This window comes from Bolinopsis microptera, chromosome 10 (genome assembly GCF_026151205.1).
Source record: "Bolinopsis microptera isolate Bmic1 chromosome 10, MBARI_Bmic_1.0, whole genome shotgun sequence".
Taxonomy (NCBI): domain Eukaryota; kingdom Metazoa; phylum Ctenophora; class Tentaculata; order Lobata; family Bolinopsidae; genus Bolinopsis; species Bolinopsis microptera.
The window spans coordinates 4,817,054-4,961,232 of record NC_087081.1 but is presented as its reverse complement, the minus strand read 5'-3'; the positions used below and the strand labels follow the sequence as shown (position 1 = coordinate 4,961,232).

General features: G+C 38.2%; 6 protein-coding genes across 25 annotated transcripts; 3 read left to right on the top strand and 3 right to left on the bottom strand.

Moving 5' to 3' along the window:
* Positions 1-43,438: 43,438 nt before the first annotated feature.
* LOC134822305 (rho guanine nucleotide exchange factor 11-like) lies at positions 43,439-114,164 on the bottom strand. 20 transcript variants are annotated; one of them, XM_063833263.1, is made up of 32 exons: positions 114,133-114,164; positions 102,462-102,638; positions 101,447-101,548; positions 100,047-100,095; positions 90,910-90,964; positions 90,336-90,433; positions 72,814-72,883; positions 71,421-71,459; positions 70,350-70,382; positions 70,135-70,189; positions 69,787-69,885; positions 68,735-68,764; positions 67,456-67,498; positions 66,237-66,372; positions 63,234-63,371; positions 62,813-62,863; positions 61,010-61,048; positions 60,701-60,854; positions 60,349-60,459; positions 51,317-51,498; positions 51,031-51,192; positions 49,865-49,982; positions 49,057-49,179; positions 48,809-48,890; positions 48,276-48,460; positions 47,899-48,027; positions 47,641-47,699; positions 47,112-47,229; positions 46,137-46,589; positions 45,357-45,471; positions 45,027-45,147; positions 43,439-44,731 (listed from the first exon to the last, which is right to left on the bottom strand). In XM_063833263.1, exons 2-32 carry the CDS (start codon positions 102,630-102,632, stop codon positions 44,647-44,649), a joined length of 3,405 nt encoding a protein of 1,134 aa, XP_063689333.1. In that variant the 5' UTR covers positions 102,633-102,638; positions 114,133-114,164; the 3' UTR covers positions 43,439-44,646. The 20 variants fall into 20 exon arrangements, with proteins under 20 accessions (XP_063689333.1, XP_063689334.1, XP_063689335.1 ...); XM_063833264.1 differs by having other exon boundaries at positions 60,701-60,848; XM_063833265.1 differs by having other exon boundaries at positions 63,234-63,359.
* On the top strand, positions 55,911-60,068 carry LOC134822312 (secretagogin-like). Its single transcript, XM_063833292.1, has 5 exons — positions 55,911-56,052; positions 56,990-57,103; positions 57,245-57,406; positions 57,812-57,952; positions 59,886-60,068. The coding sequence occupies exons 1-5, from the start codon at positions 55,948-55,950 to the stop codon at positions 59,979-59,981; spliced, it is 618 nt and encodes a 205-aa protein (XP_063689362.1). The 5' UTR covers positions 55,911-55,947; the 3' UTR covers positions 59,982-60,068.
* Positions 114,165-116,692: 2,528 nt separating the features above from the next.
* LOC134822490 (large ribosomal subunit protein uL3-like) lies at positions 116,693-122,438 on the top strand. Its single transcript, XM_063833603.1, has 8 exons — positions 116,693-116,796; positions 117,009-117,201; positions 119,153-119,321; positions 119,670-119,760; positions 120,180-120,302; positions 120,572-120,822; positions 121,143-121,242; positions 122,157-122,438. Exons 1-8 carry the CDS (start codon positions 116,794-116,796, stop codon positions 122,406-122,408), a joined length of 1,182 nt encoding a protein of 393 aa, XP_063689673.1. The 5' UTR covers positions 116,693-116,793; the 3' UTR covers positions 122,409-122,438.
* Positions 122,439-124,054: 1,616 nt separating this feature from the next.
* On the bottom strand, positions 124,055-125,620 carry LOC134822308 (sodium-coupled neutral amino acid transporter 7-like). The gene has a single exon (XM_063833287.1). The coding sequence runs from the start codon at positions 125,610-125,612 to the stop codon at positions 124,242-124,244; it is 1,371 nt and encodes a 456-aa protein (XP_063689357.1). The 5' UTR covers positions 125,613-125,620; the 3' UTR covers positions 124,055-124,241.
* Positions 125,621-129,216: 3,596 nt separating this feature from the next.
* LOC134822310 (carbohydrate sulfotransferase 1-like) lies at positions 129,217-133,319 on the bottom strand. The gene is made up of 7 exons (XM_063833290.1): positions 132,866-133,319; positions 132,492-132,596; positions 132,164-132,279; positions 131,830-131,967; positions 131,328-131,455; positions 130,207-130,343; positions 129,217-130,085 (listed from the first exon to the last, which is right to left on the bottom strand). Exons 1-7 carry the CDS (start codon positions 133,239-133,241, stop codon positions 129,946-129,948), a joined length of 1,140 nt encoding a protein of 379 aa, XP_063689360.1. The 5' UTR covers positions 133,242-133,319; the 3' UTR covers positions 129,217-129,945.
* A 4,776-nt stretch (positions 133,320-138,095) lies between these two features.
* Positions 138,096-139,503, top strand: LOC134822254 (neurotrypsin-like). The gene is made up of 2 exons (XM_063833162.1): positions 138,096-138,291; positions 138,421-139,503. The coding sequence occupies exons 1-2, from the start codon at positions 138,096-138,098 to the stop codon at positions 139,401-139,403; spliced, it is 1,179 nt and encodes a 392-aa protein (XP_063689232.1). The 3' UTR covers positions 139,404-139,503.
* Positions 139,504-144,179: the final 4,676 nt, after the last annotated feature.

The following is a 144,179-nucleotide window of genomic DNA, read 5'->3' as shown; positions in this document are numbered from 1 at the left end:
CATCGTCCAGGACCTATATAGTTGGCATCCAGCCTTGAGGAAATATAGTGTGTGTCTCTATACCGTCTATTTGCACGCACATGTTGATTTCAGTTTAAATCTAGCAAACCATGATAAGTTAGCTTGAAGCCGAGAAAGGACATTGTGGCATTTTTTGCAGATAAAGTAGTGCACTTGAGCAAAAGATTGCTAAAGTGATACTCAAATCCCAGCTATTATATTTGCAAGTAGTAGGAACTACTACCTTTTTTAGTTCAAGCTCCATTCTCTTCATCCAGTCATCAGAAATACACGGTCTGTAATTTTTTTTCCCCCCCCGATGTCAATATTCACTCTCAAAAACACACACAACATCTTGGTTGATTACATGAAGTTTGCATCACACCGATGGTAAGCTGTCTCTCCTTTGATCTTGATGTAAACAGACTGAGGGTCTCTACTTCTTGCCACTTGTGATTCATATAGAGTAAGTAATTTGTACTTAACCGCTGAAAAGACAGTTTTTTAAAGTATTGGGGACTGTCAAATGGTTATACAGATCGAAATATTCACTTTACAGGTTGATATGATACTGATAGTGTTATCCAGCAACGTGATTCTAATCCGTTATTGGGAGTGAATGTGTACACAACCTAGTACCGCCTAACGTTCGGATCTCCCTGACCTATGTGGGCAGCCTGCTCCTGAACACAAACAAAAAATATATGTCGAGGTAACCTAATTACCAAACACTATTAGTACCACCGCTACATAATATACAGTATTGAGGAGAGCGAGGAGTAAAAAATTTGAGCCTAATTTGCGCAATTTCTTCAAGACCTCCACATACTATTTTTTATTCCTGTCATCTTTGACATTGAATTAGAATTGTTTGAACTTAAAAAAATAACCTGCCTGAAACGATTTTTGATTGAATTTATATGCCAAACTTGAATGAGTATAAAGTGGCATATTCAGTCAGTTGATCCAAACCGATTATGCTTACCTAAACACAGGAAATGTTTTAAATCAAATTCCGAAATTGTTGAACATAATCTCCTTATTAATTAAGTTAATGAGTTTCATTTGACTTAGTTAAAGTACCTTGACATAATAGCAAAAGAGATGTATTGACCGACAAACCCATACTCATGGGTAGAGTGGATGCTGCAGTGTCTCTCTTTCTCTAACAAAAAGGAAATGATATTAATTTGGGAAAAGCGAGCGACGGATTTCATTCGCGGTATCATTTTGCATTTGCGGACGGTTATTCAAATTCTTCATTTCCGTTTGTTTAAGAAAGAGAGACACTGGCAGCGGTCCACTCCTACCATGATATTGGTTATGGGTTTTAGTCGAATACTTATATTCATTATATGTAGGGACGTTTTATGTCGGTCAACGTAGTTAGCTATATGATTGCGTTTCATTCACATTGTTTTTGTATTATTGAAAATGGTGGAAGCTATAATAGCTGTGAGATGTTATTTCAAAATCTCGGTTTTAGGGTAAATTTAAAGTAAGTTAATCAATACTCAACCTGTGCAATTTTCTTCGTCTGGAGTTATCATCACAATCTTTATATGCGTCACAAACATACGATCCATATTACATTGCTCTTGTTCGATTCGCGCACTTTACACTTTCTGCGTTCACAATCTGCAAAGGAAGATTTCTGGGTAGTATGTTTTTATCGCATCAAAATTCAAAATATAGTATCCCAATGTAAATGAATGTGGAAAAAGCAAGCGACCGATTTTATTCTCAGTATTATTTTGCATTGGAGGACGGTCATTAGTTCGGTCACGGGCCTAGGTTTGTTCGTCAACAAACAGATGTCTTGAAATAAAGTTTCACAAAAAATCATTGAGGAAACGTTATTGGTCGGTATTTAAATGGTTTAATTGCCGGGAGTTAAGTCGGTCTGCAGGCAACCGTTATTATTATAGATTTCAGTTATTGAAGTCGGAGTCAATTGTTTGTTACTAGACTTATTTCTTTATTTGGAAAACTATGATAGGTGACAGATCAGTGGGCTGGAATGAGATCACATCAATCTATCATTGAGTTTAAGTACCTAACTGACGAAAAATGAACATTTGAAATGCGCAGATCCCCAGTATAAAGCAAAATATTAAACTTATAGTGTAAAGAATTATAAATGTTAAAATAAACATTGTATTGAACAGCATTATTCGGTAAATTTCCTACCTTTCAAGAACTGCACTGACTGCAAAAGCATCAAAGCAGGACAAACAACGATTCAGAGACATGTTCATTCTCTATTTTGTTATTCTAGAAAGTGGAATATTGTAAAAAAGGGTAAAAAACGATTTCAAAGTGGACAGACCTAAAATGCGTCCTTTGACTGTTCCTTATTCCGTGAGCCTGTTATCGCATTTAGAGAGAACCTCTTCTTTTTGCGTGATCTCCATGAGCACAGCAAATCCATCGAACAGGCTGACGTGGTTTTGATATCAGCAGGCATAAATGACATGATGAAAGTCTCCGCAGCTAACCCGATAACACTGCACAACCACCTGAAACATTTCGTGCAAAAATACAAAACACAATTCCTCTTTGACTGCATCACAAACCTCTCCATGTCCGCTGATCCTTACAACAACATGAACAGACGCATTAACTATCTCAATGAATTACTTCTCAAACTGTCACTCAGAACTCCAAATTTCAAACTCTTTGAGAACATATGTTTCGGACTTCCTCACCTGTCACGTGACGGCTTACACCTGAACCACGCGGGGAAATCAGCAATGACTGACTGCTGGGTACACTGCATACTGCTAGCACTCAGCTTTAGACAAGGACCATTGCCACTACGCCGTCAATTTATTAGTATAGTTGAAGAGTTTTACTGCAAATGAGTGTTGTAACAAGATATTATCATGTACTATGAGATATGAGCTAAATTTTGTTCCAAAAATATCGTATTGTTTAATCTGAAGGTGCTGTTTAATCTTAAATGCCCGGGCCAGAGTTGTGATGTTTTTAGAACAAATATAACCGGAGCAGTGCAGCTGACGAGAGACCGACTAAGGGGGACCCCAATTATTAAGGGTCAGATCATATCACCCCTAATCAAGTTGAACAAGTAGGATAAGGAATAAGTTCAACATATTGTGTTGAGTCCTACTGAACTGAATTTAACTTTGGTTACGCACGCTTAAGTAGTTCAAGTTGTGAAGATTTAATAAAGTCCGTTATCTAATCTGGTAATTACGGTGGCGGTATCTGGAAATTACCTGGGAACCCCTGCATGGCATGGCAGGGTATAATGTTCATAAACATATATTCCACCGAATAGAGATTCCATGAAACTGAGCGCCGCCTAATAATCTGGAAATTGATAAGAAAGGTCATTGCAGTTGAAGTATGAAGATTAAATTAGTGAGGAAACAAACCAATTTTTTTGAGATTAGAAATTGCCGTTTGGAGCACAATTTTCTCAAACAGTAACGGACTATAACACGTACAGAAACGCAAGACACAGAAAAAAAAAACCCTAAAGAAAGTCCACCTATCACTCATGAAGTTGGCCACGAATGCTGACATGTAACAAATGTGACATGTACCAGTAACATGTAACAAATCAACTTTCAATCCCTCAAAAATCAGCGAGGCTAAAAGTGAAAACTTTTTTTGTTCAACAATGGAACAAAAAGCGAGAACTCAACAGAAAATTGAGATTTTACAAACTCATCAAGGCAAGCTTCGGTTGCAAAACATATTTGTCGATCGATCTACGGACACAGAGCAGACTATAAAAAAACTTGCACAACTCAGAACAATCTCACAATGAGGAAAGTGTGCAATACATGAAGCTCATCTCTGATGATATTATCCAGGAATGGAAGTTCCAGAATTGATGAAGGTCTAGACTATTATTATAGTGACTCTTCATTTTCTGTAGATGATAGAAATATAATATGAAATTGACTGAAATTAAAAAGTTTTTCTATATGCATGGAAAAAATTAAGCTCGCAGTGGAAAAAAATCAACGGACATCAAGTTTAGCTAGGTCGAACTTAACGAACGGACTTTAATTGAACGGACGCGGACATTAAATAATAATATAAAATGAACGCTAGGCCCTAGGCGGGGCTCCAGCGTTGCAATTAATGTCCCTTCAATTTTTCGGGCCTTATTTGTAATTTGAACTTTAAATTATAACGAGCGTGCTAAATCACTCTACAGTCGATCTTCGAGATTGTTCTAGAAGGGCCCCCGACAAAACTTCTCGATCACGTGATATGACCGTACAAGGAAGTTAGTCTAATTTCTCGTTAGGGTTAGGTTTTCAGCATATGCTTGTGTTCAGGATTGGGTTAGTATATATATAGGGTTAGGGTTGGGATCAGATTAGAGGGTTAGGGTTTCGAATAGTCGTTCAAGACCAGCTAGAGAACGGGTTGAAAAAGTCACGTGACAGTCGAGTGTAGAGTGATTAATCATCATCCAAATTATAAGGTCCGATAAGGAACGTGCGATGAGCAATAGACTAGCAATTAGACCAGCAAATAGACTAGCAAGCAATAGACTAGCAAGCTAGATAAACTTAAAGATCTGATCAAGTCCTGGTGTAATTTAAGGATAGGAGAAGGGGGCTGTCTCGTATGAAACTTTGGTTAATTTTGCAGTCTGTCAGGTCTTGCTCATTCTTTAAGACATCGATTAGTGAAGCCCACATGAGACACCAAAAACCGTTGTACCATCCTTCTGCAAGGTTAAATTGAAAGGAATTCGGTAGGCCGGCCAATATATCGCGTTAATTGTCGTGCTGATACCGCATCCAGGGGTAAAGTCTGTGCCAATCCAGGTCCGCTCGTAGTACTCCGTATTATATTTATATAGCTTCACTCTCCAGCAGGAAGGGCAAGTCTCAGCTCCAGCCACTCTCCAAGTTGCATGAAGGCTATATGGCTCCCAATTCCCATCATCTGAAAGGACTTCCTGATTCAATAAAATGCTTAGGGGTCGTTCACATATTACGTAATCATTTTTTGGAACATTTTTGCCCCCCCCCCCCCCCCCTCCATAATCAGTTTTACAAATAGCTATTGTGTCAAAATTACACTAGCGTAATCATTCGTAACACCCCCCCCCCCCCCCCCCCCCCCATAGCTGATAACGTAATATCAATATGTGAACGATCCCCCCTATGTGATCCGCGATAGCTTGCAACTACAGTTATATCTTTACATGATCTGAGTAGCACCATTGTATGCCATGGGATCATGAAATAACACGAAAATCGGTACCACATGATCTGTTCATCGACATACAGCAGGGTGTCGTAATTATTGGCGCGTAGACAATTTTGCGTGAAATTTTAGCTTACCCAAGCTTTTAGAAACGATCATTACTTGACTTTGAGGGTCACTTTCCTATGCTGATGCAGTGTTGATTATTCGAGAGATAATCCTTTAAACTACAGTTTTATCAGTTATTTAGAATATATATTCGCATGGCAATTGATCGGTGTAGTTGGTGTTGTACACACTGCACTGATAATGATATCACGTTGTACGTGTAATGTAAATATAGTGTGGATAATGCGAATATATATTCTAAATAACTGATAAAATTATATTCCACACAAAGCATGAAATTGTGCTGTATATGAGTGGTGATTTCGCTCTGAGAATCAGGGTCAGTAGCTCAATTGGTAGAGCAAGAGACGCGAAATCTCGAGGTTCTGGGATCATTCCCCAGTTGTCCCTAGTTTTTCAGAGTTAATCATCACATATAGACAGCATGAGAGTAGGCCTGGCCATCTCGTAGTGAGAAACTACAGTTTAGTCTAAAAACGAAGTCCGAAAGAAGAAAGAAGCTAAATTGTAAACGTCGTCGATAATTACGACGAAAGAGAAAAATTTGGATTATTGGACTTTAAATTGAATGTTGAAGCTTCCAGTTCCCCTGAATTCCGGTATGCGTCCGCCCGACTATATTTTATTGCGTCAGTTATGAAAGAGAGCTTTTAGTTTTATAAAAGCTACAGTTTTCTATATGTTTCGCTATCGGTTGAGAAGCTGTGCAACTTTGCCGGCTGGGTAGTGAGTACTTTAAACTGTACAATTCTCTAGTACCCTAACATTATATTTGTAATAAACTAGTTAATAGTTAACGTAGTATATCTTTGATCGTATGGTTTCTCGAATTTAAACCGAACCAAACGTTCTGAAGAACGAATGGAGACTGGAGAGCATAAACCCTTTTAATAAATCAAAGGAAGCTGCATCATCATCATCTAATGCTACCTTTTAAAATTTAATTCAAAATATTCATGAAACCACACGATTTTAAAACGTGAGTTTCAATAGTTCATGATCTTTCAACTCACTAATGCTCTCTTGGCTCTTGCAGCTGTTATAACGCCCCTGGTTAGACGCGGATAAATGTTCACGGGTTAAATATTCCCTCCCCCTCACAGCAGGTATTATATTATATAAGCCTGGTACAGAGTGCAAACTTGTTGGATCGTTTATAAGCTTACCGAATACCGGTCCCCCATTATATAAGTCTGCAAAACCCGTTCCCGACAGTTCCCCGCTGATTGCACACAATGGTACAGTTAGTAGTGTTGGTATAGCATTATATAAAGGAGAGGGCTCTCTATTTTGCTTTGTCCCCACTACAAACTCACGCTCTTTTGTCTGCGTCTCATTATATTTAGTAACTGGAGTTCTACCTGCAGAAAGATTTTCAAGGATGTATTGTTTATTACTGGAAAAATTAGACTTGGACGTTGTTTTTAACTATCCCTTGATTCATATGCATAACCTTTAGTGCTTTTATCACCTTGAAGGGCGTATCTTTTTGCTCAACAAAGATCTTCCCACAGCCTCGGCCAAAGTGCTTCTTTTACTGAACATCTAAGTGACATCTTTGTTAGAAACACAACGGTGAACCATAATCCATATTAAGGCTAAAAGCCCATGAACAATGAACATACAAATTTGGGAAGTTAGCAAATATATTTCAGACATTTATCAGACATTTGATATTATTACGAAGTCCGAGCACATAAACATAATAAAATGTTAATCTTTGAGGGATTTGATAATTTCATTGCTCTTGTACTCCGGACTAGTTATACTGGTAGCAAAGTACTAAAGTAGGAAGGAGGAAACTAGCCTTCGGTTATGGCAAGGGAGAACTTACACCACACCACGGCTCTCTGTATGCTATGTCACGTGCCAGCCAAGACATGTTTGATCACAGCGTTCCACCCATTCAAGAATCTGATTTTACTGGGCCTAGAATCAGCATCACATGTCGAGTTCTTCTAGATCACTCTGCTAGATCAACCAGGCCGCCACGCAACCCTGCCAGCACTGCGAGCCGACCTAAAAAGGTCCTCATACTATCAGACTCTAAGAATGCGTCCTTTGACTGTTCCTTATTCCGTGAGCCTGTTATCGCATTTAGAGAGAACCTCTTCTTTTTGCGTGATCTCCATGAGCACAGCAAATCCATCGAACAGGCTGACGTGGTTTTGATATCAGCAGGCATAAATGACATGATGAAAGTCTCCGCAGCTAACCCGATAACACTGCACAACCACCTGAAACATTTCGTGCAAAAATACAAAACACAATTCCTCTTTGACTGCATCACAAACCTCTCCATGTCCGCTGATCCTTACAACAACATGAACAGACGCATTAACTATCTCAATGAATTACTTCTCAAACTGTCACTCAGAACTCCAAATTTCAAACTCTTTGAGAACATATGTTTCGGACTTCCTCACCTGTCACGTGACGGCTTACACCTGAACCACGCGGGGAAATCAGCAATGACTGACTGCTGGGTACACTGCATACTGCTAGCACTCAGCTTTAGACAAGGACCATTGCCACTACGCCGTCAATTTATTAGTATAGTTGAAGAGTTTTACTGCAAATGAGTGTTGTAACAAGATATTATCATGTACTATGAGATATGAGCTAAATTTTGTTCCAAAAATATCGTATTGTTTAATCTGAAGGTGCTGTTTAATCTTAAATGCCCGGGCCAGAGTTGTGATGTTTTTAGAACAAATATAACCGGAGCAGTGCAGCTGACGAGAGACCGACTAAGGGGGACCCCAATTATTAAGGGTCAGATCATATCACCCCTAATCAAGTTGAACAAGTAGGATAAGGAATAAGTTCAACATATTGTGTTGAGTCCTACTGAACTGAATTTAACTTTGGTTACGCACGCTTAAGTAGTTCAAGTTGTGAAGATTTAATAAAGTCCGTTATCTAATCTGGTAATTACGGTGGCGGTATCTGGAAATTACCTGGGAACCCCTGCATGGCATGGCAGGGTATAATGTTCATAAACATATATTCCACCGAATAGAGATTCCATGAAACTGAGCGCCGCCTAATAATCTGGAAATTGATAAGAAAGGTCATTGCAGTTGAAGTATGAAGATTAAATTAGTGAGGAAACAAACCAATTTTTTTGAGATTAGAAATTGCCGTTTGGAGCACAATTTTCTCAAACAGTAACGGACTATAACACGTACAGAAACGCAAGACACAGAAAAAAAAACCCTAAAGAAAGTCCACCTATCACTCATGAAGTTGGCCACGAATGCTGACATGTAACAAATGTGACATGTACCAGTAACATGTAACAAATCAACTTTCAATCCCTCAAAAATCAGCGAGGCTAAAAGTGAAAACTTTTTTTGTTCAACAATGGAACAAAAAGCGAGAACTCAACAGAAAATTGAGATTTTACAAACTCATCAAGGCAAGCTTCGGTTGCAAAACATATTTGTCGATCGATCTACGGACACAGAGCAGACTATAAAAAAACTTGCACAACTCAGAACAATCTCACAATGAGGAAAGTGTGCAATACATGAAGCTCATCTCTGATGATATTATCCAGGAATGGAAGTTCCAGAATTGATGAAGGTCTAGACTATTATTATAGTGACTCTTCATTTTCTGTAGATGATAGAAATATAATATGAAATTGACTGAAATTAAAAAGTTTTTCTATATGCATGGAAAAAATTAAGCTCGCAGTGGAAAAAAATCAACGGACATCAAGTTTAGCTAGGTCGAACTTAACGAACGGACTTTAATTGAACGGACGCGGACATTAAATAATAATATAAAATGAACGCTAGGCCCTAGGCGGGGCTCCAGCGTTGCAATTAATGTCCCTTCAATTTTTCGGGCCTTATTTGTAATTTGAACTTTAAATTATAACGAGCGTGCTAAATCACTCTACAGTCGATCTTCGAGATTGTTCTAGAAGGGCCCCCGACAGTAGAAACCAACTTCAATCGATGTATTTTCGGACGCTGATTCCGAATCACCCCCCATGACATAGGGTTAAAATGCTCCCCTGACGAGATATTGGCGAAAAACTTCTCGATCACGTGATATGACCGTACAAGGAAGTTAGTCTAATTTCTCGTTAGGGTTAGGTTTTCAGCATATGCTTGTGTTCAGGATTGGGTTAGTATATATATAGGGTTAGGGTTGGGATCAGATTAGAGGGTTAGGGTTTCGAATAGTCGTTCAAGACCAGCTAGAGAACGGGTTGAAAAAGTCACGTGACAGTCGAGTGTAGAGTGATTAATCATCATCCAAATTATAAGGTCCGATAAGGAACGTGCGATGAGCAATAGACTAGCAATTAGACCAGCAAATAGACTAGCAAGCAATAGACTAGCAAGCTAGATAAACTTAAAGATCTGATCAAGTCCTGGTGTAATTTAAGGATAGGAGAAGGGGGCTGTCTCGTATGAAACTTTGGTTAATTTTGCAGTCTGTCAGGTCTTGCTCATTCTTTAAGACATCGATTAGTGAAGCCCACATGAGACACCAAAAACCGTTGTACCATCCTTCTGCAAGGTTAAATTGAAAGGAATTCGGTAGGCCGGCCAATATATCGCGTTAATTGTCGTGCTGATACCGCATCCAGGGGTAAAGTCTGTGCCAATCCAGGTCCGCTCGTAGTACTCCGTATTATATTTATATAGCTTCACTCTCCAGCAGGAAGGGCAAGTCTCAGCTCCAGCCACTCTCCAAGTTGCATGAAGGCTATATGGCTCCCAATTCCCATCATCTGAAAGGACTTCCTGATTCAATAAAATGCTTAGGGGTCGTTCACATATTACGTAATCATTTTTTGGAACATTTTTGCCCCCCCCCCCCCCTCCATAATCAGTTTTACAAATAGCTATTGTGTCAAAATTACACTAGCGTAATCATTCGTAACACCCCCCCCCCCCCCCCCCCCCCCCCCATAGCTGATAACGTAATATCAATATGTGAACGATCCCCCCTATGTGATCCGCGATAGCTTGCAACTACAGTTATATCTTTACATGATCTGAGTAGCACCATTGTATGCCATGGGATCATGAAATAACACGAAAATCGGTACCACATGATCTGTTCATCGACATACAGCAGGGTGTCGTAATTATTGGCGCGTAGACAATTTTGCGTGAAATTTTAGCTTACCCAAGCTTTTAGAAACGATCATTACTTGACTTTGAGGGTCACTTTCCTATGCTGATGCAGTGTTGATTATTCGAGAGATAATCCTTTAAACTACAGTTTTATCAGTTATTTAGAATATATATTCGCATGGCAATTGATCGGTGTAGTTGGTGTTGTACACACTGCACTGATAATGATATCACGTTGTACGTGTAATGTAAATATAGTGTGGATAATGCGAATATATATTCTAAATAACTGATAAAATTATATTCCACACAAAGCATGAAATTGTGCTGTATATGAGTGGTGATTTCGCTCTGAGAATCAGGGTCAGTAGCTCAATTGGTAGAGCAAGAGACGCGAAATCTCGAGGTTCTGGGATCATTCCCCAGTTGTCCCTAGTTTTTCAGAGTTAATCATCACATATAGACAGCATGAGAGTAGGCCTGGCCATCTCGTAGTGAGAAACTACAGTTTAGTCTAAAAACGAAGTCCGAAAGAAGAAAGAAGCTAAATTGTAAACGTCGTCGATAATTACGACGAAAGAGAAAAATTTGGATTATTGGACTTTAAATTGAATGTTGAAGCTTCCAGTTCCCCTGAATTCCGGTATGCGTCCGCCCGACTATATTTTATTGCGTCAGTTATGAAAGAGAGCTTTTAGTTTTATAAAAGCTACAGTTTTCTATATGTTTCGCTATCGGTTGAGAAGCTGTGCAACTTTGCCGGCTGGGTAGTGAGTACTTTAAACTGTACAATTCTCTAGTACCCTAACATTATATTTGTAATAAACTAGTTAATAGTTAACGTAGTATATCTTTGATCGTATGGTTTCTCGAATTTAAACCGAACCAAACGTTCTGAAGAACGAATGGAGACTGGAGAGCATAAACCCTTTTAATAAATCAAAGGAAGCTGCATCATCATCATCTAATGCTACCTTTTAAAATTTAATTCAAAATATTCATGAAACCACACGATTTTAAAACGTGAGTTTCAATAGTTCATGATCTTTCAACTCACTAATGCTCTCTTGGCTCTTGCAGCTGTTATAACGCCCCTGGTTAGACGCGGATAAATGTTCACGGGTTAAATATTCCCTCCCCCTCACAGCAGGTATTATATTATATAAGCCTGGTACAGAGTGCAAACTTGTTGGATCGTTTATAAGCTTACCGAATACCGGTCCCCCATTATATAAGTCTGCAAAACCCGTTCCCGACAGTTCCCCGCTGATTGCACACAATGGTACAGTTAGTAGTGTTGGTATAGCATTATATAAAGGAGAGGGCTCTCTATTTTGCTTTGTCCCCACTACAAACTCACGCTCTTTTGTCTGCGTCTCATTATATTTAGTAACTGGAGTTCTACCTGCAGAAAGATTTTCAAGGATGTATTGTTTATTACTGGAAAAATTAGACTTGGACGTTGTTTTTAACTATCCCTTGATTCATATGCATAACCTTTAGTGCTTTTATCACCTTGAAGGGCGTATCTTTTTGCTCAACAAAGATCTTCCCACAGCCTCGGCCAAAGTGCTTCTTTTACTGAACATCTAAGTGACATCTTTGTTAGAAACACAACGGTGAACCATAATCCATATTAAGGCTAAAAGCCCATGAACAATGAACATACAAATTTGGGAAGTTAGCAAATATATTTCAGACATTTATCAGACATTTGATATTATTACGAAGTCCGAGCACATAAACATAATAAAATGTTAATCTTTGAGGGATTTGATAATTTCATTGCTCTTGTACTCCGGACTAGTTATACTGGTAGCAAAGTACTAAAGTAGGAAGGAGGAAACTAGCCTTCGGTTATGGCAAGGGAGAACTTACACCACACCACGGCTCTCTGTATGCTATGTCACGTGCCAGCCAAGACATGTTTGATCACAGCGTTCCACCCATTCAAGAATCTGATTTTACTGGGCCTAGAATCAGCATCACATGTCGAGTTCTTCTAGATCACTCTGCTAGATCAACCAGGCCGCCACGCAACCCTGCCAGCACTGCGAGCCGACCTAAAAAGGTCCTCATACTATCAGACTCTAAGAATGCGTCCTTTGACTGTTCCTTATTCCGTGAGCCTGTTATCGCATTTAGAGAGAACCTCTTCTTTTTGCGTGATCTCCATGAGCACAGCAAATCCATCGAACAGGCTGACGTGGTTTTGATATCAGCAGGCATAAATGACATGATGAAAGTCTCCGCAGCTAACCCGATAACACTGCACAACCACCTGAAACATTTCGTGCAAAAATACAAAACACAATTCCTCTTTGACTGCATCACAAACCTCTCCATGTCCGCTGATCCTTACAACAACATGAACAGACGCATTAACTATCTCAATGAATTACTTCTCAAACTGTCACTCAGAACTCCAAATTTCAAACTCTTTGAGAACATATGTTTCGGACTTCCTCACCTGTCACGTGACGGCTTACACCTGAACCACGCGGGGAAATCAGCAATGACTGACTGCTGGGTACACTGCATACTGCTAGCACTCAGCTTTAGACAAGGACCATTGCCACTACGCCGTCAATTTATTAGTATAGTTGAAGAGTTTTACTGCAAATGAGTGTTGTAACAAGATATTATCATGTACTATGAGATATGAGCTAAATTTTATTCTGAATAACATACCATGAGATATGAGCTAAATTTTATTCTGAACAACATACCACTTTTGGTCCCAGAACTTAATTCTATGCTTGCCACAATCTCGCAACGAAACAAAAGAATTACCAAATCTAAGCAACTAATTCTCATCTTCATTTTGGAAAAATAAACATCGATAAAATCGCTTATCTTATCTTATCTTAGCTCAATTTTTCGTTATATATAGTCCTTGATTAAACTTAAAACCTCGCCACACAGCTGCGTTCTTCTTTATACATTGTACATTACATTACACACTACACATTGTACATTACACAACTGACAGTAGACGACTAACATTAGACTAACATTAGATTAGCGGTCGCCCCACCCTGTACAGTGTTTACATAATTGCAAAGTAAAAGTAAAGTTTTCTCATAGTTAAGAACAGAACAGTTAGAACAGCAGGAGGTAATTAACTGCAGGAGGTATTAAGGTATAGGTACAGGAAACTAGGAAATCACGGGCTGATTTACAAACAGGGCTGAGCAGTCCTCGCTAAACAGTCCTGATAGGATTACGTGCTATATTAATACTATACATCATATCATTTTATTTTTACTTTTACTTTTACTTTTACTCATTGTTCATCTATGAAACCATGTGCGAGTTATGTAGACCAGATCAGGCCAAACCACTGTGACAAATGTGAAAAACGGATCCCAAAGAACCACCCTCATCTTTACTGTGCACTGTGCGAACGATTGAAACATTACAAATGTGAAAAGTTAACTAAATTAGAAGCCGATGAACTAGCTAAAACTTATTGGACCTGCTACGAATGCCTTAGTAGTATTTTGCCAATAAGAGCCTGCGGTTCTTTTGCGATAGTCAAAACGCGACAACTAGCGCTGGATGGCGACAACTAGCGCTGGATAGCGCTAGTTGTCGCCATCCAGCGCTAGTTGTCGCTATCCAGCGCTGGATAACGCTGGCCAGCGCAAAATATATTTGTTCGATAATTGTCGCTATCCAGCGCTAGTTGTCGCCATCCAGCGCTAGTTGTCGCCATCCAGCGCTGGTTGTCGCTATCCAGCGCTAGTTGTCGCTGGCTATGCGACACTGTCGCACGCGATAGTTTGCGATGGCCAGCGCAACTGGCCATCGCAGAAAACAGTTCGATAACTAGCGCGCTGGCCAGCGCTGGCTAGCGCTGGATAGCGACAACTAGCGCTGGATGGCGACAACTAGCGCTGGCCAGCGCTTGTTGTCGCTAGCCAGCGCTGGCCAGCGCTATCCAGCGCTAACCAGCGCAAAGTATCAATTTTTGATAAATTTTCGATAAATTTTCGATAATTTTCGCGACAAATAGCGCTGGATAGCGACAACTAGCGCTGGCCAGCGCTGGCCAGCGCTGGCCATCGATAGCCAGCGCAACATTTTTGCGATATTATTCGTCAGCTAGCGCTGGCCAGCGCTATCCAGCGCTATCCAGCGCTAACCAGCGCTACCCAGCGCTAGCCAGCGCTGGCCAGCGCAATGTATCAAAATCATATACTTGCGATATTACTCGTCAGCTAGCGCTGGCCAGCGCAATGTATCAAAATCATATACTTGCGATATTACTCGTCAGCCAGCGCTGGCCAGCGCTAACCAGCGCTGGCCAGCGCTATCCAGCGCTAACCAGCGCTAGCCAGCGCTAGCCAGCGCTGGCCATCACTGGCCAGCGCAATGCATCAAAATCATATACTTGCAATATTACTCGTCAACCACAAACCCATGCAGCGCTAGGTAGTGCAAGTTATAAAAATCAAATATTTGCGATATTAATCGATGGCTAGCGCTGGTTAGTGCTGGCCAGTGCAATATACCAAAATCAAATATTAGCGATATCATTTATCGTCAGCTGACACTGACTGACCAGCGCAATATATTTGCGATATTTCTTGTCAGCTTAACGCGGGTGATACTCGTTAAATTGGAAATATTATTTCAAATCCAAGTCCAACTCGGTGCGCATTTATATGTAAAGGAACGGTTATAAACGTACATCTACAATCGTCAGCTAGCGTTGGCTTACTAGCTGGGCGGAGCTCAACTTACTGGGCGGCGCTCAGCCTGTCATTCCGCGGGATCTCTACTCTATGTTTATCTCTATTCTATGTTTATAAACATAGTAGCCTGGGGTCCCTAGGTAAAGCTCAATTTGTCATTTGGCCTCATTCCTATTTTCTGTGTTTATGAAGATGATAGACTGCGGTCCCCAGTATGTGGCTCAGTATGCAATCAGCAATACACAGCTATATTAGCAGACTTTACTCAACGCGCTAAATTCTATTACATATATATTATGCGCGGCTCTCTTTTCGATCGTGAATCCTAGTAAGTTCAGGAAACCTTATTGGATGCACAAAATGATCATAGTGCAAATAAACTTCGGCTAACTGCTAACTAAGCAGCAGTTTCTTTGCACTATAGTTAACGGGTGATACTCGTAAAATATTTGTTCCAACTCGGCGCGCGTCCTGGAAGGTTTTAAACCTACAAGTACAACACTATGGTTCTCCTGTGTCGTGCGCGGCGGGTAAGATCATACAACGCGTCGCGTATGACAACAATGTCCTTAATTCTCCTCCAGAAAAGAAAACGTTATTTTCTCAAGGCGTATATTTTGCAAAAATCCGGAAGTCTCTATTTTTATTGGCCCCATCCACAGGAAAGAAACTGCTGCGAACTGCTAACTGCTGCTATGAACGCGCGTGAGACAGTTAGCAGCAGTTAGCAGCAGTGAGTGAGTAGCTGTTAGCAGCAGTTAGCAGCAGTTGGGATCAGATTAGAGGGGTAAGGTTTCGAATAGACGTCCAGGACTAGCTAGAGAACGGGTTGAAAAAGTTTCGTGACGGTCGAGTGTAAAGTGATTACTCATCATTCTTGAGTTTTCCCAAAAAGTTTTGTTTTGGGCGCGCTTAACAGTACAATGCATGGTTCGCAACTTAAGCTTTAAAGATTCTTGCCATTTGAGTGGCTGAATTTAATGAAGTTTAAATCGCGTCAAAAAATATCCCACAAATATCCGTCACAACCAAAGATACAGCCGATTAAAATGTTGCTCGCACTTAACACAAATTAATATTGACAAAACCGATTAAAATTACGTTAAAACAATCATTGCACGTGCACGTTTAAAGGGTGATACTCGTAAAATATTTGACATACGTTGCGAAGCGCGTGCCGCCGAATAAATAAAATATCTGTTCCAACTCGGCGCGCGTCCAGCCTGGTAGGTTTAAACACTTTAAACACAACATAGTAACAACAAAACCGATCAAAATGACGTTAAAACAATCTTTGCACGTGCACGTGCGCATTAAAACACCGTTGCTATGGAACGTTTTGGTTGTTACCTAAATTCATATTTTTCGTTTGTTTTGCACGTGGGTGGTCGTACATACAAACATTCTACATCAGAAATAATTCTCTGAATTATAGTAGAGATTAGGGTCATCATTTGGAAACCCCCTCAGCTATCTGATTACGTAATATGTGAACGACCCTTTATACTAATTTTACTGGGCCATGCTCAGCCTGTCTGCTGTCATTTCGCCTAACCTCTATTCGGGATATGTTTATGATTAATATGAACATAATATTTTGAGGTCCCCAGGTAAGCTAATTTGCAATTGATCCTAGCTAGCGCTAACAGTAACTGCGCGCCGACGAGTGATATCGCAAATATTTAAAACCGATACTTTGGGATGGGGATCGATCACATATTACGTAATCAGCTGAGGGGGAGGGGGTTTCTAGCGTTGGCTAGCGCTGGTTAGTGCTGGCCAGCGCTGTGCGCTGGCTGACGAGTAATATCGCAAGTTTATGATTTTGATACATTGCGCTGGCCTTGACATACGTTGCATGCCACTTTTCGCGCGCGAAGCGCGCGCCGCCGAAGGCGGAAAAAGGGGCATACCATGAAGGGAATCGGACTTTTTAGAGGGACGCATATTCTGCGTCCCTATTATCCTATTTGACCAAATATGGGAGTAATTGACTGAGATGGCGCGCGCGCGCCACCAAAACAGTTAAATGCATTGTTTTTAACCAAGTTGCAATATTTGTGAGTTTACTTGGTATCTTTGTAGTATTTTCATTATCTAAACGACTGTATTAAGTCATTAAAACCTTCATGCAAACAAAAATTGAAATGTTTCAATATTTCTGTAAACTGAAAACTTGTAATTTTGTTCCAAACTGCTTAATTTTTGTACGGCGCTACTAATTCATGAAAAACGCGCTATATTTATATTTCGCATTGGATATATAGATGGCCAATGATATCGTGGTATTAAAGTCATGTGACACCGCGATGAGCTAGCTGGCGTCTAGCTGCCTAAGATCATATTTATGCTTTCTCCTTTGTCCTTTTTTATCACTCGATAGCGGTAACTCTTTACACATGCTTTTTTGTACAACCTGTTGATCAATTTGTTTAACATCTCTCTGGTTATTGCAAACCACTTCAATCCCCAAATTTATACATCTAACCATCTCTCTGGTTGCTTCCATCTCGTTAAAGCCAAGGCTCGACCGGGACCGCTTTTTTGGGGCTAATATTAAATACTAGTGGACTCTATGCAGCTCGTCCAGCACCCCTAATTTTACTGATCTGGAGGTCACATTTTATTGGGCCAGTACAGGCTAATATTAAATACTAGTGGACTCTATGCAGCTCTTCCAGCACCCTTAATTTAACTGATCTGGAGGTCACATTTTATTGGGCCAGTACAGGCTAATATTAAATACTAGTGGACTCTATGCAGCTCTTCCAGCACCCTTAATTTTACTGATCTGGAAGTCACATTTTATTGAGCCAGTACAGGCTAATATTAAATACTAGTGGACTCTATGCAGCTCTTCCAGCACCCATAAATTTACTGATCTGGAGGTCACATTTTATTGAACCAGTACAGGCTAATATAATATTAAATACTAGTGTACTCTATGCAGCTCTTCCAGCACCCTTAATTTTACTGATCTGGAGGTCACATTTTATTGAACCAGTACAGGCTAATATAATATTAAATACTAGTGTACTCTATGCAGCTCTTCCAGCACCCTTAATTTTACTGATCTGGAGGTCACATTTTATTGAGCCAGTACAGGCTAATATTAAATACTAGTGAACTCTATGCAGCTCTTCCAGCACCCTTAATTTTACTGATCTGGAGGTCACATTTTATTGAGCCAGTACAGGCTAATATTAAATACTAGTGGACTCTATGCAGCTCGTCCAGCACCCTTAATTTTACTGATCTGGAGGTCACATTTTATTGAGCCAGTACAGGCTAATATTAAATACTAGTGAACTCTATGCAGCTCTTCCAGCACCCTTAATTTTACTGATCTGGAGGTCACATTTTATTGAGCCAGTACAGGCTAATATTAAATACTAGTGGACTCTATGCAGCTCGTCCAGCACCCTTAATTTTACTGATCTGGAGGTCACATTTTATTGAGCCAGTACAGGCTAATATTAAATACTAGTGGACTCTATGCAGCTCGTCCAGCACCCCTAATTTTACTGATCTGGAGGTCACATTTTATTGAGCCAGTACAGGCTAATATTAAATACTAGTGGACTCTATGCAGCTCTTCCAGCACCCATAAATTTACTGATCTGGAGGTCACATTTTATTGAACCAGTACAGGCTAATATAATATTAAATACTAGTGGACTCTATGCAGCTCTTCCAGCACCCTTAATTTTACTGATCTGGAGGTCACATTTTATTGAGCCAGTACAGGCTAATATTAAATACTAGTGGACTCTATGCAGCTCTTCCAGCACCCATAAATTTACTGATCTGGAGGTCACATTTTATTGAGCCAGTACAGGCTAACATTAAATACTAGTGGACTCTATGCAGCTCTTCCAGCACCCTTAATTTTACTGATTTGGAGGTCACATTTTATTGAGCCAGTACAGGCTAATATTAAATACTAGTGGACTCTATGCAGCTCTTCCAGCACCCTTAATTTTACTGATCTGGAGGTCACATTTTATTGAGCCAGTACAGGCTAATATTAAATACTAGTGGACTCTATGCAGCTCTTCCAGCACCCATAATTTTACTGATCTGGAGGTCACATTTTATTGAGCCAGTACAGGCTAATATTAAATACTAGTGGACTCTATGCAGCTCTTCCAGCACCCATAAATTTACTGATCTGGAGGTCACATTTTATTGAACCAGTACAGGCTAATATAATATTAAATACTAGTGGACTCTATGCAGCTCTTCCAGCACCCATAAATTTACTGATCTGGAGGTCACATTTTATTGAGCCAGTACAGGCTAATATTAAATACTAGTGGACTCTATGCAGCTCTTCCAGCACCCTTAATTTTACTGATCTGGAGGTCACATTTTATTGAGCCAGTACAGGCTAATATTAAATACTAGTGGACTCTATGGAGAGTGGAGTCTATGCAGTATTATATGCAATTCTGTTTTAGAGAGTGAATTTATTTAAAAAAGGTCTCACCCTCTAAAAAACTCCCGATGGAGATGTTTCTATTAATTTGAGTGCTTTTTCATCTGCTGTGATGAATTGGCAGACAGCATCAACGGTTACCAACATAATAGGTGCATTGCAAGTTGTGCAATGCTGAATGCATACGTTTCGTCAGTGACTTCCTTCTGCCTCATTGATGCGAAACCGATAATAAACATGCAAGAGTATCAAATCTCTGTCTTCATCAGTGTAACTCTACATTTCTCTCAGTAGTTATTCTCCCACTCAGTATTAACTCTCTGTCTTCATAAGTGTTATTCTACATTTCCCTTAGTAGTTACTCTTCCACTCAGTATTAACTATCTGTCTTCATAAGTGTTACTCTATATTTCCCTCAGTAGTTATTCTCCCACTCAGTATTAACTCTCTGTCTTCATCAGTGTTACTCTATATTTCCCTCAGTAGCTACTCTCCCACTCAGTATTAATTCTCTGTATTAACTCTCTAAATAAATTATGACAATTATGTTAGTTATAGAATTTGTTTGTTTTTTAATGACGAAGGCTGTGAAATGTTCACAGTTCTGATAATGAGGAAATCAGAAAGAATGTTTAAAACTAGTGATGATGTTTATGTCATTATTCTTAATCTAATCTAATCTAATCTGTGCTTTGCTGCAGGTGCTTGTCACATGCCTTAGGCTAGGATGTCTCAATCCAAGAGGAATGTTTCCGGTGTGTGGACATTCTTTACTGTGCCAGATCCTGGAGGAAGTCCATATTCGGAGAAGGTGGTGCGCACAAAACTGTTTCCTGAATTATATAATAGAGTACAGTTTAAACTGAAGAAATTTATTGACTGAAAGGAGCTGATTACAGTCTGAGCTGTGATGTTTGGTTGTCAAAAGCGCTGGATTCCTATTTGGGGGTCATAATACACTTCGTAACTACAAACTTCGAAAGAAAAGTTATTGTACTGAGATGCCTTCCCTACAACCGAGCACATACCGGTAAGTTCTATCGTTAAATCTGAATAATTTAGCTCATATATATATCTAATTTTTGTCATTTCTAACCCCATGATCAAAGTTCAAACTCAGAACTCAGGACTGCCAATGCCATATAGATTGTAAAATTCGAAATACATGCTCATTTCGAGTTCATCAGAGTGCGCTTAGCTTTTTGATAGTAGAAAATATTAACCGTTAGCTGCCCACATAGTTTCTAATTACAAATTATTACGTGACTCGTTAAAGAACAATGTGTCATTTGTACTGCAGGCATGGGGTCTGTCCGAAGAGAAACTTCACTGCGTTATCAGCGACACTGCTTCGAACATGAAAAAGGGTTTGTCCGCCTGGATCCTGTTTTCTCCATCTACTGAATCTCATCGTAAAGAATTCTGTTTTTCTCAAAGTGGAGTTAACCGGCTTATCAAAAAGATCAAGAGTCTTATCAAGGAGTTTAGAACCCCTGCAGGTGAGAATCACTACATTTACCTTAGGTTTTCTGTTTGATGATTTCATTGTCACATACTTAATCTGATAATAACGGCTGATTCAAAATATTTCCTTACTGAAATGTACACATTAATAACGTTTGATTAAAATGTTGCCGTAGGTACATGTTCGTTGAGTGACATAATCTTGGCAAAACTATCATTGTTACGACTTGCGTTTATCATTTCTTAACTATCATATGTTAAACTATCCCGCACATGCAGGTAAACGTCTACTGAATGAAAATCAAGCAGTAGAGGCAACTCTCATCAGACCAGTTGCAGTGGACACGAGATGGAACAGTTATTACATGATGTTCCAGGCCTTTCAGAATAAAAATCTGCAATAATCACCGCTAAAAATGCAGAGTTATCGTTGTCTGCATCTCAACAGGTCAGTTTACATGCAGCTCTTTTGACTCATCTCTCATTTTCTGAGTAGCACTAGTTAACATCAAGTTTAGAGAATCAATGTCCCTGGAATGTAACTGGAACAAATTCTTGTCCGCTGGACTTCCTAATTCCTAGCTCACTTTATTTCACCAGGTCTACCTAAGGATCAATTATTCTTTGGTGGGGTTTCACTTCTGGTATTGGCTTCATTTCCGTTCCTTTTCCTTATTCTTTATACTTATTTTTTTATATAGTTTAATGAGATTCTCAATGTACAGGCTAAGTATTGATCAACTGAATTTTGCAGATGACTCCTCACGATTGGGATCTTCTGACCAAAGCTATTGCGGTACTGAAGCCATTCTACATCACCACAAAAGCGGCGGAGGGGGACATGGTTTCTGTTTCGGAGGTTATCCCAAATATAAAGAAACTGGATTACGCTATCAGGAGCATATCCTCAAGTGGAGTCGGAACTCTGAAACCCACGCTGCTTTCCGAAATGTAAAACCAAGTATGTGATATATGAACTTGCAAGTGACCCATGCAACAACCATGTCACCATGTGGTCAAATATTCATTTTTAACCTCCGGTTTGTGCTACCAAGCATTGATTCAGGCGTTATTGGTCGCTCTGTATGTCGTTTTAAGTTACTTTTCAAATACATCCTAATGTTGGGGTTTTTATAAGCTATTAATATAAAAGAAATATTTTGGGTATGCAAACAAATCAACAATCATGGATTGCCTGTACAGTATCTTTACGTATCATCTAATGATCTATTGTGACATAATATATTTCAGGAGACTGAAGAAATCCAAAGATAGTGCAGCGATCTAAAGAGAATGAGTTAGAAGACCTTCGAAATCTGAAAGTGGAGTCGCTCTACCTTGACGGGAGAAAAGATGCAGCATTGTGATGAGCTTAGGATCGACATTCGACAACTCGCCACTAAGATCTTGTGGCTGTTACGCCACTAACGTCAACACCGGACGTCACAATGGGATTATAGCCCTCTTAAAGAAGAATTTTGGATGGGAATTGCAAAGATTTATTTGGTGCCTTCACAGGATAGACCTGCCATTAAAAATTTAAGGGGTTCTGAGTCCTGAACTGTCGAGAGAACGAATTGGTCCTCTCAGCCACGCAAGGTGGATTATAATGCAGTAGAGTTAGTTATATTATCAATATTTACTTACCGCTTGATTTGAATATGAAGTATAAAAGCTCATTCCGAGTTGTGTTCTTTGAGTAAGCTAGATGGTAGCATATTTATTTTAAAGGGATTAGATTTATTTATGTTTTGTTTTAGAACCATCTACTTCTGAGCTGCCCTGTCAAAATTAAAAGGGTGTATAGGTTGTCCCGGCAAAAGCCTCCTTAAATTATTAATGGACGATCCTAAAGACCGTAATTTGGTCATGAACACTTCAGAAGAATTGAATGAAATAAAGGATATTGCCCGCTGTAAACAATGTCGGAGGAACCGTTATTGTAGCTTTTGCCCATTTTACGGTGTGAAGATGTTTTTACCATGGTAAATTCGGTACACGTACTCAAGTTCGACACGCACTCTAGTTCGTCACTTACTGTAGTTCGACAAACCCTGAGGTTCGACTCTGTCGAACTAAAGTGCTCTATCTGGACTCAAGTTCGATACGCACTAAAGTTAGACAAGAGAACTTTGACTGTCGGACTACACTTTTGAAATCTCCAATATCCAGCAACGATCCTTTACGAGCTTGAAATCTATTCGTTTTTTTGTTTTCCACTTCTCTCATACTGTTCAATTATGTGTTTATATAATTTCTATAATCCATATCTATGGACATTTAATTGACCTCATACTCCATTGTTAGTTATTAGAATTGTAGGCTTAACGGAGAAATAAAAGAGTAACGTGGTAACTCTTACTTCGTATTGTAGATCTAGATGGTAGTTTATGCTAGTTAAGTATTTAGCTAATTAGTGATTCACTCCCGGCGCGAGAACAAAGCGCCAGGAAAATAAGACAATTTTTCGCGCGAACTTGTAAATTTACTTACGCCGCGCAGAGGTGTTCCTTCATGGTGTATCCATAATATCTCTGATATTTGGATACGAAACATGTATCAACGCTGGCCAGCGCTGGCTAGCGCTGGCTAGCGTTGGCTAGCGCTGGCCAGCGCTGGATAGCGCTGGCTAGCGCTGGCTAGCGCTGGTTAGCGCTGGATAGCGCTGGCCAGCGCTGGCTGACGAGTAATATCGCAAGTATATGATTTGATACATTGCGCTGGCCAGCGCTAGCTGACGAGTAATATCGCAAGTATATGATTTTGATATATTGCGCTGGCCAGCGCTGGCTAGCGCTGGCTAGCGCTGGCTAGCGCTGGCCAGCGCTGGTTAGCGCTGGATAGCGCTGGATAGCGCTGGCCAGCGCTAGCTGACGAATAATATCGCAAAAATGTTGCGCTGGCTATCGATGGCCAGCGATGGCCAGCGCTGGCCAGCGCTAGTTGTCGCTATCCAGCGCTATTTGTCGCGAAAATTATCGAAAATTTATCGAAAATTTATCAAAAATTGATACTTTGCGCTGGTTAGCGCTGGATAGCGCTGGCCAGCGCTGGCTAGCGCTGGATAGCGACAACAAGCGCTGGCCAGCGCTGGTTGTCGCCATCCAGCGCTAGTTGTCGCTATCCAGCGCTAGCCAGCGCTGGCCAGCGCGCTAGTTATCGAACTGTTTTCTGCGATGGCCAGTTGCGCTGGCCATCGCAAACTATCGCGTGCGACAGTGTCGCATAGCCAGCGACAACTAGCGCTGGATAGCGACAACCAGCGCTGGATGGCGACAACTAGCGCTGGATGGCGACAACTAGCGCTGGATAGCGACAATTATCGAACAAATATATTTTGCGCTGGCCAGCGTTATCCAGCGCTGGATAGCGACAACTAGCGCTGGATGGCGACAACTAGCGCTATCCAGCGCTAGTTGTCGCCATCCAGCGCTAGTTGTCGCGTTTTGACTATCGCAAAAGAACCGAGCCTGCGATGAATGTATCTTAGATTCGCACAATACTTCAAAAAAATACAAGCAGCAATGTCACAGTTGTCTGGGCTGGTCTTACTCTTCAAGAAATGTGAGAGAGTGTGATTGGTGTGAACTAGCAGTCCACAAGAAGTGTTATAGATATGAGCTAGGATGCGTCAAATGCTGCGTAGAAAACATACCTGGTTACAGCACTAGCAGTATAGATCTAAATGATGATTATAACTCCTCCTCAATCCGGCACACTTACAACCCTTACAATAAATCCAGCCTCATAAATTCAATTGGAAACCAAATAGAGGAACTTGAGCACGACTCCATGTATTGGAAAGATCTTAGTGAAATGCTAACAAGATGTGAGTACATTCAACAAGTCCATATCTCACCATCAAAAACCAATGAACTAAAAGTATTTTCATTAAACGTACGATCTTTACACAAAAACATAACTCATTTCCGAGAAGAAATTCACACGTATCTAAATTACGATATACTGAGTTTCAATGAAACAAACTGCGCTCTAAGTAAGCTACCTAACGGTATTAATGACATACTTCTAGAGGGATTTCATGAGCCGATATTACAGGAACCAGCACGTACATCTGGCCGTGGGGGTGGACTGGTGTTATACGTAAATAGACAGGTATGTACAGAGGAGCAAATAGAACAGTACAGGCCAAACTTCAGCTGTGAGGAAGAAACAAGTGGTGAATTCCAATTTATAAAAATCCACAACTGCAAAGGTTTTAACAAGACCAAGCTACTAATCAATGTTTACCGCTCACCATCGCGTAATGTTGATAAGTTCATGAAACTGCTAGATAATGTACTTAGAAGCCTAGACAGGCACTCACGTAAACACATTTTATTCACGGGTGACTTCAATATTGATCTAATAAAATACGATAAGGACGTGCACAGTCAGAACCTTGTTGCAACTTTTGAAAACTACGGTTTCGTTCAAATGATTTCAAGGCCCACCAGAATTACAGACCACAGTGCAACACTCATAGACCACGTGTATTCTAATGACATCAAGAACACGGCAAGTTGTCAGGTGCTTACTCTACACGTATCAGACCACCTAGCCACCCTTACTACGCTTCTACTTGGGGACAGAGAGGGGCCATGCGGGAGGGTTAGAAGTAAAAAACCAAGTATCAAACAGGCACGGAGATTTGGCGAAGCTAACAATGCTAAATTTCAAAGTTTGATCGAAAGTGAGGACTGGAGTGAAGTGAGTTTACACGAAAATTGTGAAGTACAGTACGAAAAATTTTGTGAGATTTACACCAAACATTATGATGAGGCATACCCCTTGAACAAATCCAGGCCGCGGCGTAAAAATGAACGAAGAGATCCAAAACCTTGGATTCTTCCCTGGCTAGAGGATGCGTGTTCGCGAAGGCATGAGCTCCACCACCTAAAAATCACAACTTCAACCAAGGCCAATGATGAAGCGTATGAAAAAATTGATAAATTCTGCAACAAGCACATTGACTTAGCTAAAGCAAAATATTATAAGAAATTTTTTGACGAGCATTGTGAGAACTCTAAAAAGCAATGGCAAATGATTAACACGCTGTTGAACAGGAAGTTGAAAGAAAAAAATTCTATAAAACTGAAAGGCGACGACGGATCTATTATCAGCAATGGCACCGATGTTGCAGCAAAATTTAACAACTACTTCTCAAATATAGCTTCAAACATTAAAGCACAGATTAGTGCTAGACAAACTTTTGATCCTGGGGGTTTTAGTAGATATCTTAGGAACCCAACATCGAATTTGATGTATCTTAGGCCGGTAACACCAACTGAGGTGAGTGAAGTGATTCTAAAATTTAAGAATAAGTCAACACTGGATACCAAAATTGGGCCGATGAAAGTCGCAAACCATGATAGCAAGTTCACCGGTGTGATTTCTACTATCATAAACTCATCATTTACACAGGGCATATTTCCAACTGCTCTTAAAACTGCACGCGTAATCCCTATCCACAAGGGAGGTAGTAAGACAAATGTCACTAACTATAGACCCATATCTCTTCTTAGCTCATTCTCAAAAATTTACGAAAAGTTAATGCACACTAGAGTCCTTGAATTTCTTGATAAAAACGGCTCTCTGTTCGAAAGCCAATACGGCTTTAGACCGGGGATGTCATGCGAGCATGCTCTTCTTAATGCACAGAACTCTATCCTTCATTACCTTGGCAGGAAACAAATTGCGGTGCTCCTACTGTTAGACTACTCCAAAGCTTTCGACCTACTTGAACATAAAATTTTGCTTAAAAAACTGGAACACTACGGAATTAGAGGTATAGCACTAAGCTGGTTCGACTCCTATCTTCACGATCGTCATCAGTTCGTCACAGTCAACGGGGTTGATTCCAGTCCCAAGACGATCAATTATGGTATTCCTCAAGGCTCTATTCTGGGCCCCCTACTCTTCGTCATCTATATAAACGACCTCCCCGGAATCTCAGACCTGGCCAAGTTCATACTTTACGCCGATGATGCAAATATTATAGTCACGGGCCATAACGAGGAAGAAATTCAAAGTAAGCTCTCTATGATTGCAACACTTCTAGTGAATTGGGTAAGTAGCAACGGGCTTTCTTTAAACCTGAAGAAGACCCACTATATGGTCTTCAGTAACCGTAAAGTAGATTATTCCAAAATAAGTCTCAACATATCTGGAACAAACATTGAACGGGTTACTGAGGCACGGTTTCTGGGTGTTATAATTGATGAGAAACTAACATGGTGTAAACATATCACAGCGGTAAGATTAAAAATGAGTAGGTACATAGGCATCATGTTCAAATTAAAACGACATCTGCCCCTAAAAGTGCGACTACAACTCTACCATAGTTTTATTGAGGCACATGTTAACTACTGCTCGTTAGCCTGGGGATTCGCGGCAAAATGTCACATTGAGACATTATTCCGTAAACAAAAGCAAGGAATGCGGATGGTTATGCCAGGATATGTAAATTACTTTTACAAAGACGGCAAATTGCCAGCTCACACCAGAGAAGCATTCTGCAAATTTGAGATTTTGACAATACACGGCATCATCGTAAAGAATGCGCTTACATTAATGCACCGCATGAAGCACTTTCCTAACACAGTACCTGTATCAATTAGAAATTTGTTTCCAGATAACATACCCACGCATGGTTCAAATCATGAGAACAGTAGCGAATGGCTAGATACGTACAATAACCGATGTTTCAAAGCATCCATCTTTTTTAAAGGACCTTTACTAGCTCTAACAGACACCAACAAGAACATCACGTCCCTACCTAGCTTATTTTCAATAAATATTTACAAATCGAACGCAAAACGCGTGCTTCTTGAGCAACAGTCAACACTAGCTAACTCAGAGGACAGCTGGCCAGCATTTCTGCTACACAACGTACCTGGTTTGAGGAAGTCCAATAGATGAGGGATGATTGAGTAATACAGCGACCAATAATCGCTAAATCATGACATCATTGATACATGTTACGTATCCCAAATATCAGAGATATTTGGGCGGCGGCGCGCGCTTCGCGCGCGAAAAGTGGCATGCAACGTATGTCAATGACATCATATCATAACATAACATAACATAGGACGACAGCAAACACACAATAAACGAGCAGTAATAAACAACGTTCGCTTAATGGACTGACATATTTCAGCATATTTTTCACTGCCAAAGCGCTGATAACAGCAAGCCTTACCCCACTCCGCGCGGCTTTTTAATGCACAAAATCTTAAAGATAATTCTCGCGATAAAATTTTCATCGTCACGCTTGAAAATTTCTAGAAATTAGAATAGCCGTATATTATAACAAACTATAGCAAGCAGAATTAAAAGATAAAAGGTTCTGGGACTTAAGTGGTACAAATAAAATGAAAGGCATGTCGATGCTAATCATGCTTACGTACTGTAATGTGTCGAGAGTTTTTTTTTTTTTTTTTTTTTTTTTTTTTTTTTTTTTTTTACTATTTGACAAAATAATTGATCTTTTTAGTGTGAGTGTGATTTCAACTTTGAGTTTGAAAATATTTTGAAACGACTTTCGATATTATTGATTATTATATTATATTTAATAAACTGTCTCAAAGCCCTTAGAGGTGGCTCTATACGGGTCTTTACAACAAACATGTATTATTATGGGCTTTAGATGGCTTTAACTGAATCTTTGGATTTTGAGTTCTCTTTGGCTATAAAGCGATGTATAAATTAAAAATTTCTAGTTATTATTATTATTATCATATGATTGTTGACCGGTTCGTACTACTACTAGTGCCCCAATATAGCAAACCAGTGTTTCGTTTTTTTCTAAGAAATCTCATAGACCCCTTGCGTGCCGGGGCTCCGGCTATTTGCAGTAATATTATTAACGTCATCCCGGGCTTTGTGGTTAAATGATTGCATTTTTCTGGTCTAGACACGGCCCACCTGGCTCTTTAAGATTTTCTTTAAATTTCAACTTTGTATATGAAAGATCTGTTAATATACATATATGTATATTCCGGTTAGTTAAGAATAAGATTAATCACTCGACTATTACGTGACGTTTCAACACGTTCTCTAGCTGGCTCTGAAACCTTAACCACCCACAATAACCCTTATAACCCTAACACAAACCCGATTTCTAACTTAAGCATATGCTGAAACCTTAACGAGAAAATAGACCAACATCCTTATTATAAGTTCATAGGTCATATCACGTGATCAAGACAGTTTTTTAGTTTTCACCGTTATTTCGCCACGGGAGCATCATTTGGGGTGATTTGCAATCAGCATTCAAAAGGGAAAATGCTACGATTTAAGTTGGTTTCAACTGTTAGTGTTAGGGGCCCTTTCAGAAAAATCTCACATTTCAAGTGTAGCACGCTTGGACTAAACATTGTTAATGTTCCGTTCATGATTGAACGGTTAGCATCACAGTCAGTTAGAGGAGCGACCAACACACTATCAAGATCGGTTGTTTATCTTAAAGTACGAGAGTTGATCAGCTGTTAATATACAACCGCACTTCTGGTATATATACTGAAACGTGAACATTAATAGTATCGGTTTCAATTCAACATGCCTGTTTGAACTATCATTATCTTGCTACAATAGTAACTGTTAAGATAATAACAATATCATAAGATTTAAATTTATTATATTAATATAACTTAAACTAAAGTGAAAAATAAAGATTTTTACAAAAGATATTTTGTTTACAGTCGCCTTGGTAATGCTGTGATGCTTGGCCTTGAGCCAGGCCACTTTGCACTCGTTGTTGCGCGAAAAGAAACAAAAGCGCTGGTACAGTGATTTTCAGTGTTCATGTACTGGCCAGAGAGTCGACGAATTTCTTGCGGTTGTTAAAACACGTAGTGGCAAATCTAGGAACGACTCTCGTGAGGTGGACTTGACTTTCGTTCGTGATTATTTCAATGATTTCACTGTTGTTGCTGAATGCTGATGAATTTAAGGACGTTTGCTCCAGGGATGACAGTGTAAACAGAATAAGATGTCGCAGACGGTTTGATTGGATTTGATATGATTGACTGGATCTTTTCGCCTCGATGCAGCGTTAAGATCACAAATCACAATGGTTAAGGAAGTGATCTTCATTCTCAATAATACCAGAACCTAAGACTATATTGCACCAGGAGCATATTCGCTCATCGCGAGGAGTTTGATTATATCGGCCAAGTTCAATTTTGAGTCGAGATGTGCACTGATCCGCAGTCTTGTGATATTAGCACGGTCTGCATATTTAATGACACTGTCTAGGTAATACTCTTTGTTAAATTTGGATTTTATTTGTAGGTCACGATAGAATTCTAATTTCCGAGAAGTGTCGATACAGGACCCCCAATATTCTCTAAAGCTACATTTCAAAGTTTTAGTAACATGACGTGTGGTGTGAATATTTTACTCCCGATGGGAGTAAAATATTAACGGCCAGGTAGCGCAGTTGGTTAGCCAGCTTTGCAATCGTGAGGTTGCGGGTTCAAATCCCACTGTCTGCCTGGTCGTGGGGTGAGCGTCGTTGACGTTCAGCTAAGGATCATGAGTGGTCTATGCAGCCCCCCGGTCTACTCAGCCGAATATTCGAGAAATCGGGTGTGAGGGTTAAATGAGGAGCTGCACATTGCAGCAAAGTCTCGGGCGAAGAAAGTATGGTACACACTACCTTAACCGTCACTGGCTAAAAACAAATCCTTCAGCTTCGGCTTCCTGTAATTGGCTGGTTGCACTTGTGTAACAATATGGCTGTTGGAATACTCCGAAGTAAAATAAGTGTCTAGATAATAAAATGGGTTGTGTTGATTGCGGAGGAATTCGTTTCTTGAAACCGTTGTGAATAAGAAAGTCCTCTTTTGGTGGTTTTGCGATACTCGGGTTTCTTTCGAAAATTAACTTGGAGTGATTGTTTTTGAGTGTGCGGTAGGCTGTGACATGATCGGTAGAGAAACATGGGTCTAGCGCGAGGACAAGCTCCAAACCCCTGTACCAGTCCAATTTCATGTTCATCTGTTCTTTGAAAGCTAAGGAGACAAGGGAGTTATCTTTGAGATTTTTCAAGCGTTGGCTATATTTGAGAGTGAGGTTACCGTTAATATATTCATAGATTAATGGGTAGCGGCCTGACTCACCCCAGACGCATGCGTTGCTGGTTTTACGATTTAAACGTAACATGAATAGTATCGAGTAGTATCGGAATAGTATCGGTTTCAATTCAACATGCCTGTTTGAACTATCATTATCTTGAAAAAAAAATCTTCGTCTTAATTAGTGCAGAAATATATACAGTATCTCCAGAGGTTCCCAGTTGTCGGGGATATGTAATGATTGGTTTTCAGTTGTCGGAGCTGATTGGATTTCCCAAGCTTGCATGTTAATTAGTTAACTAGGTAAAATTGACAGGTTCCCAGTTGTCCGTCAGTCAATGAATCTCGCGCTTCAGCGCAACGCTCAAACTCTTGCAGGAACTTCCCGACATTGTAGAGACCTGAGAAGTTTACTAAAATCTACCATTTTCTACCGTTTATATTAGAGGAGCACACATTTAGAACTCCTTCCATTCTCCTTCATGACTAAATTGACGATTTAGTCATGAGACATGAAGGAGTACTTTTTGTACACCTTTACGAAAATTTGGAATGATCTCATCCCCTATGTGTTCGAAATATGTGATGCTAATGAAGATGGGATAATAATCCCGGGTTCTTCCAAAAATTCAGACTTATCAGCCTCGTCAGGTATTATTAAATCTAACCTTAAAAAGCACTTGCTATCCCTCCAAAATCGAGATGACCCTAATACATGGTAACTAATCTGTATTATATCTCAAATTCTACATCCGGTACGGCTCTGCACACATGATATCTCTCTCTGCCATGAAACATGGCTAACCTTTGAAACTATGATTTAAAACCTAAACCTAAACTAAAACTCAACTGGGCTCTCTTATGTCACCAAACTAGACCAATAAGCAATTTTAGATAATTATATTTTTCTATATTTGTATAATAAGTATATTGACGTAGTGGATGGTTGAGGGGGTTTCAAGCACAGGTCACTCTCAAATCCTAAAGATAAGCAGTGGCCTTCGGCACTTGAAACCTCTTCAAACCTCCCCTGATTTATTTATTATTGATATTGTTTGATTGTGCCGTAAAAATAAATATTTGTTTTATTAAATATTTGTTTTATTAGAGAATTTTACTTGTTAAAGGACCAGTTAACTGAAAAATTTGTAGTCTCCAATTTGGCTAAGATTTAAATCAGCTGTGACAAACTGGTAAAGAATCGTATCGCCGAAAGAACCAACTGTCTAGCGTACGTGTAACGCGTGTTATTGCAATAATAAGCTGTGGCCTCGTGACGTCATAAAGTCCCTCAGTGCGCGCTTGCATAGCGTAATTTACATTACAAATGTTTATCATCGTCAATAAAACACGTGTAACTCACTCAAATTTTAGAATTATGACTATTACCCTAGTTCTCCAAAATCCTTATAGTTTTGGCTATCATCCTAACTAAAGGAATAGCTGATTGGATGTACAGTGCTCACGTCATGATTTTAAACAGTGATATAGGTTCTTGAACAGTGGCGGGTGAATGTACGGTTAGAAAGTTTCTGCTATTACAACTTATGTCATATGTGATAATTTTGGATTGTTTTCATTGCTTAATTACACAAGCAGAGAGACTGTACCGATTATTTTTCCCCAGTCCATGAAACTCTAACGAATTTAGAAAGGATACAGATAAGTAGGAGTTTGTTCAATTCCGAGAGCAATTATATTTATAGCATAGCGAAATTTCTAACTTTAATCTGCAAGTGTCTGCCAGTACAGGAGACAAGAAGTCTGGCTACTTTACGGCCGTTCCTCTGGGACCATTAGTAGAAGTAGCTTCTATCAGAACAGTGCCGTGGGAACAGAATTCCCGCCAAAATACCCGGTCTACCAAATAGTAAAATTACTGATTGAAGGTGTGTACGGTGTGAGGTGTGTTTTGAATTAGACTTCCGGCTTATCTAGTTGTTATCCTAATTGCATTATCATCGGTGCATAACATAAATAAACTACTGGTAAGTTTAAATACCAAGTGCAAACGTGTTCAGTCGATCGACCCACTGAACAACTATAGAATTTCCAAGACCCTATTATTCTCTGGCCATATATTACGGCACGATCGATTGTTAGATGGCTAAATGACCAACGTTAATCTATACAATTCTAAAACTATGAGCTAGCACTTTAATCTAAAAATACCTTTTTTATATTACTCCTGATTTTTACATTTCACGTAAAACATTGTCGCCAGAGGTTGATCATGGACACTAACAGCTTAATTTGAGATAAATGACTTATGAGTTTCTCTAAAGTTAACTCTAAAGTTGTGTAGTCCAGTCATTTATGGAAATTAACCTGCAAATGTTCTAATACTCACGAAACTTTGCACAGACCTTCCCGAAGTTATGATTAAACGATTTTCGTTTGGAGACATTTTTTTGACCGTGGAGAAAACCCAGGAGGGCCACGCCCATATTGACCCAATAACGTAACCGACCCCTTGCTTCTGAAGGTCGTAGAGACTTCAAAATAGGCTTGAACGAAGCCGCATATGCATGTTTATATAGGAGTTATTGAGCAACACATGGCCTAAAATCCTTACTTTTCGATAAATTCGCCAAAAACCATTTTGGGCGTGGTGCTAAGCCCATTTTCGATATGATCGTGATGGAATCTTCAGACAGGATGCAAAAGAACCGCAATTAGCATATTAATATATGACTTACGAACAAACATATGCCTTAAAGTGCTTACTTTTTCAGTTATTGGCGAAAAACTGATTTTCGGTTCCAGAAATCATGCAAAACTACGGGTATCTGGTTAATTGGGCTATGAAGGCCCTAAAGGTTTTTGAATGTGTGCAAATTGTGCAGAATGGCCATGTTTATATACAACTTATGAAGCAACATGTACCCTAAATTACTTACTTTTCGAGTTATTCGGGGGAAAAGATTGTATTATGTCCATTTTTTACCTGTAAAATACAGTCTCACGAGCTACTCTGCGCGCAAGAGGGACTTTATGACGTCGTCATCGCCAAAATAATACAAACGCTATTTACACGCGTTAGAGAGCAGTTAGAGATTTAGGAATTTCGACTCGTTGCTTAGTTTGCTATTTGTCACAATCTGTCAAAATATGAGGATAACTTTTTTTTCAGTTAACTGGTCCTTTAAAAATGTCAATATTAGCCGACACCGCAGGGTTTAAAACAATGTTGGTTGTTCCTGACCCTATATTAGACTTAGAGCAACTAATAAGATATGATCTCTAATTATTTGAACAACTCATGGTAATGGTGCTGGTGGGCGTGCTTGCCAGCTCTTTCATTTACAGTGGCATGGCACTGGCTGAGTCATTAGGCGAATGAATGACTATACAACAATTAATCTCGCTACAAATGCTTCGTTTACTCATTGTCAACTTTTCATGCAGTGCAATTCTCGATGAATAAAATGTGCTACAACCTTTTTTCATCATAATTCATATGCTTTAATTTTGAATTTTTCGTAGTATTCTTATTCCAATAAATGTATCAATATATCATTATTCTTTTTTTATATGATTCTAACAGTTTACACTCCAGAAAAGAGGTAGGAAAAACTACAGCTATGAGCGAGCTAGATAATCTACACCGCTATATGATTGAAAATGTATGGGAAGCTTTTAAAGGAAAAATTAATTACAGTTTCGACGAAGTCTTTGCTTTAGTCCAAGGAATTTTATCGACTGCTTGCTGCTGTTTTGGGGTTGTACTAAATCTCTTGGCGTTATTTTTCTTCCTGAGAAGATCAGCAGCATTCAAGTTCAAAGTGGTCCTGGGAACAGCGGCTTTCACCGACCTCATGATATGTTCCCTTGCTGCATTTGTAACGACATCGTATTTTGGAGGAAGACAGCCCATGGCTTTCTCGAACGAACTGTTTTGCCAGACATGGGGGTCTGCTTGGAACTTTGCTGTAGGATTCTCTATCCACATTGTTTGCATTGCCAGTGTGATGCGTGTGATGAACATTTACAATCCCTCATTGGTTACGATGACCAAGATGAAAGTCACGCTGATTGCTGATGCACTGATCCTATTCACTATAGAGAGTTTCCCATTTTTATACAAAGAAAAATACACCTTCGCAAGTATGGTGGGAGCCTGTGTTCCAGGTTACAGTTCAGATAATATGGGACCTGCTTCTTTTCGAAGTTTGCTTCTTTCGTACATTCCTGTCGTGGTGTTTTGTCTTCCAATACCCATGAGTTTCTGCTGCTACATAATTGTCTCCTACAAACTACTAAAACAAAGGGCCAACACAATCGCAAGGCTCGGAGCGGCAAGACGATTCCAAATTCAAGCTATGGTGACGATTTCATCCTTTATGGCCGTGCATCTGCTCTTCCAAGCTCCCTTGGCTGTGTACCTTATCTGGATTTTGTCCCGGATCTTTGGTGGTTCCAGTGTATTCGCTGCCCTTTCATCTGACCCTTGGTGGTTTTCTCTGTACATGCCAAGCATTGTCTACATAACTTGTGTCACCGTTAATGCGGTCATAAATCCCATCATGTATTATTGGCGGCTTGAAGAATTCAGAGCTTATGTTAATCAAATTGGGAGACGTAAGCCTGGTGGTATGCGAACTTTAGAGATCTTTAACGTGCCTTTCTACCGCCCCCTTTACTGGGAGAATATAATAAACTGGGACAATGCATTAGCAGCAATGGGGATAGATTGTAACGGTGAGGAGACTTTGCTGAGTTCTATTTATTATCGTGAAACATTTTGTTGACATGTACTAAAAATCATCTACTAAATTGCTCGCCCAAATTTTAAGAAAATTCTTGAGAAAAGGCCCTTTGGGCATGAAAGTGATCTAGATCGGAGTATTTTGGGATGCTGATTCCGAATCACCCCCCATGACGTAGGGTTAAAATGCTTCCCTGGAGAGTCATTTGTAGGTTTACAACCTACCAGTACCAGGACGCGCGCCGAGTTGGACTCGTCGACGGTCCAATATATGGAACAGTAATAGTATCACCCGTTAAAGAGTCATTGGCAAAAAACCGTTTTGGTCACGCGACAGGCTAGTAAAATACGAATTCGATTGTTTAGGGCCCGGGTTAGGGTTTATGTAAAACCGTTTTGTACGGCTGCAAAACCATAAAAACCAAAGTCACGTGAAATTGTTGGGCGAGCGAATTAGTAAAAGCCATAAATAACAATGTTTTTCATTCAATTAATCTTAAAAATTATTTCATGTGGTATAAGTTGTCCAATTACAATAAATAATTTCAATAATATTAATATTAATAAAAGTTTTTTCAAAATCCCAACGTCTTATTTTTAATAATAATATTCTATCTTGGACAATATCCATTGCTTGATATTCCGTGATCAACACCATAACTGATAACACTAATAGTAATTGTTTGATTAATATCTTTTCACTTCTCACTATCTATCTAGGCTTACAGTGAATGATGAGCGTTAGGCGGAATGACAGGCTGAGCGCGGCCCAGTAACTCCTGGGCATGACAAACTCCAGTAGACTTGCTCTAACCAGAGCCCTCTCGCTTGCAGTAGCGCGCTTGCAGTAGCGCGCGACCGCCGAAACAAGTGTGTCACGCATGGCTATGTGAACCAGTAGACCATCATATTGGTTCTGATCCAGAGGTAAATATTAGTTTTATTCGGCTTATATTATATCCGGCTTATAGTTATATTATATCATTCTAAATTTCCACCCATCTTAACTTTTTTAAATACGTTTAAAATATGCAAGAGGGTTAATTAAGGGGGGGGGGGGGTGTCACGTCCGTCTATGTCCGCCTATGTCCTGTCCTTTTTGGATTCTATGAGACAACGGACGTGTTTTTTGGGACATTGGCGGACACGGACGGACATTGGCGGACTCGGACGGATATTGGCGGACTCGGACGGACATTTGCGGACCCGGACGGACATTGGTGGACTCGGACGGACATTGGTGGACATTAGCGGACATTGGTGGACATTAGCGGACAAACATTTTGAGAATTTTTCGCAACTTCTATGTATTATAATTTTGTACAAAACAAACGACTTATTAATCACACTAAAGCTATTAATAGCTTTAACTTACTTACTACTTGTACTTGATTAGGTCTCCTCAATCATTCGAGTGGCCTGCACCAATGAACTCCCGTTTGTAACGTATCATCTCCCTCCAAAGTTTGCGGTCACTAGCCATCTCGCTCGCTCCTTCTAGGTCTATGTCAGTGTTTCCTGTAAACGCTGCAGCATCTTCCAGCAAACATTTCCTCCAGTTCTTTCTTGGACGGCCCCTAGATCTTCTCCCATGGGCAGGGGTCCAGTTAAGCAGGTACTTAGGAAGCCTAGTGTCTGGCATTCTGGTGACATGGCCAAACCAACGCAGGCGGTTTGCTCCTATGTACGTCTCTACTGGATTTATCTTTGCACGCTCCAGCACTTCAGTGTTTCTAACCCGATCGAGCCATCTTATCCTAAGTATTCTCCTCAAGCAACGCTGATGGAACACCTCAAAGCGATGTAGCTGCTTTTTGGTTGTGTTCCAAACCTCACTACCATATAACAATATTGTCAAAACCGCTGCCTTATAAATCCTGATCTTTGTATGAGACTGGATGTTGCGGTTTTTCCATATATTACTCAGTTGATTGAAGGCTCCGGAAGCTTTCTGAATCCTAGCTGACAGCTCACGGTCGATAGTACCGTCGCTGGAAATAATTGTACCTAAGTACCTACGTAAAGTCACTAACTTGCTGCACTGGCGTGTCTTCAACAGTGATGTTCACTGTGGCTTCTTTCGTGTATGGCCGTTGAGAGGTTGCTTTACCAATGACCATAGCCTCAGTCTTTTTACCATTGATTCTAAGACCTCCCTGGGCACCATACATACACAAAAGGTCAGTTGTTTCTTGAAGACCTTCCTCGCTGTTATCCAGTACAGCCATGTCATCTGCATAATCTGTATCTAACACAGTGATATCATCAACAAGCGGACTGATAGATCTTTGAAGAACCGCTCCGTGGGACACCACTTTGTTGCTTTCTGTTCTCTCAGCAGCCACATTGAGGCAGACATTAAAAAGTGGGGGGCCCTGAATGTCTCCTTGGCCACTGCCTGAACTTACTTCAAACCATTCTGATAGTTCACCATTGTGTCTCACAGCACTAACAGTTCCATTAAAGAATGCCTGTATTATTCGAATGTATTTACATGGCAGGCCATAATGACTGAAAGCTTTCCAAATATAATTCCTGTCAATTGAATCAAAAGCTGCCTTGAAGTCCACAAAATTGACATACAGGGGGAGATTATATTCAATGCAGTTATGTATAATAGTGCGGAGTGAATAAATCTGATCAATGCATGATCTGTTCTTTCTAAACCCACACTGATTGTCTCGTAGCAAACTTTCTAAACCGTCACTCATGCGTTGTAATATGATGATTTGATACAGTTTAGATGCTGTGGATCTTAGAGTGATCCCCCTATTATTGGAGCAATGAGAGGTATCACCCTTCTTTGGTACAATTATCACGATGCCTTTCAACCAGTCGTCAGGCACTGCTTCTGAATTCCAAACTTTAGAGAACAATTTCTCCATCCTATCCACAAGACCACTTGCCCCATACTTTAACTGCTCATTAGAGATTTCGTCGATCCCAGCACTTTTGTAGTTCTTCAATTTTTTGAGACAGTTTAAAATCTCAAGTCTAGTGGGGGGACCATCACCATCACCAAGATAAGGAAAGCATGGAACCACTTCAAGATGGTCCAGGTCAGATAAATCCGCATTCGTGGGAGGAGGGTTTAATAGCTCCGAAAAATGTTCTCCCCATCTCTCTCTCTGAGCAGAGGGATCAGCAATCAACTTCCCGGATTTGTCTCTTACAGCAGTTGATTTTCGATTCTTCTTACCGGACAGTGTTTTTATCCGTTGCCAGACTTCTCTTTGCCGGCCATGGACAGCAGCTGTTTCCAGATCTGCTGCAACTCTAAGAGCCCAATTCTCGTCGTCTTTCCTGCAGCTCTTTTTGACAAGTTTGTTGGCCCGAGAATACTCGCTCCTATTGTTGTTGTCACTAGGCGCCATTTGTTTAATCTTACTGCGTTCTGCAATAAGGCTTTTGGTCTCCTGAGACAAATGCTGCTGCTTTCTGCGCCGGGGGCGCTCACCCAGTACCTCCATAGACACTTCTTTAATAGTATCCTTAACTAATGTCCATTCTCCATCAAGATTCTCCTCCATTGGTAGGCAGCTAAAACGATTTTGAAGAGCAATGCAGTACTCTTCAACCTTGGACTGATCTCTAAGATTCTCGATTGCTGGAGATATCCTACGAGAGGCGTTCATTTTTTGAACTGCCATAAGTTTGACTCTAAATTGACCCCGAACCAAATAATGATCGGAGCCAATGTCTGCACCCCTACATGATCTTACGTCAAGTAGAGAGTGACTCCACTTGGTAGAAATACAGACATGGTCAATCTGATTTACTGTGCGGCCATCTGGAGACTTCCAACTTCCTTTATGAATATCACGATGCTGGAAAAGCGTCCCACCGATTGTCAGCTGATGTAATGCACAGAAATCTAATAGTCGAAGGCCGTTGTCATTTGATGAAACGTGAAGGGAATGCTTACCAATCACACCGGACCAAGTTGAGTTATCTTGGCCAATGCGAGCATTTAGATCTCCAAGTAAAAACTTCACGTCATGAGCTGGCAGGGACAAAAGGATTTCGCGGCATGTACGAAATCGCGAAATTTCCCATTCTCCGCGACAAATTTTATGTGTAGTTTAATGTATAGCCTGTTAAATTTCGCGGTACCGCGATTTTTGGCCAAAATAATCGCGAAATCCTTTTGTCCCTGTGAGCTGATAGTTCATCAAATGCCCCAGATAGCTGCTGATAAAAGTCATCCTTTACCCCGACTGCTGCATCCTCAGTTGGAGCATAAGCTATCACAATCGAAATGTTGATATGTCGACTGTGCAGCCTCGCTGCAAGAATACGTTCTGATATCGGACTGTATGAAATCAATGAATTTTTAGTCTTCTTCGAGAGGACTAAACCTACCCCTTGTCGTCTGTACCCATCACTTCTTCCTGAGTTAATAAAGAGGGACCCATCATCCAAGGTAACCTCACCAGTGCCGGGTCTGTGCGTCTCTGTCAGCCCCAAGACATCCATTTTATATGCTGACATATTCTGTGACAATTCATACAGCTTTGAGGAACTGCTCTCCAATGATAACACATTCCACGTTCCCACATTAATGCTGTGTTTGATAAAGTTGCATGGGAGTGCTCTCCCCTTCTCCGGGTCCACATGAGTGATATGCTGTGAACTAATAACACTGTTGAAATAAGGCGACTTCTTTGTTCTCATCTGCACACTGGGGTCCTTGCGGCTTTGCCCAGAGCACTTCATCCTGGCTACACCCCTCCTTGAACTCCGAGAGTCACTCCACTTTTGGTTATTCATTGATGTTTCAGTAGCTATTTTAAGGTTGAAGGGTAGCTGGCCCCTCGAACCTGGTAGTTTTTTGTCGACCTTTACTGGTCTAGATCCATAGTTTTTTGTTGCACCTCATCTGTTTAAACTGGAATCACCCAGAACAGATTACTGTACTTAATAGTGGCACCTCGTAAAGGGTGTACTATGGTCATTGAAATAGGAGAGGTTATCGGTTACACGATCACTATTTCCTGAGATTATAAAAATCTCTTGGAATCACCCAGAACAGATTACTGTACTTAATAGTGGCACCTCGTAAAGGGTGTACTATGGTCATTGAAATAGGAGAGGTTATCGGTTACACGATCACTATTTCCTGAGATTATAAAAATCTCTTGCCACTAAATTATATATATAACTTATTATATCAAATTATATAGGGACCCAGGAAAAGGCCCCAGGAGGAGGAGGAGGAGGAGGAGGACTGGGGAGGAGGAGGACTGTTGAGGACTGATGAGGAGGACTGAGGATGAGGAGGAGGAGTAGGAGGAGGACTGAGGAGTGGAGGAGGAAGAGGACTGGGGAGGATCAGGAAGACCCAGGAGGAGGACCCAGGAGGAGGAGGAGGAGGACTCAGGAGGATGACTCAGGAGGAGGAGGAATCAGGAGGAGGACTGAGGAGGACTGAGAAGGAGGAGGAGGACTGAAGAGTACTGAAGAGTACTGAGGAGGATGGCTGAGGAGGATGACTGAGGAGGATGGCTGAGGAGGATGACTGAGGAGGATGACTGAGGAGGATGACTGAGAGGGAGGAGGAGGATCAGGAAGACCCAGGAGGAGGAGGAGGAGGACCCAGAAGGAGGACCTAGGAGGAGGAGGAGAACTGAGGAGGATGACTCAGGAGGAGGAGGACTCAGGAGGAGGACTGAGGAGGACTGAGAAGGAGGAGGACTGAGGAGGATGGGTGAGGAGGATGGCTGAAGAGGATGACTGAGAGGGAGGAGGAGGAGGAAGAGGAGGAAGAGGACTGAGGAGGAGGAGGAGAAGGACTGAGGAGGAGAAGGAGGACTGAGGAGTACTGAGGAGGATGGCTGAGGAGGATGGCTGAGGAGGATGACTGAGAGGGAGGAGGAGGAGGACTCAGGAGGAGGACTCAGGAGGAAGAGGAGGAGGAGGACTCAGGAGGAGGACTTAGGGGAAATGAGGACTGAGGAGAACTGAGGAGGAGGAGGAGGATCAGGAAGAGGACTGAATAGGAGGAGGAGAAGGAGGGGACTGGGAGAGGACTGAGGAGGAGGAGGACTGATGAGAAGGATGAAGAGGAGGACTGAGGAGGAGGATTGAGGACCGAGGAGGAAGAGGAGGAGGATGAAGAAGAGGAGGAGGACCCAGGAGGAGGAGGACTGAGGAGGAGGACTGAGGAGGACTGAGGAGGATGACTGAGAAAGAGGAGAACTGAATAGGAGGAGGAGGAGGGGGACTGGGGGAGGACTGAGGAGGAGGATGGAGGACTGAGGAGAAGGATGAGGAGGAGGATGGAGGACTGAGGAGAAGGACTGAGGGGGACTGATGAGGACTGAGGACTGAGGAGGAAGAGGAGGAGGATGAAGAGGAGGAAGAGGACCCAGGAGGAGGACCCAGGAGGAGGACTCAGGAGGAGGAGGACTGGGGAGGAGGAGGACTGTTGAGGACTGATGAGGAGGACTGAGGACGAGGAGGAGGAGTAGGAGGAGGACTGAGGAGGGGAGGAGTAAGAGGACTGAGGAAGATCAGGAAGACCCAGGAGGAGGAGGAGGAAGAGTAGGAGGAGGAAGCATCTAAATGTTATTTCCATTTTTGTCCGTTTTTAGCAATTTAGGTGTCCATTAATGTCCGCTAATGTCCGCCTATGTCCGCCTATGTCCGCCTATGTCCTGTCCTTTTTGGATTCTATGAGACAAGTGGACATGGACGGACGTGACACCCCCCCCCCCCCCCCCCCCCCCATTAAGCGTTTTCGGTTAAACTTTATTTTTATAAAGTTACGCTATTAGTATTAAAGATTTTTTTACCAAAACCCAATATTGGGTAGTGGAACGTCGCCAGTGCCACATTTTTCCAAGCAAAAAACAAAATGTTATCAATGTGCAATGTGAATTACCGTTTTAAAATGCAAAATGATGAAATTTGTCCATTCACTCACAATTTATGATTCATTGAGGAACATTATATCTGTAGGCAGTTATACTCGACACTAATAAATTATGATGCGATAAACCTCACCTCATTGGACAGACTACTTTAAAAGGGGTATAATAGTAAATATATAAAAGGGGTATAATAGTAAAGGGGGTAAATAGTAAAGGGGGTATAATAGTAAATATATAAAAGGGGTATAATAGTAAAGGGGGTAAATAGTAAAGGGGGTATAATAGTAAAGGGGGTAAATAGTAATAGTATTAGTATACCCCCAATAAAGGCAACGCTCGTGCTTGCCAGCACTGTGATCATATACTGAGTATATAATAATAGTCGTATTTTAATCTCTATGCGCACCAAATAGCATTCTTGTTCGAACCGCTCGTTCACGTACTCATAGTCCTTAAATTGTAGTCCTACTGTGGTTTGCAAATGTGTACAGGACTTTTCTTCTGAAACTGATTGTAATAAGGCCAGATTTGGAAAACAAAATATTAATGAGGACGTTACATTCCTAGTTTCCTTAGTTAGGGACACATTTTGAAAATGTGTCTTCTTTCAGAAGACCCAATTGACATGTATATATCACATTTATGATTGTATTAGTAGTATACTGTCATTGAATCACACAATCTGATATTACTGAATGAAAATTTTCCACACATAAATACTTTTAACAAAATAAAGACGTTTATTATAATTGTGTTCAATCTTAATTGTTAGAAGAAATCTATACAGTGCAATTAAAATTAAACATTAAATCTGCTAAATTAATATCAAATCAAACCACCTACGATTAACTCAAATGAATTTCTTTTCATCCCAAGTAAAGATTAATAATCAAAATAAAAAATCTCAACTCCAGTCATGCTTTTATAATTGACCTTTGTAATCAGTATCAAGCTCTCTGCACAAAGTTTCACTGCGGAAACTATCGGTGTTATTTTACAGGATTTTATAACATTTTATAGGATTCTATGGGATTCTATAGGAATCACTGTGCGAAATTCAAAAAAGTACAGACGTCAAGCTATTCCATACCATCCTGATCCAAAAGATTATTTACAGAGATGATAAACTTACAATTATTAAAAATAAATTTACTGTGTACAAAATTGTCCAGATGTAAATTCATGACAACCGACAAGGTAATAAAATGTTTGGGGTCTTCAAATGAAAAAAATGTTGTCCATCGTTTTGAAATATATCCCAAAACATTGAATCTTTAGTTCTGCTAATTTTTGATCACTGTTTTAACAAATTCCGAGTATAATACATGCCAAGTATAAGCTACATAACTGATACATTTTCGGCAGAAATCATAATTTAATATTTTCCTAAAACAACAAAAAACTAAATCTTAAAAACACAAAAAGATCAACTGCAGCCGTACTTTATTACGGGTTTAAATTCCATGTCAGTTACAAGGTTATAAAGTTATTAACTGGCCAGTCAACCAAGTTAACGAGCAACCAATTAACTAATTAACCAACTAACTAATTAACCAATTAACTAATTAACCAACTAATCAGTTGATGAACAAGATACACTCACGTGTCACATGACATTTAAAAGATTCTAAAAAGATTAATAAGATCTGACCCAAAACACGTTCTGCGGTTAATGATTGAAAAATTTGAGACTTAATCCCAAAAAAGAACATCCGTTCCGCAATACAACAACCCTTCAAGTGTGGTTATAATACTTGGTCAAAAATTCCGAGTAAATTTAAAATACATAAACGGCACTACGAAGATATCTGAATAAATGAAATTGTCAGTTTTATAATTGGACCTGAAGCTTTCGGAATCCTGTAGGCTTTTAACCATAATCAATTAATTAATTAATCAATTGGGCAATTAAACAATTAACCAATCAATCGATTAATTAATTAATTAATTAATTAACCATAAGCGATGCCGTGTTCGTCCAACAGGCTCTCCAACATGGAGATTCGTGCCTCTGACTGTGATTTGTGGGCTTCCAAACTGAGGGGGTAGAGCAATGTGAGAACAATATTAGGATTATGACACAATTAAAGAACAATAACACAAAGTTTCAGAGAAATATAAAAACAATATCAGAACAATATCAGGGTAAAATTAGGAAAAATCTAAACAAAACCTGAAAAAGCAAAAGAAGATTTAACTGTAAGAAAATTGAAGAAAAAAAGGGTAAAATTAGAAATTGCACAACAAAATCTCTTAGCTGTAGTCTAACCAGAGTCACTCATAATAAAATCAACTAACGCATAAATTAAATAATTTATTCACTAAAACTTACTTAATGAGAGTTTGACTGTCCGCAATAGCGGTAGTCATCAGTTGTTTTAGGCTTTTGTTGAGCATTGCTGCCGACCTTTGTACCTTCATCTTCAGCTCAGGATCCTCGGCTCGGTCCTTGCCTGCACAATTTTACCAGGTTACTGTATCAAGTTTCTAGATTAAAGGCTACCAGGTTACTGGGTTACAGGTTACCAGGTAACCAGGTTACCAAGTTACCAAGTTACCAAGTTACCAGGTTACCAGGTTACCAGGTTACCAAGTTACCAAGTTACAGGTTACCAGGTTACCAGATTACTTATAAACATAATGGTTGTAACACACTATTTACCAATAGACAAGGCTAGTCTCTCAATGTTCCGTGTCTCGTTCATCGCACGTAAGATTAGATCCTGGCTGGTTTGCTCGGTGAGGTTGTCCACCTTTGGGTTGTCCACTCTTTCTTCCTGAGTCAGATCTATTTTTAGAGTTTGGTTACGGAATTAGAGCGGGGTGGTTAATGGCAATGAGTGCCTCCCATAAGGCTGATGAAACGGATTTGAGTTATTTCAATATGCTAAGAAATGCTTGATTGTGGCGCAATAATTTTTTTCAAATATCAAAATCCATGATGAGCATCCGAATTTCTGAAATTACGAGTTAAATATCCTGTAAAAGTGTAAATGCTATCTATCCAGAAACTTTAATTTTCGAAAATCTGCTGCAACAATGTCGGCAAAACGGCTCTATAATTGCTCTATAATTGATTTCCATGATCTCAGTGCTGACTAAAATATTACCAGGCAACTATCTAGCACGTTACGATGGACACTCTGAATTAACATCGCAGCAGTATTTCTCCGTCCTGACTCCTAGATACGATAAAACCTCGATTTACTACCGGGGTAAAGGAAACAGCCGCGGTGAATCGGGGTTTGTGGTAAATTTGGCGCGGTAAATCGGTGTTTGTGGTAAATTGGGCGCGGTAAATCGGTGTTTACAGAAACATTGTGCTACCCCCGCATCCATAATTCCATACTCAAAACAGTAAATTTGCAGTTTAATGACCTTCAAGCTTACGAAGTTTAGAAAGTAGATAAATTAATATATTTTGCTACAAATTGCTACATACCTCTGTGCTGTTGTTTGTAGCACTAGCCATGTTAGTTCTGTCAGTTTGATATTGAAACTGTCTGGCAGAAACGTTCGCCTGCCTTGAAGGAATATTTGATTGTCTTGATAAAGGAGCAGCTGTTTGTCTTGATGAAGGAGCAGCAGCAGTTTGTCTTACTGGGGGAGCAGCAGCTGTTTGTCTTGCTGGAGGAGCAGTATTTTGCCTTGATGAAGGAGCATTTATCTGCCTGGGAGGAGTATTTACAGGTCTTGACGGAGGAGGAGCAGTTTGTCTTGAAGGAAGAGTCGGCTGTCTTGATGAAGGAGCAGCTGACTGCCTTTCAGGAGCAGTGTACTGTCTTGAAGGAGCAGTGTTTGATCTAGTAGGTGGTTGTGGTGTCATGTCACGTGACGTTTCACTCTCTGCTCTTGTTAAAGGAGATATAACGGTCGGTGTCGCTGGCTCTGGATCCTAGATAAGATAAAATTAATCAAAAATCTATATAAATTGTGTATACTGCTCAAAAGCCCCTATGGGTAGCCTTCGGGTCTTTCAAACAAAAACAATATATTTATATAAATAAGTACAGTAAACGGCGCGACCACAGAAAATATGGAAAAGAATTTGAAAAAAAGATTGGTCAACAAATCGGGTCTAAATAGTTTTTAATTAAGTACCTAGACATTCCTCCAAATCATAAATTGGTTGACTAACAAGTAGTAGCTACAAATTAAATAAACGTCTAGCAGGTTGTGGCAACTAAACTCCATAGAAACACTACCCCTAGCACGATGAGACATGTCAGAAATGCCGAATTTTTCTGACATTATCTGCATATCTCGCTACTTGCGTGATGACAAATATTTAGACTTAAGCTGACGTGGCTAAGAAATTTGTATCCAATTCACAGAATGGTGCATTGCATAATTACCGAATAGTTACTTTTCTACAGAAGTACAGTACAATGTACAATGTACATGCTAGAGAACTCACATCAAGAGTAGTATCTATTTTGGTGTTATCCTCACTTTCACTTTCACCTTCACTTTCTGTTTCACTCTCATCCGACTCTTCTTCTGATTCACCCGAACTTTCTTCATGCTCAGAATCCCTGAAACAGGAGTAAGATTAGGGGTCGTTCACATATTACGTAATCAGCTGAGTGGGGGGGGGTTCCGAATGATTACGCTAGTGTAATTTTGACAGTTGACACAATAGCTATGTGTAAAACTGATTACGGGGGGGGGGGGGGGGGGGGTAAAAATGTTCCAAAAATGATAACGTAATAATATGTGAACGACCCCTTAAGAAAACAGATTGGAGACGTCGACAAGAAACATTGCGACCAGTTCGTAACAGGAATAATTTGAGTAGTCATGAAACCGTGTAGTCTCGGCGTCCTACAATACTTAAACCAGACAAGTTATATTATTCTGAACTCATTCCGCACATATATAACTGGAAAAACGGAAAAACTGGAAAAACGGAATATGTTTGTAGTTAAAGAGTAGATTGGACGTACGTTTTAGACATGGACCCAAGTGAGGGTAGTTTGGGATGATGTTGCTGCTGTGGGAACACCTGAAATAAATATTATTTGAACAAAATTTATATATCAGATTTATTGGATTGATCAATTTATAAAAATGTGGAATGATAAGAATGGATTAAAAAACAGAGTACATAGTTTTATTACCCTGACTACATACAATATAATTAAATAAACTTTTTAATATACAAACAATTAATACAATAATTAATATGATAATTAACCACACACCTGATCGGACAAGTGTTTAAGTTTGCCAGTACTGAACTGTTCTTTAGCAACTTTAATACTTGTGTTCCATGTCTCCTTCTGGTCCTTGTTTGAGCATCGTAGTTCATACAAGTCCGGAGTTTTGGGGTTCTGGTGAGATTTAGTTTTTCACATTTTATAATTGTCTAACAAGATTTACTTATTTTACTTTTGATTCGAAGGTACTTTCGGAAATACGTTCTATTCCTGACAAATGTTAGAGGGTCTCATCAACATATAATGACCACTTGGTGCTCATTGTACCTCCTAAACAACAATTGTTCTCCACTACTAAAACCACGTAATCAATCATGATAACCACTGAAGAAACCGAGGAATGACAAGCAAAAACCACGTACTTTATTAGCAATAATAAAGCGTTTCTCTCTCTTATCAATGGCTGAGAGATGCATGTCCTGCAACATGATTACGGGGGCTTTAGGAGGGTTGGGGGAGAGGTCGTGACTGAGTGGTTTGAGGAGATAGCGCGCATCCTGTTTTAGCAGGAGGACTAGACAGTCTGTCATTAGCAGACCTAGAACTTCTGTGGGGGAGGAAGGTTGTGAGTTTAGTTTAATTATAAGTAATATTATTACTTTTATAATTTATAACACAGTTTATAATGAGAAGTTTACAAGTTTTATACATATGTCCTGTATCTACAAGTTAATTTTCGTGATTTTGGTGGGGTTACAAAAGGACTGGAAAATTTATCTTTTGAAGATCAATAGTCTCCACTCTTTTACAATCCTTTATGATTACATTATATTTATAATATGATCAATATGTTTAATATGATTAATATGAATAATATGATTAATATGATTAATATTTTAATATGATTTATTTAATATTTATAATATAATCAATTAATTGATAAAGGAACACAAACCTAGGGAGTGATCTTTGTCAATCATTAAAGTTAATGTTCCATCAAACATCAGCTTCCGATGAGGCGCATTTATTCTCATATTCTGAAAAATTTGAAAAAGACTTATTGAGTAAGATTTCAGAGTAAAACAACCACAGTGACACCTTTCACAAAATATTTCAGCTCTGAAAAATCAAATCATCGAACACCATGACAATATCATGTCAACTAATTACTTAATCAGCCGTCTAATTAACCAATTAACTCACATGTAAATGGCCCATTCCCTTCATCTCCTCAGGGATCTGATTATCAATGCTCTTCTGCAGTCTCTCCAGTCTGTTAGCGTTCTCGGTCTCCCTGATCCTCAGGTTTACGAAACACGCCAGATCCTGGCCGAACAAAGAGTCACAACATGAATTACTTTACAAGACATATTTATAACGTACGAAATGTGGCGGTTTTCCGAAAATTTCGCCCTATTTTCGGACCGCCAAAATTTCGGTCGTCGTAATAGAATCCGTCGCATTATCTTTTAGCTTATTTCAATGACTGTGCCTTCACTGCTTTATTTTGTTTCTAAAAAGTAATATCAAGTAAAATAAATAAATAAATTCTGGCATCTTGGGACAAATTATCACCACACCAATGACGAATTGAATGTCAAGCAATACAGTTTAAATTTGCATTAAAATACATGTATGTGCTAACATGAAAGTCTTACAGTCTTAATACAGACTAAGTTTGAACATGATTTTACCGAATTTCAGAAATTTCCTTACTGCTTACTGTCACCAAAAATGATGAAAAATACCCTTATTTTCTGTGACGTCCGAAATTTGACGGTTTTTGTTCAATTTCGCCATATTTTCGAACCGCCAAAATTTCGGTCGTCGCAAATTGGTCCGCCACAAAAAAGTCTTGTAAGGTACTAATTATTGAACATGAATGAATCATGTAACATGAACTACTTTTATTTTCCAATTCATGAGAGGTCAGCGACTTTACTGTTTACGCTTTTTCTGAAAACATGCTTCTCTTTTAGAAACTCCTGAACAAAAATACAAACACACGTACCTTGGCAAGTTTTATATTCTCGCTTAACTTTGCGAAATCTGGATTATTCTCGTCTTTAGTGCACTTCTTGAGCTCGCCCAATAGTAGCGGATACTTGGTTATCCTATGCAGCACAGACCTGGATGTAAGGGTGGTTACTGGTAACTTACTGGTAACTTACTGGTAACTTACTGGTAACTTACTGGCAACTTACTGGTAACTTACTGGTAACTTACTGGTAACTTACTGGTAACTTACTGGTAACTTACTGGTAACTTACTGGTAACTTACTGGTAACTTACTGGTAACTTACTGGTAACTTACTGGTAACTTACTGGTAACTTACTGGTAACTTACTGGTAACTTACTGGTAACTTACTGGTAACTTACTGGTAACTTACTGGTAACTTACTGGTAACTTACTGGTAACTTACTGGTAACTTACTGGTAACTTACTGGTAACTTACTGGTAACTTACTGGTAACTTACTGGTAACTTACTGGTAACTTACTGGTAACTTACTGGTAACTTACTGGTAACTTACTGGTAACTTACTGGTAACTTACTGGTAACTTACTGGTAACTTACTGGTAACTTACTGGTAACTTACTGGTAACTTACTGGTAACTTACTGGTAACTTACTGGTAACTTACTGGTAACTTACTGGTAACTTACTGGTAACTTACTGGTAACTTACTGGTAACTTACTGGTAACTTACTGGTAACTTACTGGTAACTTACTGGTAACTTACTGGTAACTTACTGGTAACTTACTGGTAACTTACTGGTAACTTACTGGTAACTTACTGGTAACTTACTGGTAACTTACTGGTAACTTACTGGTAACTTACTGGTAACTTACTGGTAACTTACTGGTAACTTACTGGTAACTTACTGGTAACTTACTGGTAACTTACTGGTAACTTACTGGTTACTTACTGGTTACTTACTGGTAACTTACTGGTAACTTACTGGTAACTTACTGGTAACTTACTGGTAACTTACTGGTTACTTACTGGTTACTTACTGGTAACTTACTGGTAACTTACTGGTAACTTACTGGTAACTTACTGGTAACTTACTGGTAACTTACTGGTAACTTACTGGTAACTTTGAGTTACTAATAGTGAATACTGGATAATGATTGCTTCATTACTGTCACGTGCTTTATCACAATATCACGCACCCTATAAGTTGATCCAGATCCAACCGTTTCGTCACAGAATGCATCTCAGCCTGGTAACAAAAGTTCTTCAGGTCTGCACTGTTCTGGTATATGTTCTTGAACATGGCTAGAGCTGATTTCTGGTGGTTGCAGAACTTGGCACACGCTTCTTTTAGGTCGTACCTGGGGTTTTAGATGATTAAAATTGATTTTCGCTCATTAAAGTTTCAGCTGAAAATAAAATGATTCAGTTAGTTAACAAATTAATACATTAATTGACTGATAAATCAATCAAATAATTAATTACCGGCTGAGATGAGCTTTAATAATATCAGTAACTTCCATCACCGGGTTCTGACTCCTCTGCCTCTCCAGCAGCTTATTACAGAACTCCTTGTGTATGTTGATGAGCTCATCTAGGTTGGGGAACAGCCACAATATCTGCACTTTCTCTATGATGTCGTGCTGTTGTAAAGGGTTGTAGTAAACCTGAGAGAGAAGGTGGTTTAACATCACATGACGTCATCATGTCACGTGACGTCATCATGAAAACACGTGACGTCATCATGATATCACGTGACAATAAAAATTCGGAGAACATTTGAGACCAAATTTCTGCTATCTCGACACCGAGCAAAAAACCGAATATCTATCCCAACTCCAATTGTAGGGGTAGAGCTGATGAAAAATGTGACATAAATTATTGCTTTCGCAGTTATGGGACTCAGAAAGATTAATTATATGTTGTATAATTTCGATAACAGCAATCTATAAGTAAAAACAGCTGTGAAAATGTAATACAAGATAGTTCCTTCTTTCCAGTATCGGTGGCTAAATATAGATATACGTATGGGTACTGACTTTTGCCCCCCCCCCCCCCTGTAGATTTATTATACAGTATGTGATCCCTTCTAAAGCCCCCCCCCCCCTGTAGATTTATAATATAGTATGTGATCCCTTCTAAAGCCCCCCCCCCCTGTAGATTTATAATACAGTATGTGATCCCTTCTAAAGCCCCACCCCCCCCCCCCCCCCTGTAGATTTATAATATAGTATGTGATCCCTTCTAAAGCCCCCCCCCCCCCCTGTAGATTTATAATACAGTATGTGATCCCTTCTAAAGCCCCCCCCCCCCCCTGTAGATTTATAATACAGTATGTGATCCCTTCTAAAGCCCCCCCCCCCCCCCCCCCCCCCTGTAGATTTATAATACAGTATGTGATCCTTTTAAAGAATTAAGACCTGATCGTGTTATACTTATAGAAAAGCTGTTAATGAGCAAGCCGTCACTATGACCTGGACATCATCTGGAACCGCACATGCAAAACCATCAATACGATAGAAAAATGGTGCCAAACCAAGGATCTATCTATCAGCGCACTCAAGACTCAGATAGTCATGTTTACCTGGAATACTAAGTGGACTTTGAGACCAATAAAAGTTGGCAACAACATTATAGGTCTCTCGAAGTCGGCTAAATTCCTAGGAGTGACATTAGACAGCAAACTCAATTACAACGAACATATCATCAACATCACCAAAAAAGCCACGGCATCCCTCATGCAATGTCGAAGAGCTGTCGGCCCCACATGGGGTATGAGCCCTAAAACTTGTAAATGGATGTTCACAGCGGTCATTCGACCCATTCTGTCCTACTGCTGTAGTATATGGATCAGGGCAATTGACACGGACTACAATGCGAGGAAGCTCAAACGTGTGCAGGCATTGGCACTGAGAATGATGTCTGGTGCCATGCCAAGTACACCCTTCCTCGCATTGAATCACCTTACTGACACCCCAGACACCATACTATTCCTGAGGGGCGAAGCAGCGAAGGGGGCAGCAAGGCTTCAAGCCTACGGCAGCCTCACTCTTGAAACTATCGCCCACAGGAAGGGAACTATCAAAAACCACACCACAATCAACAAACAATTCATGGAGGATCTCAACATACCACCTAGAGCCACAAGAGACCTCACAGCACCAACCATGATGCTGGGACGGCACTTCACCGTCACCACTCCTGGAACTAACAACACTGAATACAGAACCGCACTCCAACACACCATCGACAACATTACCAGTGAAACGATCACCTGCTACACAGACGGGTCTCTATCAGACTCCGGAAGTGGGGCTGGGTACATCATCACGACTGACAACAACAACACCACCCTGGAAGAGAGATCATTCAAGCTCCCTGATTATTGTACTGTCTACCAGACAGAGCTCACTGCAATCATTGAAGCCTGCAAGTATCTCTCATCCTACACCAATTCACACATCATTATATGGTCTGATAGTCTCTCCTCCATACAAGCTATTTCCTCGCTTTCAACGAGGAGCAGAACTACTAGAGACTGTTATGACACCCTTAACGCACTCGGATCGAACAACACTCTAGAGATCCGATGGATCGCAGCCCATATTGGGTTGTGGGGAAATGAAAAAGCGGATGAGCTGGCCAAGCTTGGCACGACCAGCGAACACGTTTTGAAATGCCCAATCCCTCAATCTTACATCAAACGACAAATCAACAACAAAGTCCACAGACTGAATCAGGAAATCTGGTTAACGGATGGTCCTAGACACACCAAACTAACACTTGGCCAAAAGCACACCAAAATAATCAATAATATAAACACGTCACTCATCAACAATAGACAAGACTATAGAACCGCAGTCCACCTAATCACGGGCCACTGTGGCTTAAACAAACACCTCCACACCATCCGCAAATCAAGCACCAGTGCTTGTCCTATGTGCGGTGACGGAGAGGAAACTGTCTCACACTTTCTTGGACAGTGCCCAGCTATTGCCCAAATAAGAGGTCAATACTTTCGGGACTACTACCTCTCGGTCAACGACATATTCGACAACCACCACATTACCACAATCGTCAACTTCACAAACCGCACCAAACGCTTAATAGTACCAGAAGAACTGGATCAGACTGGCGTAACTTAGCGCATTAACACATTACATATGCAGCCTTGCCTAACTGATTTATAAACTCATCTGGTACCAAAGCGCGGTATTCCCATTCAGATCATTACCACCACCGTCCTCCACAATTCACACTGTTGTCTCAGATAAACCCCCCCTCATCCCAGAGGTAGGCAAAGCATCTTAATGCTATCCTCTAGTGGGCTTTCTATGCCCAGCCTCTCTTAAAAAAAAAAAAAAAAAAAAAAAAAAAAAGCCGTCACTAATGATAACTAGCTAACAAAATTAATCAGTTAATTAGTTAGCTAATTAATCGTGACCTTGCTTACAGTAGGGGCATTTGTTGGCCTCTTCAGAGAGACTCCAGTTTGATAAGTGAAGTAGACGCGAAGTACGACTTCATGAGAAACTTTACTTTAATCACAGATGAAAAGTGCTTGAACTACCAGCTCGATCAATGATCAGATTTTAGCACAAAAATACATGGTACGAGTGGGTGTTGGCAAAATGCCAAAATGATTGTTTGTTAACTTGGCCAAATAATCACGATTGTCAAAGAAATGAAGCCTTCCAATAACGGAGAGCATGTTTATAAATGCCCCGGTTATTCTACAGAAATAGGCATACTCCCTGTATAGCACACGATCTTGGCTTGTCTGTTCTTATCTTTAGAAATTGTGAAACAAAGTGAACAGTGAATAATACACAATATTGGTACAATTCTAGTTAGATCACTGAAAACTTCCAGATCAATTGACCTCAGTAGTAAGGGGAAAAGTGGCATTCCTTTAAAGGAGCCCTGCCACGAAACAGACAAAAGTCTTCTTATAACGAAGTTAACTGTTTTAAAATACTCCACTACTATACTAAGTAAGGTAAAACATTTACTAGTGACAGATGGCACTTTTTAACTTTTATTCAGTACAGAAATTAGCTACCTACCTCACTACACAGTACACACGAAACCTGGCCCTTTTATTAATTAAGTTTGGAGAAATTGAAAGAACAGTCACCGTTTATGCGCCATTAATATGCCGTTTAAGTGCCGGTTGTACGCCATTTCGCGCCGTTTATTCGTACGTCACTATCACACCTCAAGCTTGTCAGTTGGTCACGTGACATGATGACGTCAGTTGGTCATGCTTTATTTGTCTGTATGATTTGCATGTAAATATGTGTTTATAACGGGGTAGTGTACTGTACTGGACAGCTAATAATAGAGCACATATTGAAGAGATCAGTAGTTTTCTTGTTTGGATTGTAGTCATTCTATTACATCTAAAAGTGCCCGTCTTGAAATTTTTGACTCTTGATACTTGTGTTTACAATTAAACGTGTAAAGTACAAAGTGGAGCTAGTTTCTAATCATTAAATTATAAGAATTCCTTTGCTTTCCCATGTCTAGCCATGTGACATTAAGACAATTATTTACAAAGCTCCAGCTATCACAGATAAAACTGACAGCCTCCTACATTAACTTTCAACACTTTAATACTGTAATATAACGGCATGACGCATTCAGGTTAGTGGACGGATTCTAAAACTTTGGTGACAAGCTCCTAGTTCACGGATAGTTTGTTTAATTTATACCGGACTTTGTACTTGAAATTACACAAAATTCGCTATATTGGTAGTGTGGTTTGCCTTACTGATTTATGGTGGGAATCCGTCAAACTCTATTGTTAAAAACTCAAGCATTTTTAATAATTACAGTGTGACGAACACCTTTATCGAAAACATACAAGGTTGCCAAATTTAATTTTTATTTGCTGCTGTTAAAAGATACTCCTTTCTATCGTCTATTATTAACTTGACGTTATTTCAAATTTTCTTTTCTAAAGTTGTTCCGTTTTGCAACTAAAAAAATCGACTTCTACCTAACACTAAAAGTTAAGTTTCGCAATTTTCCCATTTTAGCATGATCAACACAACTTTTTTGTTTTCTTGAAAAAATTTGTAGTTTTCTTGAACTAAAACCGAATCAGGCAAAACATGAGTTGTTTGAGTGGCCTGTTCAGCAAGGAATCTAAAGTTCTAGGTGGAAGTAACCTCAGAAAACTGAAGAACAAGAAGCTAACCAGCACAGAGTTCATGCAGGTAACCAGGGTAACACCAGCTTGTCCTTGTCGCTTATCACGTGGTCATTTGAGTCATCGCGTGGTCATTTTGAGCCATCACGTGGCCATTTCGTTTTAAGATCTCTAGCAATACTTTTGGGGGCTAGTAGGGGAAATAAATCAACAAACATGCTTTTTAGTACTTTAATTGTGTATAGGGTGTTTCAAAAGTCTTGCAAGGATGTACTTTTTGAATAACCTTTTATGCATTTGTCTAAACTTCATTCTGTAAATTTATACTATGATAATATCGCTGAGCTGCCAGGTTTGTTTTCACTATGATAATATCGCTGCCAGGTTTGGTTTCACTATGATAATATCGCTGCCAGGTTTGGTTTCACTATGATAATATCGCTGCCAGGTTTGGTTTCACTATGATAATATCGCTGCCATGTTTGGTTTCACTATGATACATATAATATCGCTGCCAGGTTTGGTTTTACTATGATAATATCGCTGCCAGGTTTGGTTTCACTATGATAATATCGCTGCCATGTTTGGTTTCACTATGATACATATAATATCGCTGCCAGGTTTGGTTTTACTATGATAATATCGCTGCCAGGTTTGGTTTCACTATGATAATATCGCTGCCAAGTTTGGTTTCACTATGATAATATTGCTGCCAGGTTTGGTTTCACTATGATAATATCGCTGCCAGGTTTGGTTTCACTATGATAATATCGCTGCCAGGTTTGGTTTCACTATGATAATATCGCTGCCAGGTTTGGTTTTACTATGATAATATCGCTGCCAGGTTTGGTTTCACTATGATAATATCGCTGCCAAGTTTGGTTTCACTATGATAATATTGCTGCCAGGTTTGGTTTTACTATGATAATATCGCTGCCAGGTTTGGTTTCACTATGATAATATCGCTGCCAGGTTTGGTTTCACTATGATAATATCTCTGCCAGGTTTGGTTTCACTATGATAACGACGGAAACGGTTACCTGGAGTACACGGAGTTCTGTCAGTTTATGAAGGACCTGTTTTTAAAGAAGGACTGCGCCAAAATCACCCCTAAGGAGGTAACTAAGTATAATGTATATTTTATATTTGGTTACTAACTAAGATGTAACCAAGTACTTAAAAACTTAAATGTGCTGTAACTATGCTGTAACTATGCTGTAACTATGCAGTAGCCAGGCAGAACCTCCTAATATCTGTAGGTAGAGAAGTACACAGCTGACATGATAAACGTCATGGATACCCACGATGTGAACCAGGATGGAAAGTTCGAGATGAGCGAGCTGGCAGATTATCTGAAACTGGAGGAGAACTTCCTGGACAAGATTATCAAGCAGAAGATTATAACCAGCAAACATGTCAAGGTTATTGGTTTCTTGTGTTACCAGATATCAAATTATAACCAGCAAACATGTCAAGGTTATTGGTTTCTTGTGTTACCAGATATCAAATTATAACCAGCAAACATGTCAAGGTTATTGGTTTCTTGTGTTACCAGGGGGGGGGGCAATGTGATTATAACCAGCAAACATGTCAAGGTTATTGGTTTCTTGTGTTACCAGATATCAAATTTTTAGCAGTTCATTCAATCCTGAATTACCTTCAGAACATTATGAACAGTAAACACGTCAAGGCAATCATGTATGTTTAAGCTCTTAATTACAGATAGTAAAATACAAAACACTGCAACCAAATCTCTCTCATAAGGTAAACAAATGATTCATTCCCTATGTTGCCCGTTTATTTAGCCCTAAAATGGCTCCCCGCAGGATATTCTATCTCATTATGATTCCAACGAGTCAGACACTATCGAGGGACCTGAAATGCACGCTTTCGTTGGAGATATAGCGCGACATCTGGGTCTAAAGCTGAGCCTTTCTGTTATCCAGTCCGGGATTGACCGGGTTAAAGTGAGTGTTTAATAATCATCTACTGGGATGGGTAGTTCTAATTAGTGAGTGTTTATCTACTCACCACAGGAATGGCCAAGGCCTGGGTAAACAGCTTAACCTAGTTGCCTGTACAAGAAATCCTCTTCACATTCCAATAAGATTTTCACGAAAACAATTATTAAAGATCTGCAATAAATTGTGTATTGTCTGCACACTAAACGGGGGGGGGGGTCGCTACACAAATACACAGTGTAGCGACCCCCCCCCCCCCCCCCCCCCCCCCCTCACTTAAGGGGACATACACCAAAAGCTTTTATGCCCTGGCCCTGCTGTTAACGTCATATTAAGAAAGTATACATAAAAACAATAAGATTTGATACATTAAAAATTATTTTTGAGGACCCGCACTTTCGAAAAAATAAATATTTTCTTTTTCGAAATTTTTGGAAATTTTGAGAAGTCTGACACTGTAATACCGATATTTCGGTCATTTTAAACGTTTATTGACTGATTTTTTAACTGAACATTATTTATAATCCGTACAAGAAGCCCTTCAAAGGATTTTATAATTAAAATATAGATGACGAAGTTAAAGACCAAACAAGGTCGAGAGAAGCAAAATTGAAATTTTTGTAAAAATCAAAGTTGTATATTTTACCATTCACCCAGGTCATAAGATATCGCTTCAAAAATTCTTGTGAGTGTAGCTGATGATCATATCCAACTTTTTGGAACAGGATTTCTCCCAATTTTGAGTTTTAAGGTATGAAATGTGGCCTCAAACGACTTAGTAAAATTCATCGTAAAAAGGGCCAAACATGGCAGATTTAAGACTTAAAATGCCTATAACTCACAAAGTATCAGTTTTTTTTTGAAATAAATTTTACAGAATCGTAATTAGTACCAAATAGGTGATTTTAGAAGACAAATTGTCTTAAATAATTTTCTAGCTCGAACACAAGCTCCCCCCTTGTATAAATTTTGTACAAATTGTACACATTTTTTTACAAATTTTGTGTCTTTAACTATTATAAATTTGATACTAAAAGATTTGTCTTACCAAGCTGATTACGATCCTGTAAAAATTATTTCAAAAAAACTGATACTTTTTGAGTTATAGGCATTATAAGCCTTAAATCTGCCATGTTTGGCCCTTTTTACGATGAATTTTACTAAGTCGTTTGAGGCCACATTTCATACCTTAAAACTCAAAATTGGGAGAAATCCTGTTCCAAAAAGTTGGATATGATCATCAGCTACACTCACAAGAATTTTTGAAGCGATATCTTATGACCTGGGTGAATGGTAAAATATACAACTTTGATTTTTACAAAAATTTCAATTTTGCTTCTTTCGACCTTGTTTGGTCTTTAACTTCGTCATCTATATTTTAATTATAAAATCCTTTGAAGGGCTTCTTGTACGGATTATAAATAATATTCAGTTAAAAAATCAGTCAATAAACGTTTAAAATGACCGAAATATCGGTATTACAGTGACAGACTTCTCAAAATTTCCAAAAATTTCGAAAAAGAAAATATTTATTTTTTCGAATGTGCGGGTCCTCAAAAATAATTTTTAATGTATCAAATCTTATTGTTTTTATGTATACTTTCTTAATATGACGTTAACAGCAGGGCCAGGGCATAAAAGCTTTTGGTGTATGTCCCCTTAACGCTTCACAAGGCATCTTCTAATCATTGCCACGATTTTGCCGTTCTGGGAGCCGACCGGGAATACTCAAATTTAACCCATTTAGAGTAGTGTATTCTATTCTATTCCATTATACTCTACTCAATTCTATTCCATTCTATTCAGTTCTGTTCAATTCTATTCAATTCTATTCAATTCTATTCAATTCTATTCCATTCTATTCAGTTCTGTTCTACTCTACTCTATTCCATATAGAGTAGTATTGTTCTAATAGTGCTTAAATAAAGAATGTCCCCAGGAGAAAGTAGGTACGGACACAGTTGGCACTACAGCTATTAAGATACTGCTAGCTGAGGAGAGTGTAAAGGAGCTCCAGAAGAGTTTCACTGGCTAAAGAGGGGAGATTAAAATAGCAAATCGTGTGCTATAGTAACTTATTACTTATACAATGTTCAATTTTTCAGCAATTAACTCTTGGTGATTGATTAATAATTAAGTTAGACTCCATCCGATTATTAGTAAAATGGACTGTTGTCGCCTATTTTTTTTTCTTCAAAATAATAAAAATGAATAAAGTCAAAACACCATGGCTTTTCTTTTCGGCCTGCACAACTATTTTGCCACTAAATCGAGTTCGTTTTGGGCCACACGAATATAGCCCAGTTCTACCCCAAGAAAAGCCTCGATTCAACAAAATGAATCAAATAATGAGTTGATTTCTAATTGATTAAAGACCTAAATGGTCCATTAATTAAACTTACAACGTTGAGCACTTTAAGTTTTCTGACGTAATGTTGTTCTGTGTGTACAAATTCGTGAATAACATCTTGTCTCTGAATCTGCTTCTTTGACATATTTCTCGTCTTTATCAGCTGAAATGGGTGATTGATTATATAAGGTAACATTATGTAAAATTATGTAAGATTTATTAAGATTGATAATTTTCAATAATGTTAGCATTATAATGTTTTATCTCAAGGTCAGAGTCTCAATCAATCAATCATTCTTCACGAAATAGGGACAAATTTATGAAATTGCTTGACAACAAATTCAACCGTGTATTTCTAGACACGAGCTTTTAATTTAATTTGATCTAATTAAATGACTACTAACCTGGGAATGAGTCTGAGACCACAGAACCATATCATCAGGAATGTCCAGATCTGGATCATGCTCAAACTCAATGAGGTTAACATTCCTACTCTCCCGCCGGTTAACACTGTTCGGATCCAGGAATGGTGATCTGTTCGAACCGTCCGAACTGTTGCTGGCAAAAATACTGTGTTCTTCTTGTCATTTTTAAATTTAACTCATTTAAGTTAGATCTAGCGCACGATTGAATACTTTTGTTTTAATTTGATTTTAGTTGTTTTGTTGCAGCAATTTTCTACAAAAAAGGAAGAGATAAAAACTGAAAAATACCTTGACATATCTTCAGAGGAAGGCCGCTTTAAAATATCACTGAAAATAAATCCATATGTTATTGATTAATAGATCACTGAGATTTCTTTTAAATCTTGAAGAATAGAAGTGAAATATAAGTTTATGCTGGCAGCTGGTTGAATTATATAACAATTTATGAAGTGTGTGTAACCAATAAACAGATCAAGGGCCAGTTAAACAAGAGTGCTTTTAAAGCTTTAAAGTTTTAAACCACAAAGTAACTGTAACAAACTTGAAAATGTCCCTTGAGGAAGGATTAATTTATTTTAGTTTAACCAAAGCAAGATATTGGACAATAGTATTTGGAGACAATACCAAACAGAGTAGCGGAACATTAATGCTAATTTAACGGTGAGCTTTATAATTTGGTTAAGTGCAGCATCCATATAGGGAACAACTGCCCAGTAATCTCACTATGAGTAGGTAAATTTATTGGGTTCAGAGACATTATTGTCTTCAGTAGAACTCTCTCAAGAGAACTAGCTGGCGAACTTTCTAGTTTCTACTTCCAGACCCAACCCAATATTTTGATAAAATGTGCAAAACATGCAGTAAAAATACTTAAATCTAAAATTAATTAAAGATATATCTTATTTCAATCTGTGTAGCACTAGATCCTAAGGAGCGAGGGGACATGTTCATCACAGAATGATGGTCGAAGGAATGTTCACATATAACGTAAGCCAGATATTGACCTTTCGGACCCGCTCCGTAAGCTACTTTAAACATAACATTGTATAGAAATTATAGTTAGCCTTTCCAAACCCCCCCTCCTAAGATAGCTAACGCACGATGTGAACAATCCCTTACAAACTTAAACAGCAGGATTATTAGACAACAACGTAAGATTACAACTCCAAGATAAAGCGGACACACACACACGACTGCTGAAAAGTGAACATGGGGAATTTTATCATGTTAATTAATTAGCTAATAACATGAAAATAAAATAATAATATGCATGTAATTATGACTGCTGACACTTTGTTCTGATGATCAACTGATAGAGCAAAACCGGGAGAGTAATCATGAAATGAAATGAAAGAGTCGGAACAGTGTAGTAAGTGTAACCAGCTAGTTATATTACCAGCAGCTCATTATCATTATATAGACATTGATGTTCAGAAGTATAAAATTGTGACGTCAGAGATTTGTTATAATCAATCCTTATAAGAGTGATTTGTAACTTAAGAGAATCACTTTTCATCGGTAGTCGCAAAGGCACGATTACAGAATTCGATAATAATGATCATTATGGATTATGATTATATCGTTATGTGATTATGACTATATAATCATTATGTTATTTCGATTACAGAACGATTATCATCACACTATACACAGCATCTTTGTGTAATTATAAGTGAATATTCTCAATATGTGGGCATAATTAGGCAAATCTGTGCAATTCTAAGCATATCTGTGCAACTCTATGTAAATCTGTGCAGAGTGAATCTCGAGCATTAAGGATGAGCTATATTTACCGAACCCTTGCAGCTGGTATAACACTTCTGAGTATTTAACATTTTAACTTAAAATGTTTAAATAACATTTATTACTGTTTTGATTTTCAAGTGAGATAAATTAGATGTCGATCTGTGCAGAGTAAATCTCGAGTATCATGGATGTGTCATATTTACCGCGCCCTTATAGCTCTAGTTTTTACTTTTACCACAGTTTCACTGCTGAGTGATTATTTAAGGTTGTAACTTAAATGTGTAAAGTACACTTATTTACATTAATTAAGTAGGAGAAATCAGAGGTACGAAACACAAAACCTACTGGCGGATTGTTTTCATTGCAAACACTTGCTTGCCGTCCAATGACATGCACCTAAGTATTAAGTTAATAATAAATTAGCTAACCAATAAATAACCACTAAAAGATTCGTTTTCTACAGAATTGCTTCACTAGATTTTAACTAGAAGTATCACGTAATAACAAGGTATAAAGTAAACTAACTGCCAAATCCAAACTCCAATACTTCAAGAGTGCCATCCTGAGGGGACTAATCCTTCACTTATTCTGTTAATTCATTATTATAATTAGTCCCCTGAGGATTACACTTTAAGTCTTAAGATGGAAATTACCGTTAGTTGCACTTGATACCACGTGATTAAAAAATCAGCCAATTCACGTCTTGATCAAGAAACTTGATCAATAAGTAAATTGGCAGATTCGAGATAAAAGTGGCAGTACTCACTTGAACATTTCCGATTCCTCAGCGGCGGATTTAGGACGGTTAATTCCCTCGGTTGGTCTTTTAGGAACAACGGAATGATCCTTGGGTAGACTCTTCCAGCGCTTTACAGGGGTATCTGTCGGCAATCTGAATATGATACTGTTTCACACTAGTTAGATGGTAAGTGAAAATGGCATGATAAGATATTAACTAAATTATTAATTAAATGATTAATGAAAATAAAAACGTGACAGTTGCAGTCATTACAGTCTCAGTAGTGAGTGGTGAGTAGTCAGTCGATCTTGTAAGTAAGTTAGTAAGTTTAATGAGTTTAGTAAGTTTAGTAAGTTTAGTAAGTTTAGTAAGTTTAGTAAGTTTAGTAAGTTTAGTAAGTTTAGTAAGTTTAGTAAGTTTAGTAAGTTTAGTAAGTTTAGTAAGTTTAGTAAGTTTAGTAAGTTTAGTAAGATTAGTAAGTTTAGTAAGTTTAGTAAGTTTAGTAAGTTAGTAAGTTTAGTAAGTTTAGTAAGTTTAGTAAGTTTAGTAAGTTTAGTAAGTTTAGTAAGTTTAGTAAGTTTAGTAAGTTAGTAAGTTTAGTAAGTTGAATAAGTTTAGTAAGTTTAGTAATTTTAGTAAGTTTAGTAAGTTTAGTAAGTTTAGTAAGTTTAGTAAGTTTAGTAAGTTTAGTAAGTTTAGTAAGTTTAGTAAGTTTAGTAAGTTTAGTAAGTTTAGTAAGTTTAAGTAAGTTTAGTAAGTTTAGTAAGGTTAGTAAGTTTAATAAGTTTAATAAGTTTAGTAAGTTTAGTAAGTGTACTTGTCAGGCACTGAGGTCGAAGAGAGCCGTTTCAGTAAAGAGTTCAGACTTTTCCTTTTCTCAGGATGCTTCACTTCAGGGCTACTACCAACAACCTTGTAGAGTAACTACCGTCATCAATAGTCAGTATTTTACTATCATCAGGTACTACTAGTACAGGTACTATACTACTAGTACTTACTAGGTTGCATTGCCTTTTAATGGGAAGCGAAACTTTGTTCGACATAAGACCCCTATCAATGCATGGAACTACAAAACTAAAATCTTGCTTTTATTTTTCAAACTCGGCGGTTATAAATTCAGGAGTATAACAATAAGTAAGTCACCCTGGCGTGAGGTTTAGGAGAATAGATAGGACTGAAGGTAACCGAGCTTCTAAGAGGTCTGTCAGTCTGTCTGTCAGTCTGTCGGTCAAAGTATGGCGGTCTCTCCGGGGTCTGTGAAGGCGGAGTTGGCAGAGGGCCAATGTCCGGTGTTGTGCTGTCGGTCTGTCGGTCCGTCGTGCAGTCTGTTGCCGTCTCCGAGAAAACGGGTGACAGCACCCGCATTGGCAACGAGCTATAACAACGAGTCATTACAATGATTTAAAACGGCCGGTTTGCAACTCCTGCTCCTTTCGGGAGGCCGACGACCAGGCCCCCTCATTATTAGGGGTCCCACGGAGATCAGATCATATCACCAATTAGTAACGTATAATTAGTGATATAATCCATCAGTAGAATTTAACTGACCTAGAAATGGGCTAGATACAGTGTAGAATTCACATATCAACTCTGTACATCATGGATGTGCATTAAGAAGTAAACATGATCTTTTAGATTACATAAGGGACGGGAGCTCTTAATAAAGGGGGGTTCTCGTATCTAGGGATGTGAGACGTACGTGCCAAAGGCATGCAACGGGAGTGAGCCGATCAAGTGTTCTTAGGTATATAATTCAAGGACAAAAGGAAATCGCGGCACGTGCGGAGTCGCGATTTTTCCCAATCTCCGCGACAAATCGCGATTTTTGACGTTTGCAGCGACAAATCGCGATTTTCATATTTTATCATGTTTCTTGCTTACTGTATGAAAAATGGGTTTAACAAGAATTTCGCCGCGGTTACACCACGCACGATTAATTTTCCCTGCTTAAACCGTTAATGTTTGCAACGAAAAGTTAATTTTATCGATTAATAAAAATCAGATATTGGATTATTTTGTTGTTAAAAAGTTGCAATATTTTCATCGTAATTTGTCATTGCGCGCGTGCAGGATTGCATGTACTCGAATATATAGTACGCCGCGCACAAATTTTGGGCTAATTTAATTTGAACGGCATCGTTTGACAGTTGAAATTCGCGTTGGATACTGCAATTAACTAACACATGCCGAGCGTCGCGCGCAGCATAACAGACGCTTCCTATACACTTAATTATAGGGGAGTGGTCTATATTGCGAAGGAGCAGACTTTTGTCATCATCGCAGGTCCATCGGGATAGCTCATATATCCAAACCCGATTACTTATTCCCTACGATCTTTTTGCCTTCGGCAAGAGCAGGGAAAAAATTATTTGCTAAAATTAAAAAAGTTTTAAAAAAGATGAAAAAAATTCGGATTTTTGATGGTTTTGATTGCCTTCTAGCGTTCATATTAATGTCCGTTCATAATTATGTCCGTTTAAGTAATGACCGTCCAAATAAGGTCCGATAAGGTTAGTATATGGAACCAATCACATCCACAGCCTTCCGAATGTATATACGGACTTCAGAAGCTCATAATGATCAGGGTAGCATGAAATATGAACAAACGTAGTTTCCAGAAAATCTAGGTCAGTTAAATTCTACTGACGGATCACATCACTAATTATACGTCACTAATTGGTGACATGATCTGATCTCCGTGAGCTTGAGGGGGCCTGGCCGTCGTGCAGCCCTCCTGTCAGTCGATCAAAATTATCTGTTATTGTCAATTGAAATTACCTGTTATCTGTTTTTGAAGTTATTTCCTTGTGTTTTTCTTACAATCTGTTGTTATTATGATGAGTCCAATATAAGTAAACTACTTGAAGTTATTTCCTTGTGTTTTACTTACAATCTGTTGTTATTATGATGAGTCCAATATAAGTAAACTACTTGAAGTTATTTCCTTGTGTTTTACTTACAATCTGTTGTTATTATGATGAGTCCAATATAAGTAAACTACTTGAAGTTATTTCCTTGTGTTTTACTTACAATCTGTTGTTATTATGTTGAGTCTCTAGTTGGTCCACGTGTTCGTGGGAGGTAGAGTTACTGGTACTGTCACTGTACCCACTGGGTGAGAGGTTGTCACGCGACCCGTCACTTTCTAGTCCCGGTGACAGGGGATCTGAGGTGTAATTAGATAATTAATTAGATAATTAATTAAATGTTTTCATGCAGATAAATGTAAAGTAAAGAGGTTATTGAATAAAACTGATATGCAAATATTAATGTTGAATTTAAATGCACATGTAAAAGAATTTACATGAAACAAATCGGGGTTCTTAAATTTGCAGATCCACAATATAATATAAGAATATACAGCATACGGTCACGGAACTGACTAGGATTCCAAAGTAAATTCCGCGTTTTGTGTAAAACATTAGCAAGGATTTACCAACTGCCTTACAATTATCTCACCACAACTTGAATATAATGCACATAAATAAAAATAATGTATTGTCCAGCGACGAGAACATTATGAGCAACAAATACTGAAAAATGTTGACATGTTGAACATGTTGAACATGTTGACATCATGAACAGGCAAGGAGGCTGGGCGGTGGAACTAGACATGAACTTTCAGCTGAAGCTATTTAAATTGCATGATCTTCTTCATTTTATTATGATCAGCGTGGTAAAACTCAAAATAATTAATATAAACTATAACTCTAAACTAATTATGACTCATAATTATATGAGTCATAATTAGCTACTAATTGAAGAGCCCTCAACGACTACAGCAGAACGGGAATCTTGCCTGCTACGGGTCTATTTCTGGCAATACTTGTGTACCACAATACATATTCTGTAGGAATATACAGTACTTTAATTAACCATCTATCATTAAAATCTCATACATAACATAAAGAATTGCCAAAAATTGCTGAAAGAGAAGAAGGATTGAATAATACAATTGTAATAAAGAAGTTATCCAATATTCATATTACACTTACTGCTGCATACTTTAGCAACCTCGATTAACGTTCAACATTAACTTTATTAATTAGTTAAACCACAATCATCACCGGAGGGGGGGGGGGGGCAATTTTATGCAATTGGCACCCCCCATCATCACCACTCTACAAAAGAAATTCTAAAGAAAAAATTAATTGATTATATAATATCCTGAATTAGGTAGAATTATTAACACACAAACATTAAAAGACTGCAAACATACAAACGTACAGACGTACAAACCAACACTCACCTCGTTGTTTGTGTCCGAGAGGGTTGCTGAGCGAGGGGAGGCCCTGGCGAGGGAACTAGTTTAGAGACAGAGAATATATCAAGAATAATTGAAAAACAGATAAAATATTGAAAATAGTTGAGGAACAAACAAAATACCTTCAAAAAAAATCAAATTGTGGATATACACAAGAACAGTTCACTGTCATAAAACAACAGTTAATTTTCATATTACGACTGTAAGATACAAATTATAGGTGCAAAGTTAGCTAAATTGAAGCCAAAACATACACAAAAATTGCTGTTACACTCTGTAGCGTACACAAAAATCGACCTTACGTCCAAATTCCTGGAAATCGTTCAAGCAAAATAATTCGCGATGAAAACAAATCAGTACTGAATGTTAACCCACACCCGCCAGATTGGATTATTATCTTCAGAGCATGCAGATTTCTATTATTTTCATAAAAATTATAACTCAAGCGAGAATACAAAATGATAATGCGAAATGAACAGAGCTCAATATATATGGAGAATATTCAACACTTGACAAGCATTAAATATGTTCAGCTGATGAATGTTAATCATCACATGATACAGCATGCCATGTAACCAATGTATTTTACAGGGTAGAAACTACAAATGTGAACATTAAAGAAACAGCCAATATAACAGCAAAATATATAACAGTGAAATCTTGGATTCAAGATCTGAATTGTTACACCTGTCTTTAATACAATTACATTGAGCATCATATTGTGGACAAACTTATTTCCAGTAATATTCTGAATTAAGAGTTTTAAAACAATTTCGAAGTTTCAAGAATCAAACCACGCTTAAAAACCAATTTAATTTACTATATACGATATCAAGCATGCGAGTCAGGGTGGTCAATTCCTGTCAATACAATAATTACACTATGATTAATAACTATAATTACATTGTAATTAGAGTAATTACACTATGTAGTTACCAATAAGTTTCAAAATATAGCAGTTTTGCGTGCAACAATCCAGGTTCGTGCCGTTGTTAGTGTTCATCTTTGCAATTGATATATAATGTGGTAACAGTGTAACCGTTACACCATGCACTTATACGTGTTATTAATTTCAACCACGATACGATTCACCGTCCTCAATTCGATAGCATACAGTTAACAATTTCAGTCTCATTACGGTTAATACTCCCCGATTGCTTGCGGAGATACTCCCCGATTGAACAGTATTTATTTACAAAGCAAGCAGTAATTATTGCCATAACAGAGAGAAGATGTAATATCACTCGGATCCAATAAAACTTACTTTAAGGGAGTGAGCACCTCTAGTGACTGGCTGTAACGAGTTTTAAAACTAAGCTTGTTACATAATGAGCTAATTAATTGGGTAATTAATTGTAAACTCTGATTATGACACTGTCTCAACCACACGCTTCACACTTCTCATTTAAGGGACTAAAACATAAAGTCCAAACTCATCAACACTCGACAAACAAACAAAAGGAACAAACAAACAAACAAACAAAAGGAACAAACAAACAAACAAAAGGAACAAACAAACAAACAAACAAACAAACAAACAAACAAACAAACAAACAAACAAACAAACAAACAAACGAACGAACGAACGAACGAACGAACGAACGAACGAACGAACGAACGAACGAACGAACGAACGAACGAACGAACAAACAAACAAACAAACAAACAAACAAACAAACAAACAAACAAACAAACAAACAAACAAACAAACAAACAAACAAACAAACAAACAAACAAACAAACAAACAAACAAACAAACAAACAAACAAACAAACAAACAAACAAACAAACAAACAAACAAACAAACAAACAAACAAACAAACAAACAAACAAACAAACAAACAAACAAACAAACAAACAAACAAACAAACAAACAAACAAACAAACAAACAAACAAACAAACAAACAAACAAACAAACAAACAAACAAACAAACAAACAAACAAACAAACAAACAAACAAACAAACAAACAAACAAACAAACAAACAAACAAACAAACAAACAAACAAACAAACAAACAAACAAACAAACAAACAAACAAACAAACAAACAAACAAACAAACAAACAAACAAACAAACAAACAAACAAACAAACAAACAAACAAACAAAACAAACATAACCGTGGTTAACTAAGACTGGAGTTAACAGTCCTAACTTAGGACGCACGATCGTCATGTGGCCCAAGTATGCTATGAGAGTATACAATTTTACTACAAAAAGCACACAATTCCAGTTACATTTTCAGGTTTTTACCATAGCTGAAGACAAAACGTAAACACATAAACGAACAAACTATGGTTAAAACATATCCTTACCTTGCTTGTTTCCTTGTTTCTCAGGCTGTGCAACTTCTTAGCTATTTTATCTACATCACGCTTGTTCATAGAGAAACTTCGAGCAATGTTTGAGGAACCCTAAGGGAACGTTCGAAATGATGGAAACTGTTCTATTTAGAAATGTAGAATGGAGACGAGGTAGGTAAATAAGGGAACACATCAGATGTTATCAAAATAATATCGAAGTATAATAATTTATAATATATCAAATAAAGTGATTATATCGTTGAGGGTGTAGTATTGACTGTGAGGGAGTAGAAACTAAATAATAATAATAACAATAATATTTAATAATATATTTAAATCAGTAATATAATTCCAACTCACGTGAAGAACTCCAATATCTTCTAAAACGTACTGTACCGCTGCTATCAGTGCTTTACTGAAGGAATACATTCAGAAACAATATACAATATACAATATACAATGCTTCAGGAGATATTATTATCCCAAAAGTGCAGCAAAAACGTACACAAAATTAAGACATAAAATTTGGCCCCCCCCCCCCGCTCTAGTATAACAAAAACATGTATCTTACTTACTTCTTCTCTTCGTGCAAATCATTTGTATCCTTCCTGAAAACGTGAGCCAATCAAAATGAGAGAATACAAAATCTATAATATTGAAAACTGGTTGGAAGAAGTTCAACTTTTGTTTTCCTTGATGTTTTACTACTTAGTAAACTAAAAATATCAAATTAATTAGTTGGAACGAACGACTCAAGACATAGTCTCATTAAACTTCTGAACTATCGCCTATCTACAGCTGTCCTACTCGATACTAAACATCAAGAATTATCAAATTGAATTAAGAATGCTTCAAATCGAAGACGTGGAATTTTAAGTCACAAAATCCACATAAATAACAGAACTTAATAAAGTCATAAAAAACTTTTAAAATGGCACGCGTCCAACCACAAACCAACACAGGGAACATACCCAAAAATAATAACACGAGCCCTCAGAACATCCCGGCTACAACTAACATCTTCATAAATTTAGTTATGATTTAAAAGTATGCCATTCCTCATACACGAGCCCTTCAAGTTTAGAATTCCATGCATGTTTCGAGCAATAAATGAGAAGAACAGTGCAATGTAAGATAACGGAGCAATGTAAGATAACAGAGATAACGGAGCAATGCAGGAGAGAAGTAAAATATAGGGTGGTTAGTGTAATGGTGGTTAGTGTAATGGTGGTTAGTGTAATGGTGGTTAGTGTAATGGTGGTTAGTGTAATGGTGGTTAGTGTAATGGTGGTTAGTGTAATGAAGGAGAGGCACCACTATAATGCATTATTCATTAGTCATTAGTCATACTCAACATCTTTGCCAGCGTACCATGTAAAGAACCTATCTATTCCCCATATCACATCACAAAGATAAAAGACATTCTATGAAAATCATCGACCTATATCCACCATAATAGTAAAGGGTAACATTATACCACAGAGGAGAAAACATTACGCAAAATAAAATTTGATGAAGGAGTTCGGTTCATTCCTAAAAGCTGTTACAGTCCAAAATAAGAGGAAAATAAATGTAAAATGTAAAAGATGCTGCAAGAATGTGATACATTCAGTTAATCAGTTTTAAACGTGACACAAGACTAATACCTCTTCAACTGATCAGCCCAGATTCCATTCAGTTCGCTCCTGAGATGTTTGTTAAGTACAGGTTACCATTACAAAACAAATTACAATTACAGGAATTACAATTACAAGGATTACATTTAAATAACAACAAGGAAATACGTGTGATATACAAAACATATAAGTGCCTTTTACTGTCAGTAAATACTTTAGAATTCTACTTATGAATGTTGTTGTGATCAGTGAATTCTTCTTGTGAGAGCTGACTTTGTTTACCTGTTTAAAAACTTAAATCTCCTGAATTTCATAGCTTTACTCCAAACTTCAAGACAAAGCTAAACATCTTGAAAACCGTGCAAAGCAAAAATAACACACTCTAAAAATAGGACCTGTAAGTGTCTAGATAATGCCCTTATACAGCACAAGTTAAGGACTATGTGGTTGCAGGAAATGGGTGGTTGCCATGGCTACCTATGCAGACAGCAGAGGGCTGGAGCTATTGGAGGATTAATGGAATGTGTCCAGGTCTACTGTGTAAGAATGTGTATTCAGTATTATGTGAAAGACAAATGTTTTGGGAATTTACATTATATTGGTGTGGGTTTCAATTCTTTAGAGGTGAGCGTCATCATTCAGTGTTGTAAGGAATGTTTACTCAATATTATGCTTTATTGTACGAGGATCGTGTTTCAGGTTTGATACTTTCTGACAGTAATGCGATACTTCATTCTAAATCTAGAAGGGTGGCCGGTGGATTTCAAGAAAAATCGGTCGAATTTCATCCCGGATAAATCGCTTTAACAATAATTTCGGCGACAAAAAGTTTTCACCCAAATTTTTAAGACATATAGTTGTATGAACGTTATGAAAACTATGTTCATCAATTATCATTTGTGTGGCAATCAGTAATTACCATGAATCATCGCTATACATGCAGACTTGATGCAGTCATAAACCGGGAAATCGTGGAAAACCTGGATCGTCAATCTATTGCTGCGCGCGGTGTTTATTTAGCGCGCGAATATAAGTGTGAGACATGATTTATTTTATCATTTGGCAGACTATGCGCGTTACAAACATCTCATTGGACCATCGTATATGTTCGATACAGTACGCCATTTCGAATACTTTATTCATAATCTAATGAAGCACATTTATTGCATATCCGTTTCAATCATGATCATGAGAGTCTCACATTGAAATTAGGTCCACTATGAGAATTTGTGATGTTTTGTTTTGAGTCACGTAAAAGAAAATTACACAAATCCTGTTAAATCTTGGTACAAACTGAAGTGGAACATCGAAAAGGACAGTGAAATTGCATGGGAGATAGTAAGTTACATAGTTAATTGATATTGATGGATGACAGTGTCCAAGTATTTCAGAATAGTTTAGACAGATTATTGTTCTTACTTACATCAATTCCTCAAATTTATCGATGAGAATTTGTTTTGCGACTCGCTTTTCATCCTCAAACGTATCCAATCCTGAAACAAAAATATTATCAGCCCCATTAGTAACTACATTAGTAACTACCAGACATCAACATTTGAAATTACATTGTGTCCTTTAATCCCAATAATTATACAAAATTCGCGCAATAATTTGGTGTTGCATATTTTGTTGGAATGTAAAACAGCATACCAGCAAAACATGATATCCAACCAGCACAGGAATTTACTTTCAACATTATGACATGTTACTGTCACTAAATTAACTTTTGCTTGTTCACTTCTGTCGCACAATCACACACGACAGCAAATTAATCAAAATGTCAGGAGTAATTGGCCATGTCGCGAAGAAGCGTTTTAAAGTGTCAGTTTCAATAAATTAATATTTATTAATTATCAATATAGTACTGTTCTGGAGAATCAATAATATTGTACAAAATTCCGTTAAATTGCTAAATGAGTTGCTTGATTAAGTTACCGTATGGTTTGTTTAAGTTCCATCAGGCCAATAAAGCCTTACAATCATCTGCAGTCTGCACTGTAATTATTACAGTGAAGCATTTCAAAGATCATCCCATCCAGCTTTTTTAAAGAATTTAAATTACATATTATATAAATTATATTAACATAATGACACTACAGCCAGATCGGTGATTAGCGCTAAATTTGGATACCATTTAGTTGACATTTCCGACATTTGACGTTTATACTGGATCACCAGATTAAATATTATAGTGTAAAAATAGCCACCAATCTGCCCAGTCCTTCATTTATAATGAAATTATGTATCCGTACATTATACAAAAAAACAATTTTTTCCAGATTAAAACTGTTATTTTGACTGTTAATATAGAATATTCAGGACTGGCTAATACAAGTGTATCCATCGAGAGATATCAATCCATCAATCCATCGAGAAATAAACTCGAGTGTGACATGATCATTTAGAGTACAAACAATGGAAATACCGTTAATTTAGGTTACTTCCAATTCTGTACCATATTTGAAAACTAGGACTACAACCTTGAATATTATCTTACTAGTTACCATTCACCACAACATAATAATATGCGAAGTTGCACTCAATTCTTAAGTCTTAATAAAGTTCAAAAAGATAATAATATAATCAAGAATGTGATATCATATTCAACTAGGAATTAAAGAATTCGCCCAGGAATAATTAATGACTTCAGTGTACTGAAATCAACACGTCTCTCTGACTGTTACACTATCAGAATGTGTGAAAACACGTATTTTAATTAACTTAACGTATTTTAATTAACTTACCACTTTCTACAGTGTATTGTATGTCAAATAATTTGATCAAACCGCGGGATTTTATAATGACGAGTAGTCGAGGGAGGCTACCGCCAGAATTTTGTGTTGTGGAGATCAGCCAAGAAATGATTCTAGTATTCTACTCTTCAAGAGTTTAGTTTAATTGATTTTTATTCATTTATGGTAAGTCATCGTTATAGTGCTGCTTATTTATTTGTCAAGCAGAAGTTTCCGGTCCTTGCCAAATATTTACGTTAATTTTTGGAATGCAAAGATTAAACGCTGCCGAGTTTTAAATCTTAATGATACAAGTGGTGAGTTAATTAATTAATTAATTAATTAATTACACCTCAGTTAACTATCTTTATCAGCTAAAATATGGGACAGGATTCCCCCGGCCCCCCAGAGTTAATGTGTGTATTTTTAGTGGAGGGGCGTGGAGTGGGTAGTGGCTATTTTACTAAGTCACAGACCGTCACAGACTGTCACAGTTTAATAGTAGTCAGCAGGCCGGAATGGGATTTAAGAGGCTTAATGAAATAGCTTTAAATATCACTTTATTAAATAAAAGTATAAATACTTTATTACACACATTACATTCTCTCTCTCTCTCTCTCTCTCTCTCTCTCTCTCTCTCTCTCTCTCTCTCTCTCTCTCTCTCTCTCTCTCTCTCTCTCTCTCTCTCTCTCTCTCTCTCTCTCTCTCTCTCTCTCTCTCTCTCTCTCTCTCTCTCTCTCTCTCTCTCTCTCTCTCTCTCTCTCTCTCTCTCTCTCTCTCTCTCTCTCTCTCTCTCTCTCTCTCTCTCTCTCTCTCTCTCTCTCTCTCTCTCTCTCTCTCTCTCTCTCTCTCTCTCTCTCTCTCTCTCTCTCTCTCTCTCTCTCTCTCTCTCTCTCTCTCTCTCTCTCTCTCTCTCTCTCTCTCTCTCTCTCTCTCTCTCTCTCTCTCTCTCTCTCTCTCTCTCTCTCTCTCTCTCTCTCTCTCTCTCTCTCTCTCTCTCTCTCTCTCTCTCTCTCTCTCTCTCTCTCTCTCTCTCTCTCTCTCTCTGAATTTAAAAGGGTAAATTAATCGCGCTCTCAACCATCAGTTTTACTACATTTCTACATTTCCAGGAGATTAAAGCCGGGCACTGCCAAATTAAAGGGCCGAGGGCGGCAGTAATGGTTAAATTGTCAAATATCTCGAGCCTGCAACATTTAATAATGTAGATGCTTTCGTTGGAGGGCGGTGTCATCGCCATATGCCGATAGCAACACCCCCGCCCCCCCCCCCCCCTCCATTTTTAAAGTTAGGTGAACTTCAACGCCCAAGACTGACGCAAAAATGTGACAAAAAACTGTGACACTAAACTTGTCAACTGTATAACTGGGATACTAGTCAAGAAGTCAGTATACCTTATCGGACCTTATTTGGACGGACATTACTTGAACGCTGGAGGCCCTAGCGTACATCTTAATGTCCGTTCAAATAAAGTCCGTTCAATTAATGTCCGTCCAAGTTAAAGTCCGTTGAAATTTTTTCAAAAATTTTTCCATTTCGAACTTTTTGTCCAGAATATGACAACTTAGAGAACTTTATTGTGCCGTAAGTTAACGACGGAAAGGTTCTCCTTGGTCTTCCGGAGGCACAGAAAACTCTACTATTATATGATGTTTTCAAGGCCGGGGTCACTTGGCGGGAAAAAGTCAACGAAATTATGGCACTCAACAACATAGTTCATGAACTAGTCCCCGCCAACATGACAAACTTAAGTTCCAGCCTCTAGATATTACGGTAAATCGTGTTGCCAAGGACATTGTCCGACGTTGTTATAGCTCATATTACTCAGGGGCGGTAATGATGAGCTATAACAACATGTTAAGGTTAACCTTAAGTTGTCTAAGATAAAACCACTTCACGCCGAATGGCTTGTAAAAGTTAACACTGAAATGCAGGACCGGGATAGTTTGATAAAAAAGTTTCCATAAAGCTAGAAATCACTGATGCTTTAAGCATGGACTATTTTATGCACGAAAACCCATTTGATGAAGATGATATGTGATATTAGAAACTGATCATGTACACATATTTTAACATTTTAACTGCTTAATGACTGCTTTTCTTACTTACTGTATAAAAAATGAATTTAAAAATCATTTGCTGAAATTTAAAAAACGTCAAAAAAATTGAAAAAAATTCGGATTTTTGATGGTTTTGAATGCCTTCGAGCGTTCATATTAATGTCCGTTCATAATTATGTCCGTTCATGTAACGTCCGTCCAAATAAGGTCCGATAAGGTATATCCTGGTATTTACAGTGGCTTGTGATGTCAGTTGTCACATATTGTTTCACACGTGCCACATGTACCTTTTAGAGAATATAAAGATGCACGGAATGTTCTGGATAATCTGCAGCTCATGACGTTGGAACGATGTGATCGAGTAGTTTCTTTTTTTGTCCGCGCCTTAGTCATATTCAGTCGAGATAATTCTGTGTGTGGTAATACCAACCCGATTAGAACCTTTGAGATGCAATTGTTTATCTGCACCAGAAGAAACCCAAGATAAATGGGGTTCATCTGCATCAGATAAAATCTAAACAGCTGTGTGGTGAGTGTACCCCCGGTATGTGAGAACTGAGAATGTGTACCCACTATTCGTCCCCTCTCATTGTGGCAATATAAGTACACCGCTTTTAATATTTCAAAATCGAAGACCAAATTTCATCGAGCAGCAACTCTGCCTTCCGTTTTCAACCAGTCCACAACTGCATAACCTGCATCTTGGGCGGGTGGTGAATAAAGTACTTTACCACTCGCTAGACACACCTTTTATCAAGTTATCCATAAATAGCTTACGCAATAACACATTATAATATGCTGGAATATAAGTCTATACGAATAAATAAACTCCAAATCTGGGCTTCAAATACTGCAGCACAAGTTGGCAGCCTCTGTGGAGCCTGGCAGCCAGCCAAGTTGGCAGCCTCTGTGGAGCCTGGCAGCCAGCCAAGTTGGCAGCCTCTGTGGAGCCTGGTAGTCAGCCAAGTTGGCAGCCTCCGTGAATCCTGGCAGCCAGCCAAGTTTGCAGTCTCTGTGGAGCCTGGCAGCCAGCCAAGTTGGCAGCCTCTGTGGAGCCTGGCAAGAACAGAATGGTTGTAGAAGGGGGGATATTAGTGTGTCTGGAGTGTAGGAGACATGTTGATTTGAGCACACTTTGTGCACACTTGATGACGTGCTCAGACAATACAAACTGGAGTGTTCTATCAACTCCAGATTTGATTACAAGCTCTCAATCAATCAAGTTACATGTCAATATGTTCATATGTAAGCCTCTTGATTATATATCACTACATCCAAAGCCCGTTGTTTTTTCCAGAGTGGCATGAGAAGAGAAGTCCACGGGGGGGGATTTACCTAAAATCTAATTTCTCAAAGCTTTTCTGGAATATTCTGCTACCTAGCTTTGATTGAATTATCGAAGTGATACCACTAGTTAGGCCCTAGTGTTGACCTAGAGGCCTAACACTTGAAGTGTAGCCCGACAATCTCACATAACACTGCACCTGTAGTTTTGTTAGCATCAGCCACGGGGTAATGTTAATTTGGTTACATAAACAGGAGTTATTATGCTTATCTAATTCAATAATTCAATATAATTGAATAATTCAACAACATAGGCTGTCAGCTGTACCGAATATAAGTTTTATACATTCATTAAATTTTACATTCTATGAATATACTCATGAGATGCAGTTACGCGTTTTTTACGTCAAACTCTTAACAAGTCTGATTAAAAATGTTGTTCCGGAAATAAAGCTATTGTGATTATAATTTACCACTGACTTTTCATACCAATACACATATTCCTCGTGAAATTGTTTTGTTTACGTCACGACCCCGCACATCACCTATTGTGTTATCAGTGAAACAGTAACATCCGGAATAGTTTTGACAAAGCGGGAATTTTCCGGAAATAAGATGGTCTACCTGAGTGACTTTACTTCTGGCGGTATGTGGTCTACATACCGCCAGAAGTAAAGTCATTCCCAAAATAGGATGTGTTCCGGTTCCCTTAAAAAGTGGTGAAAAGTGAGTTTAGTCTGAGTTCTATGTTTTAGTAAAAATATACCAGATGACACAGTTACAATTAGCAATTAATAATTAAATAAGTGGTCAACGGCTGTAACGACTCTAATCATTCTATAAGATTTGTTGGACGTTCGTAGGTGCAACGTGAGCACTTTATCGGTTAAAAATTCTCAAGAAATATTTAAACAAAAAAACTCGAGGGGTTCCACAATATACCAAGTTGATTAGTAACTCATTAACCTTGCTTGTAACTCATATCAACCTCTCCACACTTAAGTTACCAACATATCCACACATTAGTTCAGATATATTCTATCTTTTTATATAATTATCATGATGAAGCCTAACCAGTCATATTATGTCTCATAATGTTATATTCTGACGACACACAGCCTTCAAACAGTGCCCAACCAACCAGAACCCAGCCAAGCTTGTCAAATAAACAGCAGCCGCGCTTGAATGTCACACGACAATTCGTTACTTGAACCGATATAACGTATTCAACCTATCCGCACATAAGTTTACCTTTAACTTATCAACATGTCCACAACCCAGCATGAGCAGATATTAATGCGGATGGCATTCAACCGTGTCATCCATCCTTTGTCACGTGACAGCCAACCTTTTCCATATGACAGCCTCGTCATGCACGTGTGACACACCAAAACCTGTTTCAACAACCAACATATAATGTTGACTCGCATATTAACTGATTGAGAAGTGAGGTATTTCAGCACATTAGATAATTGTGTAATCAACGATAATATTGACATTTCTCTGGCACCAGTCCAACAAGCAAAACTCAACCGATAACACGCACTGTAAATATGGACACGTGACACGCACTGTAAATATGGACACGTGACAGCGAGTAACCCATCCGCTTCCAGTTTTGACACCACTATTAGGTGTCAAAATGGTTCACCTCCCCACTAGTATCCACTGTGGCTATACTAAGATATCATGTGTTTATTGCTCACAGATATAGATACTATCCAGATCTATACTAGCAATAAGCACATATCTTAGTATAGCTACAAAACAGACTATTTTCCCTCAAGTACACACTCTATCAACCCAACATTTAATTAACGTGTACCAAGAGTTCCCTGGCACGAAGCCAACAAGCAAACTTATCCCTTTCCCATGAAACAGTGCTTCACCAAATAGTCCCAACTACATTCTGAATGTGATCAACAAAACAATATCATCATTTCTCTTGCCCATAAATCAGCCATAATATCTGGCTTTCTACCCTCAAAACACGTGTTTTATCTCCAATCTCTACACTTGTTCAACACTGTCCAGCTGCACGTCAAACTCCCATTAAACTCCCTCCCATTAAGAATGCAATGAATGTGCAGTTCCTGGAGATATGTGAGCTGTACTGTGATGACATTTGACACTCGCTGGAGCCCAGCTGCTGACAACTGTAGCCTCCCTGCCAGTAGTGCACTGTAGGGAGTCTATTGTAGCACTAATAAGGAGACGTGTGCCAGGATGCTGGGTAGATTGGAATGGAATTATACTGACGTAGGAGATTTCAATAGCGCAGATTTTTCACACCAAACTTTTGTATTCAGAGCTAGAGTGTTGTGCACATCTGAAATGGAGCAAAACTCAGTCGATCTTTCACTTTTGGCAGATTTCAAAAAGCCTGTAACAGCTCTGCGTACTCCACTGTAATGTTATTAATAATTATATGTTTTCATTCATTGATTAATTAGTTTTTTGCTAGGGCCCAATGTTATTGCGGGTGTGGTATTTCTTACTGCACACTACCGTGTTTTGGTTACCCCTCTTTCGATACATAATTTGGGTTTCGATATACTGGGATACTGGAAATTTGGGCTATATTGGTTTTCTCCTTTTATATCTGGGTTTATTTAAAAGCATTCAATTCTGTATAGTTCTGTATTGTTTGAAAAGATTTAGATTTTTTTTAATTTTCCAAAGTTCCAAGGATTTAATTCATCTTAGATTCTGCTCCACTTTTTCACCGAGCTTGATTCCTAGAGAACCACAATTGCAGCTTACATATTTCTATATTATTTCAAAATGGCATGTTAAATATGCATGAAATGATAGTAGAAACTGAATCCTGGTTTCAGTTCAAGAAGTAAAGGGTATCGGTTTTGGCATCTAGTGTGCATCATGATATTGTTAGGTTATACTATTGTACACAGCAGAGCTTTTATAATCATATTATTTGTGTACATATTTAAGGACAAACATATTTAGAATATATTTTACTTTAACTACAAAATATAACACTTGATGCAATAAGCTCAGAACTGCCCAGGATTCGCAGATATGCTCGGATATTACACCCTCCTGGAAGTGGTAATAGTATACGCTCATTACTACAGTGGTTTGTTTTGACACGTGATACTGATTCTGGGGTTCCACTGATTGGTTAATTACTGTCACGTGTCAGGAAAAACAAGAACCAATATCCAGACTTATTGGCACGTACAAATCTCCCTACAATAGGCTCGAGATATTGTATCTCACATACGTTCCTTAACATTAGATACAGTATTATTACTACTACAGTATTATTACTACTGTATAGTGTATATAACACAGTATTATTACTACTGTATATTACACAGTATTATTACTACTGTATATTACACAGTATTATTACTACTGTATTACATACAGTATTATTACTACTGTATATTACACAGTATTATTACTACAGTACTACTATACCCTTTACTAATTTACCCGATACCACTGTCAAGTAAGGAACCCTTAACTCTCTGAGAACCCTTACAACATACACACACTTCCAAATCATTAATCTCCCCTAATCCCCGCTATGTTAATGTACTAATATATACAGGAATTTGAATTAGCACTTTATTCTGCAGTCTATCTTAATTTGAGCAATTCAATAACTGTTTAATAGCCTTATAAATATTGCCAATTTGAGCAATTCAATAACTGTTTAATAGCCTTATAAATATTGCCAATTTCACGGGTTTCCTTCCACGCTTCGCTGCTTACAAACTCATCATTTTTACGTCAAGTTAAAGCTTTATAGGGTTAGAATACCGTAAAATACTTTCAGCACTTTTATATAACACATCGTATAGGAAATATCTCCATTTTTTATAATTATAAATTATTATATATTCACTAAATGTTTTGTTGCTGCTGATAGTTGCTGCTGATAGTAATCTGATAAGCTGATAACGCGCGGCCTGACCTGCCTTTTAGCCACGTCTTGTTAACCAGTTTACATCCTACACCTACTTTTACACCCTCTATACCATGTCTTCTGAGCCTAGTTCGAGTCCTACTAACCTAAGCTTGATCCCCTCGAGTCCTCTGGAGTCCCACAGCCCTACCTCTAGTTCGAGTACCACGACGCAGAGCGACACATCTGAAAAGGGGTTGCTGGGCAGTGGTGCCCCCACCACTGCCGCAGATCAAAAACACTGCTCGGCAAACCCTCAAGCTGAAGGTAAGATAAACGTCGTAAATCACAGTACGCAGACAGAGTTTGTTGGCTTTTGGGTACCTACTTTTACGCCAGAAACTTGCCTCGAGCTACTGCCGTCACTTACACCGGACCAACTTTATCGTGAATCTTTAAGTGCCGGACTCTGTAAATCTACAAACAAAACGCTACGAAAACCATACGTGACAGCAAAGCTAAATCTAGACTCTAGATACTATGATCATCTTATCAGTAATCCAACTGATAAGCAGACTATACACGATAATCTAACCTCCGATTTTTGCATGCTGCTGGAAAAAGCCGAACAGACGCTTGACGAATACAAGGAGGTGATAAGGAGCTCTAGTTCTCTCGTCGCTAGGAACTCTACTCCCAACACTACTTTGGATCCCTCAACCTTCGTCACAGGTTCGCCAGCCGGACACGAGGAAGTACTAGAAGCTACTCCGGTAAGAAGTTTGCGATCAAAGTTTGAGTTTGAAACGCATAATGTTTGTGATGGACTGGACTTTCAACGCATAGGATCACGTGACGTCTCTTACTTCGGCTCCAGTAAATACAGTTACGGCAGTATTACCCATCGCGCTAAGGCCTACCCACCATCTGATCACGCTGTAAATAAGATACTAGACTGTATAGCTGAGGAACTAGACGATCCCACCTTCAATAGGGATAACGTTACTTGCATGGTCACTAGATACCAGACAGGCTCAGACTCTATCCCGTTTCACTCGGATAATGAAACAGGCTTAACGGGTGAAATCATCACTGCCAGCTTTGGGGCCACTCGCACCTTAACTTTCCGTAACATAGTCACTGATGAGCGACGTGAACACGAACTAGGGAATGGCACAGTGTACGCAATGACCACAGAGTCTCAGTTTTTCTGGGAGCATGCGATACACCCCGAACCTGGCGTCACCTCGTGTCGTGTGTCAGTGACCTTTAGACGCATAGACAAGCCCATGCGCACGCACATTCCTAAAATCCATGAACCGTCAATAGCACCATCCGACCCCCTGAAACCCTCCAAACAGACTGTGCTATACCTTACTGACTCTATGATACGTAACACCCCATCATCTTTCCCCTCTAACTTTCGTGTCATAAAGCGTGACATGTACCAACTCACGGACTTAATGAAGTTTGAAAATTTTTTTGAAAACTGCGATTATGTGATTATATCTTCCGGTATTAATGATTTGTCGAGATATGACCATAGAAGCTATACACTTTCCCGTGAAATTAGGGACAATTTTAACTACTTGTTTGCTAGATACCCAAAAACAGTGTTTGTTTTCAACTCCCTTCTTAGAACGAGATTTGCATGGTTAAATAAAGAGGTTGATTTGTTTAACCGCTGCATGTTTGACTTTAGTCTGATCGAAAATCGTAACTTTTGGTTTTTCGACTCCCACCATATTTGTAGTGTGATATTTAACAAAGGGTTTGAGATTTTAGATAGATCTGGAAATGGGATTCACATTACTCAGCTGCCCAAGAGTGAGATAGCTAACTGTCTGGTGACCGGTGTTCAAAAACTCTCTATGCGAAGCGAGAAAGTTCGAAAGCACTGGCCATTAAGGCGGGAGTTTGTCTCGCTCTTGCCTGGTAACTAACGGTTAAATACAAACTCACAAAGCCGTACCCCCGCGCCAAAATTTTCACAAAATTTTTACAAAATCTTCAAGTGATTATAGCTTATGGTTATAATGAAAACCCTCGCATAAAAATATATAGTCATGCCCGTGCTCTTATCAGCTTATCGTAAGTTACTATAATTCTTGCCCGAGTTTTTTAAACACTTTAGAATAGTTCTGAAATCAGTACCGCTATCGTAATATTGTAATATTGTAGACTACGTTACGATTCTATCTACACACAGAGCTGTATAGTTCTTGATAGGTAGGTCTAACAAGTTTTCTTTTTCTTCTTTACGCTTTCTCAGCACACAGTTTATTCCTCATTCATTCACACGCACACACATTAGCATTTTATACATATTCTTAGACTGTACAAGCTATTCTATACACCATACTATACACTCTTATCTATTTAATATCTTACTTAATTATTCACAGATATCTGGTATTTACACATCTTGAACAATGGTTGAACCTAGTTTCAAATCACAATGCTCAAGTTGCTTCGGGTGGTCTTATGCTCCTAGAAATGTTTTCATTTGTCCTGTATGTGACAAACCAGTTCATAAAAAATGCCTCAAAGATTATCTTGGTTGTATTACATGCTGTCTAAACCTAATACCTGGCTATAGAGTAACTTCCTACGAACTTAATGATAATTACAATACAATAACCCCCACTTTTAACCCCTATATTCGTTCTCACGTACTGAATCAAATAGGCGAACTTACTGATGAAATAGATTCCAGCGAAATCGATCTCAACAATTGTATATCGGAGATATTGGTTAGCTGTAAGTACCAACACCCTGATAATATCAAGACCCCTAGCAATCGCGAAATTAAGATACTTTCGTTAAACGTTAGATCACTCGTGAAGAATATCTCAAATTTTAGAGAAGAAATAGAAACATTCTCCAAATTTGACCTCATCTGCCTCAATGAAACCAACTGTAAAATTTCTAATCTTCCTAATGGTCTGAACAACATTGAAATCGAACAGTTTTACGAGCCCTTTATCAAAGAACCTGCACGTAAATCTGGAAAAGGAGGTGGTCTTGCGCTCTATGTAAACAAACGCGTTTGTGATTACGATAAAATACAGGAACTCGAACTCAATCTGAGTCCAGAAGAAGTTACTTGCGGAGAATTTCAATTGCTTAAAATCAACAATTTTAAAAACGGAAATAAGACAAAAATCATCGTAAATTTCTACCGCTCGCCATCCACAAGCCCTAAAAAATTCCTTGAAAAGTTTGAAAACGTGCTCAGGGGTCTTGATAGACACTCCAGAAAGCAGATAGTCTTCCTGGGTGATGCAAATATTGATCTTATAAAATACGATACCGACGCTTACAGCCAGGATCTTATAAGCTTACTAGAAAAATATGGGTTTGCCCAGACTGTCTCCAAGCCTACCAGGGTAACTGACCACAGTGCAACGCTTATTGATCACGTGTATACTAATCACGTGACCAACGTTATTAGTTGTAATGTCGTGACGTTGGATATGTCAGATCATCTCGCGGTTAGCACGACCATTAGTTTAGGAGCCACACCTAGTTTGAACGAGCGATTCCGTAGTCAACGTGTAAAGAACAACAACACTAGCTTGAAATTAGAGGCCCGTGTATTTAACGAAGCTAATCATGCTAAATTCAAAGAGCTTATTGTAAGTGAGACCTGGGATGATGCTAGCTCCTCAACGTGCGCTGATGAACAATACAATTCCATCTATCAAACGTACATGAAACTATACAATACTGCATACCCCCTGAAGCGCGACAGTTCGAGAAGAAAATTCGAAAGAGCTGACCCAAAGCCTTGGATCTTACCCTGGCTTGAGGCGGCATGCAACCGCAAGAAGTTACTTTTTTTTGAAAAAACTATAAATCCATCACAAAAAAACTGCGACGCGTATGATAAAATGAAAAAGTTTTGTCACAAACATGTGAATCTAGCCAAAGAAAAGTACTATAAAAAAATGTTTGACAAATACCAAAACTGCTCTAAAAGTCAATGGAAAATTATCAATGGCCTCCTGAACCGTAACAGAAAAAAGTTCGGACACACCCGTCTGAAGGACGACGATGGCACGATTATAAGCTCTGATCTGGCAGTCGCTGAGAAATTTAACGGCTACTTCTCCGGTATTGCAGCCAGTATCAAGAGGCAAATCGCTGCCCGTCGAACCTTTGACCCAGGTGGTTTCAAGCATTTTCTTAAGGCTTCGTGTAGTAACTCGATGTTTCTTAAGCCTACATCACACGGTGAAGTCCAAAAGATAATATCAGGGCTTAAGAACAAGTCCACACTCGATTGTAAAATTGAGCCATTGAAAATTGCAAACAGCTGCGAAAACTTTACCAGGGCACTAGCTAATGTCATTAACTGTTCGTTCTCCAGTGGTACCTTCCCAAATGCTCTAAAAACTGCGAAAGTCGTTCCTATCCACAAAGGTGGTTCAAAATTGGAAGTAGCTAATTATAGGCCGATCTCTCTTTTGGGATCATTCTCGAAAATTTATGAGAAACTTATGCATGCTCGTGTTTTAGAATTTTTAGATAAGAACGATTCTCTTTTCGAAAATCAATACGGATTTCGGCCAGGAAGATCGTGCGAACATGCACTGCTCAATGCCCAAAATTCTATACTACACTCTCTGAATAAGAAACAAATTTCCCTACTGCTCCTGCTCGATTACAGTAAAGCCTTTGACGTGCTTGATCATGAGACCTTGCTTAAGAAGCTTGATCATTATGGGATCAGGGGAGTCGCGCACGAATGGTTTAGATCTTACCTTTGTAATCGATCTCAATACGTAACTTTAAACGGAACTTGCTCTTCTAGCATGCCCATAGTTTACGGCGTTCCTCAGGGTAGCATTCTAGGACCTCTCTTATTTGTAATTTATATAAACGACCTACCTGGAATTAGTGATTTTGCAAAGTTCATCCTTTATGCCGACGACGCAAACATATTAATTAGTGGAACCACCCTAGAAGAAATACAATTAAAAGCTAATCAGCTAATTTCACGTCTTGTAGATTGGGTAGGTGCTAATGGGCTATCTTTAAATGTAAAAAAGACGTGTTACATGATTTTCACTAGAAAAAGAATCGACTTCAGCGGCTTTAATTTGTCCATTGACAACACTGTAATCGAACGTAAGACTGAAGCAAGATTTTTAGGAGTGATCCTAGACGAAAATCTCACTTGGAAAAAACACATTATGGCAGTTAGAATAAAGATGGGTCGCTACCTCGGAGTTATGTATAAGCTAAAGCACCTTCTACCTATCAAAGCCCGCCTAAACATTTTCCAAAGCCTTATCCAATCCCATCTAAATTTCTGTTCTTTAGTGTGGGGATTTGCCTCAAAATGTCACATTGAATCTCTGTTCACCAAGCAAAAGCAGGGAATTAGAGCTGTTATGTCAGGATATGTAAATTATAGATATAAAGACGGCAATCCCCCGGAGCACACAAAAAGTGCGTTTAGATTGCATAATATCCTAACAGTCCATAGCGTCATTGTAAAAAACGCTCTTATTCTACTACACAAAGTAAGGAACATGCCAAGCCTTCTCCCTAAATCCATTAAAGAACTTTTCCCTCACGATATTCCCACCTATAATTCCACATACGAACATAACCTTTCTTGGTTCACAACTTACAACGGCCCAACATTTAGAAATACTCTTTTCTTCAAAGGACCCATGCTCTCTATTACAAAACAAAGTAAGGATATAACTATTCCAAGTTCTACCTTTTCAATTGAAATCTTTAAAAATTCAGCTAAGCGCGAACTCCTCAAGCTGCAAAGCTCAGGAGACGATGAAAATTGGCCAAATTTCTTACTTTATAGTATACCTGGGCTAAGAAAGTCTCAAAGAGAAGGGCGGTCGCAAATAGACTACAGCACCGAGTTATAAGTAAGCGACAACGCGTAAAGAAAGATCACTCGCGACAAATGACTATGATCTCTTATCAACAACATATCATTTTAATTTCACTGCCATTTATATTGCCGAATTTACATCTGCCGCGCAAAACTTTTTATCTATTATTACTAAATAGTAATTAGCATGTTTACAAATTGCGACTTCAATTAGTTTTGCAGACCGTTAGTTATACTTATATAGTACTTTTAGTAGGGCATTTATTTTAATATATTATATTTTACATTATTATATTTTAGTGTGACTTCTATAATTTCATTTATGTAATAACCATTGATTAATAAATTGCGGCACACGCCAACCTCCACCGTGGGGTTTCAAAACAAACAATATTCGGAGATTTCTTTCTGTCTGTCCATACGACCGCCCAGGTGCGAATTTTCTAGAAATAGTTAGTCGCATAGTAATGGTGTTGGAACGCGCACTTGCACGTGCAGACATTTTTAGAGCGACATCATGATATGTTTTGTTGTGATTGGTGTGTTTAATAAACAATCTGCTATAACTCTGATTATAGTTAGGATAGAAATTTAGTCAATATGTAAAAAATAATTTGATGACCAGTGTACTTGTATTAAGAAATAGAGTTGATTAGATGACAAAAACTTTGACAATGCAGGACAGCAAGATACTATGTCATCATAGTTGTTGAGTGCCAATGGATCTACCAAAATAGGTTTCTCAGTAGACCAAACAGATAGTTGTTACTGTAGATAGGTTCCGACAACAAGAGTGCTGCAGCCGGCCCGCTATCAGTTGATTAGATACTTGATAAACTGTAATCTGTATGGTAAGTCTGCCAGAACTGTGTTACATTGTACATATTACATCTTATAATATTACTAACATTAGCATAAACAGTAAATAATGTATTTATAGTGTGAGCTGAGGAGTTCAATAATATCGCCATCACATACTCAGCTGTTTAGTTGGAACAGATATTTGTAGTACAATAATACCAAGAGTAGTAGAAAATGTAACAGAGCTATACGAACTTTACAATGATTGTTACAGTGTTACACTTAAATAGTTACACAGTGTGTGAGTAAGACTCTACAAAGAGGATAACATTACCTTATAAGGTAGTGTTACTATTGCAACGCTACCATATAAGGTAATGTTATCATCAGATAATCATTTCAAACCTCAAGCTAACCATTTACACAGTGTTCTATTACACACACACGCCATTGTGTTTTACAGTTTTACTATGTAATACTCAATACTGCCTCGCTCTGTTACCTTCTTATTCAGGGCGGCTAAACAGTCACAAGCTCGCGCGGGAAGCTGTGTCTACATAGTAATTAGATAATTGAGCAGTAATTGGTCAAAGAAAACACATACTGATGTTTCTAAAGATCAATAATTGGTAAAAGTTGCGAGTTCCGCCAAATTCCAACATATTTCCGTTCCAATTTCTATTATTTTACCGATCTTTTACTGTCAACTTATCTTATTATAGAGCACACAAAATGCTGTCTACATAGATAACCACAGATAATTGGTCTATAATTATATAATTACAGTTCTATACTCTCTACTCTCTAAATTACAGACCATCCTTAGTCTAGATCTGATCGGAAATGATAGCTAAATATACCCCTGTAACCAGTATTCTGATAACATATAGTAGTAGTATAGTAGTAGTATCAGTTATTATTTATACATTCTGCATATATGCAGGTTTGCAGACAGCTTGGCTCAATTATTAAAACTTTGTAGCTGAGATGATTTGGCGCTGGATTGTGTAAGAGTAATTTTACATCTTTACCAGTATAGATTAAATAGAATTTGTAATGCCAGTAAAGCAGTAATGTAATTAAAATATCAGGATATATACACTATACAGTTAGTATTGGTATCTAAAATATTAAATATGGTCCTGGATTATGGGGAATATTCAAGCTATAAATTTGACACACGATACGATTTAGTCAAGATCTTAAATCTGTTAATATGTCAGACTAACTTTACAGCTTTACCATTCGTAATGGTTTGGCACAGAGACTGACGGATTTGACGCGCATTTTAGAGAGATTCTCTCTTACAGTGTAGCAAGTTATGTAGCAAGATGTAGCAAGTTATATAGCAAGATGTAGCAAGATGTGGCGAGATAACTGTTACTTTGAAACGTTTTAACATGAATAAAGGCACGATTGTAACGTGTGGGTCTGCTGATTGGAAGTTTAAAATTCATGGTTGTAAATAAGAACCCATTTAAAGCTCATTGCTAAAAGTGTTAAACTTAACTTTGTAACATTTTGTGCAGACAGAAAAATATAACTGTCAGGTTGGAGAGATTGTGACTGAGTTTATCTCTGACGGCCACATTAGTATTAAACTACATACCTACCACTACATACCTACATTATACATACCTAAACTACATACCTACCACTACATACCTACATTATACATACCTAAACTACATACCTACCACTACATACCTACATTATACATACCTAAACTACATACCTACCACTACATACCTACATTATACATACCTAAACTACATACCTACCACTACATACCTACATTATACATACCTAAACTACATACCTACCACTACATACCTACATTATACATACCTAAACTACATACCTACCACTACATACCTACATTATACATACCTAAACTACATACCTACCACTACATACCTACATTATACATACCTAAACTACATACCTACCACTACATACCTAGTACATTATACATACCTAAACTACATACCTACCACTACATACCTACATTATACATACCTAAACTACATACCTACCACTACATACCTAAACTACATACCTACCACTACATACCTAAACTACATACCTACCACTACATACCTACCACTACATACCTACCACTACATACCTACCACTTGCAGTATTACTCGGGTGTTATTAACCACTTTATTCGAAAATTGTGTCGCAAGATTAGAAGCCTACATGGGCTCCAAATAGATGAACAAGGTAAACACTAAATTTTGAGACAAATCTACACACTCCAATACTTTACCTAATTATTAAATAACTTAATTATTTCATTACTAATTACTTAATTACTTTACTCACCACTAAGAGCCTGCACATTGTACGCATTCCCCAGGCCCATGTCCAGCCTATTCTTAAACTCGTTTATCATCACATTGACCTGCTTCGTTGCTAGTTGCCTGAATAACGACACTAATTAACTGGGATAACACGACTAATTAATTCGATTAATTAACTGATTAATCCAATTATCGTTTAGCACATTCCATGCACCGTATTCCGATGAAACGGGCATGTTGGAATGCTATTTCGATGCGTTTGAACGTGTGATATAAAAAGTCGAAGATGCCAAATTGTCACATTGGCGTGTGATCTGTATTTAAAATACGCAAGAGAATAGAAGACGGCGAATTTTCCCGTGATTTGAAACAACAGTGTCTATTGACACCACGATAATAATAATTGCAAACTGCATAGTTGATGTCAAATGATAAATAATACTGATTAAAAATGCAACAATTATTTATCTAATTAGCTCAAGTAAATCCAAGGCACTATTATTATTGTAACTAATTATGAATACTAACTGTACTTATAATCATACATTAAAGTTAACTAACCGATTACAGTAACTAATAACAAGAACTTTACTCACAGAGCTTTATTGTAGATGTTCTGCAGCTTTAAAGGGTCCTTCTCCCTGTGAAGTCCTGAAGTAGAGAGTCTGTGTTATTACGTTATATTTTGTATTTGAAAATTCAATTATTTATTAAGTATGAGAATCAAGCGTTAAATTTCAGCCATGCAAGATTACACTGACAATTTTTGATAAGATAATGGACAAAATGGTATTACAATATAAGTTGCATACTGTGTGGCTGGATGACAACTAACTAAACTAGAAAATAAATTTTACTATATAATAATTAATTCGGCTGAACCAACACATAGCTGGAGCCACATTAACGTTGGGGCCGTTGTTATAGAAATCAATACTTGAAGCTCTTTACAACTGAGTTAAAATGTAAGAATACCCTATGTTTCAAACCGGTATGCCATCAAAGGATCATTATTACGTCTTAAAGTTTTCAATCGAGATCTAAGATAGATCCAGACAGGACACATAGAATATGAGAGCTTGTATTTGATCTTGAACTCTATTTGATCTCCAATTAAAGAATATAGTGGGGACAATAATAATGCATGGCAACATGACGTCGTCACTAAGGTTCTAACCAATATAAAGTTTCTAGAAGTATTTGTTGATCGTATGTCATGATGTAGACGAAATATTGATCCTTTAACTGATATATCGTTTAAATGCCAGAAAGCATTTATATATTACATATTGTTTATATAATAATATATAAATAAATCCAAGACAACCACTTTAGAGACATTGGTATGTTTCAAATTCATGAGCGAAAATACGAGAGAATTTTAGAATTTGACAGGCTTAGAGTATTTATTTTCGTCTCATTAGCTTAGAAAGGGACAGTATAGCCGAACTTTAAAACAATCTATTAAAATAACCATAAAATAAACGGAAAGGTACCAACGAATATTTTGTTTGATATTTTAACAATTATTTATTTTACCATGGAAATAAAGGGATGGCCAGACAGGTTAATATGGAAATAAAGGAAAGGTTGGACGGATTACGTCAGTAACAAATTGCCAGAGTTACCAGCTTTATAGTCGGCTCTTTAATCAATACCACCTGGCTTCATGCCAGCACTTTAATCAGTTGCACCCTACTTCAGATCAGATCTCTGTCCGCGTGTATTGGGATCAGACACATAACACGGAAAAGTAGGAAACACGGGTTATTGTAGCAATTTTGCGTGCACGTACGCAATTTTCATTTCACCAATTTCTACCAAGTAGGATGAAACAAAACATTAATTTATTCTAGCACTACACATAGCATAGTACACTACTACACACTACACACCCCGGTAACGTTAACTATCATATTCAGTAACCAATCATAGTATGTAGCCATAATCAAAGGTAAATTGAATGATTGAACATCCAATATTCTTCTTGAATCCAAAATGTTAGATAATTCACCGCCACACTGATCACTATTACCCACGAAACTATTACTCGCTATTACCCACTAAGACCCACGAAACTATTATTCACTATTACCTACCTTTACCTACCATTACCTACATTTACCCACACTTCCTTGAAGAGGTAAACGAGTTTTTACCCGCAGTAAAAGCGTGTGATATGATTTGATTTGATGAGTTGAATTGTGGCCAAGTTTTACAGGACAAGGTTCCCCCTCGTGTATTAGTTGTACCAAGATTATTTACCGAGGTAGTAGCCACGAATGAATTGGAGATTTGAGGATCAGTATTTATACTGAAATAATTGTGTGATCATTTTTTATGTAGAAATATTTTCTAAGTTTTAAAAGGTGAGAGGACTTGCAGTTGCAGTTGTTGACGCTCACGTATCGCTCTCGATCGGTAAGATATGAGTCAAACCAAGATAAAGCCAACCCCCGAACTCCATAGTGCTCAAGTTTTCTTAAAAGAATACTGCTGTCAACCATGTCAAAGGCCTTGGATTTTCTCTGTCTGTGATCTAATAGTCGCGCTTGCATAATTTTTTCAAAGATTTTTGAGAAACATGAGAGTAGTGAGATAAGTTGATAGTTTGAAACTTCAGCACGTGACCCACCTTTGTGAAGTGGAATTACTTTCACGATTTTCAATTTATGTGGAAACTTCCCCTGATGTAGAGACGCAGAGACTACGCAGCTAAGCACTGGTGCAAGTATATTGCTCACTTATTAAAAACTGTGTAAAGATCAAACTTGAATTCGCCGCTGCCTTTCAATACATCTGACGTAAACCTAAGCAAACCTGCTATATAATTATCGGACATGCATCCTGTTATACACGTCAGGACGTGCCGACAAAAATGAGGCGTAGAAAACCAGCTATTTTCTGAAGAGAAGACAGTTATAACCATGAGAGGGAGGTGCAAGTTGTATTTAAATGTCGAGCTAGGAGATCCTCAGACTGCTCGAAGCGGGGGGAGGGGCAGATGTCCCTTTTGGCCACATTTATAAACAACTTTCAGTCTTTGGAGCGAACAAATGGGTCACATTTCTTTTTTAATGATAGATCACGTGTTACATGGTAATCATTCAACCATTAAACTATCAGGAACCTTGAAAACTTCTTAACTTCGCATATAAAAACTAGAAACTCTCGGACATTAAATACAGCATTTTATATGCTTGGCACAGAGCTTTTAAAAACGTTTAACTACCTCATTTTAACTCCAATATCTCATGTCTGCAAGCTGCAACGTAACACTAGCAGCATTTATATTATCCCTCTTTACACAGTTACCACTGACCAGTTATTATATGAGGCAGCTTACCCTTACATTATTTCTCTTGGTTTAAACACCTTGATGGTAACGGATTTTCTACTTGGATTTCGGACTATGACTCTTTAGCAACGCTGATCTGACATTATTTCACTGTAATAAAGATCTATTTTTTGTAAACATTATTTATAAACCTCGTAGCATCAGACAAGACATGCTAAAAACATATTAATGAGCATAACACGATATTGATACAGAAAGCACGTCATGTTGACTTTGAGATGAGAAGTTATCAAGTTGCAGCAGCCACATAGCACTTTAGTAGATTAGTAGAACTACTGCAACTGTGCTAATTTCTTTTAACTTAACGTCTGCTCCATTACGCGGTAATTAGGGAGGCAGCGCACTCTTACGTTCTTTGGAAACCTCGTAACATCAGACAAGACACACCAGAAAACACTGATATCTAACGAGCTTGGGCACTGAAGGAGCTAAGGTAGTCTGTCTGCGAGCAGTGAGCACTTGTTGTATACATAATTAGTAATAATTAGTAATAATTAGTAATAATTAGTAATAATTAGTAATAATTAGTAATAATAAATAATAATAATAATTGAGAGTTATTAGATATAATCATAACCATTACACTGTCTGGAAGTCTGGAAACCTCCCAAATTCAGACAATTGTTCACAAGAAACCAGAAAATGGTTGCATTTAGTGATCTTGATACAGAATGATACCATAATATCTACTGCAGAAACAAGGGGAGTTTAGAGAGCACTAATTGTATCAATCACCCAATCCCTGGCTCGCTACCAGTTTAACCGGCACACTCCTTAAAAGTCTGGAAACATCCCAAACTCAGACAAGAAACCAGAAACTCTCTGGTGCTTGATATCTTGAACCATCACACTTGTAGACTCACTAATTGTACCACATGTGGTATACATTAGTACACAGTATCTTACAGTGCTAATTGAGTGTTAAATATCATAGAGCTTCAAGGTCGCTCTAAGTGAACATTAACGCCACTATCTTTCTCCTTAATCGTAGTGTTGTCAGATCAAGTACTCTCCTGACATCACTGAAAATAACACCCTCTCCCTCCCTTCTGCTCCTGAAAATAACACCCTCTCCCTCCCTTCTGCTCCTGAAAATAACAACCTCTCCCTCCCTTCTGCTCCTGAAAATAACATCCTCTCCCTCCCTTCTGCTCCTGAAAATAACACCCTCTCCCTCCCTTCTAATCCTGCAAAAAAACACCCTCTCCCTCCCTTCTGCTCCAGAAAATAACATCCTCTCCCTCCCTTCTGCTCCTGAAAATAACACCCTCTCCCTCCCTTCTGCTCCTGAAAATAACACCCTCTCCCTCCCTTCTGCTCCTGAAAATAATACCCTCTCCATCCCTTCTGCTCCTGAAAATAACACCCTCTCCCTCCCTTCTGCTCCTGAAAATAACACCCTCTCCATCCCTTCTGCTCCTGAAAATAACACCCTCTCCCTCCCTTCTGCTCCTGAAAAGAACACCCTCTCCCTCCCTTCTGCTCCTGAAAATAACACCCTCTCCCTCCCTTCTAATCCTGCAAAATAACACCCTCTCCCTCCCTTCTGCTCCAGAAAATAACATCCTCTCCCTCCCTTCTGTTCCTGAAAATAACACCCTCTCCCTCCCTTCTGCTCCTAAAAATAACACCCTCTCCATCCCTTCTGCTCCTGAAAATAATACCCTCTCCCTCCCTTCTGCTCCTGAAAATAACACCCTCTCCCTCCCTTCTGCTCCTGAAAATAACACCCTCTCCCTCCCTTCTGCTCCTGAAAATAACACCCTCTCCATCCCTTCTGCTCCTGAAAATAACACCCTCTCCCTCCCTTCTGCTCCTGAAAATAACACCCTCTCCCTCCCTTCTGCTCCTGAAAATAACACCCTCTCCCTCCCTTCTGATCCTGAAAATAACACCCTCTCCATCCCTTCTGCTCCTGAAAATAACACCCTCTCCCTCCCTTCTGCTCCTGAAAATAACACCCTCTCCCTCCCTTCTGTTCCTGAAAATAACACCCTCTCCCTCCCTTCTGTTCCTGAAAATAACACCCTCTCCCTCCCTTCTGTTCCTGAAAATAACACCCTCTCCATCCCTTCTGTTCCTGAAAATAACACCCTCTCCCTCCCTTCTGTTCCTGAAAATAACACCCTCTCCCTCCCTTCTGCTCCTGAAAATAACACCCTCTCCCTCCCTTCTGCTCCTGAAAATAACACCCTCTCCCTCCCTTCTGCTCCTGAAAATAACACCCTCTCCCTCCCTTCTGCTCCTGAAAATAACACCCTCTCCCTCCCTTCTGTTCCTGAAAATAACACCCTCTCCCTCCCTTCTAATCCTGAAAATAACACCCTCTCCATCCCTTCTGCTCCTGAAAATAACACCCTCTCCCTCCCTTCTGCTCCTGAAAATAACACCCTCTCCCTCCCTTCTGTTCCTGAAAATAACACCCTCTCCCTCCCTTCTGTTCCTGAAAATAACACCCTCTCCCTCCCTTCTGTTCCTGAAAATAACACCCTCTCCATCCCTTCTGCTCCTGAAAATAACACCCTCTCCATCCGATCCCTTCTGCTCCTTCCGACCTATTTCAGGGGCTAATTTAAAATGACAGAACTGTCAACTCCACACTTCAAGTTCAATCATCTCCTGACTGTACGTGACTTGGTTGACTCTAACTACCTCGGTCCCTTAATTTGACTGGTACAGAGTAACTTGACCCCTTTCTCAGGGCAGAAAATAGGGTACTATAAGATCTGCCATGTTTCTCAGTTAGCAGGTATCACTATAGTTCAGCTGTTCAACAAAAGATTACCCCTCCCTTTTTAACTTGTCAAAGATTAATCAGACTTTATTGTACAGCGATCTGAAAATAGTGAACACTTCCAACAACTTAAAATGACTGTGAAGCACTGCAATATCCCCGGAAACCTGGTATTTGTTTCGTGAAGTCGCACACTTGCAGTTGAAACAATGACACGGAAATTAAAGTCAATGCTAAGTTCCAGAGAGACAGCTCCGGGTGTGGAGAGGAGAGACAGATCCGGGTGTGGAGAGGAGAGACAGATCCGGGTGTGGAGACAGATCCGGGTGTGGAGACAGATCCGGGTGTGGAGAGGAGAGACAGATCCGGGTGTGGAGAGGAGAGACAGATCCGGGTGTGGAGAGGAAAGACAGCTCCGGGTGTGGAGAGGAGAGACAGATCCGGGTGTGGAGAGGAGAGACAGATCCGGGTGTGGAGACAGATCCGGGTGTGGAGAGGAGAGACAGATCCGGGTGTGGAGAGGAGAGACAGCTCCGGGTGTGGAGAGGAAGACAGCTCCGGGTGTGGAGAGGAGAGACAGCTCCGGGTGTGGAGAGGAGAGACAGATCCGGGTGTGGAGAGGAGAGACAGATCCGGGTGTGGAGACAGATCCGGGTGTGGAGAGGAGAGACAGATCCGGGTGTGGAGAGGAGAGACAGATCCGGGTGTGGAGACAGATCCGGGTGTGGAGACAGATCCGGGTGTGGAGAGGAAAGACAGCTCCGGGTGTGGAGAGGAGAGACAGCTCCGGGTGTGGAGACAGATCCGGGTGTGGAGAGGAAAGACAGCTCCGGGTGTGGAGAGGAAAGACAGCTCCGGGTGTGGAGACAGATCCGGAGATCGGCACACCCTGTCCTTTTCTTTGTCCAGACACTACAGAGACTCGTTAGTCGTCTGTATTTTCAAGTTTTAACAGGTATAATCGGGGAATGAAACACACTTTTATGTAGCGAACTGATTTACTCTCATCAGCATTTTCTAGAACATAATCTTAAATTATGTGTTACATCTAGGAGTGTCAGCGTATTAAGGCTACTGCGTGCTATCAAAATGAAGATGGAAGCTTCATTTCAATATAATTTGTGGAGATCAAAGCTGCATTTGACACATTTGAAATTGTCTCAATATACAGTCCAGTCTCGTCCCACTATTATTATATTATAAAATGCGTTGAACATGTCATGGGACAAATTAGAACTGTCAGGAGTAAGGAGTATATTTTGAAAGTCATAAATAGCGAACAGGGGTTTCATTCTGGGTATCTGGTGTGAGGAGCTTTTAGACAGGAGACAAGCGACCATTTATAAGAATTTAAAGCTCCGTTTGAAAGTTTTAAATTGTTCCCGTGCTTCTGTTGAACCTAATATATCTGGAATATAATGTCATTTTAAGTTCTGGAAGCTTCAGTCTTTCCGTGAAGGGTTTTTAAAACTCTATCAGTTGACAAGTCAATTTCCCTCCTCTGCAACAGTAATTCCTCCTCTATAATAACCTAATATAAACATGACCTAAACCAATCTACGTAACAGCCGCACACACTAAAACTTTTGTAATTCTGTCACAGGATATTGAATCCAATGAAGAGCCTTTAGCTTTATATCCTGAGGGTTTTAGAAGCACAAGCTTCTAAAACCCTCAGGATTCCTCGAATTCCCCAAAACTTGTACTAGTTGACAGGTTTCTTCACCTTGTATCCAATATAAACCCTACCTTGCCTCAGAGAAAACTTGTACACAAAGCAGGCCAATAGTGGAGACGGACTAATTGTGTTATAACGTAGTTGGTATGTAGTTGGTATGTAGTTGGTATGTAGTTGGTATGTAACTAGTTACATGTTACTGGCATGTAGCTGGTATGTAGCTGATATATGTTACTGGTATGTTACTGGCATGTAGCTGATATGTTACTGGTATGTAGTTGATATGTAGTCAGTATGTAGCTGATATATGTTACTGGTATGTTACTGGCATGTAGCTGATATGTTACTGGTATGTAGTTGATATGTAGTCAGTATGTAGCTGGTATGTTACTGGTATGTTACTGGTATGTAGCTAGTATGTAACTGGCATGTAGCTGATATGTTACTGGTATGTAGTTGATATGTAGTCGGTATGTAGCTGGTATGTTACTGGTATGTAGCTGATATGCTGCATTCTAATTCTACACCACGTACAACTTAATAGAAAACCCTGGTTTTACTTTCTCGCTGGGTCTCCATAATACCGATTTGTAGTATGTATGGTGAATCTTTGCAATGAGTAGGATATGATAGGTGCAGTGCCGTGACGCCGTTCCACTTACAAAGCTTAAACCGAGCAATTACCGTCTGAAATAGATCCTGTATTTCTGTTAAAGTATTTATTTACAGATATATATATTCTGGTATATCCTTGTCCTGTGTCCTCCTATCTAATCTCCCCTCCTTCAGAGACACAATTTAACTGCACTATAACTGCACTATAACTGCACTATAACTGCACTATAACTGCACTATAACTGCACTAGTTAACAGTAAGATACATTGTCTATCGCAAGTAAATGTCCAGTAAGTAACACAGTGGTTAATAGCATCTTGTTAACACAACTCTCTGAGTTTGAACCTTGCTCCCTCGATCACTGACACGTGACACTTCTTTTTAGTACCACGTGACTTCCTGATCTGTACCACGTGACACTACCTGATTAGTACCCTGCAAAGACTACAACCCGTGATATGTCTGGTTTTGTGTGTGAGTTTAGTCAGTTTACCCTAATTCCTTAATGACACTTTCTCGCTACAACCCAGTAGTCGGTGACACTTCCTGATTACTACTGATTACTCCCGACTGGGCAGTAGTAGAAGTAGGCAGTAGGAGAAGTAAACAGTGATACGTATTATATAATCTGGTTTTGTGCGCACTAGTTCTGAACTTTACCCTGATTTTCTAGGTGACAGTAATTCCTGATTGCTACCCAGTAGTCGGTGACACTTGCTGAGTACTACCAAGTGATATATCTGCTATTGTGAAGTCTAGCTCTCGGGTGGTTAAGTCTGCTACGAGAAGAAGCAATGTTATGGTTGGTGACACTGCAGCAGTGTAAATCTGAGACCTGGTTCTCACTTCTCAGTTCAGGAGAATGGCAGTTTACTTTGTGTTATATTACACATGTAACATTACACATGTTACATTACACATGTTACATACGTCATGTTACATACGTCATGTTACATACGTCATGTTACATACGTCATGTTACATACGTCATGTTCAATCTTAAGTTTATTAATTAAATTTTGGAAATTAGAATCTATAATATATTCACACAACACTCAGCAGACTAACCAGTAACCAAAAGTAAAACTAATTAATTTAACTTAGGATTAAAAACTAAAAAGTAGAATAAACTCAAAAATCCACACAACAAGCTTACCCATATTATAATAATCTGGAATAGAATAAAATCAAAATAAATCAAATTCGTTATTTGTTTAATAAAATCTAATCAATCTCTTTTACAAAGTATTACAAAGTACAGACTCCTTTATAATATCAATTTTCATTTTTACACTCACATTGTGCTGTACAAAAACTTAATTTTATTTTTTGTTATTTAACACTCACCCAAACTTATTTCCGTGAGAATCTCAGGGGGGAACGATACACGTAGTACCTGTAATAAAGAATAATTTACTTTCACTGATTTAATAAGATTATCCGATTATTTAGTAAGTTTGTTGATATGGTCGTTATACTTTCCTTTCACTGTGTCATTAACGTTGATTAAAATTAATTAACGTTGATTAACGCCGGCAGGATCTTACAAAGAGATTTTAAAGTGCCGAATTTTCAAACGTTTCGTTAAGCCTTAATAATTATCATTCATGTCAGCAACTTTCTTGGCAACATAATGTGTCAAGTCATCCGCAAAAATTCATTGGATATAATGGATATGTATAAATATTCTGGTGTAACAGTATTGAACCAGCTCACATATTTGACAGTTTTAATCTAGCAAAATGGGGAAATTGGTAGATCACCGACCGGCTATAAGCCGGTTATAAGCCGGCTATAAACCGGCTTATAGCCGGCTACAATTTTTATAGCCGGCTATTAGCCGGTTATAAGCCGGCTATTAGCCGTTTAGGTATCGGCTATAAGAAATTCAGTGAAAACGGCTATTAGCCGGTTATAAGCCGGCTATTAGCCGGTTATAAGCCGGCTATTAGCCGTTTAGGTATCGAAAGTGGTTATAAGCCGGCTATAAGCCGGTTATAAGATATTAACTCAACTTCATCGTACTGAACGATAGTCAGGAGCCGGCTATAAGAAATTCAGCGAAAACGGCTATTAGCCGGTTATAAGCCGGCTATTAGCCGTTTAGGTATCGAAAGTGGTTATAAGCCGGCTATAAGCCGGCTATAAAATATTAACTTAACTTCATCGTACTGAACTGAGTTAATATCTTATAACCGGCTTATAACCGGCTTAAAGCCGGCTTATAACCACTTTCGATACCTAAACGGCTAATAGCCGGCTTATAACCGGCTTATAGCCGGTCGGTGATCTACCAATTTCCCTAACCGGCTTATAGCCGGCTTATAACCACTTTCGATACCTAAACGGCTAATAGCCGGCTTATAACCGGCTAATAGCCGTTTTCACTGAATTTCTTATAGCCGGCTCCTGACTATTGTTCAGTACGATGTAGTTGAGTTAATATCTTATAACCGGCTTATAGCCGGCTTATAACCACTTTTAATACCAAAACGGCTAATAGCAGGCTTATAACCGGCTAATAGCCGTCGCTCAACAACAAATGTAAGCGGCTACTAACCGGCTATAAGCCGGCTTATAGCCGGCTATAAAAATTGTAGCCGGCTATAAGCCGGCTTATAGCCGGTTAGTAGCCGGCTTATAGCCGGTCGGTGATCTACCAACTGGCCAAAATAATAATGTAAAACCCTTAAGCTTAAGTTAATAACTTAACTTAATTAAGTTATTAACAAGTTAAAACAACTTACTGCGCTGGGATTTAGAAAGTCTTCAAATATTCCACTAGCAGCCCTCCTTATATCCTTGTACTTCTCTTGTCGTTGGTAGTGATGGACGCACAGTATGAACAACTGAGAAGTTTTCATTTTCATTAAAATAAATAAATTATATAATTTATTGCGTGCTTAAGGATTTATTAACACCTTTCCAAATGCTCTAGCTATCTAGGTGTTATGCTTATCAGGATTTATAGAGCACTGACTTTGACGTTTTATAAATGAATAATTAAAAATCTTAATTCAAATCTCATTCGAAATCTCAAAACCTGAAACTCGTCGTCAAAACTTGATAATATGGTCCTAAAATATCACGCATCGTGGATTATAACTAAAATCGCAAATATGCAAAATGAACATATTTAAGGGTGTTGAGGTATTACTATTTGGCATGAGCTGCTGCTACATTCGTAGTAATTTGTTGCATTTTGTTACAGAATACGTTAACGTGCCACATCTACACCTGGTTACTCCTTCATAATACTTGCAGTCAGCGAGTATTAGTGATTATTGCAAATATAGCATCTTTGCAGCTCAACTCATGAATCCAATAAATTTTCTGCCAACTTTGAACCGTGATACAAGCTCATGAAGCTAATCCCACTGCTCGAATTGCGTCATGCAAATATATAATGTATTTCTATAGAACCTGATAACTTTAAACCAAGTTAACCAACAATTTAACCAACTAAATAGTTCGTTAAATTGGCTGCCAGTGATCGATTAATCTTTACAACTCTTACACTCAAAAGGCTGGCTTCTCTAATTTCTATTTTCTATACAAATTTATGTCTAAATTTTGATACAGAACAAGCTACAAAATTTTGGCATTTACTGGAAAACTATTTTGGTATTTAAAAGCAGTTTTCCGTGCGCGTTTTGCAGGTTCTATGGATTTAAATTGGAAGCGAACTTTCAAGGGGAAGCAAGAAAATCCCTTTACCATCAGGACACGGTAAATCGTGATAATTTAACACAAAAAACGTACTAAATTGTTAGGTCTGTTCTCTCCGATAGCATAGTTAAGGAAGATGCTGAGATGGGCGGGACGGTTCAACAGAGTTTGCAGGTCTTTGAAGGGTTCAAACTCTTCTATAGCCAAGGTCTGGAAATCCTCGTCATCGGAGGCGTCGGGTGACATGTCATATACATTCGTCATCCTTGCCTTGTTTAATTAGTTAATCCCGTTAATTAGCATATTTAGTAATTGGTTAATTGATAAATTGAAGCGTCACTTCAGCTTTATATAATAACAGATTTTGGTTATTTGGGCATTAGCAATTCAATTAATAGGTATCAAAACTCAAGTTGTATTGCTGTGAAGATATGAGCAAAGTGTATGATCTTGATGGAATGTAACTTCGTTTACATTTAATTCTATTTTCCGATCCAGTTCTCTATCCACAGCTATTTAATTAATCCACTTTAAATATCTAGTTGAGCATACTATCCAGATTTTCCTGATGTTCGAGACACTACACAGTATTAACAAGATAATATGTGCGCATTATGAATGTTATGATTGTAATACCTATTGATCTTTTGTCCAGGAACATAATACGATTGATTTATTAAAATAAGACAGTATAATTTTCAATACTTCTTGGACAATACGCAATACACGCTATCATGACAAAATTATGCATTTTGTGGTATTTATGACAAAAGAAAATAAACGACTCGAGCTGGATCAAGTGCAAACAGGTACAAAAACAGGTACAAAAACAGGTATTACAAACATTTCACACCAGTGTCACAACAGTGTCACAACAGTGTCACACCAGTGTCACACCAGTGTCACACAAATGTCAAAAACTTTATGACAAAGGAAAATGAACGACTCGAGCTGGATCAAGTAGTTACAGACAGGCACAAAAACAGGTGTTAAATAATTCCTCAAGTTGGACACAAAAGACAACACCCACAGGTTGAAATCTCCTTACATTTGAAGACAATTCCTTTGTTTGCCTAATAGATATCATTACTAGCTGTACATCCATACTTTTCAGCAGCACTCACAATGTAACAACACAGTAAAGATATTGTAGTCACCAATAATACACTTTGAAACACCTTAACAGTTTACAACTAAGACACTAAAAATATCAGTTAAAAACTTGCGTTTAAAATACATGAGGTCACGTCGCATACCCTCACACCCACCTTAAAGCACTACACAACATAAAGCGTGTACTGTACAGTGTACAGTGTACAGTGTACAGTGTACAGTGTACAGTGTACAGTGTACAGTGTACAGTGTACACTCTAGAACACGAAACTTGTCTTCATGTACTACAAGATATCCACAAAGACCGTGTCCATCTTGTTAAACACTATAACCCCAGACACTTACCAAATAGAAACTTTTCATTTAGAAACAAAAACCCCTCCAACTAACCCTACATATCACACATACCACACAATATCCTAGTCTAACTACTAACTACTCTAGTAGATATCCCCAAGACACAGTGTAGAAACTACTCTATATCCAGCTGAGTGAGTAATATAATTTCAGGGTCCCAGCACCCCAGGTGTACAGGTAATTGCTATCAAGATCTGGAACTACACGCATCGGTACTTCAGGGCCCACAGAGAAACTTGATACCTTTGGTTACTTCAGGGCCCCGCAGAGAAACTCGATACCTTTGGTTACCAAACAATTTAGAGGTGGGTTTAAAAGATTTTGTCATATTTGTGTCTGCCTGAAATTTGGTCGTCCACCATTAAGAACATATTATATAATATATATTTAATATTTATACATATGTATATTCAATATTCATGTGTATTGTGTATCCTTATTCAGTAGATTACCCCGAATTCTACAAGCGTTTAAGTATAATTTCCTTAAATGGGCCTTCATAAAATGTTATTGCACACGCTTATAATATAATGTAGCCTAAGGGATCTAATACAGTAATACCCTGATTTACCCTGTTTGGGAGAAAGGTAAAAGCCACAGTAAATCGGGGTTTGCGGTAAATGAGGGTTTTACTGTACTGAGAAATGATAAATCTAATATCTCTATTCTCTCCGATGATACGGGTATTCTAGAGAATTCTCATAATAGCAGCCCGGTACGATATAATAAGATATTTCTTCTGTGGTATAAAATCACCAAAACATGGCCTATGTGATCGATGCCTAACATAAACAGAAACAGCAGAATAATGCATAATATTGCTGCAGTGGATACAGCTGTTCCATGCATCTGATAAGCACTAATAGATACTATCAAATATAACAGATACTATCAAGTTAGTCTTACCAGTTCTGAAGAAGCTACACAATACATTAACAGTTCATTACAATGATCTGAACACAAAACATGACCCGTGTTCTACAAATAATTTCCGCTGATGACCAATCAAAACCTAAAATCTCTGTCACGTGTCAAACAATCGTGGTTTAGTATAATATATCAGATCGATTCTCAGTATTGCCTCACCACTATATCCAGAGAAAGATCAGGAGCGTGCACAGTGTTGCTGTTTTGATACACAAGACACATGTCCTGTGTGTTCTGCTGATGGTTTGTTCTGAATAACATGCAGTAACTCTCCAGGGGATCATCGACCGACAAATTAACAATATCTGGATTAATGATACCTACCTGGCACATAATACAAAGTCTACTCAGTAGAGGAGTAGAAGTGTCGTGCAGTGTATCTTCTACAGCTGCAGGATAGAGATATTATAATGCACTACATTCTAGAGTGTCTAAAGTTTCATGCATGGAACCAATCCAAGTTACTATGTATGTATTTCAAGAGTGCATCAGATGACAATTAAATATGCATGAACTACACTGTAGCTGTGGTATTAGTGCTTTTCAATACAAATTAAAACGAGGCCTTCATGTTATGGGGCAAAGGTTTGGAATGGCTTTTACCCGCTTAAAACGTTTCCATCTCATTACATAATACTCAATAAATGTATTTAATAGTAGTTGTGAAAATTGAATAGTATGTAAAAAGAACGGGATTATATGTGCTTTGAAGGGTGGGCCGGTTAAACAGCATCAGTTACACTTGAACTAAAGAACTTTCAGAAGCCTGGAAAGTTCTGGAACAATCGAGAACACACCTCTTCATCGACTGATCGACATACATGCTCATTCTTGTGGAATGTATTGAGTTCTTATACTCATTTCAAAAGTTGGTTATTTAGTAGGCTTATAATACTATAATACCTCCGCCACTGAGTGCTGCGCGCTATAATTCCCGACAGCTTGCTGGAGGGAATTTGCGGGCACGAAGTTGCGGAGGTATTATATTTTATAATACGTTCCGGTTCCGATTGCAGAAGGGGTGTAATCCGATACGTGCGCATCATACAATATAGTGTCTAATATATAGAACGCCAGTGTTATTTGTTTTGAAACTTGCCGCCAGCCAGTCTGAGTCTGGGCTGATAATACCCTCGCTTCTCTTGCGGGAAAAATGAGCAAATTATCAGCCCTCGGTGTCCCCGCAGTTTTAGTGGATATAATTCCCGGAAGGTATTATAAGTATTCAGCTATTGGTGAATGTGCTGTGAACTAGTTGCGCTTCCTTTTATGACAATGCATTGTACAATACATTAATAATGACTAGATGAATATGGAGGTGTTCCCATTTTTGGGCCATTTTATTCATGAAGGTTACTAACGAAACAAAAATAAGCTGATCAAACTGATAAATTACCTAAATCAATTACCAAATCTGAGTGTCACATTACATCAAATTAAGGTGTAAAATGTAAATTCAACCAAATCGGGCATAACAGCAGCCATGATAAATTCGGAGGGCACGAAATAATCTTAACATTCGAGATCGTAATTCGTAAATCACGACACAAAATATAAACTTAAAGCTTTTTTTAAGTAAAATGTGAATAATTTAACTCAATACTCTTGTAAATTATATCCAATATTACCTCTGACCCGCTCCATTATATCCCTATTGTTATCTTTTGAAAGTCTCTCTAGATCAGATTTAATCCTATCTCTAGCTGCGGACTCGTAAGTTTTTCTAAAGTAATCTGTTTTGAAAATATACTTATTCCCTTCAATCAGCCTCAACATGAGTTCACATTCAGCCACCGACTGCTCATTACTCATTTCTTCAGTAGTGAAACAAGACGGCAGAATCCTTTTATCACCTTCGTCAAGGCAGAATAATGTTGCTTTCATCCAAATGTCCCTGAACAGCGTATTGAATTCTGTACAAGATACTGGCTTCTTGAGCAAGTTTGAGGATATTTTCAAATTGCTCATAACTTCATCAGCAATTTCTTTTTTGATATCATTACCCTGGCTGAACATTTTGAACATTGCCTCGAATGCACGTATGCTGGAATTCTGCACATGTAAAGTCGTGGCTAAGAAGAATGAAGCTGTGTAAAGAACAACGTTCTTTTCTTTTGATAGGTCCAATGTTTCATCTACTGAATTTAAAGCTTCTTCAAGAAAAGACAAACTCTTTTCACTCCTTAATATATCAGTTAACCATTTAGGATCAATGGAACTGTTACATGCTTTTGTTGCAATAAAATTCCATCTTTCCTCGATCGAATCTTTGTTTTGACAAATCTTGTAATACTCAATCCTTTCTGACAATCCCTCCCAGGCTTTATCAATGAATGATCTAGTAACAGATTGTTCCCAATCTGAGCAAACTATTATGTCAGCATGAGAACATCTGTCAGTGTTTGTCATCTGAGATTTTAGGCGTTTTTCTGCATCTTCTGTTGAGAGTTTATTACGCTCTGACAGTCGTTTTATAGCCTCATCTGGGGATACAGTCATAACCCAAACTTCGTCAACAAAAGTTTGCCAACCAGCTTCAAGCATAACAGCCGCTTCAACAACAATCAACTCAGATGAAGATGATTCAATAACAGCCTTAACAGCATTGGCAATACACGGCCAAACAATTTCATTCAGTCTTTTCATCTTACTCTCAGCGCTAAACACAATTCCACCCAATGCTCTTCTATTGATTGAGCCATCCTCGCCAACAATCTCTTCACCAAACTCATCTATAAGTAGCTGATATGCAGGACCTTCAGGCTGGTAAACTTGATGCCCAATCTTATCACAATCTATTGTTTCAAAACCTTTATCTTTAAGATAATTGCTTATTGTGCTCTTGCCAGAGCAGATACCACCAGTCAATCCTATAACATATGGGAATTTGTGAGGCACAAGTTCTGAGTTGCCGTCTCTTCTAAGCCATGGAATTGATTTACCACTAACTAGTGTTCCTAACATCTCTTTTCTTATAATGGATGAGCTCACCTTTTCAAGGGTGTCTGTAGGAGTAACAAGATCAACACAATATGATTGAAGTTCATTCAATCCTCTTTCTACCCTTGCATTATTGATGAAGCCAACTGCACCAGCTGTTTCCTGTGACACTATAAGTAATTCTAAATCTGGGTCAGTGCCGGATGGCCCAATAGGATCAGATATTGGCACTATATTAACAGAAAGCTTTGGATTGATAATACTAAGAAACCTTGCAACAGTTGCCTTTCTCTGATCATAAGACTGAAGAAGTTCAACAAGCTTTTTCTTCTTTAGAAGATCCTCGTGTGTGATCCCAATTAAAACCTTTTCCTGACAAAGAGTGCTTGCAGCAGATAACAGTAGCTTATGACCAGCATGAAGATCATCAAACGTACCACCTAAAACCCCATATCTGTACAACTTGCCGGATATACTGGTTATAACCTCTGAATCTGATGAGAAATCTATATCGTTTAAATGGTGAAATTTAGTTCTCTTCCAGTGACTTGTTTTACTTTGCAAGCTAACAAGGCCATCTTGGTCTTCAGCAAATGGAGATATGAACAAGTCGATGTCATCAATCTCGGAATACTCATGTAGAGGTATTCCACTACAAAGAAAATACAACTGGAATTTATCCTGACGTTGATACACTTTTGATATGATTTCTGGGTTTAGCCTATCTTCTGAAAATATGTAGAGCTTTTGGCTTGTCAGTCTGGCTGATTTCTCAACAATTTGTTCAATGGAACTCAGCTTCAAAGATGAGGCTATCTTTAGTAAATTTGATCTAAACATGCTGAGCCTGAGAGTAAATGATAATAGAGATGATACAAACAAACTTTAAACAATATATCTTGTGTTACAGGTGAAAGTTGGGAGGATTATAAGGGCAGTCAATGAAAGGATTAAGAAAATATATCTGCATTCATACCACCTTCCCATTTTGAGATATTTGGTTGGGGAGGCGGGTTATCGTTGTGAAGTACTGTACTACTCACAAAGTACTGTACACGATGTTTTCAACCCACGTGTCAGAGAGCAAGCTCAACTGACGGCTCCCAGATGGCGTATGCACATGTAGGTGAATCAATCTGATCAAGAAGGTGGTTGGGCTGTGATTGTATCAACCATGAGTACCAAGCAAGCAGATATTTGAATTGACTAGATTTCCACTGGTAAGCAATTCGGAAAATCATGGGCCGGCATAGTGCCGGGGCAGGTATGATCCGCCAACCTCCGAGTTACATGCCTGGTGCTCTACCAATTGAGCTACCGGCCCTATTCAGCTCAGGAATTTCTTGCACGCCTGTCAGTAAGCAATCGTGTTGTTATCTCATATCTGCTGCTATTAGTACACTGCATTATATGCAGCTGGGATGCTCACTGCCATATTTAATTTGTGAGTGTGCATACTGTGTGTAATGTTTTTAATTTGATATATTTGGTTGGGGAGGCGGATTATCGTTGTGAAGTACTGCACTACTCACGAAGTACTGCTGTCATTTACTAGCTGTCATTTGAAAAAATCCCCTTCAACAAATTTAATCCAGTGTTCTCGGCCCACAGGTTCCTCCTATTAAAAAATTTTGATTTTGGTAAATGTGTGCTGACTCCACCACCTATGTATTTAACCTAATATTTAGTGTATTACAGGTAGACATTGACTTAGGTAGGTATTTTTCTCTTAAGGTAGATATTAAGAATTTGGTAAATTTCTTAATTGTATGACTATTTCCATTATTGAGACGTTTTAAATATTTGATTTAAGAGGTTTTTTTTATACGACTGGTTCACAGTGTGAACAGATTCCAGATTTATATATTTTTTAAGTGATATTTAATAAATGATTAAAAGAACCAATTTTAAAGTTGCCATAGTAAAGCCTTTAGGTCCAAAAATATACCCATTATGCTTAGTTAAAAACAACTCTAAATCAGTAGGCTGTCACTCTATTAATGCACCACACCGCTTCCTCCACTGCACTAAAAGTTATACAATAAATTCTACAATCCTAATTTTGTATCGTGATGGAGACCGGTGTCCATACAAAACATTTACTAGGTTGCCGTTTGGTGTGAGCAATAGCGAACAGCACGCACACCCCTTTGCCCCGTCAACCTATATCTAATCTATTTAAAGAGTGACAACCATACTACACATTGAATTAGTAAGTAAGTAAGTAAAGATTATGACATAACATCATCACAAGTGTCTACAAAATATCATTGCACTAAATAAAAAAATAATTTGAATAAATATATTTTTCCATCAACATTAATAATTTATCAAATTCAATTTTATTAATTAATAAAATCTAATACATTATCTATAAATAGTTCATTAATACTTCCCAGTGGAATAAAGATTTATGAAACGCTTCTTTGCCACAAAAGGATGAAACCAAAGATATTCATTATGTGTCTCCTTATTGCTTAAATAACTGGGTCCTTCAATTTTCCCTAAAACTTCATTCGAAACATTCCAAAAATAAAAATCATTTACACTGTTTTTAGAAATCATTTCTTTCTTAAATCCTTCCAATCTAACTTTAAAGCTTAAAACTGTCGAGCAGTTCTTGACATCTGAAGGGAGTTTGTTCCAGTAAGGAATGACTCGCTCCGGAAGAAAAGAAGACTGGAGATTCTTAACTTTAGTTACACTCTTATTACACCTATTGGTTGAAACTAGATTAAGACCAGATCTGCTCATTCTGAACAAACCCGATCCATATTCAGTCAAACCACTAATTACTTTAAAAGCTTCGATAAGGTCCCCACGTATTCGCCGCTCTGCCAGCGTTGTCAAATTGAGGATATCCAGTCTGCAGCTGTATGGAAGAGTACCCACCTCATCAATAAGACGGGTAAACCGCCTCTGGACGCTCTCCAGCTCCAAAACAGTCCCCCAACTTCCATGAGCCGCAACTGGATTCCACAATTGGACACAATACTCAAGATGAGGTCTTATCAAAGCTTTATAAATAGCTATCATTACAACCTTTTCTCTAATAACTAAGTTCCTTACAATCCAGCAGATCATACGATTTGCTTTAGAAATACATGCTTTTATCTGTTCATTCCAAAGCAAGGAGCTATGGGTAATAACCCCCAAATCTTTTTCCTGTGCAGATACTTCTAGTTCTACTCCATTTACAATATAATTCGAGTTAGGATTATTATTCAGATTAATATGGACTACTTTACACTTGGCAGGATTGAAGTTTAAGTGCCAAATACTCTCCCAAATTTCGAGTTCTAAAATATCATCAGATACACTTCTATGGTTAGCTGCATTACAAACTAACTTGAGATCATCTGCAAATAATTTAATCTTATTTTTAACATTGTCAGGTAAATCGTTTATATAAAGAATAAATAGCAAGGGACCCAATACTGACCCCTGGGGAACACCAGATAACACGTGTTTCACCTCAGACCATTGTCCTTCTACACAAACCCTCATGGTTCTGTCTGTCAGAAAGTCTTTTATAACATCTAAAACTTTTCCCTTGACCCCAAACCCCTCCAATTTAGATAGAAGTCTAAAGTGGGGGACTGTGTCAAAAGCTTTACTAAAATCAAAATACAAAAGATCGACAGGAGCACCTTCGTCTAAAATATCAAGAATATTATCAAATGTCTCTAAGAGATTAGATAGACAAGATTTACCCTTCACAAATCCATGCTGATGCTTTGAAATTCGTTCTTCTAAAAATGTTAATAAATGTGCCCTCACCAACTTTTCATACACTTTGCACAAAATACAAGTTAATGAGACAGGTCTATAATTTAAGGGATCAGATTTAACACCCTTTTTGAACAATGCTACAACAGATGCTGTCTTCCAAATGTCAGGCAGGACTCCTGTTTCTGAACACTTAACAAATAATTTAGTTACAGCTTCAACAAACTTTTCATCATATGCTAAGGATTTCAACAACTTTGGATGAACGCCATCCGGACCAGAACTCTTAAAAACATTAAGCTTTAAAAGCTGCTTCTTGATATCAGAACTGCTAATTTCCATATCATCAATAACCTCTTTGTTATAACTCTCATTTTGGGGAAGAGGGCCAGGTGGTTCACGCACAAACACAGAACTAAAGGCACTAGCAAGTACCTCAGCTGACTCAGATGAACTATCTGTGCGTGTACCATCTCCTCTATCTAAAGAAACAACACTTGACTTAACTTGACGTTTATTACGCAAATACGAGTAAAAAGATTTACAATTCTGTTTTAAATTAGATGTAATCTTCTTTTCATAATTTACTTTAGCTTTAATTTCTGCCACCTCAAAAATACGCTGCTTGCTATTTGCACAGCTAAAGTTAATATTCGAAGGATTAATATCAAATTCAGCCCATGCTCTGTCCTTGTTCTTCCTCATTCTTTTAAGTGAAGTTGTACTCCATGGCAACTTGACAGGTCTGTTGTCGAGATAAACCGAAGCAGCTGGGACAGCTGCAGCAACAGACTCCAATTTACCATGTAGTTCAACCCACATATCTTGAACATTATTTGTACAACTATAATCCCAGTCAATATTATTCATACTAAAGTTAAATAACTCTTCTGAGGAAATCTTACCCCAAATAGGCTTTAAAATCTTTTGTTTGGGACTTTTGTTAGTATTGGGCGAAACAACCAGTTCGACTAGTATCCCAACATGATCACTTTTGCCAAGCGGAGAAACGATCTTACAACCGTTGACAAGAGCATCATTTGTATACAAAACCTGATCAAGAAGACTCTCCTGGAGAGTATCTTTCACAAGCCGTCTTCTGGTTGTTTCGTTAGTAAAGTACCACGTCAAACCACTGTCATTGAATAAATCAATATACTTTTGTTGAATCATTAAAACCTGATTCTTACTAGAAATTCCACTATTTACACTACCAGTTTCCCAAGATACATTAGGTAGGTTAAAATCTCCTATGATAATGGTTTCAAAAACATTCTTTTCACTAGATATGTTCTTGATGCAAGATAATAACATATTATTCTGTTTTAAATTCAAAGAAGTAGACCTATAAATACAACAAATACTAATCAATCCACCAGAGGTATTGACATTAATAGCTAAAGAGTCTGGTGCTTTTAAAAATGAGCTCACTAATGAAGCATTGCAACTGTTTTTAATATAAATAATAGAACCTCCACCTCCACTTATGTTGCTAGTGGAGTTATCGATTTTAAAATCTCTGTCTTTTCTAAACATACTAAAACCTTCAATAAAAATTTCAGCATCTAAAATATCACTATTAAAATGAGTTTCTGTAATGCAGATTACATGAATGGATTTATAAACTGATAGAATACATTTTAGTTCATCAATTTTATTAAATAGTCCATTAGCATTAGTATAAAAAATATTCATGGGCTGACTACATTCTTTACCACTGCTATTTACTTCTTCTCCACCTTTTTCTCTGTCTTTTCCTTCTCTGCTTCTTCCCGCCTCTTCTTCCTCTTTTCTCTGGCTAAAAAACGGATCTCTCGGTCTGCTCTGCAGAGATCCAGATTTATCCAGTATGATGACTCTTTCCAGCCCTTGCCATGGTTGGAATAATAGTTAACTGACTCCTCGTCAGCTGTCTGGATGATCAATGGCCGACAGGAGTCTGGCTTACCTGGATCCACTTTACCTGCACGATGGCAACTGATAAAGTCACTTTTTTCAATCTTTAGTGTCTCCTTGCAGAACTTCGAGTCCTCTTCCTGGCGTAACTTGGAGTTAGCTTTCTTGCTCTCTGGTACATTCAAAACACACAGATTGAGCTTCCTTAAATTTCGCTCATATGCATCAGTGTGCATCTTTGTCTGAACTTTACTGACAACACTTTGTGAAGCTTGCTGTAGGCTCATTTCTTCCATAACTTTCTTCTGACTATTTGCAGTAACATCAGCGAAGGACTGGAAAGCCTGGTTCACTATCTTTGATATTTCTTTAGGTTTTTCAGACTCAAAGTTAGTTGGAATGTTCTCGTTCACTGCGTTTTCAACAACCCCTCTGATACAAGGTGTAAGAGCCTCAAGTTCCTGCCTAATAACATTCCGTAGTATTTTTGTTTCTTCATTATCAGGGTTCGAGGTCTGAGTCCTTTTGCTTTTTATGTAAGGTGATATAAAACAATTCTGACAACGCCAGTTAGACAGATGGTCGCCTTCTTCTTGTGTCAGACCTGTCAGTCCAACACAGCAATAATGCCAGTACATATCACAGGTTGCACAAGCTAATGAAAACTCCTCTGCGATATACCTTCTGCATTCACAACTACGGTCTCCTTCATCTTCAGTTACATCCGTTTCTGCTGTAGCACCAGTTTTCTTTGGACTTTTCTTGACATTTCGTTTTCGTGCCGTTTCTCCTCGTGTCATACCTCAAATTATTTGTTATATAGTAGTGTTGAAAGTATTAAAACTGTATTAAAATTAGGATTCCTTTAAATATCAAATTGATTTATTGTAAACTTGTTTACTCTGTAATAAATGGCATAAAATTGAATTTTTGTTTAACTGAATTTTTGTTTAACTGACTGTACACAATGTTTTCAACCCACGTGTCAGAGAGCAAGCTCAACTGACGGCTCCCAGATGGCGTATGCACCTTCCCATTTTGTTAGCCTTAACTGTTGCTACTTAGCTCTGATTTTATTAGCAACCAAAATATCAGAAGCTTTTTTAGTTAACCTACAATAAAACCTCAAAAAACGGGCATTTTCGAATTGAAAACCATCGCTAATAAAACTGGCTAACTCAGATTTTAAGCACTTTGATTAAGTGATGACTCTTGGGTATCGAGCATATGATTCCCTTACGTACTGAAGGAGTATTCTATGAAGATAGTAACAGGCTTTACTATTATTCTTTGGGGACTTTATCTAACATTGGCTTGAAGCACTACTGAACTTATATCAAACAGTAATTATTTTAATTGTATTCGATGAATTGTAAGAACTAGGAAGGATTGTCATATCAAGATCGGTATTTCCTGCAATCAAACAACGAATGACTTTCAAAAATTCCAACAAAATCTTTATAACATCGGTAGAATAATTTCGTCCATTATCAGTACCTAATAAAAATAAGATAAGAATAATACTCCAAAAAAATTAAATTTAAAAAATAAGAACAAATCTAATTCACAAAAGAATGGAAAGCACTCGGGTGTGGGGGATTGTGAGGCCCAAACTAGTAATGAATATGCTAGTCCCTGCATTGGAGGATTGTCATATGAGTAGCAAAGAACCTTGTAACGAACCGACCGACAGAAGTGTCAGTGGGACTGGCCATATTGTAGATTATCTTCATAATGGAAAAATTCTGCAACATATCAAACAGTATGAACATGTAGAAACAAGTTGAAAATAACATACAAAGGATTAAGACACTGAACAAGATGTATGATTCTTAAAGGTGCTAAGATAAGTAGCATGTAAAAAATCTTGAATTATTTGTATACCATTGTTTATGTAAGCACTCTGACGGATGTTACTCGTGCCATGGTCATCTAGTAAATACAGAATCATGAATCAAATAGTTAGAAATCAAGATAACAAATTATCGGTAACGTTCGTGGCGCTCGATTTAACAGAATTTGGTAATTACCAAATGCGCGGCGCAATACACAATGAAGTGTTCCGTGCGTTGTATAGTATAAGTGGCATAGTAGTATAAACTAAATGTTAATAATTCAATAAATAAACCATAAACAGCCGAAGAAAGCATAAAATTATTTAATTATTGTATTAACCGTGTAAGCAATAAGTAAAATTAAATATGTATGATTTGTATTTTGTAAATTTTCAAACTTAACCTCTCCAAAACCTTTACTGGGCCGCGCTCAGCCTGTCATTCCGCCAAATCTTTTAATGTTTATGAACATAATAGCCTGGGGTCCCCAGGTAACAAAAACCTTAAAATTAATGCTAAGACGTTGCCTTGTAGGTTTACAACCTACCAGGACGCGCGCCGAGTTGGACTCGTCCCATACATGGAACAGATATCTTACGAGTACCACCTGCACCCGTTAAACGTTGCCAAGCATTTGAATTTTGTTGACGGTGTCAACCCTTCGAATTCGTTGCTTTACTGCGCAGAGTAACGATCTGTCGATCAGTGATAGGTTTTTTCATTTTTGGCATGGTTTCATGTTTTACGGGCACGATTAGCAATTAGATTTTGATCGTTTTGTGTTGCATGTTTTCACATAGCCATGTGTCTACGCGTACTGCGTGACGCGCTTGTTTCACAAGTAAATAGATTTTGCCGCCTTCGGCGGTCGCGCGCTACTGCAAGCGAGAGGGCTCTGGTTAGAGCAATTGCATATTGAACGCGGCCCAGTAATAAGATTAAATTCTAGTTAGTTTTGGTTTTAAAGTAATCGTGAAGATAATATAAAGATTTGAAGTACAAATTTGTACACCTTAACTTTAAATACTTACAATTAAAATCGAAATCAGCATTTACAAATGTACACAGAACGGTCAAAACCAAAAACCTAATCGCTCCCATTTTTTACACCCAGCACCCAGGGAAGATAATTTCAACAATAAAATTTGAAAAGTTTAAAAAAGACCAAATGTATTTCATATTTGATATAATATCATAAACTACTGACAAGCTGGGTAACGCTGTATTATTATGCCAAGGTTTTAAAATGTTGCTAATATTGATTTAATGTATTGTATGATGAATCTTATTCGTAATCGGTAATTTACACGTATTAATATTTTATGCAACATAACGATAGTTTGCAATTTTGGCAGTGACAATCAGATGGTGTATGGTTCCTAAAGCCCAAAACAATGGAGTTCTGAAATCATTTAAATATTCATAAGCTACAATGTCATTTTTATTATTTATTATAAAGTTTCTTTCTGTCTATAAACAGTAAAATTAATTTTATTACCAAAACAGCGCCGCGCAATGATAGTGCGCATACTTTTTTGAATGCGTGCGGAGGTTGATGACTTTTGCCGGTTTGCCGCGTCTGTAATCAGAATCTTTAATTTTCACACGATTAGTTCAACTTTTCTAAAATGGTGAGTGTATATTCTTATCTCCTCGTTGGTACATATGTATTTCGAAACTTTACATCGAGAACCGCTATTTACTTGTTTACTACTCAGCTCTCTGTTGAAACTGACTATAGTGAATACAATGAGAGTTGTACTTATCATCCTCGCAATTATCAGCTCTGTAGTTCATCCGTATACGGTACGCTTATCCTACGACCAACATCACTCCATTTCAGAGTCATCGTAAGTTTAGAGCACCTAGGCACGGTTCCCTTGGATTCCTCCCTAGGAAGCGATGCGCCCGCCACAGGGGTAAAGTGAAGACCTTCCCCAAGGACGATAAGACCAAGCCATGCCATTTGACTGCCTTCATGGGACACAAAGCTGGTATGACTCACATCCTTCGTGAGGTCGACAGAGTCGGATCCAGTAAGTGCTATTTTAAATATTTTTCAAGATTTTACAATTTTCTTCTACACATTTATTACCTTTTTTGATCTCTAGTTATTTACTTCTGTAGATCAATTTACATAGTGTGCTTTCGATGTGCAAAATCATGTGTTCGGTTAGAGTTCTATAACCAATCTGATTGACAAACAACAACCTGAGCATACACGTCAAATCAAACAAAATTTCAATAAACATTTAGTTTTATGCTGTATCGGAAATATGTTAGATAAGATAAAATGAGTGATCTACTACGCCCACCGCATGTGCACTAATCTATTCTTCTGAAACCTCCTTAATGGTCACTATAATTTACAGCACATTTAAGGTACCAGATTTTCCTCTATTAAACGAGCATTTCAATAAATACAAGATCGGCACGAAACTTTCTGACCTACCCAATTTAATATTGAATGGGGGGGGGGCCAACCATATTAAAGTATATTAAAGTATATCCCCGGGTCAAAATCGGAAAAAATCCTACATTTTAATATACTTTAATATACCTACAATTAGTAGATTAGAAGATAAGCCAGTTGCTAGTCCTCTGAACTCATAATTCATATATTTTGGCTCATAAATTGGTCAAGTATATGGTAAGTCACATGGATTCAAAATTTTAATGGAGAAAATGTAGGTATATTAAAGTATATTAAAGTACATTAAAGTATATTAAAGTATATTAAAGTATATTAAAGTATATTAAAGTATATTAAAGTATATTAAAGTATATCCCCGGGTCAAAATTGGAAAAAATCCTACATTTTAATATACTTTAATATGGTTGGCCCCCCCCCATTGAATCCACAACTGTTGCCGGGCAAACTTAAGTACATTGCTGTCGAGCTTTCAATGAAATTTTAAAGTGGGCCAGAACTTAGCTACATTTTACCACGATCTTAAAAGCTGGTCACTTTAACCGAAATATTTTAACCTCTGAGATATCCACTGAATACCATCTTAATCCTACAATTAGGTGAACGTTATCTGAATTGCACTTAAGTGACTTAAAGCCTAAATTAGTCTAGCTTACATCGCAGAGTTTATCTTTCTGATAAAATGTCTTCGCCAAGTGAGATTTCTAGAGTAAGACTTATCGGGTCTAAAATTCTTGATTGTAGGGAAGGAATTCTTCCCCAGCCGAACTTTCGTGCATAACGTATGTTCAAGTGCCACCAGAAAATTAAAGGAAATGTAATATAAGCAAATATTTTAAGGTATAGTCTAACGGATAAGTCTCACCAAGGATCATTTAGGCTTTCTCTTTCCTATTATTAGCATTCCTTTGGTTGTCTCTACTTAAAATGAGTCAAGAGATTTCAGGAATGCAAGATAAATCAGAGTTTTGCAGTGGGAGGAAACTGCACTAGACATTTCTCTTCTTAAGACTTAGCTACACTTACTTGACACTTAACCGGAGAAAATAATTTTTAATAGAAATCCATTTCTAGTACTAGATTGATAATTTAGTACTACTTGCACTTTAAGATTGATAATATAGTAAGCTACCCTGGCCTTACACAGTAAATAATTAACCAACCAACTGAAGACAAACCAAAATTTGATGACAAATTTGAAATGAGTTTGGAAGACATAACTGATAGGAAAACGTATTAGAGTAAAGCTTATTTAAATTCCTTCTAACCTAATATTATATACCTATTTTGAGTGGTATAATTCTAGTATGGATCTGTTAGATAGAGTTTTGATAACTAAACTACTTACTAAACCACGTCACTCTTCTACTACATCAGTACCGATATATATGAAAACTATGACAGCCTTAAAAAGCTCTTCACATGACCAAGGCTGTATGTTCGTATCCTACATGCACCTTTTGGCAGTGAGTAGGAAGCTCACTTTCAACAACGAAATATCATTTCATTCTCCATAATGTGCACATGTGCATAGTTATAATACCAACATTTTTTAGGGTCTCACAAGAAAGAGGTTGTTGAAGCTGTCACCATCATCGAGACACCCCCAATGATCGCTGTCGGAGTTGTTGGATACATGGAGACCCCCCGTGGACTCCGATCCTTCAAGACCGTCTTCGCTCAACACATCAGTGATGAGTGCAAGAGGCGATTCTACAAGAACTGGTACGTTATCGTTACATAAATATTTTAATTACGCTAGTTCTCACAATCAAGTTTAATTTCTGAACGATAATTTTTCTCAAGTTTTCCTTCGGCTATTTGTAAATATTTTGAAACGAGTGTTTGAAGTTTGCAGCTGTTCTAACCAACAATTGTCTGTAGCTTCGATCTCCGCTCGGCTTATCACCTCACATCTCCACAACCATGTTACTCGTGACTTCTCACGCAACGTCACCATGACAACTGTAATGTTACTATGACGTCACGTGAGAAGTGACGCGTTGCGAGGTTGGCGCTACAGTTTGTAGTTCGGAGTGCGAGCGTGTTGATGAGATCAGGCTCTGTGTTCAGGTACAGATGCAAAAAGAAGGCACACACCCGAACTGGCCAGAAGTGGGCTGATGAGGATGGAAAGAAGAGCATTGATGCCGACTTCGATAAGGTTAGCTTGATATAACTAATTATTAGAAGTATCTGTCTTATATGATATTGCTATTTCAATTCAATGCCACGGACTAGACAAAAGGAATGTTTCTTATTTAAATCTTTAAAGCAAACTTAACCTTGGAATCGAATACTCAAAGAAAAGAGGGCCATCTCCAATACCAAATTCTTGATATTATCATGATATTCAAGGCCGCAGTATTGGGACACTAATTATTCACTGCCTGTTCACAAGTTGTTTGATATATCCTATTACTTGTTGCAAGGCTTTGGTACAATTTAATTTAGTATACGAAGACAGTAGCGAATAGATTATAGAATAGCCTAACTCTTAGAATTCAAGTAAAATTCCTCTTAAATTTGCTCCTAAAGTGTCATTGGCTTTGTTCATATTATAACGCTTAACCAATCCTCCAGATGACCAAGTACTGCGTCGCAATCCGTGTTCTCTGCCACACCCAGCCTAAACTTTTCAAGCTGCAGGAGAAGAAAGCCAACATCATGGAGATCCAGATCAACGGTGGAGAAATGGCCGATAAGGTAAGAACTAAGAAGCAAAATAAGGATTTCTCCCAAATATTGTCTCAAGTAGAGTTTATAGCATCTAGTATCTCCATCTCATTATTATAGTGTTTTGGTCGTATGGATGCAATATTAATTAAGTACACCATATCGTTAAGTGGTACGTCTCAGCGTTTCACTTTGGTGGTTTGCACTTACAATTACATAGTCAGTTAATTAATTAGAACAATTATCTAATACAGAATATAACTTAAGATTGTACAATTTTTAACATATGGTTTTTTCAGGTCGCATTCGCCCGATCTCTCCTGGAGAAGCCCATCAGCGTCAAAGATCTCTTCGCTCAGAACGAGCTGATCGATGTTATTGGAGTCACCAGAGGTCACGGATACAACGGTGTAACGTTCAGATGGGGAACCAAGAAACTGCCCAGGAAGACTCACAAAGGTCTGAGGAAGGTCGCCTGTATTGGAGCTTGGCATCCATCTCGAGTGTGTTTCTCTGTACCAAGAGCTGGTCAATACGGATACCATCACAGGTAACTTAAATTTGTTGATTAATAGTTTAACGTCAAACTTTGAATTTGCGGTGGATATTATTAAAAGTTCTAGCATTCCTTTGGTTGTCTCAAACTTAGAATGAGTTTAGAGCTTTCAGGAATGCAAGATAAATCAGAGTTTTGCAGTGGGAGGGAACTGTACTAGACATTTCTCTTCTTAAGACTTAACTACACTTACTTATGAAGTGAAGGATATCGGCAATGATAAGTAAATTGCAAAACTTGTTTTGAAATTATATGATAAATTAAATAATCAAATAATAATTAAACTTTTGGTTCTAAAAATCTCTAAATTTCAGGACTGAAGTCAACAAGAAGGTTTACCGTGTTGGAGTTAAGGGAGATCCCAACAGTGCCTCCACCGCTTTCGATCTTACTGACAAGCCCATCACACCAATGGTTCGTCTAATTTTTACAGATTAACAAAATATCCAAGCTTTGAGGTTGCCAACTTAAACGCCTGTTAGCCACATTTCTCCGCTTAAATTATTCCAATATTAGGGAATATTAGCTTTCTTTCAATTTTTTCTGAACTTCCCAAATTTTCAGAGTTAAGCGTAGAGTGTCACTTAATTTGAGAGATTTAAAAGCATTCCCTTGGTTGTCCAAACTTAGAAAGTGAGTTTTGAGATTTCTGGAATGCGAAATAAATCCTAGTTTAGCAGTGGGAGCGGCTTGCATCTTGCATTTCGCTTCTTAAGTCTTCACTACAATTCTCAAATGAAGTGGTACTCTTCGCGAAAACTTCCGTATGTCCACATATTTTAATTAAGGAGAAAAACTAAAATAAAACGAAATAACACCGTGGAGTGGACCCTCTCAAACCTTGACCCTGAATATAAGCGAGCATTATCTAGTTCGCTATATGTCACAACTTTACCCTGTCCTGAATTTTATGCTCACTCACAGCCACCGCACAACACTCGCGCTTTGTAAAGTACACATGCAGTAGGCACTCTTTGAGGGTAATTTTGCGCGCGCGCACGACGCGCATCTTTTACATAGATTGAGCTCTACAATTGTGTGTATCACATCATTTGTAACCAAACAACTCCGCTTGCATGACCAGCTGAGATCAGTGTTTCAATTTATTAGGAATGGATAGGATATGGTCACCCGGAAAATACACTGTTCAAAGCGCTACAAGATGGCCTGATTCCATTAATTGTCTTCCATTATTACGTCGATAACTGGCATCCAAAGTGTGTTACTATCTAAAATCCACATTCCCGCCCAACATGACCCTTCCTGAGACCCTTATGTTTTGAAGAATGATCTATCATTAATTACAGTTCTAACCCACAATCTTTCAGGGAGGTTTCAGTCACTACGGTCAGATCAACGAAGATTTCCTCATGATCAAGGGAAACGTTGTTGGACCCAGGAAGAGGCTGCTTACCCTCAGAAAATCTCTCCTCGTCCACACCAAACGTGTTGCTCTCGAGAAAATCAACCTCAAATACATCGATACCGCCTCCAAATGGGGACATGGTAGATTCCAGACTGACGCAGAGAAGAAAGCATTCCAAGGCTTACTCAAAAAAGATAGAGAAGCTATGGAATAAATTTATTCTTAAGTTTTTTTTATTTATTGAGATGCTGTGTTTCTATTGTCTTCTCTGAAATTAAAATTATAATTTAGAATCCCGTGGGATTCCAAGACAAATAATTTTAACTAAAGTATTGCAACACATGGTGTCGCTCAGCACAAAATGTTAAACGGCCTAGGCCTCGGAAACAAACTAATTGTCGGCAGCTGTGGTGGGCTCCTTGTGCAGAAATGCGTGCATATTATCTTCCTCCTTGTTGACACTAGTGTGAGCTTGGAGAAGCATGATGAGCGGGCGTTGCCAGGTAACTGGCTATCCCGTGAATGGAAGCCTATATAAATAGTACTTACATATCCCAAACAGTTCACCATGATTTCCGTAGTTTTATCTCGAAATTGCACTTATCGTGTCTAGTGCAACTAAAAATCCTAGTCAAACTCGTGATGTTATAAAATTAGAAAATTGCAGTCCCCAGCGAACCATGTTGGGAATAATTATTTAGAATAAAGCTCCAGAAATTAACCTCTTTTATCGTAGAGCGAATTAATAAAAGCCTTCCTTATACGCAGAAATGAGCTAAAACATAGCCTCCTTAAAGTTCGTCTCCACAACATTGCCAATCTTTTTGGCTAATACCTTTAACTAGGTTAAGTTTGTCTCCTCAAAAAATATTTAACCATAGGCCAATTTATGGACTGAAATCTATTTAAATTAGTGTGTACGCCAAAAATATGGTTCTATGGAGTTTGGCTCACAACTCCGCCAGTTAAAAAAAAAAGCTTTGTCACTGGCCTTATATTATCAGTTTGTAGTTAGTTGTTAAACTGCTACTCTCTCCAGATCACAAAAAATCAGGTTGGACTCTCCCCTTTCGGTTCATCCAAAAGCCTGTCCAGAAGTTGAAATACTATGTGATATTGCACATATTGAGGGAGAATATTGGGACCGGCCCCTGTGTTATCAGTTATGCCCACGGATTGTTCTGAGCGTTATTTGGTTGTTGGTATGATTCGGAATCAGCGTTCAAAGATACATCGTTGGTTTCAACCGTACTCCCTGGGGCTCTATTTAGAAAATGCCCCAAAATGTTTGTCTAAAATGTCGAATTCCAAGACTTAATCTGTCAAATAATGAATAGATTTTTAAACACTGCTGGACGTCCATTTATTCTAAAGTCTCCACACAAACAATTTAAACGTCTAATGCATACTGTTTAATATTTGAAACTAAACCATGATTGGAATCTCTGCTTAGTTCTACACACCTAAGAAATTATCCGACGGTGCGCAAAGCCAAGACGAACTCATTCGGCGGCTGCGCGTCACATTCATGCAAATTATTTGAACGTGTCAAATGTACCAAATTTCATGTTGACTCGACCACATGCAGCTCAAATAACTGACTGTATGCATTTTAGAACAACTAAAAATGATAGTTTTTATCCTTTCAATAAGTATAAAATACAAACTTTACAAGTTCTACCTGATTTACACATAAACAAATAATTTCCAAGAATCCATATGTCTATATTATTCGTTTAAAAATGTGTCAAACTTCCAATCCTAATTACAAAGGGTTAAAACGTTAATACTACTGAAATTTAAAAATCAGGATATTACTAATCTACGTTTGTTACATTTACGAATATCAAAAACATAATACATTATAAACTGAATAATCAATAATAAACAAAATGCAGTCATACAATAAAGGTTATTTCAAGTCGTTCTTTAAAAAATGTTTTAATTTTACTCTAGAGACCTTCTTCTCCTTTAATCAATAATCATCTTCAACTCCACAAATATATAACAGTTATTAGAATGTATGTAATGTTATCTCAGATTCTACTCAGCTCTGGCCGGCAGCGATCTGGTAAACATTAAAAACAATAGTCCAGACAAAAGTAAATCCTCCCAAGAACATTAGAATAGAGCCGGTAACCTTGTACCCCCAGTTACCACTCCGGCTCTCAATCCACAACATGTAGCCCGGGAAAAACAACATGAAAAGCGCCGCGATGCTTCCAACGAAGGAGAGGACGATGCCAAAGGACGAGGTGACGCACGCAATGGCTAGTGCAAGCCCATGCCACAATAGAAGAGTTATCACACGCCGCTTTTCTGAGTTCCTCTCCAGTTGCACGCTGAACTTTTCAGCAATCTGCACGATGGTGTCGTCAATAGCACCGCGTCCCAGGAACACAAATATCGGGTAACTCCCGATAACGCTGACAGAGATGGCGCCACGAGCGATCGTCATCAGCCCGTCCTTTGAGGAGTAATCCAGGAGGACATCAGGATTAACTTTAGAACCAAAGGTCATTAAACCAAACACTCCTGCCAACATGTAGCTCACAAAAACTAGACAACTGGTTACCAGGATCACGACAGTGTACTTTGCAACTGAGCGCTGGTGAAGCTCGTAGTACAGCGGCACGCTGGTCATGTGACATTGGAATCCTAAGGTGAATACTGGGAGGTACTGCATGATGGGAAGGATGCCGATGTCCGGCATCCAGATTTCTTCAGGGACATCAAGCGCTAATTTGTAGTAGTCTATGATGATGGCAGCCACAATGTAAAACACCGCGAAGACAGAGAACACACTCACATAGCCGAAACTGCTGATATTTCTCACCCAAATCAGCGGGAATATCAGCGTCATACTACCCACAGGAATCAGAAAATCCCTCTTACAATACCAACTATGTTCCACCTCCGTATCAGGATCAACTCCATCAGCTAGCTCACATATCTTAACCGCCTGGTCCCCCATAGTGATGTGAGTAGCACATGACAGGGTGAAGAAGTAGAGGATCAGACCGAACTGGGAGAGAAGCTGAACAGTAGGTCCGCACATTCTCCCCACTAAATCCTGGTAGTTGGATCCGTTGTATTTATCCACCGCGTCAGCTAACACCATATGGGAAATATACCCTATAAACACCACAAACAGTTCCATTATAACCGCTGTTACAATACCGATTTGTCCGAAAGAGCAGGGTAAGATAAGAATACTTGCCCCCATGATAGCGTTCATCAGGATGAATATAGCCCCCATCATGGAGCCCTGCCCCTCTGCCTCGTCATCATCCTCATCGTTCCCATCCCACTCACGTGACATCATTGCATTCATCACGCTGATACTTTGCTCGTGGAAGGATTGGAGCCGGCCCCTGTCTCCTTCCACCTGGATTGAGCCTGCTTCCCCCATCGACATTGTCTTATCAGGCTAGGTACAGTGAGGTGGGTTAACATTTGAACTTTGTAACTTGGCACTTTCTATTGTGTACTACTAGCAAAATCCGGACAAAACTAGAAACAGTTAAACAAAAATGTGGGGTATATTTACTGTTTATAAAAGCTTTTGTTCGAATGGGAACTTAGTAATCTGTCAAAACACACCTGGGGAAAGTTAGGAGCAAAAAAAGAACACTCTATAACATCAATAACTCCATAACATCTGGAGCAGAGCCGGAGGAAACACAATTAATACAATTTACAATTAATTAATTAATAAATACAATTTACAAAGCATTCCGAGATACCTAGATGTTTCACTGGTTTGCTTCAACAGATTACCAGATTACCAGATTACCGTTATAATTTAGGGTTTTATATTCATATATTGATCCTTGCCAAAATGTTACACAAAAAACCTCATTTGAAAAGAGTTCCAAATTAGCCGGAGTTTCAGTATATTTACTCACAAGTTAGCGTAAAATCAGGCCATTACGACAAACAATGTAAAGTGAGAAGGTATAATGTGTGATACACTGAAAGCAAAATACAAGCAACAGGAACAATAAGCCTATTAATTAGGTCATATTAAGGGAACTAAGACCCAATTCCTTGAACCAAAGGTGCCCCACAAACAAACAAGCAAGCAAGCAAGCAAGCAAGCAAGCAAGCAAGCAAACAAACAAACAAAAAACAAACAAGCAAGCAAGCAAACAAACAAACAAGCAAGCAAACAAACAAACAAACAAACAAACAAACAAACAAACAAACAAACAAACAAACAAACAAACAAACAAACAAACAAACAAGCAAACAAACAAACAAACAAACAAACAAACAAACAAACAAACAAACAAACAAACAAACAAACAAACAAATAAACAAACAAACAAACAAACAAACAAACAAACAAACAAGCAAACAAACAAGCAAACAAACAAACAAACAAACAAACAAACAAACAAACAAACAAACAAACAAATAAACAAACAAACAAACAAACAAACAAACAAACAAACAAACAAGCAAACAAACAAACAAACAAGCAAGCAAGCAAACAAACAAACAAACAAACAAACAAACAAACAAACAAACAAACAAACAAACAAGCAAACAAACAAGCAAACTAAGACATACGTTTAATAAGATAAAACATGAAGGCATGAAACACTGTACCTGACTGAACGTAACCTGATCAAGCAAAAGACAAGCAATAATGCTATCCGCCTTATCACCTGATTTGCTATCTACCCTAACTTGCAGTTCAGCAATAATAATACCTTCCAGTTCATGACAGTGTTGCAACTTGACACTGGTATTGTCGTCACATTCCGTCAGCCCATGCAGTCCCATGTCTTCATTATGTTTGGTGTGGTAGCCGGTAGCGGGTACTATTTTTAGTGCATGTTTTCTTCTTATCTTAGTTTTTAGAGATTATCAAATATCATGAATAAGGAGATTGGTAGAAACAAATGATACATTATACAATCTTATAATTATCAGAGAGTTACTGTTATTATAGTGTGTTCACTGGACAACATTTCTAAATTAATTAGGTATCACAAACTAATTAATTTAGAAAGTATTTTAATACTTTCAACACTACTATATAATAAATAATTTGAGATCACGGTACGATGTTGTCACATTGATCAATAAAAATTCTACCCAAGAATCATATAATCTGGAAGTTTACAAAATACACTGAGTATTTATGAAAACAATTACTATTTACTACAGTGAAAAAAGCAAACCTCTACACTTTGAACTGTTATTTGGAGATAATCGGTTTACCAAACTAAAAGACAACACACAGCTACTAAGGAACACACAACACAATGAATAGTTATAGATATATAACACCACACATGATCCAGCGTTACATTATGTAATGGATTACACTTTTATTATAGGAACGATAATTCTTCTTCCTTTCTGTGCACAGCGTGTACGTGACAATATGATCATGATGTTGAAATGAGAAATAGATTCACATCCACATTGTAAGGTTGTAAACGCTCACAGAGTCACAGCTACAATATGATAATAGCTAGCTGTATATACAGCTGTACAGTGTACGTGTCATTATGATGAAAGGATTATAATAACTAATATATAGAATATACACGTGATATTTGGGGGGGGGGGGGGGGGGCAACCATATTAAAGGATATTAAAATGTAGGATTTTTCCCGATTTTGACCCGGGGATATACTTTAATATACTTTAATATACCTACAATATACTTTAATATATCCCTATCTCCTTGGAGGCCTACATCAAAAATTGTTGCCCAAAATAAGCTTGAAATGCAATTCTTAATCGATTCCAAAAAGTTCTTGAAAAAATATTGAAAACTGAGTTATTTCAATTTTAATGAAGTCATTTTGGCTAGTATTCTGAACCGAGATATTATGTGCAATTTTCCCAATTTTGTTCATGGAGGTCTTTTTACTTAGTATCCACTATATTCAACAAACACTGAGGTATATCTTTCACATAGAGTTAGTCTCATTAAAGAATATTGAAATTTTATCGAATTTGGGCGAAAGCGAATTTGGGCAAAAGCGTATGCCCAAATATGGGCATATTTTTTAAAGCTCATAGCTCAGCCAATTTTGGACCAATCTGGATGGAAATTCATGTACTAGTCCTAAAACAGGCTTATCTTGCGAATCTGAGGGAAAATATAGTTCATCATGTAAATCTTAACGAAGAATATAAATCTTCTAATTGTATGTAGGTATATTAAAGTATATTAAAATGTAGGATTTTTTCCGATTTTGACCCGGGGATATACTTTAATATACTTTAATATGGTTGGCCCCCCCCCCCCCCCCCCATATTTAGTTATTTGTTTTAGGGAAATATTAGACTCAGGCGTTACTTTTAACTATCCCTTGTTTAGAACTTTTATTTAATAATTTAATATAGCACGTGACTAATTAAAATAATTTAGCAGGCTATCACGTGTCAAGACGCCGGGGTCGTGTTGTTCTATCTACGAGAGACATTATCAGGGTAGATAATAATATCATGTATTTTATACAATTTACATCGTATTTTTACAGGGCTAACACCCAACATGGTAAAATAATCTATATTTGAAGTCCTACCCTGAAGTCACAGAGTTCTTATTATCCTAACTGCAATTCTGGTCTTATCACTGTGTTCTCTGTAGGAGTCTGGAAATGCAGGATGATCCTGATCACGTGACCCCGGCGAAGTCACGTGACCTCTTGTACGACAGGAGGGATTATTTAAAGGAGAGATTTTTCTTGTTCCTTTCTTTGAACATGAAGGATGTAGCATTACGTTCCCATATTTATTAAATTAATACATGACGTTCCCAGCTATATGAAAAGAGTTATATGTATATGTATAAAAACAATGGACTTGTTTCACAATTTAGTTTTAGTAAAATAAAAAGGTATCTTATTTTGTATTGAGTGAATGTGTTTAATTTTAAATAATCTTGCTTCCTGTTTTTCACGTCCTCCTCTTTAAAACAAAGTGTAGTATTTTGAGTCAAATTTAATAACTTTGGTCTATTTTTTATTTAGCCAAGTAAAACACTGCAATTTCCAACAGAAACTAAATTAATAAATTCACTATCACAAATGTCAAATAGTTCATAACACATATATTATGATAATGATATTTATCCTGAAACAAAAAATACATCGAACTGGTACATTTTAAATCTATAATATTAATAGAAATTATTATTAAGAAACTGTTCACACCATTAAAAAAATCAAGAAATGATCCTAAAATGGTGATCAGTACAGATCAAGACAGCTAGAGTAAAAATTTGTTTCACCGAGCAACTTTATCATTGGCTAATATCTTAAGCTTATTAAGATCATTCAAATAGTTAAATTGTAAACCTCTACGGGTCAAATCATTCACAATAATCTTGAACAAATTCTTACGATGCGCCCTTTACAGTTTGTTGTGACAGCAAACTTTAACGCTAATGCTGCGGGGGAGTCATCAGCACTACACAAGATATGACCTAGGAGCTTCCACCTTGCTTTAGATAGATCAAATTATCTATCTAAAACCATATTTGGTTTTATCGTTTTCTAATTCGCCTATAAAATACTTTGACTATTTAAAAAATGCCCAATTCATTAAAATTATTGTCATAACTCATAACATTCAATCAAATTAATTCCAACTGACAAAGGTTCAACTAAAATATGTAATTATTATATTATATGTATTATACATCTCGAAACCTTTTAACTTACTAAAAACTTTTCACTTTAAAAAACATGCCATTATGATAATATTATGTAATTATCAACTCAAGGTTGATGTGGTGTATAGCCCATAAAGTCCATAACATTTTTACATTTGTCCTCAATCGCTCGAACTATGTCTGGCTTCAAATTATTCTTCCACTTTTCGAGGACCTCCGTTGAATTTCTGCTCGTGTTAAGAACACCTGCAATTATTTGGTATTTTTCAACTAAATAGTGGATTAGGCAATTAGGCAATACAAGTAAATGGATAGCGAATTTATTGTTCGTTAATAATTTGATTATTTAAATACCGGAAGTACTAACCTTTCTCTTTAACAGTGGTATGTGAAATTAAGAAATCAGACATATCGTCAGGAATTTTCTTGCCCAAAAACTCGTATACTCGTTCAGCTATCTTTATAGGCTCTAGAGACATCTCATCGTGAGTAACTCGCAGAAACCTGTGTAATTATGTAAGTAATTATGGAATTATGTGATTAATTATGCAAATATGTGATTAACTATGTTATAATATTAATTGAGCGCTCACAGAATAGGTAAAAATGGGTAATGATGGGTAAAGATCAGTGACTATTAAGGGAGAAGACGAAAAAATGATGCCTAGATAAACCAAGGCTGGTAAAAGTTGCAGGATATTTCCCTTGTTCATGATCCAGCACCATGAACATGTGATATCAAATTGCAGTTCTTTACCTCAGCAACTAAAACTACAAAAGCTACATTCCTTAAATTCCATGAGGTGCGTCAAAACTAAAATATATTCCTCTAGAAAACTAGAACGTGTCCTTGTCTCTTAAAATATGTAGTAGTACAAAGTGTACAGCACAGTTTAAAATAAATGTAATGCACAGTTTTAAATAAATGTAATGCACAGTTTTAAAAGGTTGGCTGTGAACCGTACATCACACATACATTATATACACCTGGTAACATTAATCAAATCCCCATGTTTTGTTCAAATGATATTATTAATTGTAGTAACATACACTCTCAATTCTCATACACTGATATAATGCGTTGTACCTCATAGGACGATGTCTGACACTATACTACGGCGGCACTATTTTACCAACCAGGAGTCAAGACCTACAAACTATATTATAGCTTTATAGGGGCATCCAGACCTACAAACTATAATATAGCTTTATAGGGGCATCCAGACCTACAAACTATATTATACACAGCTTTATAGGGACATCCAGGGACATCCGGACCTTCTTATAGTATCATGATATGTGCTGAATGTCACCTCTCCACAACAAAATACATGTTTTTCGCACCTTTTTTGATAAACAAAATGTAGCCATAGGCTAGGCGGAGAGAAATAGGGACTATTTTATGAGTGAAAAAATATAAAGAAGTAACCGAAGGGGGAGGGCGGAGGGGGGAACGAAGTCCGGTCCGGGGGGCATCTGTCCACTAACCTGCCCTGTAACCAGTCAGGTAGTTTCTCAGTGTACTGGATATTATCCCACTCTCTGTCACACAGATTAGCTGCCGCTATCCCCATCTTCTCAGGAGTAAGGGGTTTCACCTTCAGGTTCTCTATGTCCTGGGGTAACATTATTTGGTTTCACCTTCAGGTTCTTTATGTCCTACGGTAACATTATTTGGTTGTAACTAAAAGGGTATAACCCTAAGGACCCGGTTGGAAGCTTCTATTTCAATAGTTGTACCAACACATTTAAGTACATAGTATTATGTTAGTTAAGATATTGTTATTCGAAAATGTTAGTCATTCGAAATGTTAGTCATACTGGAAATATTATGACCATCTAAATTGTTGCCAATCAACAGTGCAGCAAGCGATTAAAGCAAAACCTGCTTTAAAATTACACATGTACATTACGAAATCATGTTATTACATACGTTTTGTAAAAACTACCCAAACAAAGAAAGGTAAAACAACTTATTTTATTAACTAACGTCAAGGTAGAAAGTTCCGAATCCAAGTCGACTGTTCATAGTGCCCCGAGGGTCTCGTATAAGGTGTATAACGTATACATTAGCGTCCTTTATCCCTGGTACTAGCTCTAAATGCTGGATACGTTGCAGTCTTATCAACTGAAGAGGGTGGTTTAGTTAAATAACTCTGATCAGTAAATAGTTCAGTTACTGATTGAGTAAATTAATTGGTATTAAGGAAAGACAACGAGTAAAATATTATTATTATATACCTAATGTGACATCAGAGCTATAAATAAACTGTATTTTTAAGAAACTATAAATGTTTCCAATCTTGCATTGTGTTAAAACAAACCTTTAAAGCAACAATGTCTCTACGTGTGCACTGTTTGTCCCAGCGCTTATCTGCTTTATCGCACTCTGGAGTTCCGTAGCGCTTCATATTTTCTTCAGCGGAACCACATTTCATACCTGTGATATTTAAGTTTTTAAGTATTGCAGATAATTCGAGTATGTCAGATAACCCTAGATAAATATTATTATCTACACTGAAATGCGACATACAGGATGTTCCAATACTCAAATTAAACTGTTTGTCTCATTTGTTAAATTTTGAGAGCCATTCAAAATTTGGATACAAGTCTTGTAACACTCTGTATATATTTGCAAATAGTATAATTTACCTAAAGACATTCCCCCAAACATTGGCCACTCAACCTGGCAATTATTAATCATCTGGTCCAGATACGCTGTCCTCTGTTCAAGTAGTGTGTTCTCTTCTGTAGCACCTGATAGAATAGATATATAAAAATAAAGTAAATGTTTGTGCTTGGGGTGAAGATGGGCGTGGTCATATGGACATGATGCCAAGTGTGAGACGTGTCTTCCAAAATCCATTCTGGGACTCAACTCTCAAGGGGAGTATCTCGTCTTAAATAAGATGTCTTGCGATTTGAAGGTAGTGACTGGACTACTGCTGAATAATACTTCTGGATTTGTTGGCAAAAATACCGGCATTTACTAATAACTGCAGAAATTTACATTTATAAACACAAACCATGGATAGCGTTGTCTCTGACAAGAGCTTTGATATGATTCTGATGGAAGGGTTCAAACAAATACAAAACATCTGTGTTCTGATTAAAGAGTTCTCCCAAAAATGTTGAGCCAGTCCTAAAACCTGTCACTAAAATAACATACATCTTCTTGCTACTTCTTGGATCACCATGAGCCTCATGATGAGCCTCACGGTCACTATGAGAGTCACTATGAATATTATTACGTTCTTGATGGTCAAGCTGACTTGATTGTTCAGTTTGTACAACAGTTTGGTTGTTGTAAATTTCCTCGGGGTTGTATGGAAGGATGAAGGTTATCAAAATAACTGTTGCAATAATTATTATTGCATATTTGAACAGTTTTGAGATATTCATGTTTGATTCGAATGTTTGGTAAGGTGAAGGTTCTGTGATCGAGGTAAAAGCTTTATATCATTCCGTTTTGTGACATCTAGGTTAAAGTTTATAATTAGCAATTCATCTTTAAATAGATATTAATATTATAGAGCTAAATTAATATCTTACGATTCAAAAAATTGAATTATCTATAAAGGTGCTCAAATAACATTTTAAATATTTCATCAGCAATGACAGTTTGAAAATATGTAATATATTATGTGAACAGGTTTGAGAAGTCAGCCAATGATGAGGCTGGACCGACAAATCAGAGAATCAGTGCTTTTGCTTCAGTGCCAGGTTCAAATCCTGGTGTCAGAAATTTATGAATCTTGGAATAAGGTTCCTAGCCCATCTCTGGAACAAAAATTACGTAGCCGCTAAAACTCTGGGATTAACTATTCATCATCGACTACTTTCCCAGCTCAAGTTTAGTCTTTTGTGGCTACCTTGGCTTCTTTTTGGTAGCCCGGATTACCGTTCATGTCATGGTTAGAGCATCCGCCTTCTGCGCAAAATGTTCAGGAATTGAATCCCAGTGTCACCTAGTCTAGGGAGTAGCTAAGGATCCATTAGATCTATGTGATCTCCTCGGTCGACTCAGCCGAATGATAGGAAACTTAATTGAGGGTTACCTGTTAAAAGTTCAAGAAACTTCCTAGGATACCCCTTCAGTGCATACTGTAAATATAGTACTATTTACTATTATCATTATATGTCAGCTCCAGTATGTACGAAACTTTTAAAAAATAAACTATTCAAACAATATACACATTATGTCACAATAATGATAATAATTATTATCAAACATGTCAATCTTACAAATGTCAACAATCCTAAAATAATTTAGAACCTAAACGTGATCCTTTGTAAGATTATATGTCTCAAAAGTCAAATTGACTTGTACTCAAGAATAAAATCGAACAATTTACTCCAATAACCACGGTTACTAGCAAGTTCTCTCAAATGAAGAATATCATCATACGACTCCAGCAAGATGAAACGCTTCCAGAGGTCAACCTTCAGGTGGTGTAGGAGGTTAAATTTCGTCGAAGGGTACACCGGTACATCTCTAACAATATAATTGTAGAGGTTCCATGAAAACCAATCCAATATCAACCAATCACGATAAAGCATTATTGATCGTGAAAATGAAAAGAGTCGCCTTTTGAAGACATATTAAGATAAAAACATTGAAATAAGTATGGACACCACATTAATGAAGATAAATGAAAAGATAGTAAATAATAAAATTCCACACTATCAAACACTAAAAACTAATAATCCATTTTTGTGAAAATATGAAAGTGCTCGGTTAAGCGCTCGATTTTCATTCTATGGTACGTGTAAATAGTTGTCTACGTTGTAAGACCCGCCGCGCACGAGTGCGCGGCTTCCTCAGTATCGTAGAAACCTGAAACACTATAGTGAAACGACAATGGAGGTCACTATAGTGAAACGACAATGGGGGTCACGGCGTGATACAAGTAAATAGGCGAAAATGTGCGCGGTGTACCTAAAATTTTCGTTTCATTTTAAAATCGATTTTTTGCCATCGCACACGTAATTTGACCATTGTTAACGGTCTGGCCCGGTGCGCGCTACTTTGTAGCACTTGCCATCGGGCCATCGGGTTAATTGACGATGTCAATTCATCGCAGCTCGGCGCGGCACAGTAGCGCATCTCGCCGATCTAGCGAGAAGCCTCATTGAGTGCGCGGCGCGCCACAAGCCATCGGGTCATTTCGAGAAATAAGCGGTGCGCGCTTCTTCTAGGTAGTGCGCCATCGTCAGTGAGCCGCGCGTGCCGACTGTAGGATGGTTTTTTAGCGCTAATTTCGGCCAGCACAATTTTCTTCAAACAAATAGATATTAAGTATCCTTCCCGACCTCTGATTGCAACAAAAATTGGTAAGCTTACTTATAGACTTACAAGAAAGGTGTCCGAAAAGTTTAAAGCATATCCAACCATCAAACATTATGTTACAGCTAAAAGCAGCGTATTTTGCCCCATTTTGATCATTATATTAACTCCGATATCCACCAAATTTTTCGGACAGTTGTAGCTAGAAGCCCTATTGGAAGGTCGTCGCCAATTTTCAGAATGATCTCATTCAAGGAACTGAAGATATATCCAAATAATACGACAAAAATCAACGAATTTGGTCAAATTTGGTCAAATTACGCGACTTTTACAGCTAATTTTGCTCTAAAAGCCGCGCACCATCAAATATGGCACCTAGGCGAAACTCACTGATCTTTCCAAAAAGGCATGACAAATTTGGTACTGTGAAAATTCTCACAGTCTCTAGAAAACAATGGTACAAAAATTTTTAAAATCCGAGCAAGTTTGTTTTTATGGTGCACCCCTACTTCTTCGAAGAAATTTAGACGAGTAACATCCGTCAAACTGCAAACACGTAATGTGCATTAAATTTTATATTAATGATTTTTGTCTTTTGATAGGCTAAAATTTCAAAATTATCATAGTTGCACACTTTTATTCATTATTTGGCCCAAAATGAATATTTTTAGAATAATTCGTACCTGGCAGTCCTTGCACGCAAATCTTGACATACGTTGCATGCCACTTTTCGCGCGCCGCCGAAGGTTACCTGAGGACCCCAGGCTATTATGTTCATTAACACAACCGAATAAAGATTTGGCGGAATGACAGGCTGAGCGCGGCCCAGTAACGCCGAAGGCAAATCTCTTTGCACTCCCTTCCATTTCTGCAGCAGAAATGGAGTCGAATTGCAAATGGAATAAAATCTTGCCAAGTTCCGATTTTTATTCTATCTGGACACAGTCACCCTGGAATCTAGTATGTAATAACTTTCAATTTTTCCAGCAGTGGCCTTACTGTCAGTGTCACCGGTTGCTAGGCTTGTACCATATAATGACCTGGGGCTGACCTGGGGACCTCAGGCTATTATGTTCATAAACATAATAGATATTCGGCGGAATGACAGGCTGAGCGCGGCCCAGTTTACTGGGCGGCGCTCAGCCTGTCATTCCGCCGAATCTTTATTTATGAACATAATAGCCTGGGGTCCCCAGGTAAGGCCCAGTAACCAGTAACCGAGGGCAAGAATCGAATTGGAACATGCCGCAACAATAGGACTAGGAGTACCCACCTATTCATATTGAACTGCACTTGTAGGTTTACAACCTACCAGGACGCGCGCCGAGTTGGACTCGTCGACGGTCCAATATATGGAACAGATATTTTACAGCCGTGCAGCTGTTCCGACTGTTTATTGATGGACAACTCCACTTTATAATGGTGGGATGAGTCAGCACTCATAAAGATGTGTCCTGGTTCCAGATACTTGACCGGTATATTATCCAGTTCAATGTCAGAGCTGTTAATTGTTAATGAGCGAAGCAAAGTGCGAACACAAAGCCGTGTACAGCGTCCAGCACCTTCTGGGCAGAGCAATTGTGCGTCTGCTCACAAAATTATTTCCCGGCTTCCACATATTCTCCCTTTAAAAACGTATTTTAGGGCTTCTCCAGTTCAATGTCAGAGCCGCCTGTTAGTTGAAGTGAGTTGCAGGCGACCTTTTGACACTACACCACGTTGTCAACCTGTCACATAACAGATTAAAGTATATATGTAAATAAGACTACCACTTTTCACGTGATCATATTAGTTTTAAAACCCTTACTACTTACTAGTAATTTTAGCGCCAGACAAATTCTAATCCTACTTAAAATGAGGAAGCACGTAAAGTTCAGTGTTCACAATGCTCCCCAAGGACCCGGAGAAACTGGACTCAATTTTTTTAAGAATATTGAAGGATCAGAGCGAATTGGAAAAGTCATACAGATTCTAACCCGACTTAAAATAAAAAAGCACGTGAACTGTGGAGTTTACAATGGTCCCCAACTCCAAGGACTCGGAGCAACTGAAATAAATTTTATTTAGAATATTGAAGGATCGCAGAGCGTGGAAGTTTCTGAATTAAAAATTAAGCTGCTCGTTGAAAAAAGAATAAAAAGAATAAAAACGTGCCATATTGTCTTCTCACTCCTCGTGTCACGTGGAGTGAGTAGTCAGCTGGAGGTTCTATAAAACACAGGTGCAGCGCCCTACTCATTGTTTGCACGTGCAACGCCCTCCCATGCATTGTTTGCACGTGCACTAGCCCTTGCTCAAGATAGCTTACTTATAAAAGGTTGACATTCATGAGGGAAGAACCACGACATTTCCATTATTCAGTTCTGCTCTATCTGATCAAAACTGGATCTTTACAATAATTTATTTAACGTCAGTATCCGACGTAAGGTTTGAATTTTTAACGTCGATTATCTATTTTAGATTAACTCCCCGCTGAGAAGAGTAAAATCTTTTCATGAACCCTAACTTTTGATGAACCCTAACTTTAACTTGTTAGTTTATAACCTACCAGGACGCGCGCCGAGTTGGACCAAATATTTTACGAGTATCACCCGTTAAACTTTAACACAATTCCAATCTTTAGTCAAAGCATTTACCAAAACTCTTTATAAATTAACGAACAATTTGACATACTTTATTTTCTGATTTCAACTGCCGACATTAGAGTGTATAGTGAAAGAGTGAATAAAGCACACTGGAAAATCTATTCTGTGGATATGGCAGGACTTTCAGCCCGGCATGACAGAGCATAAAATAACTTAAAATCCACTTTTTGATGAGTGTCAGGGCAGTTCTGATGTTTGTACACATTATTTAAATATTCATACGCTTTGATCTGGATAACTTATTGTTTGCCAAAAATAGCCGGATTTAATATCAAAATGATACAAAATTATTTATTACTTTATCATAAAAAATTATAGGTAGCAATGCGACAGATACTTGCGTTAGTATTGGTTGTGTTAACCTTTGTTCACGCTGAAGACGAAACTGTGGTGCCAAGCAGGTGGCACTCGTTGGAGGATCAAGGAGGTAGCGGGTATAGTCTACTTCTTGCAGAAGTAGGAGACGAGATGTTCACCTTATACCGATATAATGGTGGTTATAGCGTCATCCAGGATATGTGTAACTCTACAGAATACAGTGCTGTACCTGCTAATGAAATATTCCCAGATGAAAAGGTGCATGAGTTCCCCTGCATCAATCATCTAGATGAACGTTACCTGGTCAATCAATGTGGCGGCGAACGTTGAGCTGGTTCTGTCTGGGCCTACAAATGTTTGGAAAGTGATGACAACAGCACAGACCCGGAGTTGGAGTGGATTGGAGCCGGTCTTTACTTCCTGAATAATAGAACAGAGGAGATAGAGAAGGGGAGAGAAGGTCTGCTGGTTGTCCACTTTAGTGATCATGAGACTGACGGATGGCTATCTGGTACTGTCTGTGATGACAAATTTAATGACCACGCAGCAGATCTATCTTGCCAGTACCTTGGATACGAATCCGCTGAGGAGTGGGGCAGCGAGAAGGACAGCAAGTGGGGCAACGGCAGACAATTTATCCCTGCTAGTATCCTGGTGGAGTACAACATAGATATATTGGTGGATGACGTATATTGTGATGAAAGCAAAACCAACATAACGGAGTGTGAAGCTGACGTATTGGAAGGACACGACTGTAACATTTTCGAGAACTTGTGGTTGAAGTGTGCTGGCAACAGCTCAGAACCAGAATGGAGGTTCGAACAAGCCTACCTGATGAAGTACCAAGACGATGCACTCTCTTACGGATTTGAGGGACTCCTCCTTGTAACTCTCCGAGACAGAAACGACCCGGCAGTTTCGCAAACTGGCACTGTTTGTGATGACTCATTTAACGACCACGCTGCTAATCTGTCCTGCCAGTATCTGGGATACAAATACGCTGTGGCATGGGGAAGTGCACCACAGAACGACAACTACATTCCAGAACACATTTATGAATTTTTGAAGGACCCTCCCATACTGGTAGACGATGTGCAGTGTGATGAGTGGACAACTAGCATTATGGAATGTGAGGCCCGCTTTATAAACCATGACTGCAGCAGATCGGAGAATCTCTGGTTGAAATGCAGTGAGGACGAGGAAGAAGAGGGGACGGAAGAAGAGGGAACGGAAGAACAAGGACTGGAGTTGGAGTTCGGAGGAGCTAAACTCAATTTGAACCTAAACAAGATCCACACAAAATGGAACTTCTAAGGAGACGATGGTAACAAGAAAACGTCGGGTAGAAGACATATTTTTGAAAAATTTATCATTCACAATTGTAGTATAATAGACAGCATTAAAAATTTCACAATTTCTGTGTTTGAATTTTGTTTCTCTCCAATTGGGATAGGTAACTGGTTATAGAAGCAGTAGTATTAAACTTAATTAATAAGTAGGAAATTTGACCAAAACCCATAATCATGGGTAGAGTGAACCGCTGCCAGTGTCTCTCTTTTCCAAACAAAAGAAAATGATATTAATTTGAGGAACCGTCCGCAAATGCAAATTGATACCGAGAATGAAATCGGTCGCTCGCTTTTCCCATTCAATAAGCTTTATTACAATACGTAAGCCGTGAATGAATGGGAAAAGCGAGCGACCGATTTCATTCTCGGTATCAATTTGCATTTGCGGACGGTTCCTCAAATTAATATCATTTTCTTTTGTTTGGAAAAGAGAGACACTGGCAGCGGTTCACTCTACCCATGATTATGGGTTTTGGTCAAATATCATCTCTTTTTGATTATAATGTCAGGATAATTTACACAGTCGAAACTTAATAAGGAGGTAATTTCAACGATTTCGAAATGTTACCTTTGAAAACGTTTCCTTGTGTTTAGGTAGGCATATCTGTCAATAACAGACTGAATATAGCACTTTTTACTCATTCAAGTTGGCATTAAATTCATATATAATGCCATTTTAATATCGTGGGAAAGCAGAATATATTCGAAATCACGAATGAGCAAAATTCTCACCTTTCGCACGTGCAAACTTTGAGCGGACGTTGCTTGCGCATAAAATATTGAATCACCATAAATTTTTGCATAGTGTTATTTAATATATAGTTTGATAAGCATGAAAAGTTTCAGAAGATTTCAAAAAGAACTTGGATCACAACGGGACTCCAAAGTTGGTAAAAATCGTGAAAATAACAATTTTTAGTGATTTTAGCTATTTTAAATGAATTTGGGCGTGTCCCCACGTGTGCAACTTTTCGATTTTCAACTTTAAAACTAGCCTATAACACAATTTAGACCTTTAGGAAGCAAAATTGAGCTCCACAACCCAAGGGATGGCCCAACACCAGAGAATACTAATTCACAACTTTTGTGTTTTTATAAAATTATTCTTCAAAAAAGCACAAACTTCAATAGCGAATATCTTTATGAAGGAGCAAGGTAGGAAAACTTTCCGGTAAATTTTCAGAATGCTTGAACAATTATCTAAGATGAAAATGTCCTCAGATTTTGAATAAAATTACTCCTTAATGCTTTAAAATCGATTTGAAAAGTTGTTATTTTGTCAAAAATCAAGTTTTAAAAACACTTAAATTGATGACGTCATCAAGTGATGATGATGACGATAAATTATTTTTCGATATAATGTAAACTAAAGTATAAACAATTATCTTTAAAACTTGTGGTTCGAAATGACTGTATCTTTTATACTTTTGAATCTACGGACACTTAAATGTAGGCTACAATTTACTGCAAAAGCGTCTATACATATATATATAGCTTCACGACAATCTGTTGTAAAACAGGGGTTCCAGAAAACCCACTTCCCGATACTCCTGCAACATGAAATTTTTTTCACAGTCGATTTGGACAAGGTCTAGACGCTCTGCAAAGTTTCAGATCTCTAACTCAATTTTAACATGGTTTTTAAGGCACCTGAATATGGCGATTTTGGGTTTTTTACCTAATTTCGTATAACATGCTGGCGCGTATTTTGCGCAAATTTCTTAAAAACCTCCACATAACTATATTTCTTATTCCTGTCATCTTTAACATTGAATTAGAATGTTTTGAACTTAAATATACCTGCTGAACTACTTTCGATGAGTCTTAATGCCTGGAAAACAATAAAGGGGATATAATAGTATAGGGGGTACATAGTGTTGTGAATATAAGGGCAACGGTTATGCTTGCCAGCATTGTGATTAAACATTAGTTGATTTATTCGCTCCGTGAAAACAGTTGCAGACAAATACAGTAAAGTCATAGAATTATCAAAATCAACTACCTTACAAGACATTTTTGTGGCGGACCAATTTGCGACGACCGAAATTTTGGCGGTCCGAAAATGTGGCGAAATTGAACAAAAACCGTCACATTTCGGACGTCACAGAAAATAAGGGTATTTTTCATCATTTTGTTTTCGACACAAAGGAAATTCAAAATTTTCTAAAAATCGGTAAAATCATGTTGAAACAAAATGAAACTTATAAATCGATTTCTTCATCTTCCTCTAAGGGGTCCGGCTCGACTCTTTCAGTTTCACTTATTGAGTTTGGTATTAAATTGTTTATCTTGACTTAGTCTCTTATAAGACGTTTATGTTAGCACATAAATGTAATTTATTGTAAATTTAAAACGTATTACTTGACATTAAATTCATCATGGAATATTGTGTTTATTTGTCCCACCATCATATAATCACTAACTTTTCAAGAACAAAATGAATCGATGTAGCCACAATTATTGGAATAAGCTAAAAATAATGCGACGGATTCTATTACGACGACCGAAATTTTGGCGGTCCGAAAATATGGCGAAATTTCGGGAAAACCGTCGCATTTCGTACGTTATGAAAAAGTCTTGTAAGGTATAGTAAACAAGTATATTACTATGTAATTCAGTTTGACGAATGAATGCTATGACAAAGAATATTGTATAGCTCAACAGGATTTATACTGTTGATATCGATGGTCATGTTCATTAACCGATGATCATCACTGATTATTTAAGAGCCAGTGTATATCTCTTTTGGTTTTGTGGAGTATTGATATTGATTGTATTGATCGATCCATCACGATCCTCAAACATATCAATACTTAAACATTATTAAATAATAATCGCTTAAGTGAAATGTAATCGATTCAAATTTGAATCGACTATGATGCAATACTGATTTTCTTAACCGTTTATGATTATCGCAGTTGTCAGTTATCATAATCGTGGTAGACCGATCCCAAACGTGTCATTATGCAACTACAAGGTATTGTTGAATTTTAATTTCAGCTGAACTTTCGACCGACCTTTAAACTGGATATCATTATTAACGAAAGCCATCATGGCTGGAACATAATATGATGTAAAGTAATTTATGCAGGAGCCCTGTTTGTAATCATCCTCACTGATGATTTTGTATTATTCAAATAATATATTAGTATACATTGTACAGAAAACTCCGAATTACGACCAAGAATAATTTGCCGGGGTCCTCTGATCATAACATCTCTATAATAATAATAATATTAAATAGCAATAAATACAATTATAATTGTAGTTATTGCTCCTAATTACGACCGGAGAAACGCTATCTTAGGACGCGAAGAGAGTTATACTTATAGGACTACATTGAATCAATTCCTTCTGTCACGTCTTCATTAATGTAATGGATTTGTAGTGTTAAATATGTTTAAACATACATATTATATAAATATATTTTTATCAAAACTTTCCAAATACTTCTTCCATATGCGGGGAAATGGTCCTAAAAGTGAAACAAGGGTTTCAGCGTATCGGTTATTGTAAGCGGTAGTTTTAGATAAGTTTAGTTTGGCGTAAGATAAGGCGGTAGTGGTAGTGCAGTTTCAAACTAATTAATTCGAACCTACTTAAAGTAAAAGTGAATTAGAGATTAGATTATCCATTTTCACACTATCGATTGCAATACATTCTCCTCTACATTAATCTGAACTCCACGGGTCTTGGTTCACTGTTAACCAAAGCAGATGCGAAACTGAATACCAGATCGTAAATTTCTAGATTACATTTTTTTGGATCTCTCTAGTCTCTATGTTTAACATACCACATCTATATTATCTGAATCTGTAAATGTTGATTATTCGACCTTTCGACTGACTATAACATCACTTGACTAATCTAACTCTATTTAAACTTCTCAGAAAATGTTGATCAACTGCACACATGGGAACAGGTCCATATTCGGTATGAAGAGTGACGTCATCAGGCACAGTGACGTCATCAGGCACACCTGGATCCTCTACTATCTCCTCGTAACATTCTTCTCCTTCAGCGGAGACATGACCATCTTGATTGCCTCCATAAAGTACAAAGCATTCAGACTACACAACTTTATCATTGCCGTGATGCAGCACATTGCGGTATGTGACATGGCTGTGTGCACCTTTTGGGTGTTCCCCAGACTTATTTCACTGATAGCTGATCAATGGGTTCTGGGGGAACAGTTCTGTCAGATTCAGCCTTACATGATGTATTACTTTGGAACAGCTTGCCTGCTCCTGACATGTGCCATGGCAGTTAGCAAGCTGAGTATCCTAAAGTTCCCGAAAAGGTCCAGATACCTCACACCAGAGAAGTCCCACCAAGTATGCGCGGTGGTCTGGGCGGTATCTTGGAATGTCCCCATCACATTCCTAGATGGTGTGGACGTTTGCTTCGACCTGAGGACCTACTCCTGTGATTTCACCACACCAACCACCACATCCTCTCTTCTCATATCAACCGTACTGAACCTGGTCATACCTAATGTTCTGGTTGTAACATCAACAAGCCTGATTGTGATGCATCTACTCAAAGCTAGAAGAGCTGCTAGACGAAGTAATGGTAAAGAAAGGTGGCAAGGACTCGTCACTACCATTGGTACAGCTGTGTTGTACACAGTTTCCGTTGTACCGTTAACAATTTACTGCTTCGCAATGTCTTTTGCAGCAACAAGTAAACCAGGTCTCAATCGAATAAGCTTCTTTCATTATCACTTTTACAGATTCGCAAC

Excerpts from the sequence above, each read along its gene's own strand:
- LOC134822308 (XM_063833287.1), bottom strand. The coding sequence starts at position 125,612 with ATGTCGATGGGGGAAGCAGGCTCAATCCAGGTGGAAGGAGACAGGGGC.
- LOC134822310 (XM_063833290.1), bottom strand. The coding sequence starts at position 133,241 with ATGAATATCTCAAAACTGTTCAAATATGCAATAATAATTATTGCAACA. Across the intron at positions 132,597-132,865 it reads CAGAGACAACGCTATCCATG|GTGCTACAGAAGAGAACACA; the intron begins GTTTGTGTTTAT and ends CTATTCTATCAG. Across the intron at positions 130,086-130,206 it reads TACCACTGTTAAAGAGAAAG|GTGTTCTTAACACGAGCAGA; the intron begins GTTAGTACTTCC and ends AAATAATTGCAG.
- LOC134822254 (XM_063833162.1), top strand. The coding sequence starts at position 138,096 with ATGCGACAGATACTTGCGTTAGTATTGGTTGTGTTAACCTTTGTTCAC. Across the intron at positions 138,292-138,420 it reads TAGCGTCATCCAGGATATGT|CTGGTTCTGTCTGGGCCTAC; the intron begins GTAACTCTACAG and ends GCGAACGTTGAG.
- LOC134822305 (XM_063833263.1), bottom strand. The coding sequence starts at position 102,632 with ATGACGAATGTATATGACATGTCACCCGACGCCTCCGATGACGAGGAT. Across the intron at positions 60,855-61,009 it reads TCCTCTGAAGATATGTCAAG|CAACAGTTCGGACGGTTCGA; the intron begins GTATTTTTCAGT and ends TATTTTTGCCAG. Across the intron at positions 51,499-60,348 it reads AACTTAAAGTGCTCAACGTT|GTTTACTACAACCCTTTACA; the intron begins GTAAGTTTAATT and ends CTTCTCTCTCAG.
- LOC134822312 (XM_063833292.1), top strand. The coding sequence starts at position 55,948 with ATGAGTTGTTTGAGTGGCCTGTTCAGCAAGGAATCTAAAGTTCTAGGT. Across the intron at positions 57,104-57,244 it reads CCAAAATCACCCCTAAGGAG|GTAGAGAAGTACACAGCTGA; the intron begins GTAACTAAGTAT and ends TAATATCTGTAG. Across the intron at positions 57,953-59,885 it reads CCGGGATTGACCGGGTTAAA|GAGAAAGTAGGTACGGACAC; the intron begins GTGAGTGTTTAA and ends GAATGTCCCCAG.
- LOC134822490 (XM_063833603.1), top strand. Across the intron at positions 117,202-119,152 it reads GGTCGACAGAGTCGGATCCA|GGTCTCACAAGAAAGAGGTT; the intron begins GTAAGTGCTATT and ends AACATTTTTTAG. Across the intron at positions 120,823-121,142 it reads CAATACGGATACCATCACAG|GACTGAAGTCAACAAGAAGG; the intron begins GTAACTTAAATT and ends TCTAAATTTCAG.